Here is a 144179-nt window from a genome sequence, read left to right on the forward strand (position 1 = left end):
GATGAGGTCTGAGACCTGCACTACTCCTTGGGCATAAGGATTAATTAGTATTTAGAAAGCAGTTTGATACTCTGTCTATTTAGCAAAATAGTAGGAGTATGTTCTTACCCAAGGACTAGGAGCCCCCAGGCATAGGTTCTTGGTCAAATTTATAGTACCTACCGGGCAGGAGTGCGGACTTTTAAATCAGCTGATGGGTCACGTGGACACCCTGTAGCGCTGCACTGGATAGAAACGAAAACAGTCCTTTCCAAAACTACCTTCACCAATTTACCACAAAGTAGAGGAGAAAAAGGAAAGAAAAGAAGTGACTATAGCTTTGAAGTGGGAGGTATTGACAGGAGAAAGGATGATTGGAGCCCCTTTCCAGGACTGTTTCCAAGTCTTGGCATCCATTTCTGATCTTCTAGAGGACAGACTGGCCAAAGACCCCCTAGTCGTGACTCCCAACTCTGCCATGTGGTGCTTCCTTCCCTCTCCCATTCCTTGTGTCCTTGCTCTAGTCAGGCGCAGTTTGTCACTCAGAGGTCCATGACCTAGAAACCTGGTCTCAGGGTTGCGGCTGTGCGACACTGTGCAACCTTTGGGAAATATGGCTTCACTCTGGTGCTTAGTTACTGGAGCACTAGTTCCAGAAGGGATTAATACCTAATTCTCTCGAGAGTGGACTGTTATAAACCGGGCCATACCATGTATTCAATGCACCTTTTGCATGATGTCCGATCCCTGTGAATTTCTCTGCCATATTGTGATACACCGTCTAAGAGGCTTTGTCAAGATGTCCAAAGTTGAGATCACCCAGTCTTGAAGTTTTAGCTTCTAAACTTTGATAAAAAGCAAGCTCTCGTCTTTATAAGGTAGGAAGCCTCAGATGTTTTGACACAGCAATAGAAAGTGTGCTAATACAGCCCCCAAAGGAGAGCTCAGAATTGATAGGAACAAAGGCACTGGAGAAAAACAGTCCTCTTCTTTCTCACATTCAAGTCATCCCTGCCCCTGTCCTGACTCCAGTCTGTGAAGTGCTATTCAGATGGACAGCATGGCGGGACCAGCACCTTTGGTCCTCAGTCTAACCTCAGCCCGGTAGGATCAGGCAAGTAGAAGCGGGTTCGTTTTGTCCTGAGTTGCAGCTGACTTCGTGGCCAGAGAAGAAAGGAAATTAAGAAGAAACGGTAGCTCTGCGGCTAGGAGTAAAATGGCTGCATTATTCACCGGCACCCTCAGAGTTTCTATTCATTGCAGTGGGAAGCACAGTCATGAAAACAGCAGCCTTGGGCCAATTGTGTAACTTTGGTTGGGCTACAGCTCTCTAAGGCTTGATTTCCTAAGTGTAAGGCAAGGATGATGCATGGTCTGGAGTCTGTCATGAAGACATCAGGAAAAAAAACCCAAGTATATGACAGACACATTGAGGACTATTAGGAAATGAAATCCTTGCTCAGCAGAGGCAGAGTCTTTATGTTAAAATGAATAAATCAAACCACTAACAAAATGTGTGCACCCTGTTGATTGGAAATTCTCACTTTGAACTTTGCTTCCTACAGTTTTCTCAGATTTCTGCTTAAAACTGAGACACTTGCTGTTTGTCACTAAGCAGTATTTTTTGTCCTCAATATTGAAGAGACTCAGTCATTTCCTTAGATGACTAAACAGGGAGCATTTTTAGAGATGCAGGCATCGGTAGATGATCAACGCAAAGCCACTCCAAAGCAGTTGGTATCTCACTGCCATCCACAGCCGAAGGCATAGCCCTCCCTCTGGTTACCTGGCATTGCCTTTTCCTTAAAGTCAGGTTTCCCAAAATATGTTATCTAGTGAACTAATTCCATAGGAAATTGCCTCTGAGGATATTAAGAGCAGAGGAAGCAATCCGCAGTGAGCTAAGTTTGGAACGTGATGGGGAAGTGAAGCTAAGAAGGATTTTCTCTTTGTTTTGTTCTCTTTTCTCACATGCGATTTTTCAGAACTTTTATTATTCCGATGTGCAACGTATGTGTCCCACAAGGTAATAGAAACTCTACATTCCTGAATTTTATTTGCTCTCAGAAATAACACAAATGGGCTGTCATCTAAATCTTCTATTGGTTTTAGTGTAAATGCATTTTTTAGCAGCAGCAAAAATGGCAGGGCAGGGAGGTATGGAACTGAAGGAGCAGGGATGCAGGAACATTAGCTACCACTGCCAACAGCAGAGCATGCGGTCAAGAGCGGAACTCGGGATGCAATACAGGAGATGATGGTGGGTTGGTGACAGACGGGAGAACTCATGGTTTTCCTCCTGTGATTTGCCTTGCAAATAAAACTGCAGTAACTTTTTATAAGCCCACATGTGTCTGTGAGCCCTGGACATAACTCGTGAGCAGTAAGTCATTAGAAAAAGGACTTACCTCCATTTCTATTTCAAAAGGCATACCATCTGACAATGAGCTGCATGGTACCTTAAGACCCAAATTTTGATCAGTGAAAACAGGGCAGTTAAGGTGTAGCACAGCTAGAGCAAGAGATGGCTTTCGCCACCTCCCTGGACCAAAGCCACCAATAGGCCCAATTCAAGATTAATATATGAGTTTAGCAGCTTGGCTTTGTGTATTTTTTGTCTAAAAACACACTGACACGGGTAGTTCAGTTCTTTTGTCTGCTTACATTTTGCCAGATGCTGGGGCACACACGTTGTGTCTGGCTCCACATTTAATCCTCCTAAGAACCCTCTTTTCGCCGAGAGTTAGCTAGCAGCAGAGAAGGGACGGAATTCCTGACCCCTGACTACTGGGCAGACAGCTTAGGGACACCTTGTCCCCCATTTCAAGGGTGTATCCATTTTGAGTTCTTTGAAGACTGCAAGTGACAGAAACCCTGGCTGTTTGTGACTGGCTGAAGGGCTTTTCTCACAAGCATGAAATATGGGAGCGTGCATGTGTGCGTTAGCATCAGCACCAACTTCTTTCCTGGTGACAGAATGACTCGCTGTCTTTTAGACGTCACTTTTGAACTCAAGAAAGCAAGAAGAGGAGGTGGACCCAGCTTATTCCTTTTCTTTACGGAAGACATTAAACCCCTTTCCAAAGGTGGCATCAGATTTCTCTTGTGTTTCATGACCAGAGTGGCAGATAGCTTCCATCCACATCTGGCTGCAAAGGATCTTGGGAAATTTTTGTCAGGCCTGCGGGCCCAATGCAGGGAAGGGAAATGTGCCTGGGAACAGGTGCTGGCTTAACCAGTCAACAGTGTTGGCCACAGTGGTTTGGTATGGTTAGGAAAATACCAGTAGAACTTCATCATGCAGTGTGTCACCAATGCCACACAGACGCTAAGAAACTCAGGGAACAATTAGTTTGCTTCAAAAGAATGGAATTGTGGAAATTCTGTAAACTTTAGAAAGTATCTGCTTCCATCTTTCTAAAGATGGGAAATAATCTTCCTAATAGGCCAGTCCAGGCAGTGTGTAAGATACACAATGCTCACGGTTATTCTTTTAGTCGTGTTATTCTTAGCTCCCTTTACAAATTATTATATCCTGGTTTATGGTTAGTATGTCAAGATAATAACTTCAATTCAGTTTTTAAACTCTTGAGTAGAAAAAGTGAAAATCCAATTCTTAAAAGCATAATATATTGCTTGCATGTATAATCTACTTTTCAGTTTGTTTGTCCTGCCTTTTCTGGGTCTTTATACAACTTTAATTGTTTTTGTTGTTGTTGTTCTGTTTTTCTATTTTTATCATAGCACTCAAACTCGGAAAACCTGTTAAGGCAACTACATGTGATGTAAAAAATCCAGTTAACATATTGCTATGGAAACCAGGAAATAGAAACAGCACTCTAATCATTCATTTAGACAACTGTGGTTTTGTGTGCGTGTGTGTGTGTGCACGTGTGTGTGCACGTGTGTGTAAAAGTCATCTATGCACTTTCTTTTGTGAGATGTTATACACTTTGAAGCTAATCAGGATGCCCTTTTACAAGTCCAGTGTCAGTTTTAGAATGAGCTCCAGCCTGCTCTAAGGACACAGGATATTTGGAAGGGCCATGTTGAATCAAGCTTGCCTGACTGGAGCTGCTGTAGACCCTTGAAGGAGATTCGAGAACTGAGTTCTGTTCTAACTCGGAGTTTCTTAAGCTATGTGGCCTTGCGAGGAACTTGTATGAACTGTTTTATTCATCTGCAAAATGATTCCGTTCAGGGCTCCAAAAATGTAATAGGAACTTTCCTTTTCCATCAAACTGAAGCGCGGTGAGGTAAACAGCTCTGGGGACTGAAATAGCTCTGTCTACTGTCTGCTAACATACGGGGCTCATAGTGCAGCAATAAGAAATGTATGAGACAAGGGCGTGTTACTTTCCCAGTCTTCATTCTGTGTGTAGTAGGTGCCACCTGTCAGTGGCGTGACTCGCGGTGACTAGCGAATGCCTACCTGTTTCCATTGTCAAACCAGCTCGTAGAACAGTTGCAAAGAACTGGAGTCCTAAACGGCAATGGATTTTTTAGATCCTTTCTCCTTACTGTATTCTGGTAGGTAAGTGTGAATCCTCATAAGTTAACTATTGCCCCAAACCCTTCTCAACAATCTGAGATTTTAACATTCGAGATTTGAACTTTCCTGTTGGTTTTGTTAATTGCTGTTGGTCTATTTAATCACCCCATGTCCGGCTATGAGAAAAAGTGAAAGTTAAGCGGAAGCCTCTGCTGGGTTACACTCCTGGGGTTCTTCCTCTAGAAATCTAGAGTTATTATAGTAGGGGATAATGGTTGTAAAATGAAATCACTGGGACAATCCGCCCATGCACTCCCACCAGCGTCTGTGACAATGAGCCCCTTGTTTCAGCCCAGATTTCTGTCTCGCGGGTGAGCGCGGGGCCGCCACCGCGGGCAGGCGTGGGAGAGGCTGCATTGCCCGGGTGCGCCTGGGGGTGCGTGCGCTCAGTGCGGGTGACACTCGCTGCGGGAGCACCAGGAGGGGGAGACTCGGGGCCGCTGATCTCCCGCTGTGCTTGCTTTAGACTCCAGAGCCTGGGAAGAAGGAGAAAACAAGTAGCCAGGCAGAGGGAAACTTTGCCACCTAGAAAGTTTCACCTTGTAGAGGGCGGAGGTGGGGCGGGGCTTGAGAAGGCGCGACCCCCCACCCCCCCAGGCCAGGCGCACGGGCGGCGGGAAGGGCGGAGACGGTGTCCCCCACCCACCCCGAGGGTGGTGCCAGTTCCCACCTCGGCCCCTCGAGGGACCGGTGGGACAGACCGAGAGCGACAGGGACGAACGGACACGTGCTGGGGCGGGTGCCTGGGTCTCATCGCCTCCAGCCCGGACGCGCCGGGGCGCCGCCAATGCCCGGCTGAGTCACGGGCCGGGCAGGGCGCGTGTGGGAAGGGGCGGAGCAGTACGAGGGCGCTCGGCGGGGTTCGGCCCGGGCCGCAGGTGACCGGGACAGCCTCGCCGCCCACAGCTCCCGATCCCGGGTGACCTGGTGCCGAGCCAGCTGCGGGGCGACCGCAGACTCCACGGAGAAGGGCGGAGCGCGGGTGGTCCCGGCCGGCTGACTTCGCGCTCCCGGGCACCGCAAGGTACAAACTCCAGCCGCGTCAATCCCGCACCCACCCTCTCCCAGCACCTCCGCTTTCTTTGTTCCACTAAAGGGAACTGGTTGCCGCTCCGCAGGGCAAGACCAACGAGGTGGGTGCGAGCTCGGGGGCTTGGGAAACTGAAGGGATGGGGTCGGGGAAGGTGCAAACTAGAATTGAGCTTGTCGCCTTAGGATAGTGCTGTTGACGGCCACCTGTGTGACTCAGGGCGCTGGGAGCAGTGGGTGCTCATGGACTGCTGTGGCTCTGCAAGTTTTACCGTCGTGATCTGACTCAGCCCTTACAAAAGGGATCCGGTCACCCTGTCCAGGGTGATGTAGCCTGCAAGGTTTGAGCTCAGCTATTTCCTTGTTCCCAAGCCCTGCTTTATCTGCCTTATGTGGGGCGGGGGTGAGGGGCGTCTTTCCAAAGGGCAGGTGTTTCTGGGATGGTCTGAATTTTTTATTCCTGGCAAACACGCAGAGTGTGTGATCCATCATTTTTGATCCTACTTGATCTTTTCGCTGGGACTTTGTGGAGGTGAAATACATTATAACCAGAGGTCAGGCGGTCTGGCTAGTAGCAGTATAATTCTTAAAACATCAGTGGAAGTACAATGCAGAATTTACTCCAAGCTGTGGTTTCCCATTTCCTATCTTTTATGTTTTAGAAGAGCCATTTGCTAATTTGGCAGTTGGCAAGGGTTTCAGGGGTTCACGCATGAGTGCTTGTCCGTGGGTTTTTGCCTTATCACAGGCTGTGTTCAAAGCAGCTCTCGGGCAGAATGAAATATTGTCAACTTTCTTAGGCGAAAGAATCAGGAGTCTCTAATTGCCAAGTGAAAACGGTCCATGAATATGAGGAGATTGTAAAAGCTGTAACTGGAGAGAATATAGACGGCATTTTAAGAAGGCTGTTCGCATTTTGTAGCGTTGGGTGGAGGTTTATTCTGTCGCTTCTAGCAGCCAGCCATACACACATTGCCATGCAAATGGATTCAGAAGAACATTATTTTCCTTTACAGCTCAACTATTAGAGCTGACTAATGAATTTTTTTTCTGCATGAAGATGATCTGAAAATGATGTCCATGGTGTTTTCCTTTGCTACTGGGATATAAATTGTGCTTTTATGGGAACACTGTTAATGTTGCTCAGATTATTTACAGGTATATAGCTTTCCTCTCCATCTGGAAGCCGACTCGGCTTTGTTCTCAAGGGGAAACGTCCATTGTGGAGCAGAAATGAGGTGCTGTGGTCTCTGCCATTGCAGATTGTGACACAGCCAGTGTTTACCTCATTTGAACAGATAGATAACACGAGTGATATGTACATCTTCAATAAGAAGTTTTATAGCACCGAAAAAATGTGTTCCTACAAAGTGTAATAGGTGCTTTAAATCTTGCGGTCAGTTTCCAGACTCAGCAGGGCGCTCGTCAATAGTTATTAACTTAGGCATATTCCGCTGTAAACAAGATAAATTTAGAGCGTGTCGAGGATGATCAGGGAACTGCTGCCTTTTCCCATACTGCTTTGTTCTTGATCATGTGCAGCAGGGAGTTTACACGAGAGATGCACTACAGGTTCTGAGAACCTAGGGCAAGCTTTATCTGTAAAATAGAAAAGTAAAAGTGGCGACAGGCCATGAATATGAAAGTTTAATATTGTGTTACTTTTAAGTCTATAGTGAGAGGAAAATAATTTTCTCAACAATGTAAATACCTACAATTTGTGATTTCTAAGACCAGGTGAACAAATCCCCCATGTTTGTCCTGAACTTTTTTTTTAAAAAATGTTTTAATGAGGACTGCACTTAGAATTATACTTTAAAGGTCAATTTGTAGCACTGTTAATAGAAATAAATAGTTTACGGTAGAGTTAGTCGGTTTAAAAAAAAACACAAGTCTTTGTAATAACCGCAGGTACGGGTTTTCTCAGATGTGGTTTTCTCAGAACAAGAAGAAGAACTCAGGGGCTGGCACTGTGTGGCTGTCCACGTGTCACTCTCTGGTTCACACCCGTGGTCAGGCTTGGCTAACCACGCATCCAGACTCCCTCTCATTTCTGCCCCCTTCGCTTTTCATCTCTATCCCTTGGCTTCGCCCCCATTTCATGCAGTTTTCTGGTTTCTTCTTCACTGGCATTCGGCTTGGTGATGGTCACCGGAGCCATCTCTCTCTTCCCTACCACTGCAGGGGAAAATGTGTACAGGTGTTTTGCTTGTCTGCGTATCTCTGCACCATGTATGCGCCTGGCGCCCATGGAGGCCAGAAGTGTGCATCAGATCTCCTGGAAGTTACAGATAATTGTCAGCGTCCTCTGATGGGGCAGTCGCTGCCCTTAAAAGCGGAGCTATTCCTCTAGCGTCCCTTTGATACCCTTTGGCCTACTGTGTTTGTGCCTGGGATACCTAAAGTCCTTATCATCTCCCTTCAGGGGCAAAGTGGATGCAGACTCTCAAGTGCAGGAAGTCCTTTTCTGCCTGGTTATGTTGCAACTCTTGTCTGATACTGGGCCCTCAGGACAGAGTTTCATGGGTTTTTCTTAGTGCAAAACAACAGCCAGCTCTCAGTAATATGCAGTAGACACCGTGACCAGTGTCTGTTTGGGATCATGTTGGTTAGGAGTTCCTCACACTTACTGACTCACTACTGAACTCAGATTTTTCTCACCAAAACGAGCAAAGAAGCTTACTGTGATCAGTATCTGTGCTGGTTCTAGGAGAATATCCAAGAGTGGAGGAGGTAAATAAAAATGTATTTGCCCTCGAGAAATTTACAGTCTAATGGCGTAGCCAGATATCACACATACAAAGTGAAGCTAGAATCCTTAATTATTAAGGGAACGTTACATGACAAAGATATTCAGTCATCTCACTCGCTGAAGACTGGAACATAAAGAACTTCAGATGTCTAAGCTGCTTCTGCTTACTTCCATCTTCATATTCTCCACATTGGGCAGAGCTCATCTTAAGGCCTTCACAGTCCCACATTATTGACTAGGGCTGGCTTGAGCCAGCTGCTCAGCCCATTCCTAGCCAGCAGCAGAGGTTTAGCTCCTGCAAGACTTTCCACTGGTTAGAGACCAAGATGAGTGTAATATTTCTACGCTCTGGTAATACACCCAGTCCCCACCCCCCCTCTCCCCGCCTCCCTCTTAACCTCTCAATTTCCTTTTTTACTTTTCTCTTAACTTAAAAAAAAAAAAATAAAAAGCCTTTCTTCATATGTGTGGGGTCTTCTGCCCATTATCAGATTAAGAGCGGTGAGTGGCTTTGTAATCTGCCAGTCCATCAGAAAGCCCGTTCTCAGATATTTCTTCAGCTGTGTTAAATTGTTTAACGTTTATATTCCCCTTGGGTTTTGTTTTAATAAAAACACCCAGTAAAATCAGACTCCTTTGCTTTTCAAGGGACAAAATGAAGCAAGTTTTTATAAGCTATAAAACATAATTGAGAGAGAGGAATCACACATGTGGCGTGTGTAACAGGAGGTGTGAGCGCTGTGAAATGGGGGAAAATCAGCTTGGTCATCACAGACCCCAGCATATGTATTCGTTCTGTGCTTGTGTAGATGTGTGCAAGCACACACATACAGCTCTCCGGTTCACATCAAATTGCGGAGCCGCGGGGCCATAGAGTAACGTGTGAAAAGCTATGGTTCATATAGATGATATCATAAGTAGTGAAAACCTGACAGTTTTCACTACTTATGATATGGGGAAAGCAGTTGTGGGATGTGACCAAAGGGCCACGGGTGCTGAAGACAGCCAAGCTCCTTGTCTCTTAACAATGTGACTGGATTCAGTATACTTCATTGAGCATCTGCTAGGCATTGTTCTACTGTGTGCGCTTTCTGTAGGGGATGAAGCCCTCCAAAACTGTAACTCATGACACCCTGTTCTGTTGAGGGAGGCAAAAAAGAAATTGTCAATAAAATGCTTGTTGTATGCTATCGATGAGGAGAATGGGCACTGTTGAAGGTAAGGAGGATAGGAATGGAGACTGAAACCCAGCAACGAGATGAGGGAAGGACCTCTCATCAAGGATGACCTTAGCCAGAACCTTAAGGAGATAGCGTGAGAACGCCAAGAGTCCCCTCCACAGTATCCTTGTGTTCTTGTGTTTTTCTGAAATTTTGCACTGCACAACTGGCCACAGAGTCTCTCATTTAGAAGGTGGGGTGTTCTTTAAAAAAAATTAAAAGGCCTCTGTGGGTAGCTCCAGTCTCAAAGGCAAAAATACAGAGGTGTCCCGGACCTTTTGTTTATAACACGAAAACAGATTCATGGCAGCTCCCTATGTTCCTCAGGTTCAACAGCAGAGCTATTGGCCCGTTAGGCTTCTTACCTTCTGCCCTGAGTCTGGCTCAGCTGAATTTGTGGGCAATCAAACCCACATAGTCATCGCAGGTCCTCTCCAGGGTGTCACCTGGGTGCCAGCAAGCAAGGCAGTTGCTATAGTGTAGAGTCTGTGTGCTGGGCACTTGTGTCTCCCCCCTCCCTCCGTGCCCTTCTGCCTTCTGTGCGAAGACACCGTGCTGATCTCCCTCCTCTTCCTTTCCTGTTCGGCATGTGTCCTATAGAAATATTTGCAAACAAGTGTCTTACATGAATGAAGCTAACCATTTTTCCCAGGTGCTGACAGATGTTCCACCAAAGAGGGGACAGTCATCACTTGGCATCCAACACTGGAGCTGTCGTGTGGCCTTTCTGTGTGTCATGAACCAACGTGATAGCTATCTTGTAAATTTTCAAGAGAATCCACACAGATCCCAATTTTAAAATGTTAATTTGGCATACTTATATACTATACATCCAAGAGGGACACAAAGTCTGCAGGCTTGATTTGGTCCCATGTGGCCTTGACAGTTTCTGCACAATGGTGTGGCTCCGTAGGTTACTGTCCAGTGGAACAGCACGTACAGCCAGAGTGTCTTAGATGACTTTCCAAACAAAGCACTTAGTTTTTCTAGAATTCTCAAAAAAAAATCTACTATGAAAGTTAAGTCAAAAAAAGACAAGGCTATTTTATCATCCATCACTTATTAGAACATGCTCCTCTAAACTGGCCACTCCACATGCTTTGCATCAGGCTATGGACATTTCTAAGTAGCAGGATAATCTAGTTATTTCATTCTTACACTGAGGCACTGATTTTTCTGAAAGCTGAATCCATCATAAGTTTGTGTGGGAACTTCATTTCCAAGTTCTCCCGGTTCAGACTAGGCTCTCCTCTTGGAATATTGGCTCTTTATTTTGGATCTGATTGAGCCTTCCTCCTTTGTTTTTTCTTTCCCTACTATTGAAACGCAAAACGTGCTCTGCCCTGCTGGTTTTGCTGGCTTTGTGTGCCCTTTCAAAGCAATCAGCTCCATGTTGCAGTCTACTTTTCCAAAGGAAGAAAGGCTCACAGGTTATGTACAGACATGTTTCCTCTAATCCTAGAAACTAGCTAAAGTGCCCAAGCTAGCAGCCTTCCGGAGAGCTATTGTGTACAAAAGGAAGATTATGTTCTGTATGTTTCCCTACTATTTTAAATACAAACATAATCACGCACCATAAAGCAGTGCATACATTAAGATTGCAGACCTTTTCCTGTTTTGAAATGATGAGATGTTGCCTGCAAGTAGGAAATCTTGAGATAGCACCTAGGATCTGAGGTCTAGTTTTGAAGTTGTATATTACAACAGAATCACTTGGAGATCCAAAAATGACTCCAACTGATGACTGAGAGAGAGAGAGAGAGAGAGAGAGAGAGAGAGAGAGAGAGAGAGAGAGAGAGAGAGAGAGAGAGAGTAAGTAAATGTCTGTAGTAGAGTTGGGAATGCTCTGTCGCCTCCTCTGAGGCCTGCTTATGTGGGAAAGAAAAGCCCAGCCAAGTGTTGGGTCCATAAGACAACTCAAACTGACTTTAAAAACTAAGTCTTGGCTTAGTTTGAGGCCAGAGCATTTTCTCCCTTTGAGTTTTAAACCTAGGGGTCTTTTAAGGGAAATTTAATCCATGTGTTTTTGATTCACTAAACCTTAAACCATTACCCATAAACTGAATGTCCCTCGGAGCTCTTTGATGTCTACGAAATCTTTGAAACCATGGAAGTACCCACTGATTTTCAAGGAAAATATGACGTTGGTTTTTGCGAAGAGTGAGTAAATGGCATCTTTTAAAAATCTGGAATAGGTGTAAACTATCAACAGAGCTCAGTGAATGGGCACTAACACAATGTGAAAACTCTTGGTACTGAAGGAATGTTTTTGACACCCCTCATCTTACTAGCATCTTTTATTTATTTATTTTTTTGGTTTTTCGAGACAGGGTTTCTCTGCAGCTTTAGAGCCTGTCCTGGAACTAGCTCTTGTAGACCAGGCTGGTCTCGAACTCACAGAGATCCGCCTGCCTCTGCCTCCCGAGTGCTGGGATTAAAGGCATGCGCCACCACCGCCCGGCTACTAGCATCTTTTATATAGCAAATATTCATCTTTTTCTTTTGTCACGTAGTAGGTATCCAGCAAATACTTACTTGAGTGTTAAGTGAATGACTTTCTTCAGCCTGGAACCTTTTACCTAATGCCAATCTTTATATCCAATATCAATATTCATCTGTCATGTCTTAGAACAAGATCTATTCTGAGTGTGTTGACCTGTTTCGGCAACTTTCAAATATAAGCCATCTAACTAAATATATGACATTTATTGAAATTCATTTTGTACCGTGAAGCAACTGCCTTGCAAAGAGTTCTGAAAATAGGAAGGAATTTCTAGGCTAATTTGATTAAATATTCTGTTGTTACCATATGCTTTCTGAAAATTGATTTTCCCTCTTTTACTATTCCTGTCTTCCCTCCACCCACCTTGACACACTTGCTGATTGAAAGCTATGCCCAGAAAGGGGAAGGTATACGTATGCCTGGGAAGAATAACGAGTTCAAATAGGCTTAGGAAACATATACTATAGGTATAAACTACTATCATGTACAAGGGTATGTATGAGGAGTGCTCAGTGGTAATGGTGCCCTTGGGTTTTACTCCAAATGACATTGAACTCCATTGTGTGGAGGAAAGCACCTTGTTGCTGTCGCTGGATCTCCTGTTTGTGTGTGGTATCTGCTGACTCTACTTCCCAGCTGGACTCAACACAAGCATGCCGCTTTCCACGCAGTTGAAGTGCAAATGGATAGAATGCATGGTTGCTTTGCAGAGAGGGAAGGCACAGAACTGGAACAAGCCATGTGGTCGGTTTTGATGCCAGACTTAGATTTCTAATTGTTCATCGTATCTTATCCTCAGGAACCCTTCCTCATTCAGAGCATGCAGCATGTGAAGTGGCTATGTTTAGTTATTTCTTATATTGGGGGAGATGGAAAAGGGGGGGAATTATGTTATTACAATTATAGATTTCTTTCTGTTGACTCTGAAGGTTTACTGCCTCCAAACGTCATCAGAAGGGCTTGTTTAGACATTTCATTACAGATAACTCTGTAGAACGAGCAACTTATTTATATAGCTTAGAATACTCTGATGTTTTTGTGCTTGGTTTAATCATTAATTAAAAACGATGCGTTTTTGTTTTTGTTTTACACAACTGTGTTACAAGCGTTTTAAAATTCCAGCTAAAAGGTCTTACAGCTTGATAAATCAAGGAAGTTCCTTGGAGAGAATATGTAAAATTGTTCAGTTCAAGACATTTTTTGTGGTAACTTTTATGCCACAGACACAGAAAATCAATACTACCTGGAGGTTTTGATGGGTATTGGGTCAGTGAGAAAACAGAGGTGAATGATAGGAAAACACTTGAAGGGTCAAGGTGCATTGTAAGTCAGTGTCCAACGAGGAGCCAACTGCCTGCTCGCTTGCCTTTTCTGCAAAGGGATTTTTATTCTTGATAATTTCAATGTATTTTAATCACGTTCAGCCCCAATTCTTCCCCTTAACCCTTTACAGATCCACTTCCATCTCTTCATACCCTATTTCATGTCCTTTCTTTTAAAAAATCTAACAGCCCATTAATTCTGACATGTGGTATCAGCCTACTAGACGCCAGACCCTTAAAGAAAATGGACTCTTCCTCCCCCAGAGCCTGAGAACTGGTCGTAGCCCTTCCCGCTAGGATAGGAGCACGTACGCCCCCTCCCTCTCCATCTAGAACAACTGGCTTGGTCTTCTTCAGGTTTTGTGCAGGCAACCATAACTGTTCTGAGCAGTCCTGAGTCTAGTGTCCTCTCATGTCCAGAGAAAACTGTTTTGTTCTGGTGCTGCCCACCTCTGGCTCTTAGAATATTTCACCTGTGTCTTCCACTGTGGTTCCTGAGCCTTAGGGTAGGGGTGTGGTACCGATGTCCTATTTGTGACTGGGAACTTCCTAGGCACTTTGGATGATTGTGTTGTTTTATTAGCCACCATCCACTCAACTAATCCAGAGGTAGAGAGATGTCAATTTAGAGGGAAATTTGGTACTACAGCCATTTATTAAAAATGACAGCAGTTGGTTCAGCAGTTGAGGCTTGAAGTGGTTGAGGGGTGAAGGATCCACAGCCACGGGTTCTTGGCCAGATCTGCAGTTAGCAGGCATGTGTTTCCCCCTCTAGAGTGAGCCTTCAATGCAATCAGAAAGCAGTTGTTCACCCCCGGAACATGCATTGCGCTCATGACTCTATCTTGCTGGTCACTGTTGTTGCTCACAGGGTTCACAGATGGGGAACTCTGATGACGTTTTTCTCCCACAACCAAAAGTAACGGCAATAACCTAAATTATTTGGGGGTCTTTGGAACTTCTCTGACCAACAATACAAGGGGAGGTATCGCATACCTGACACTGAGATTTCTATTTGACAACATATGTCTTCTGGGATGAGCATGATCTGCTGTGTAGCTCCCACAACCTTGTTATATGAATACATACATGTACTATGAAGCTTATAAAGTAGATTTCTACGTGACTGTCTCAAACATCCCCAGTGTGATTCGTCCCACCCCACTGCCCTCTCCTGCTCCACCCTCCCATCCCTCTCTCCACTTAAAACTCCCTCCCCATTGTTAACCCTTTCCCTCTCCATATGGTCTCTGTTCTGTTAGCCCTCCTCTCTTGGGATCTTTCTTTGCCCTTCCCATCAACAGCCCCTTTCTTGTTTTCTTGTTAGATAGGTACTCCAAATTCAACACAGAAATCTGAAGATTTGACACTAGAGTCGGCGTATCAGTGAGAACATGCAGCATTTGTCTTTCTAGGTTACCACATTCCGTATTCTGTTTCCTAGATCCATGCGTTTACCTGCAAATTTCTTCATTTCGTTTTTCTTCCATAGCTAAAGAAAATTCCATTTTAATACAGGCATCACATTTCATCACTCCTTCTTTTGGTAGACATGCCGGCTGTTGTCATGTTCCAGACACTGTGCATAAAGCGACCGCGGACACGAATGAGCAGGTATCTCTGCAGCAGGCAGGAGGGCCCTTTTGATAGACGCCTGGAAGTGGTACAGTCGGTCGAATAGCGGAGCTGCTGCTGTACTAAGGTCCACAGCTGCTCCATCACAGCCTTTCCCTTTCCCTTTCACAGCCGCGCATGAGCGCTCCCCTTTCCCACCCGCGAATGAGCGTTCCCCTTTCCCACCCGCGCATGAGCGGTCCCCTTTCCCACCCGCGCATGAGCGGTCCCCTTTCCCACAGCCTTGCCAGCACTCATTGTCTTTAGTTTCCTTAATCTTAGCCTCTCTGACTGGAGTAAGATGAAATCTCAAAGAACGTAAATCTCTTCTGTCACACATGCTTTACCTATTACAGAAGGGAGACTATCATCTGTATTGTTCTTTGAATATGGTTGTGTCACCAAAGAAGCCCAAGAATAAGGTGTAAGCAAGTGGAGTTGGCGGAGATCTTTAAAAGGTGGCTAGCAGGAGGAAGTGTGTAGCACACTGGAGCCTTCTAGGACACCACTGGCCCTCTGATCCCTGGCTCCAGATGTGAGCACGCAGCTTAGTATACCCTAGCCATTGCCATGTGCTGCGCACCATGAATTCTTGCCCAGAAGGCTCCAAAGCTGTGAGCCGAGTAAACCTTTGCTCTGTAAAGCCGTCTGCCTCCCATATTTCACAGCAAAGCTTACTAATGTAACTATCCAGATGTAAACCGGCCTCTAAGTTTATCCTGTCTTTGTCTACTAGTGGGAACTGCAGGAATGTGAGACAGAAACACAGCTTTTATTATCAGTGGCGTGTTCTAAGCACTCTTCAGCCAACTCTCGTACACTGTGTCAAGTTCCTCTTTTCAGAGGCAGTCATGAAATTAAACCCAACAAGTTTGGAAGTTTTTTGCTCCATTTTCACAGAAAATGTTTCTATCATACATAATTATTACAATATAAGAATTATTACTGTGAACAAAAGCTATGGTCTTACGAACTGTATCAGTAATCATTTTCCACTGAAAAATCTCTGTTGTGGATGTGAATTAGCTTCCCTTGAGGATGTATCTTGAAGCCTTTCTTTGGATGTTCACTACAATGGAATCCATGCTAGAGTGAATGTGGAATTAAAAGTTCATGTTTTGAATAAACTTAGACCTAAATAAACTTAAACCTTGATCTAAAGATTTGAGGATAACATGTTACTTCCTGTCTTTTTGTCTTTGCTTCCCGTATTTTTGTTCATCTGAGACTCTAAACTAGGCAGCTATCATCTGACCTGGCTTCACGTTTGGGCATGACCCTCTCTTTCCACCTCCAAGTGGAGGCCACAAAGTCCCAAGAGAGCCTGTGGTTTACACACTATCTAGCTAACACAGGACAGCAAACAAGTGTATATCATTTAAGAGCTTGAAGAGTCTTTAGGTTTAAACATTCGTTAGCTATTGTTGGTTGACGGGGAAGAACCTCAAGCAGAAATGAATATGTATTTTGGACTTCGTAAAACTGCTTCTCTGTCATGTCAAAATTAAGAGACTTGTCGATTTTATTTCGGTCTGACTAGCACATAGATTGTCCCTTGCAATCTGTGTGTCAAGGCCCATTGACTTTTAAGCACTCTTCAGATCTTTACCGAGCTTTATAAAATGCTCTTTAAGTCACCAGAAAAGTACAGATAAAATCCCAGGCAGTTTTGCTAATGGCACTGAAAGGTGACAGCCCTTGGATCTGTGCTATAAGATGATTAATTACTTTCCAACTACTATTAAACATTCTTAGTGAATAACGAGACTGGAATTCAAGACCAAAGCTCCCTCACAGTTCCTAAAAGGGTTTTACTTTTCAGAGTTAGATGATCATTATATCTGATTCATTTCTTCAACATCTTTATGTCATTGAATTTACTGAAGAGAGAAGAGTATCTGTTTTGATGTGTTTTCTTTCCCCAGACGTTATCTCTTCCAGATTTCAATAAATCTCGTTCTGAAATAATAATAATAATAATCAGAGCCTGGCATTTCCTCTTAATAAAGACCCATAGATCTGATGAATTATGGAAGAATTTGCTGCAGAGGCCATAATCGTGTAGCCATCTACTCTTCAACTCAGCCTGCTCTCTCTGTAGGAGCTCAATGGGAACGGCACTACGTGCTTTAAGATGGGAGCTTCATGAAACATAGTTTTGTTCTTGGTCCTTCCATCTTTGACATGTCCACAGTGAGTCCATTCCCTACAGATCCCTACTCCATCTTTCCCCGGGCCCGCTGCAATGACTCACGCTCTCACCATTTTCTCAAGCTCTCCGCTGCCTTTGGCTTTCTTTATTCTCGATGTAATGTCTTTTTTCAGATGCAGAGAGGAGCAGAAGCCCATTTCACTCCGTGTCACCCATTATGACCTCCTTGGGTATGTCTCAGAGAGCGAAGTGGTCTTTCCAACCTGTGATCCTCATCCCTGTCTCCCCCACGTCTTTGATCACCTTGTTCTGCCTGCCCTGCCCTCGTTTTGGCTCCTCCCCTCCCACCTTTAAAGTCTCCTTAACCATTTTTTTTCATTCAGCCCTTAAGCAACCAGCTGCCTCTTCAAGAAAGGAAGAAAACACAGATGCAAGGTGTGCTGATAGGATCTTAAATACACAGTTGCCTAAGAACTTGCTCTGATTTGTCTTATCTTTCCAGTAAGAGTTCTTGAAAATGTATGCCTAACCTGTTTTCTCTGCTTTCTTTTTTCCTATTAATTGCCTAACTCATTTGATTCAAGCGGTCACCTCCATATGCCAAGAAAGTCTCCTTGTGGCCAAAGATAATAGACATTTGTTTTATTCCCACTGTCTCCCCCTGCGGAATACACTCTGCTCCATGATGTATGTCTAATTTCTTCCCCCCTTCTTGATACTTCTGCCTTAGCTTTCAAAACCCATCCAGACTCAGCCTCTTGTGTCTCTGTGTTTCCTTTGTTTACAACTTTTCTTTATACCTTTGCAATAAAGGCTTTGCTAGCCCCTATCTGAAATACTGGGGTCAGAAAAGTTTCAAATTTTAGAGTTTTTTTTCCCATCATTTTTTCCATCACGCAGATTCTCGAATAGAAAGCATAGGCTGTAATAAATATCCAAAATAAAAAATGCTCCAGAACTCACAACTTTTTAAGTGTGCAGGTACTCAAAAGATGACAGACATTAGAGGACTTTACGTTCTTGGTTTTTTAGACTATGGGTATTTATCCTGCATTGCTCTCCAACAATGAAGACGGCAGCTTTTGAAGTTCAGATGAACCAATGGAGCACAAATTTCTGTCTGTGACTCCATCTTTTTCTTAGACTACCATCTCAGGTTGGAAGATACTTCCACCTGAATGATCAGCAGGTGCCTTTGAGGTAGTAATTAAACTATCATGAAGTGTCAGTCTCTCTTATGATCAACAACTATGCTGAATCATTAGCACATACGTGTTCTCTCTCTTCCTAGTCCTGTCATCACTTTCGATCTAAATTTATGAACTCTTTGTTTGGGTTCATTCTTTCAGATATTAACTTAGTTGTCATTTATTTTTTTTGACATATGTGTTTACTAAGTGCCATGTAATGACAATAATTTAGTAGTTGACAGCCAAGCTCCCAGGCTAGTAGGAAACACACATTGCAATGCAGTGTGATGAGGACAAGGTGAGAGGAAGGCACCTGAGAGAGTCCCTGTTTCCCTCTGGAAGATGAGAGAGGCATCAAGATTTCCCAGATGGATCTCCTAAGGCGAGACTGAGAGTTATCCAGGTGAAGCAACTAAAGACTGCTCAAAAAAAAAAAAAAAAAAAAAAAAAAAAAAAAAAAAAAAAAAAAAAAAACCAAAAAAAAAAAAAACAACCCACATACGCCAACACCCAAAGTGAGAGAGTACATAGCTTGCTTTAAAAATTCAGAATCGAATGGTCAGTCCAGCAATTGCGGGAGTAAGTCTGGAGAGACCACGCGTGTCGTTCAAGCTTTCCTAAGGTGGTGACTCTTTGTTCAGTTCAGAAACAGCATAATCCAATTTTCTGTTCAGAAAAAAAAAAATGTCTCCTGTACTTTGGAGAACAGATCATGAAGACAAGGGTGGAGAGGGGAAACCAGGTAGAAAAACTGTAGCAATGCAGGTAAAAGGTGACACTGAGCAATGAGACAGGCATGTCTGCCATTCCTGCAAATGGGAGTCCAATACGATGACGTGGGAATGTGGGAGATGGGAGGCACAGATAAGATGCCCGTGGGAGAGCAGGTGTCCGGAGAGCGAGTACAGGTTCCACAAGGATCTCCATCTGTCCTTTTAGCTCCACTTACTCCTCCTGCTCTTCCAGCCTGTTAGCTTTGCTGGCCCCAGCCCTGGCTTCTACACTTCTTGTCGTCTCTTTTCTTATCCTTTTAGGTTGTATTAATTCTTTATTTGTTGTTGTAACAAAATGCATAACAAGAAGCAACTTAAGGGAGTGTTGGGCTCAAAGTCCGCTCAGGTCATTGTTCTATGGCTGCACTTCTGCTGAGGCCTGCCTGGTTCTCTCAGGAGAAGGGGATTATTTTGGTTGGTGGTTGGTGGTTTGCAACAAAATAGTCCATCATGGCTAAGAAAGCATGGTGGTAGAACATGAGACTGATCGATTGTCACATTGTGTCCATAATCAAGAAGCAAAAAGCTTTGAATGCCAGTGAGCAACTTGCTTGCTCCCCTTTCCCTTTCGGTTTAATTTGTAACACATTTGAGGTAGGTCTTTCTGGAAACATGCTCCCAGACATACCAGATGTGCATCTCCTAGGTGATTCCAAACCCAGTCAAAAGGACCCTGAAGATTAGCCATTGTGGTGATCTCAGCCAACTTCCTATCTTTCCACACCATCTACATGCTAATTGCTTCTTAATTTAAGTCTTTGCCCTAGACCTTTATTCTTCATTCTAAGACCCAAATATTTCACCACATGCCCAACAACTCTTGACTGTGTAAGCAGTACATCAACTGTGAACACAACCAAACTGGTTTCTTCACATCCCCTGGTCTTCAAATCTCCTGGTCGTAAACCCCACTGGTTGCGCTAACCCTTTACATCACCATATCTTCGATCAGGAAGACCAGTTTTCTTATTATAAAACCTTTAGTTGCCGGGCGGTGGTGGCGCACGCCTTTAATCCCAGCACTCGGGAGGCAGAGGCAGATGGATCTCTGAGTTTGAGACCAGCCTGGTCTACAAGATCTAGTTCCAGGACAGGCTCTAGAAACTACAGGGAAACCCTGTCTCGAAAAACAAACAACAACAACAAAAAAAAAACAAAAACAAAAACCTTTAGTTTCATTTCCCTTTTAAGCCACACACCTGACACTTTAATTCCATTCTCTCTCTTTTTTTTTTATATTTATTATGTATACAATATTCTGTCTGCGTGTATTCCTGCAGGCCAGAAGAGGGCACCAAACCTAATTACAGATGGTTGTGAGCCACCATGTGGTTGCCAGGAATTGAACTTAGGACCTTTGGAACAGCAGGCAGTGCTCTTAACCGCTGAGCCATCTCTCTAGCATTCTCTCCATCATCAAAATACAGCTACAATTCAGCCATTTCAGCCCGAAGGAAACTCCTTATTTCCTTGTAGCCCAGGCCAGTCCATCAGGTGGGACCACTTCAGCAGTCTGCCACTGGCTCCGTTGCCTCCCCCTTAGGCCACACTATCCCCTGCTGCGGGCGGTCTTCCTTCACACATTCAAAGGGATTCCATTCTTCTTACCTGTGCTCAGAAATCGCTTTCCACATGTCATTTGTCTGAGTTTTTCTTCCCTCAAGCTTCCCTCAAGCCACAGATTTCTCCCTGTACCCTCTCTTGAGACAATTCACATCTCCAGATGCCATCAACTTCTAATATACTCTACATCCTGCTTGCTTATATATTGCCACCTGAATGCCCCGCTAGTAAGTGCTTCCCACAAGAACTGGAGTGTTTGTCTGCTTACTGATGTATTTCAAGCATAGTAGGGCTGAATTCAGGCTAAGTAGTTGTTGATAGACAGAACTAATGCAGAGAGATGGATTTTTATACTCTCTGCTGATGAAAGTAAAATGATTCTGATCTAGGGAGTCCCCCACTTTTTTCTCCTTCTCATCCTCATCCTTGTGCTGAAGCAAGCTTTATCATCAGCACCACCAGCCTGCAAATAACAGCACAGAGATTTATTCATTAATAAAAGCTTGACCTTAGCTTATACTTGTTTTTAACTAACTCTTATAACTTAAATTAACCCATTTTTAATAGTCTATGTTCTGTCATGTACCTCCCACCCTGCTTCCTTCCTGTCTCCTAGTGTCTCTCTCTAGCCTAGATTTATCTTCCTCTTCCTCTTCCTCTTCCTCTTCCTCTTCTTCTTCTTCTTCTTCTTCTTCTTCTCTCTCTCTCTCTCTCTCTCCCTCCCTCCCTCCCTCCCTCCCTCCCTCCCTCCCTTCCTCCCTTCCTTCCTCCTGACTAGCTATTGGCCGTTCAATTTTTTATTACACCAATCACAGCAAATACATCTTTGCACAGTGTACAAATAGCCCACAACACTGTGCCTAGATGGTTGAATGACCCTCTGCACTGTTTTACAGCCTTCGTCTCCTTCCCACTTCTGTCTGCTCACCCCATGGTCACCAAAATGGGATGTATCTACTAACTTACATATCCATTGGCTCCCAACAACACATAGAATGCAGAGCCTTCAACAGAATGCATGAGGCTTTCTGTGAATGTGATTTGACAGTTTTAACCATGTGAGCCCCTCCCACCCAGCCTCTCTACTACTGTATTTAGAAAAGCTATGTCCCTTGTCCTCAAAGTGTCTGCATGTAGCTTAGCTGTCCTAAGACCTAGCTGAAGCCATCCCTGCTTTCTGTGATGCCTTTAGCGTCCCTTCTCTTTGTGCTCCTCCTGTGACAGCACTGCTAGGAGTGGGTGGTGAATAGGGCACCTAGTCCTCTGGGCAGTGGTTCTTTAAGTGAAAGGGGTCATTTAAAAAGACCATTCCCTCTTCTTACACTTCCTCTTCCTCATACATACATCTTACACAGAAGCAGGAGCCTGTGTGATTACACACACACACACACACACACACAAACACACACGCACGCACGCACGCACGCGCACACACACACACATACCGTCCTGAGCTGTTTTCTCTTCAATTGATCAGTTATATAAATGCAATGCTGAGCACAGTTGTTTTATGTTGTCCTAACCTTTAGGTTTATTGATTTTTTTCAAGCATCCAGGGTGTTTACTGAATGTTAGAAATGGAGTCCTATACTTACTTTTCTGCCCTGTCGTACTTTCATAGGGTTTGACTTGCTTGCCAGTCTCTGTTCATTTAAAGGCATTTGATTTTTATTTTGTAGAAAATGTGCTTAGTTCTTTCTTTTCTGATGATATATTGATCACAACATGTTTGTATGCTTTTGATTTTTCTTCCAAAATAATTGCATTATTTTCACCCATGAAAATCCTCACCCATAGAAAATAACAGCCAAGTCTGCTCATTCCATTCATTCACAGTAGTTCTGCAATTCCTACTTTGCCTACAGAAGAAACGTTTGTATAATTCAGCTTCGAAAGGGAGACATCACTCATTCAGTTTCAGAGGCGGCTTGCTAGTGTCAGCTTCCTAGAGGTTCTCGGACGTGAGCCAAACGGAGTTGAGAACCAAGTGAAAAGAGTGCTAGAAAGAAATGTCCACCCGATGTGACACCTTGTGTCCCCTTTCTTGCTAGATAGTGGTTTCTCTCCTTATGGCGCAGCCACCGTGACAAAAATGGACCTACTCACTGCCTGTTTCCCTGTGCAGATGTTTAATTTTTGCCTTGTGCCAACCCAGAGGAAATGGACCAGTCAGTAGTGTAACCTGCCTTTAACCCCAGCACTAGCAAACAGAGACCAAAAGAAGACCCTTTGAGACCAGCCTGAACAACATACAAGACCTTGTCTCATTCCAAAGATAATGAAGGGAGGAAAGGGAGAGAGGAAGGAAATGGATTAACCCAGTCTTGAGCACAGATCCACCATTTGGAACCAGAACATGCCTTATGCCCAGGACATTTTCCACCTCCACCCGCAGACAGGAGGGGATGTCTGATTCACTAGTGAGCAATGTGGCAGCTTCCTTTCCTCTGGATGTATCTCCCTCTCGGTTCACGTTCTGACTGCCCAGTCGGGTTCATGCTTTCCAAACTCTGCGGATGAATGGAGTGGGAAAGGGTTGTTAAGCTTGGTTTATTTTAACATGTAGACAGATGTAATCTATGAATTTATTTTATTCAGTGTTCCTGGCTTAATTGAACAAAATCTGGAAGAGAGTCTACACAATCTGAATCACAAACTCCCATTCATCTATTAGGCTGAATAAAAAAAAAAAAAAAAACTGCTTTTGATTTCAAGACTTTTAGTATGGTCTTAACAATGGGGAAGTTCAACCTTCCCATTTCCAAGGATAGCGAAACGTTCTCATATGAGCTACCATTTATTAATGGGGTAAATGCCTGTCTATCAATCAGGACTCTGACAGTTCAATGAATGCTCTGAATGGTATTTTATTTTTGCAACATGCACAATAATAAAACAAATGTCCATTTATTCTTTTTTCCCAGAAATTGGATGTTTTCAGCCATTCTTAAAAGAACAAAGATGTGTGCTAACTGTTTATGAATTTATGAGACAAAAATCTTGAGGCTAGAATGCGTTCTATTCTCTTAATCTTTACTCTTGCCGTATCAGACTTGAACAAAGATCTTAATCATGTATTGAAAGTGGAAAATGCACAATTCGCTTTTTGTTAGGCTAAATGTCTGTCATTTTCAACTTCTAATATGATGGTCAGGAGAAAGACTGAGATAACCACATAAAAACGAGAACAAAAGCACTATGTGTTTTTAAAGAAACGTTTGTGTGATGCCAAGCAAGTGCTTAGAGCCCCCCTAGTCCATTCATTGTAACACATGTGCATTATTGTAGTGCTAAGTTTAGCATGTTCTTCTATAGCCATCTGTATCTGAATCTTTAATAAATATGCAGATCTAGATCTTTTGTGGAGTTTCATGTAATGTGCAAGTTGCTATCTTCATTATAACTTTTTTCTAGAAAAAAAATGCTTATGTCCTTTGACAGTTATACTTTCATATGTATTTAAAGTCACTTGATGATTGCCCCGCTGATCACATTTAAAACAATGTTTTAGATATATAACAGCAACAAAATAAAAATAAAAATAAGAAATTGTGCACAGTTTGCAAATATAGATAGATAGGTGTGTGTGTGTGTGTGTGTGTGTGTGTGTGTGTGTGTGTGTGTGTTAGGGAAACAAACCCTTTAAAAAATTGAATCAAGCCTTGTGGTGCATGCCTTACGCCTCACTGCTAAGGAAGCTGGAATAGAAAGATCCTAAATTTAAGGTGTGTCTGGACTACAGAGAAAGTTCAGCAAGACTGTCTTGTTACCAAATAAAGGGCTACGGGTGTAGCTACATAGTAGAGCACTTGCCTACTAAGGCATTTGGTTCAAATCCCAGTATAAATCAATCAATCAATAAATAAGGAGGAAATAAGGAAAATAAGAAAGCAGGCAAGCACAAGACAGAAAATAGTTTGACTCCCAAGATAAATAGATTCCATCCAAGTCTATTCATTCCAAGTTCTGTTTTTTCCAGAAGGTGGTCCCTCCCTTATTTTTGTCTTTCCACTTACAACTAGGATTGCCATTTGCATGCATTCCTGGAACATACTTACACTAAAAAAAGAACCCCGTATTTGAGATTTAAAGTTATCTGGGACTCCTACACCTTCACTTCCTAAATCTCTGTGGGGATATGGGCTTACTCTTTAAACTAATGGTTCCTGTTTGGCCCTTACTGTAGCCTCTGTCTTGGAAGAACTTTAAGGGTTTCAAGAACTTGAAAGTGAGTTAGAGGAAAACCACAAGATGGCCAAGGGTGGGGAAATAACAAATAGCTCTATTTGAACTGTAGAGAGAAATAAAGGAATGAAACATTAGGCAGGTATTCGGAGTGGTCTTTCCCAGAGCACTGGCCAACTTCCTCATTTCTGTGGAGTGCAAGCTGAACTGGCTAACGCATGGTTCAGGATAATAGGCAGGGGTATTGCATTTATTAGATGTCAGCCCACAAGGTAGAAACAAGAGTCTGACCCTAGGACCAGTCTCTATGAAGGGGTAAAGCACATCCATATCCACCTTTGGCCTAAGCCTCCTCCCACTCCTTCCACCAAATCTCACCTCTTTTCCAGAAAGTTCTATGTGGTATTGGAGTGTCAGAAAGGTACTCTGAGACCAGGTAATCTATTAAAAATAAGACTGTCTTGTGGGAACTCTAGATTATTTAAATATGGTTATACAAAAGAGCAGCTGGGTGGGCTGAAGAGTCTAGATACTTCCTTCTGTGCCTTTAACCCACCATTGGAAATCACTGTTGTGAGAGCTGTGAGAGGCTCTTAGACTTGGGATGTAGCTCTCTGGTAGATCAGTTGCCTAGCATGGTAAAGGCCTTGGGTTTGACCTCTTGTGTGGAGAAGATGGAAACGTAAAAGGGGGAGGAAAAGGGAGGAAAGAAAAGAGTAGGTGGGGTGGGGGAGGAAACATCTAACTGCATTGAAAAGGACTTTGATGTGGTGTTTTGTCTTTATTATTATGTAGACCGTGGTTAATATGGAGGCATAGGAAAAAATCCAGAAGAAAATTTGTAAACTTTGCTTTCTTTTCTTTTTTCTTGTGTGTGTGTGTGTGTGTGTGTGTGTGTGTGTGTGTGTGTGTGTGTGTGTTTTGAGATAGGGTTTCTCTGAAGTTTTGAAGCATGTCCTGGAACTAGTTATTGTAGATCAAGTAGACCTTGAACTCACAGGTAAATTTTGTTTTCTTAACAGTCCTGTGGTTTTAATTTATGTTTTAATTTAAGCTACAGGCTTAAGGTATAGAGTTTATCCTGCTGTCTTCAAGTCAACAGAAGTTCTCAGTATCTAGACTTCTGCTCGTCATGTAATGGATGCTCTCAAATATCTTTTCAATATTGTGTAACACCATGTATTGTGGCTGTTTACAAATTTAGCACTAGAGATGTCGTCAGAAACTTCTTATTGGAATCTTGTTGCTGGGACTTGATTATTATGATCCTACCTTTTCTTATCTGGTGAAGCAGGCTCATGCATGATGATCACGCAGAGGTTGGCAGCCAACCCTGGAACTGATCCTAATCTTCGCCCTTCTTTGAAGAGGGTCTCTGTTGTTCATTGCTGTGTATCTCAGGCTAGCTTGTCACCCACTTGGGAATAGCCTCCAGGTTCCACCTCCTGTCTTGCAGCAGAGGCTCTGGTAATTACAGACATGTAATGCACGTTACCTCACCACTTCATGTGAGTTCCATGGACTCCCCTAGGGTCCTCATATGCCTGCATGCCAAGTCCTTTACCTGCGGGACCATCTTAAAGATATAGTCCTACCTTTCCTACTTTTAAAGTTACTGGAAAGGGTGTAAATTTAGAGAGATCTAAGACTTTTCCTTAGACTATCGTTCTTGCAAGCCCCCTTATATGTGGCAGTGACTGGTTTTTTGGTTTAGCTTCCTCAATATGGCATCCCAGCCATTTTCCAGAATTATAAATTCCCATTTACACTCAAATGTATTGTTGAAATCTTTTATAGTTTTTATTTTAACTAACTCACCACTTAGGTACATTATTTTCATCTTGAGTCCATGTTAAATGTTGTAATTGAGTTCAGAAATATACAATAAGACAAAGAAATAAAGCAGTAAACCATGCCAAGAATCTCAGTTAATGAATATATTCCTGGTGTCAAGTGAAATATTTACAAGTAATTGTTGAAAAACACAAAGAAACTATTTTGTCCCACTTTATTTGAATATTTTATGTACCATACTGAGCATGTCAGATCTTTTCCATTTCATGTAAAGTTGGGGTTTTTTGTGTGTTTGACCTTGTGTATAAACTCACAAGTTCATATTTTTTTTCCTGGATATTATTTGCTTGTGGTTTGCAAGGAGTAAAGGAATCATTATGAAATGGCTGACAAAAAGGAAGAAGGAAGGAAACAATTTCGTTGGCTCCTATAAGCTTAAACTATGGTGGGATTCAGATTGCCAAATGACAGTGAGAACCTCCCTCTCTCCAAGTCTGAGCTCTTCTGCCTAGAGCATCAGCTTCAACTCTGGCTGGCTCGGCCCACATGGTAGCAAAGATGGCCCTCAGAAAGCCCCAGGTGGTATCATCTGTATGTCTGGAATCTCTGAACATGACGGGTTCTCTTCCAGAATCCATACGGTTGTCCTTGCTTTGGTCATGTGTGCACCCTGACTGAGCACTGGCTCAGAGGAGTAGAGTTCCTCGAAAAGCCAGTCTGGTGCGCATACACTCCCTGCAGTGAGACTTGGGCAATATGATTGATAGGCAGTCTCAGTAGACGGGGCAGAGAGAGTTCTCAAAAGAGCTTCCTGGGAAGAAATAATGGGTGCTAAGCAGTTGTAAACAAGTGTTCCTGCATCTTCTGAATGAAGTCTTCACCCTAGAAATGCAACTAAAGAGAAACATTTCAAATAAGCATCATATATTTTAAAAATTAGAAATACCAAGGAGACCTTGGGGTTTTTTTTTTTTGTTTGCATTTAGCTAACATTTTATTCTCTTTAAACACATATGTCATCTGAAACAAAATGAGAATAATGTTTACCTTATGATTACAATTAGAAAAGATGGTATAACTGAGTATATCTCACAAACTGGAAAGTGTTTTCAACATAGCTGTACATCACTGCGACTTTTGAGAAGAATCAGTTCCTAAAGCAAAGTTAATTGTGCCAAAGTTTACAAAGTCTTCCTCTTTAAGAAGTGTCTCATTGTGCCTGCTGTGATTGTCCCCGAGGACAACACTATGCTTTTCTTGCTGGTAGAGTTGCTGAGCGGTACAGATACTACTCAGCAAAAGCCTGAGAACCCACCCCGTTGATAGGTTTGGGAGGGATGATATGACCAAAGCAAGGTACTTTCATGAGAAAACTCGAAGCCAAGAAGTGGCAGAGAAGGGTTGAATGGCAACTTGTAGGGTTGGGCAGGGCCTGAACTCATAGTTAACAGGCTGTCTCTAATGAAGGGACTCATAAATGCCCCAGGTTTATGACCAAGATGGCACCGAGGTGCTCATTTACAGGAAATGCTTGTTTAGTGAGAGTATCCTTGCTACCAATGGCAAAGATCTAAAGAAATGCTTTGTAGGTGATTCAGTGCCATCTGCCATGTGCAGACTTCAGGAGAATGAATTAGTCAGTCTGTTTGAATCATCTTTATATGTTCCATTTAATAAAAAAAAGTAGTGAAATGACTAGCACTATTTCAAAAGAAAAAAAATGGGGCAGAAGTGGTGAAAAGACATTCTGTGTTGAAAGTCTCATTCAGACACATCACGGGAATAAATGTATCAAGACAAAAATAGATGGGAAGTGAGTATGTCTGAAGTCACTACCATTATAAACATTACAATTTCTGGCATAGCCAGATATGGCATAGAGCTGGGAAGCAAGAGTAATACGGGCAAGTTGGTGGCACCGCCATGACAGGTAGTTGTAGAAAAAAAAATGTCTCTGAGATGAGAATTGTTACACTCAGAACATACTTTGGAGTTCAGTAGTTGAGTTCAGGAATGCCAGTAAATGTTTAATAACCACCCCATGTGGGAGGACAGAGCTCTAGTTTGGGGTATTTGCCAATTCCTATGATGCAGCAGTCCCATCATGCTGATTTTGGTTATTAAGATAAGGTCACTGAAATATAAACTAAGAAGAGACAAACAAAATAGGTGTCCTAAGCCAGTACCAGGGGACCCTAGCATGTTACTGCTCAAGACTCATTTGACAAATTAGAAAGCTGCTGAAGTGGAAGAAACCGAATGACTTGTTCTGGGTCATATGGCTTAGCTTTATTGCCACAACTGTTGCTGGGTTCTGATTCTCAAAATTATGAATTCCTAAGAAGGAAAAGATAATAATTGATTGCCACGCCTATTTAACTCCATAGCCAGGCTACGTTTCTCTTCTTTGAACTTCTTGCCTTGAGTTTAAACTATTGTGTGATTGCCTGCCTCCCCTACTAGTTTCTGTTCCCACTGACAACTGGAAAGTAATTTAATCAACTTTGAATCCTCAGCCCTCTTCTTGGTATCTTGCACATCATAGATGGCGATCTATGTTTTCTGGGACTATGAGCAAACAATGATAATATAGAACATTCGTTGACCTTCCATGGGCTAGGCACTGCGCTAACCTACATCTATCATCAAATTCACAGAGCCATCCTCACAAATGGGCCGAGTCCCACAATGCACCTGGCTAGAGTATGTGGTTGTACTTTTGGCACCAGAGTCTGCGCTTGGCACTCTGGTCTCATCAATGCACAGCTTTGCAAACAGAGACTAGTCTTAATTAACTGGATGGTTAAGAAAATGGAATGTATTAAATGATTAATTACATCCTTCTCTTCTGGCTATCTTTTGCTTTGCTGTTCCATCCAGTGAGATAACAAAAAGCTCCCTTGTACATTTGCCAAGTTCTAGCTAGTTCAGCAGTAGCACAGTGCGTGACACATGTATCAACCTGAGAACACGATTCTTATTACTAAAACATTACATAATCCCTCAGATTGTATAAAATAAAATAAAGATTATTTTGAAGTTTCTTTCACAAAACTAGAAGCCAGGCACACTCGGTGCTGCTTTAATGGGCATCAACTTGGATGCAAATGAATTATAATGTTGTTTGGACTTCCTTTTGGAAAAACGCATTCATTTGTTTCCCTCACATCATACTTTTTGGGGAAAATACAGAAACAGTGTTCCCATTCTTGGAAGACGTACTGATATATGTCATGTTGAGAAAACATTTAAAGTTTCATATAATATACTCTGGACTGGTGAGACAATCCATCCCTAATCCTTTCTATACATTCATTCTTTGGCCTTTCATTGGCCCCCAAAATGTTCTAGTATATTTCAAAACAACTGAGGAGTATATGTTAAAAGAGTAAGTTCAATTCCCAGTCTTTCTACATATACTTTAAAATGGTCATATGTCTTCCAAATATCCCCGCTTGTTGATACTTAAGAACAATCACATGAGGGTATTGGACAGTGGCCACAAAGGTAGATGGATGGCTTTAAGTCACATGGCTAGACAGGGAAGGGCCGGGGTCAGAAACGTGATGCTGAAACTTGTCCTCTGCTCTGACCCCTCTGGTCTGGACGCTGCTTCAGTGTTGAGGAAGCATCCTAGGGTGGCTGCTCTCTGCTAGGCGTGGAATTGGGTGTGACACTGGGTGACTCCTGACAGACATGCTCATCCAGAGGAGGAGGCTAACCATACTTCCTTCTTCACAGGATGTTTCTGAAGAGAATTGAGACGGTTTAACAGAATGCCCAGCACGTGGTAAGCACACAATGCATGTTATTGTTGCTTTTATGATTCTATGGCTTATACCTCTCTCAGTAATTTATCTTATTGAAGCTTTGCTTTGCTCTCTGGTACATCAGTGACACTCTGGCTTTGCTGCACATCACCTCAAAGCCTGTATCCTCAACCAGATCTCTTCATGTGGACCCTGAAGACAACTGTGTTTTCAACTGTCTGCACCAGGTTTCTTCTCTTTCCTGAATGTAAAGAGGTTGTCAGAGAATGTTGATTGTATCTTACCTTAAAGGAGCGCTGGGGCTCAAAGGAACCCTTAGAGCTGTTCTTGTGTTAATTCCTTACTGATCTCAGTTTGCAGGCTCTCCATCCAGCTGAAGTCCCTCGTCCCTCCTCTACATCCATTCTTGAACCACATGTCTGTGTGCCGATTTACTCTTAGAACACAGAGGTATCATGTTCTGAACCTCTCGCTGTTCCTGTACTGTCATGTGACTTCTCCTCTCTGGTTGTATCAGAGAACATGACCTCTTTTATGTTCCGGGAATCTTAGAAATACCTGTTTGGAATATTGCATCATCAGCTTTGTCTCTCACTTGTGCCTGTCACCCCCCTTCTCAGAGTCTAGTACTTGCCACTGTCCTGCCCACGCCATGTTCTCTCCACTGGGTCTCTACTTTGCACAAAACTGGTTGTCTGTGAGGAATCTTCATTCACTCTCCCCTTGAAGACTGATTATAGCCTCATTTGCTGTCTGGTTTCCTTTCTACTCACACTCGTTGCCTCTACCAAGGAACCATGAGCTTTCCAGAGAAAGGCACTGTGTCTTCGTAGGTACCAAATCAGTGTTAGTAGAGGTGGAAGTCTTGCAAATAAGCATACATCTTTCTAACTTAACAATGAACAACTGCTATTGCCTTCTGCTAGTTCTTGCTTAAATGAACAATCTACTTCCTCAAAACACATATTCCCTTATACCTTAACAGTATTGAAAACTACTGTTAAATCTATTGAAACCACTCTTGAAGGTCAACAGCTACACACCTATACAGACTATGGTCTTCTTGAGACCCTTGCCTGGCCTTTGTAACACTGAAGCAATGCTGGCTCTTGATACCTCAATGTCTTCTTGACTCTGCTCAGTTCTTTTAATGCAGGCCTTTGCCCTGATATAATTCACTGGCCACCTCTTTCCCTTCTAGTCCTACCACAAGCACACCAACTTAGGTCTTAACTCTCACTTCTATGCATATACCTGAAGTTTATTTCTCTTGTGCTAAATGAAGTACCAAGTACCCCGAGGTTGGGATTTGCATTTCTTCCTCATTCCACCGCCGGCTACTACTGTGTCACCGGAAGCAGATGCATCTCCCCTGAGCCAGTCATGCTGTCATCTATAAGGGCAGCTTTCCTCCGAAGCTTTCATTATTCACCTCTGTTCCTTGGCATAGATGTTCCGTCTGCTCAGAAATTCCATTCGTCACGTATTCCAAGCATCTGCTTCCTGATAAATGATGTGAGCCCTCCCAGCCATTCCCACAGTAGAACCTTTACTTGGTTCCCATCACTTAATTATACTTAGCAGGCTTAAAAACCATATCTCTCAGCCAGCTTCCTATTGCTGCCTGCTGTGTAGCTCATTCTACCTCGGCCCAGATGACTCCCGATCATCTCCACCTCCTTTTTCTTCTGTCCAGCCAGGTGGCAAATCTTACTAACTAAATTGTGCCTCTCACTGCCTCCTTCTGTTCCTGGGGCCACCATCTTGTTGATTACCCTCCTTTGTTTCATTCTAGGCCACCATAGTTACTGGCCAACCATCTCTTTAAAGCTCCCAATTTTTAGAAACTTACTAGAACCAAAGTCAAAACGTTAGGACCCAGGGTTCTTGTTTTTGAACCTGCTGCTTATCTTTTATTTACACACAGGTTCAGTATATATTTGTGTAATGCCAGCTGTGTTCCAGGCTCCCCAGCATCCATTTCTTGGAATACAGTAATGAATTTGTCAGACAAATGCTGTTCTCCTAATGGACCTCCTAACATAAGGAGTGTGTGCTATGTCTCATATCATGATCCCATACAGAAGCCATCTTTCTTTTTCTTGATGCTTGTAGCTTGGGGGTTGTGCTATATGGGGGGTGCTGTAATGACGGGTAGTTTAGTCATCGGTCTCTGTGTGTTAATTATTAGCCAGTTTTTTAGGCTCACTGAAAGGCAGGAACATGTCCCATTTTCCATTTTCCTTAGTGTAAACACAGAGCCAATCACATATTAGTTGCTTGGTGATATTGGATGTAGTTTCATAGATCCAAGCTTAGTCTTTGCCATAACTGTAATGCCAAATGTGGTTTTAAACACCCTTCAGTCCTGTCAGAAAACACAAGTGTTAGATAATTAGTTGCTCTTATCCTAAGTACTCTCTTTGCAAAACAATAGCCTACCACTGCCCTTAGCTATTATTAGCAGAGTTTGCACATCTTTAGCCTGAATACCAAGCCAGTCATGCTTCCTGGGAGAAACACTGATCCATGTGGATACCACGGAATGCTGAAATAATGTTCTTGGGACTAAAGAGCTTTTTTGACTTGATAATGAACAATATGTTGTTTTTTTTTTCCCTGGGAAATAGTTCTAAAACTTTAGTTCTGAAGATTAAATTTGACTTCACACATTTCAGTCGGCTGTTTTCTGAAGTCCTAGTGATCTTGCCTCAAACATTTGTCTGTCTGAAACAATAGGTTAGCCATAGCCAATTATAACCATACCTTTTCCGCACACACAAAATCCTATAAACAGCATGTGACCACTCGCTTCTAGGATTTATGATTGGTTTCTTCCACAAGGAAGCTAAATTTAGCCTAGTAATTCTACATGCTCCCGAGGAAACAACGCCCGCTGTGCTTTCTAGAATAAATGAATCTGAACCACAGTTCCTTTCCTTGACTAACCAAGAAAGTTTAAGAGTCAACCTAGTCATTAGCCACAGATATGAAACCACATTAAGCAACCAGCAAGGGGTTAAGAAAGAATGTGCTGCGTATCTTATTTAGCTGCTGAATGGCTTTCGGTTGCCCCATGGGCCTCAACACAGAACATTGTTCGCATCCCATAATGGCCCTTGAAAACTACTCGCTCGTGGCGTGACTTCTAAAATTAAACTATGTGGAGTCATGTCCAGTCCTACAATGCATCCTTATGAGAAGCTAGCTAGCTTTTTTTGTTTTCATTCTATGTAAAAATTCCAATGAGGAAATGTTATTTCTGCCAGCAAAGCTGGAGCAGGGCTTCCATTTTTCTTCTTTGTTTCTAATGACCACTAAGCAGCTCTTGCTTGAATGTGTCTTGGCAGATCAGCTTCTCACAATGAAGGCCCCCACTGTGCTATCACCTGGCATTCTGGTGCTGCTGTTGACGTTGGTGCAGAGGAGCCATGGGGAATGCAAGGAGGCCCTCGTGAAGTCCGGGATGAATGTGAACATGAAGTATCAGCTTCCCAACTTCACCTCAGAAACCCCCATCCAGAATGTTGTTCTGCACGGGCATCATATTTACCTTGGAGCCACAAACTATATTTATGTTCTAAATGACAAAGACCTTCAGAAGGTATCACAGTACCAGACTGGGCCTGTGTTGGAACACCCAGATTGTTTTCCGTGTCAGGACTGCAGCAGCAAAGCCAATTCCTCAGGAGGCGTCTGGAAAGACAACGTCAACATGGCTCTGCTCGTTGACACGTACTATGATGATCAGCTCATTAGCTGTGGCAGTGTCAGCAGAGGTACCTGCCAGCGGCATGTCCTTCCTCCTGACAACCCGGCTGACATACAGTCCGAGGTTCACTGCATGTTCTCTCCAGATGTGGATGAAGAGTCAGGTCAGTGTCCTGACTGCGTAGTGAGTGCCCTGGGAGCCAAAGTCCTCCTGTCTGAAAAGGACAGGTTCATCAATTTCTTTGTGGGGAATACGATCAATTCTACCTACCTTCCTGATCATTCATTGCATTCGATATCAGTGAGACGGCTGAAGGAAACCCAGGATGGTTTTAAGTTTTTGACAGACCAGTCCTATATTGATGTCTTACCTGAATTCCGGGAGTCCTACCCCATAAAGTACATACATGCCTTCGAAAGCAAACATTTTATTTACTTTCTGACTGTCCAAAAGGAAACCCTGGATGCTCAGACTTTTCACACGAGGATAATCAGGTTCTGCTCTGTAGACTCGGGGTTGCATTCCTACATGGAAATGCCTCTGGAGTGTATTCTCACGGAGAAAAGAAGAAAGAGATCCACAAGGGAGGAGGTGTTCAACATCCTCCAAGCTGCATATGTTGGGAAGCCAGGGGCCAATCTTGCAAAGCAGATAGGTGCCAGTCCGAATGATGACATTCTCTATGGCGTGTTCGCACAAAGCAAGCCAGATTCTGCTGAACCCATGAATCGATCGGCAGTTTGCGCGTTCCCCATCAAGTATGTCAATGAGTTCTTCAACAAGATTGTCAACAAAAACAATGTGAGATGTCTCCAGCATTTTTACGGACCCAACCATGAGCACTGTTTCAATAGGGTAAGTCTTAAAATTAGGTATAAAGCAGAATAAACACCAATCTAAAAGCGGTGGGGAGGGGGAGATACCAAGGCATTTCTGAGGTTAGCAAATGATTTATATTCAAAATATTCACAAATTTTTTGTTAGGAAATTAGGAAATTGATCTTCATTATTGATTAAAATAGTATCTTATGAAATTTATGTGGAGCTGGGGAGGTAGCTTGGTCAGTGAAATTATTTGTTGTGTAAGCATGGGGTGTGGAGTTCCATTCCAAGAACCCACGTGAAGAAAATAGGTGTGGTGGTCCATGCTTGTAGTCCCAGCACTAATAATAGAAATGCCTTGGGCTCACTTGTCAGTCAGTTTAACCTAATTGGCACACTCTTGATCAATGATAAAAACTTTGTCTCAAGTAAATTAAAAACAAACAGGTACTGAGGAGTGCCACCCAAGGTTCCCTTCTGGTCTCCGTGTACCCACACAAGAAATGCATCCAAGAATGCATGCATGCAAGCCAGCTCATGCACATGTGCATGAGCACACACCCGCATGCCTGCACACACACACACACACACACACACGCACACATGGGGGAGGGCGGGGGGCGATACTATAACTAAAAGAAAAAATAGTTTTTTTTCTTTTCCTGCATATCACTTTTGTTTTGGATTGATGATCACTAAAAATGGTGCTTTCACAGGAAAGCATAAGAAAATCATTGGTGTTTTAATTAAATAAAGTAGATTTTTTTTCTGCTAGCCATTTGATCCCTTAGTAACAGAGAGCGAGCGCCGACCTAGGGAGTCCATTGCCTCTTTGGAAGTTGTGTTCAGCCTAGATTTGCACATATAACGTGTTTGTGCCTCCTAACCCAGTGACCCCCAGTGACCATAACTGAACAGATAGTGTCCTATTGAATCCTGTCTAAAGACATTTGGGTTTTGGAAACGTGTATCTTGTCTGGACAGTTTTCACTCTAAGAATGAAGGTTCTAACTGCAGCTAGGAGAAACATCAATGTACTGGATAAGAGAAAGCATATAATTCTACCACAGCACAACCGGGACATATGCATTCAAGACATCTGGTTGGCTCTTGATGGGACACCTGGGCTGTTCCCCTATGTGCACAATTACTTACCTGTTTTATGGAACACAGAAAATACATTCTTTGCTGAAACAAAGACAAAACATCCCTCCTTTCCCCTCCAAAGTCTGATAATACATATAACATGCCCATGCCAGTCCCATCTAAGACATATTGCCCCCTCGTGTGTTTAATAAACATTGCCAACTCTGTAAGACACAACGGGGTTCTTCATCAAACTGCCTTTTCTTCAATGGAAAATACTGCAAAAGAAGAGAAGAAAACTGGAGGGCTTTCAGAAACCTGGGATTCCAAAGTGCAAGTGTGATTGTTATTCAGGGCATCTTAGAGAGCACACTTTCCCTGCCTCCAGCAAGCTAGCTGAGCATGGTGACTTTAAAGAGCCTGTCGGGAGTTCCTCCAGGGCTTCCAGGGCTGCTGGTCTTGATGCTTGGATTTTGTTCTGGAAAAGTTAAAAAAGACAGTCGACTTTGCAGGGGCATACTGGAATCTTATCTCGTTGTTTTATTTTGTGCATTTCAGCCTCCCAGTTGTAAATGTTCTTACTCATTTTTTTAAAAAATTCTCAAAACCTCCTGAACTTTATCTTACCTGCTTTGACATTTTTCAGTTTTCCAGAGGGAACAAAAAGGCAAGATTATCCAATAAAATGCAGGCTAGTTTTATCACGCAGGAAAAAAATGCCCCAAAAGCCACACCTGAAACCATTATCACCCCCATCTCAAAAATTCTTGTGGGAAACGAGATGTAACTTGCCAACAGTCTCCTTGTAAGGGAAGCCAAGTTTTGCACTGGCCAAATTCCATAAAGACAAATACCGGCGAAGCTCCATTCTTTATTGGCCTGTTCATCTTCTCCGCTTACTAGCAGCTTAAATTCTTCTGAAACCGAGACCACTCATTGTTCTCACATGACTGGTCCACAGAAAGTGTTCCAGTGACCAGCATGCAGTCATATCCCAGCTTTGTCCTCAAATGAGGGCAACAAGAAGAAAATTATTTACAGGATCTGAGCAGTTAGGGAGTCTTTAAGAAATAAGACGAGTCTGCTTTGTCTGGACTGGATTAACTTGGTCAGATATCAGTTGACCCTTCTCGTGAGGTCTTGGAATTGAGTCTTTATTTTAGCATGACGAGTCATGACTAGACACACATTGAGGAGTTTTGATAGTAATATCTCTAATATTGCATGGACAGACTTAAGTGTTCTTTGGACAAGCTGAAGTATGCTGTGGTGGTACCTTTCTACTTAGGTTCCTGCCCAGTCCTCAGTTTGTGTGATAAGATCCATCAGAGGGGCTTTTACCCTCCTATCTCCCCACCATATATAAAACATATCTCTACTGCAGCATAAGCACTATGTACCCAGAAAGACTGTTGTCTGTTTGGGGAATACAGCAGGTGTTTCAGGGTTAACTTGCTTATTGATGATGTTATGCGGCTCTCTCTCCCCTTACATGTCATGAATGTATTTAGTCACGGTCTTAACAGGCATCCTCTCACATCTGCACCAGGAAAGCACCTTTGAGTCATTGACAATTCTGAAAGCACATCATTTTCACCCATGCCTTATTTGTACTTCTGAGCTAGTCTCTACATATAATTCAGTTCCTGGGAGCTTATCTCAAGCCACAGGTGCCCATCCATGGAATAATAGTGCTGCTGGTTATAATAAACCTTCTATAAGAATATAATCTTAGGCCAGACGGTAGTGGTGCACACCTATAATCCCAGTGCTCCGGAGGTGGATTTCTGAGTTCAAGGCCAGCCTGGCCTACAGTCTGAGTTCCAAGACAGTCAGGGTTAAGAATATAGTCTTGATTTGTGCTTTTTCATTTAGTTTGAATGTGGATTTTAAAGGCCTTATTTTTTATCAGTGTGTATTTCACGTCATTTTTATGTCTAAATTTCTTTGCCTTAAAAATTTAGAGACATCCTATGAAAAGTTTAGAAACATTTAAAATACTAAATATTAAGTTTTCTTATTAAATATATCAGTAAATTCAACAGCAGACAATAAAGGGCTTATTTATAATAACATCTAACTGTGAATTCTACTAGTTTGCCCATCTACAATAAGTTCAAATTCATTTGAAATACCTTTCTTGCCCTTTTTTACCCATTCATTGGGTAAAAATGAATTCAATTCAATCTTTATAAACATCTCAATTTAGTATGAATTTGTGTTGTCTTAGGCTAATGCATATTCTCTTAGCTTTTATTGAGCAAAATATAATCACTGAGAAAATGCCCCTATATTATGGAAACTTTATAATAACCCAACTTTAGGAGGAAAAAAAACTCTCTTCCTTCTATTTGGAGATAAATAGCATTATAAATCCCTTAATCCACTTCAAATTACTAGAATCTCCACCAATCATACATAAGGAATTCATTAACTGGCAAGTCCAGGAAAAAATGGTTTAGTGAGCTTACTGAGACAGTTGCTGCAAATGCAAGTCAGTGGTGAGCAGGAGAACCTTTTAAAAATCCCACAATCAGCAGCCATCTCATTCTGTGAGGACGCTATGGATTTTACTTGCAGACCTGTAATACTAAATTTTAGAAAAGATTTTTAATGCATGTTGCGATAGGAAAGTTTCTTTATATAAAATTTTGTTAATACCTTGTACTCTTTAGAGTCCATTACCAAAGTTTCCCTATATTGTGTAAACATCTGAAAAAGTTAACTTGTAGTAAATATTTCCCCAACATCTTGGTCATCTTTTTTTTAGTTCTTTAATTAAAATTGTTTTCGTACAATGTATTTGATCATATTATTTCCCCTTTCCCAAATCATTCCAGATCCTCCCCAATTTTCTACCCACCCAAACTCATGTTCTCTGCTCCAGCTCTTTCTTCCTCAAGGGGAAAAAAACAAGGAAAAACAAGATGTAAAAGTAAAAAACAGTAAGATAAAATATACCAGAGCAAAACAAAATCACACATAAAAACAAACAAACAAACAAATATAACCTAGAGTCTGGTTTGTACTCGCCAACTGCTGCTGGGCATGAGGATCTGTCCTGGATGTGGGTGGTGCTCAGTGGCATCTTGGTCATCTTAATAATGAATAGTGGGTCCACTGTAGGGGTAGCAAGTGACGTTTGGTACCAGGCAATCCTGGGTGAAAAGACTGGTGTACAGAACACATGTGTGGCTTCAGCTCTGCTGCTTAACTTCTTACAATCTGGATTCCATCCGCAACGTGTAAGTAGCACAACCTTTTTCGTAGGTGTTCACAAAGCGTGCAGTGATTCCGTCATCGACCTGGCACAATAAGATGACTAGAAAATTAGTTCCTTGGGAATCAGTATAACCTAATGTAAGGAGCCTTAGGTCCAGGTTCGGGCCTGCAACCCACGGTTTCTTACCTGGTGTCCTTGAGAGCTTTCTTTACATTCTCTCGACGGTCTGGCCTTATGTGGAACCTATCATATGGGCAAGCGCAACAATACCCAACAGTCCTGGCTTGGTTCTGTGCTCATATTAAATGACAGCTTTACTATAAAATGCTTATATAAAGAGAGATGAATTCAAATGATCAGTTTCTTTTTAAATAGGGCATATCGTGATTATGTGTCTCATGAGAGGCTTCACTTGTCTCTATGTGTTATGAGTGACCAAACTCCACACAACTTAATTACTGTCTAGTGGCCTGACGCTGATGGGAACAACAACGGAATCGAATTGCATGACACTTAGGAAAATCTGCTTCGTCCTCTGACTTAAATTTTAAACTGGCCTTGGTACAGTAAGAAATCCTGCTTATGTACTTAAAGTCAAATTCTGCGTTAAGAACTTGTCTGTTTGTGGGACCCCTGGCAGTGGAACCAGGATACTACCCCTGGTGCCTGAGCCATCTTTTTGAAGCCTACACCATGTGGTGGGATGCCTTGCCCGGCCTTGATGCAGAGGGGAGGGCCTTGGTCCTGCCTCAACTGAATGTGCCAGACCTTGTTGACTTCCCATGGAGGGGGGGGGGGGGCTTATCCTTTCTGAGGAGTGATGGGCTAAGTTGGGGGGAAGTGGGGCCCAGCAGGAGGAGGGGATTAAGGGAGAACTGTGGTTGCTATGTAAAATGAATCTTAAAAAGTAAACATATATAAAAAAGTATTAAGCAATTAAGGCTCCAGAAAAAGTCGGCCACGTAGGTTGTTTTTATTGCGCTTCCTTGTTTCTCAAATATCACTTGTACTCCAATTCAAAGAGTAGCCAACTGCTTCCCAAAATAAAGGAAGCTAAAGGTAGTAATTTTCCATCTCCGTTCTTGAGTGCCAGAGTGACAGGGTCACCACTCCAAGCAGTCAGAGGTAGAAAGGAAAGGAATCGCAACAGTTTTCAATGAGAGCGACGAGCAAAACAAGACGCAAATGAGGAATTAGGCATGAGCAGAAAAGCAAGCATTCAGGGATGTTTCTTATCACTATCGTAAAGATGATAGATGGGTAAAATTGAGTTACATTTAAGTTGTAATGGAAGAAAATAATTACAGCATTCCATCAGGAAACCGCAAGGTCCATTATTGATCTGTCCTCCTCAGGGCATGTCTTGTAATATTTAATAAAATAAACAGAGATTTATAACTCTCTATGGGCCATGTATCTGTAATCTCCCACACTATTCAAATTGTAGCTGTGGAGTCAGCATCAGAACTAACCTCCGAGTCATCCGATCGGTTTGCCATGGCTCACTTAGACAGTGTAGTGCTCTCAAGAGAATGCATTTCATATTAGGAGTAAAGTCACATTCCAGAGTTGCTTTCTTACTTCCTGTATCCAGGAATGAGGGAATGTTGCCCTCTGTGTACTGTTACTGAAGAGTCTTCATTCTGGATACTAAACATTGCCCCAAAGCAAATCTTTTAAGAAAGAAAACCCTTAAGATACAAGAATTCGATGTATTTTACTTTAAAAAAAAATTAACTAAAACTGTACTAATTTTCACTTGCTTCTTTTCCATAACAGTCTCTTCCAGACTGGGCAAGTTGCTGCTTCCTGGATTGTTGCTGTCCATTGCATACAAAATGGCACAGTGTGCATTTTTTTTAATCTAAGAGAAGCTTAAAATGAATTTCTTTCCAAAATTTCATAATATTCTCTGAGTTCATTGGGCACACCCCAGGGGTGTTTTTAAAAAGTAGCAAATGAGCCATTAGTGCCTCCTGCCTTTTCCTCATCCCTGTTAACCCCCTTAAACCATCACATGCCTGTCTGCCAACCCATCCCAAAAAAGACTCTAAAATGTCACCATATAACGCTTTCACAAACCAAAAGCAAAAGGTCACAGTTCAAGTTGGAACTCTGGCGAGCAAGGCAGGTAGCCTTTACCTGGGGAGGGTACTTCCTCAGGATGTGAGTAATAGCATCTCCCATGTGTCAGGTAGCTGAGGTTAACCACGTCCCTGCATTTTAAGGGTTCTTCCTGTTCATACTCTCGTTTAAAGCAGGGCATGACTATGTTAAGTTGCTGATCCCTATGTGGTGATTCATTTGAGGAAATTGCTGTATTACTTATTGGATAATAAGTCCAACAAAAGAAATGGATTTTAAAGGTGACTTTTGAAAAAGGTAAATTCTGAAGCCAAGGCACCAGTATGTGATGATTCCAGTCCCACATTCCTTAGTAAGAGATTACTGGAAGCATGAGGAACCCCATATGTTGATAAGGATAATAACCTATTGAGTAATTAAATTTTTTAACTTCTGTAGTATTTCAAATTTTGGGTGTTGCACCCTTTCTCCAGACTTTGGTCTTATCAGTGGCCATCCCTTTCTGTTTTCTTATCTCCTTTTTCAAACAAGAAAAACAAGGATCTGCCAGAATTTAGAGAGGACTTACCAGGAATTTCTGCTGGTACTTATCTGTGCACTGGCACAGATACCGATAAAGTGGACACAGAATGACCAAGTGCCAATGTTTGTGCTGTAAGTCACATTCCCAATGCCCATGGGGGACTCAAAATTGTCAGATAAAAGAAACCAAAGGCTTGACTACTTTTGGAGTCGATAAAACTCCCTTCCCTTGACTTTTTTTTTTTTTTTGTATACATGTGGTAATTGATTCTAGGATCCTGGATACATTCCAGTCTGCTAATTATATATTTTTCTTCAGGCTAAAATGTTCCAGGAGGGCTCATTCGCATATGACTCACTGGCTGAGCAGTATTGACTTCCAATTCTATAAGCCAGGCTCTACCTTGGGGAAGCAATTTCAGCACTTACCTGGGACCTAGGCTAATGTGATAGCAGATGACGTGTGTGTACACAGCACTTCAGGAAGATTGGCCCATCTTCCAGAAAGAAAAGGAAAGGGGAATATAAAACTAGTGCATGCTAATATAGAATAAAAGTTCATTTTAACCGCTCTCCATGCTCACACATGGGGAAAGATGGTTTACAAATCATATAAGTATAAAATAAAAAGATGCACTGTTGCACTTCGCTTATCCTATTCGGACACATTGTCGAAACGTTCATCAGTCAGAGACCGTTAAATGGCAGGTGACACTTCAGACTGTACTCTAGGTAAAAGGGGTGAATTAAGGTCATTTGGGTCTTGGAAAGCATTCTGTTGTAGAGCCGACTTTATGGAAATTCAGTTTGTCATGTTGTCAGGACAGAACACAGAGATGATTCATGGTGGCCTAGAATGTAGGTCTGCATACCAGAAACGTATACATCTGAAGGCTAAATCTCCTGATGATAGTTTATATTTGAAATATCTGGTTAGCGCTTAGCATCTCACGGGCAGCCTGCTCGCACCGAAGGTGAAGAGGCACTCAGGGTTTGGGAACAAAGCGGGACTGTACTGACCCACCAGCTCTGAGTGAATCAATAGTGTTCAGCGCTAATGCACTAAACAGGTTACAAGCACTAATGCAGCGGGAGTCAAGAGCAAAAAAAATGAATGTCTCTAAAAATGATCTTGACAACAAAATGTGCAGTATTTTCCATTTATTTTCAGCTAATTACATTGGAAGCTTGTTCTTTCGTCTTATTAGTTTAAGCTAAGTGCCAGAGTCTAACTGTTTTATTTAGGGCATTAGATGGGCAGATACTTGTGAACACTATTTTCAGCAAGAGTCAGAGGCAAAGGATTTTTATGCGACCAGGATTCAGTAGGAAGCCCAATAGTTACTTGCTGAGTACTCACTCTTGATAGGAGGGCAACAGGAAGCTAACTGTACCTGACCCTTTTCCTCATGCAGCAATGGATTAGTGGAGATGACAGCAAATATCCGAGTCACTCTGTAGACAAGGTGTCCTGTAATTCATGAAATGACATAATTTGTGGATATAAATGAAAGGCAACATTTTTTTTACGGTTTAATCTTAAAAGGCTGCTCTAGAGTGATAAAAGTTAACTTTTACATGACGCTTAAGACTATAGAGAAAGCGTTATATCTTTAGCATGTTTACTTTTGGGCAAACATATGCCAAGTGTCTAATACGCTAATAATCCTGACCCATTTCATAGCCTTGTGCCTGAACCATAAACTGCCACATTTAATTTTAACTTTTTAAAGTGGGTTTGGGATATGAAAGCACATTATTTTGTACTCAACAAAAATAGTAGAAGGTGCAGTTTCCTGTTGAGAGTTTAACTTTTTTTAAAATACATTCTGTTCTACAAAATTGTCAATGCATTTTAATAAGGCTTACCATGAGGCAGGTAATGTGTACATGGCTAGGAGCTACAGCTATGGTGTTGGCTGTGCTCGCCCAATAGAGAGCTATGCCTCTTCTAGCCTAGCTCCCCATCAGCTTCTTTGGCAATAGTTTGGTATCCTGTTGGGCTGGATTACTTCTTCCTTGGTCCCCTGCCTGCCTTTGGTGTCAATACTCTGTATTTCTGGAGATTTCTTCTGCCCATGAAAAGGGCTCTCCCGTTACTCACGAGTCCTGTGATGAAGAATCATGCAACTCAGAGAACACGAAAATAAGTCCCTTTGAAACCCTCAGCATTATGCACATTAATGGAATCTGAGGCAATGTGGTGCTGAGGTGGCCCGAGTCACATTGTCCTTCTGAGTCGGCATAGTGTACCCTTCATAATTGTATCCCTTTTTTTTAGTGCTTCCTGCTCATGAGGATCATGTGGCCGAGAGGCCAAGTGAGAGCCAAGTTCTCCCAGGACTCATGATCATCTCATGAGCAGCTTCTGGATGTCCTCCCAGGACCCATGCCCGACTCATGAGCACCTCCCGAATGTCCCAGTGTGTGCTTTCAGACCAGGACCATCGTTGTGTTGTCCTTCATCTTTGCACATTAAACCTTTCTGTTCCACGTTAATCATCTTCATCTGCTAGTGTGTATTTAATCGTGCAGGTATCTAAATGAGGTAAGGTCTCAGAAGGGAGGCTTTTGCCATGCGTTACTCCCGAGCATATGCATCGTAGAGCATAGACTACAAATGGTGTTGATTTGACCTTAGAAGTCTCCCGAAATGAATCTGTATATTTAAACAGTAAAGGAAAAACATAGGAATCTTAGGCGTATGCGATCTTGGGCAAATTTGCCCACGTCTTTTTATGAATAAATCGCAAACAATGTTGTTTTCATCGTCTGCACAAGCCGCGGAGGTCTGAAGCGCAGATGTCAAAATATGTCTGAGGGATCCAAGGAAACACTCACCTTTATTCTGTGCTTGTTTGGTCTCTTTTGTTCGGCCAACAAAGAACTGGTGTTTACCAAGGGAATAGGAGGCACTTAATCTCCGGAGCTTGGTCCTGTGCCTACAAGTCAGGGAGGTCACTGGCTTGTCCCTTCCTGCAGCTGGTAATTACAGGCAGAGGACTTGTGTTTTCCAGTAAAGCGACCAGCATCTTGAGTGTAACAGACTGTTTATAAGAGCAAGTGGATGTAAGAAGTACACACACTTTGGAAAACGATAATAGGAAAGTGAAACTGTTTTCTTCATGTTGTCAACAGTATGAGACAGTCTAAGTGTCTAGAAATGTCCTAAAGTACAATGAGAGAGGTGAACCTCGGGTCGCGTTAGGTAATCCCGGTACTTAGCAACTTGAATTACTATGGGGAGTTTGCAATGGGATGGAATACAACTGATAATTTATTAAAAAAGAAACCAATTTCTGGCTCCACCATCATGGCAAACAAGAAGCAGTAGCTATATTAGTAAGAGTGATTGAGAAATAATTTTACTTTGACAAAAAGCAATTACATGGGATTTATCTGGAGACACTGTGGGGGGAAAATTAGCTCTGTTTCCTACTCTCGACTAAGCTCGGACGTTTTTAAAGTATAATTGCTGTGAACGTGGTTACTCCAGGTAGAGTCAGGCATATAACATACAATTTCAACTCTATTATTGTCCCGACGGTAGGGATATCCATTGGGATTTGAAAACATGATGTCTAAGTGGTGCTTTAAAAGAAGTAGGTGAAGTTTGTAATTGATGTTAAAGGTCGAAAGTTTAAGTTTTCAGTTGGCGACAGATACACAAAGAACTTAAACATATTCCAGCCTTACAGGTGTTGTCGCATGAGACAATTTTCCCACCTACTGAAAAGAAAGTTCCTTGTTGAAAAAGGAAAAACTAACCTTCTAGTTTTCATAGGCTCTAGGGTAGCAATGGTGAAGGCCGTTGCTGTCAGGCGGCAGGAGTACTCAGTCAGGGAAAAGAAAACAATCGGACTGAGAGCTCATCAGTCCATGAGAGAAGCATTGTTGACTACTGGGAAAGTGAACGCCTACAGTTCCATAAACAAGTGTTGCTTTTAATTAAAGCTTTCCCTGGATTTTTTGGTCCCAAGAAGCCTCTGTTATAACCCCCAGAACATGATTTAATGCTCTATATATTAGAGGTTCAAGAACTAGTTAAGAAACAGTCACATTTTCTGTTTTGTCAGGGAATATAAACTAAGATCTCCTTTCCAGTTATTGGGTGGATAATTACTTTACTCATGATGGTAGGATGGCTGCTTTTACCTGCCTTGCTTTAGGGAGGCTTTGTCTTATACTCTGAGCTGCAGGCAAATCACACAAGAAATCGAACTATTGTTTGCTTAATGTTGTTTCCTCCTAACCTTGGTTCTTGTCTGTCCACCTCAGCCCAGCTCCCCAGTGGCTCAGGAAACCCTCCCCTGGGATTAAGTAAGCGTTTACACAACCTCTCTCATTCATTAATCCATGTTGACATTCTCCCGCCATCCAGCCTTGCTTAAGGATTCCTTAAGCACCTTATCCAGCTGCTAGTTTATGTGCAAACAATACCTATTTAATGAAGAAATTTAATGTGTCCAAGGAATCATTTGGCCTGCCTCAGCCTTCTTCATGAACAGTCTCTCTTTCTATGCATTCATAAATCAGAAATAGAAAATGTTATTGCTTCTATCAGATTTGTTGTCGCTGTTGTGTGTTAAAAAATGATGCCAATAAGATAAAATTAGATCACACTGGATCTGTCCTCATCTCTACTGAATCTGTCTTCAGAGTGATGTGGTAATCGTTCTAAAAATTGGCCTGTTTTTATAGCTGCAACCCTAGCAACAATCCGGGGAGTCCTCAGTGTCACAGGGTAAAGTCCACACTCATTAGGATGATGTTCAAGGAATCCCTTGCTTGGGTCCTGGCTTCCCTCACATGTAGTAATATGCCAAGAACGAACTCTTGGTAGGAGATAGTAGACACCCCCAACTTTCACTGCTGGCCGGTTTCTGGCATTTCAGAATCCCATCCCACCCGTGCCAAGTTATCACGGAAACAGATTTGGCCATTGAGTACAACTAGGAGGAAAATTGCGTAAATGGCTCCGTGAGCTGGTACAAACTGGCTCAAGAACATGGCTGAACCCTGTCCTACACCTATCAAAGCCGTAGCCTGTAGGCTCTGTCAGTCCTGTCCCTCCCCCCAACCTGGCCTTCTACTGCCAGTTCCGGTCTCCGGTTTCCTTCAGCACTCGCTTGTCAGTTCACACCGCTTCTCCATTTCTTTTTAACTCTCCTATTCGCCAGAGTCCCTCCTGTTCCATCTCCCCACTGTAGTCTGAAATTTTCTGAGTGTCATGGCGGTATCCATTCCCCATTTCAAGCTCATCTCTTTTCTTTTTTTTTTTTTTTTTTTTTTTGGTTTTTCGAGACAGGGTTTCTCTGTAGCTTTGGAGCCTGTCCTGGAACTAGCTCTTGTAGACCAGGCTGGCCTCGAACTCACAAAGATCCGCCTGCCTCTGCCTCCCGAGTGCTGGGATTAAAGGCGTGCGCCACCACCGCCCAGCTCAAGCTCATCTCTTACTACTTGTGGAGAGATATGTTTTCCACTCATATTGTTTTTTTTTTTTTTTTTTTTTTTTTTTTTTGGTTTTTCGAGACAGGGTTTCTCTGTAGCTTTGGAGCCTGTCCTGGAACTAGCTCTTGTAGACCAGGCTGGCCTCGAACTCACAGAGATCCGCCTGCCTCTGCCTCCCGAGTGCTGGGATTAAAGGCGTGCGCCACCGCTGCCCGGCTTGTTATTTCTTGATATGGAATGGATTATAGCTCCACATATCTGGCACTTAATAAAATCACTTGAACAAAATACATACTTATCAAACAAATGACTATAACTCAGATCTGTGTTTCAAATTGACTATTAAAATGTTTATTAGTAAAAGCACCATTTCCCGCAAACTACCTTTCCTTCTTCCCTTCCAATCTCAAAAACTTAATTTATAGAGTACTGGTTTTTGCAGAGTTAATAGGGAGAAGAAACGAAAAAGTTCTGGTTCTTCTATCCTATGTTCCCTTCTTACATTAATAAACACATGTGCACTGTGATCTCGATTCACTTTGGGAAAATGAAGAATCAAAGGCAGGAAAAATGAAGGGAGATGAAGAGAAAGATGAGGAAGGTGGCCAGACAGAAGTTACTGAACTTGGTAGTTAACTGAAACCAGAAACAGAGTTAAAAGTAGTAGGAGGCTTCGGAGGGAGGACATGTCTTCCTTCGGACCTTCTGGAACATTCCCGAACTGAGTGATACAGCTGGGGAGAGGAACGTTGGACACCTAGTGGCTGTTGCTTGAGCAGTGAGAGTCATAGTGGTACCCGCCTTTGACATTTGCCTTTGGACCCCACAGGTTTTCACTCCTAGATCCCAGTCACGGCTTCACATTTAAAATGATGCATGGATAAATAAAAAGAATAAATGTCTTCACCAGTACCATCTTTTATGGCCACAGGATTCCCCTCACTTGGCACCACTTGGCATGAAGTACACACTAGAAAGAGAAGCACTCTCCTGAATGGGATAGGCCCAACTGAAATGAGAGATTTGGGTTTGGGCTCGGGACTTTGAATACTTTGCCCACTCGCGAAGTCTCTGATAAGTATTTCACATCTGAAATCAGATGAGAAAACATGAAATGTGTCTCACTCCTTAGTGCTAAGATGGCAAAGATGGATAAGAGCTATTGACAGGCAGATTAATGGTAGTCCAGAGTGTAGTCATGGGCTTCAGCAGTACACCAGGGCATGGCTGAGCCCTTCCATTTCACCTGTCTTTCTGCTCCTCTGGTCTTCTGCTAAGACAGTCATTAGTACTCCTTGCTGAAAGGGAGCCTCCCCTTTGATTGGTTAATAATGTAGTATAGCGATTGGCTTTGTGGCTTCTGGTCTTCTAATTTTTCTGTGAATTGAATGCATTACAGTTTGGTTTCTCTTAGCTAAATAGAGAAGGACAGAAAAACCTCCTCACAGCATCAAAATCTGCCATCCTTGGAACGGGTTTATGAATCACTGCCACTCCTTGCTGAGATTGAAGTTCACCATGAAGACTGCTAACCAAAACCACATGGGCCCAGCCTGTTTTATATCTGGTTCACCTTAGGCAATGATAAAGAAGCAAGAGTTTTAACCTGTCCAATTCCAAAGACCATGTCATTGGAGAAATTTGAGTGTTCTAATCCCAAGAGTAGATTTATATTTATGTATGAATGCAAGCAGTTGTACACATACAAATGGAAAAATCATACACACATTGCACATAAAACATAATCTGTTCCAAGAATTTTCTCCTCCTGTAGTCCAACTTCTGTCCAGACCTCCTCGCCATCCACCTCTGCTACGGGTTGCACAGCTGTGGAAGCCCACGCGATCTCACTTGCACTCCTCCCTACTCATACAGCCCTCGGGCCAGGGCAGTGTTCATCTGCATGTCTGCTGAGTTCTTCGCTGTGCATGACGAGTTACCTGTTTTCATGTGTCAGTCTCTTGTCTCCCTGTGAGCATGGTGCCTTCAGAAGAGGGGTTGGGAAGACATTTTGGCTCATGCGTCAAGTTAAGAATGGATTTTTTTCCATTTTGAAAGAGTTACGTATGTACGCGAAAAGTAAAATATGCCACAAGGATTCTAGGGCCTTCAAAGCCTAACATATTTAGGATGTTTCTTACAAATTCTTTGAAAACTTCATAAATACACGCAGTGCATCCTATCAAAGCCAGCCCCTGCTCCTATCTCCCTTTCAGCTTCATGCCCTTTTACTTTTCTATCTAACCCATTGAGCCTATTTAGTGTGGCTTTATATGGAATGGGTGTGGGTCATCCATGAAGGCGTGAACACAGTCTCCTTCTAGTCTCCTTCAAAATAAAAGGACTCAGCTAAGAGCGGGCTTTATGAGCCCCTCCCCTCTCCGTGCTGGAATCCTGACGGGCTTCGTCTTGAGCAGGTAACCATAGTAAAAACGCAATACTTTCTTGATAAAACTATGGCTGGGGCGTGGCTTGGCAGGAGAATATGGGCTTGGCTTTTGTAGACCTTTGGGTTCAATATTCAGCAGCAGAGATGGCAGGGGCTAGGGAAACTGATTTATGGAATCTCAACAGTCAAGTGGAGAAAAGTTGCCCTCCCAAATGGGAAAGAAAAAAAAATGATGGGTTTCAGTCAGGCCTCTCCACATATAGCCTGCAGGCAGATGTGGAGCCGTGCTGGCCCTGAGGGGTACAAATCCAGTACGTGTGTTGAATTAGGTCATCACGGCTCGGCAACGCTCGGCAAGTGAGACTCTGGCTGCGGCATTGTCACCTGGTGACTCACCAGTGCTGAGCCAGCAGCAGGCCAACCAGAGGCCTGTTTGTGCTGTGTTGGTGGCTGGCCATGTTGGTGACCCGCCAGACTGAAAGGGTGTCCTTTGGCCAGCTTGCCTTCGACTCTGCAGGCAGCTTTGCTCTTATGCAACACCCGCAGCTAGACTAGGCTTCAGGTGGACATGATCCCGGTGAAGCCTCGTTTCGGGATGTCTTCATCTAGGGAAGTCAGTGGAAGGAAGCAGAACTGGTGGGAAAACGTCTTCCTTTCATGCTGTGCCCTGAGAACAGCAGGTCTGAGTTCTCTTCTTAGCACAGGACAGGGTTCAGACAACACCAACTTCTGGCATTAGAGACTAGCCTGCTCTGCCTGGGAGCCATTCTTCTGGACTGTTCGGGAAGCTCTGGCTTTATTGTTGATCACTGAGAAGTTCAAGTGACCGGGGAGTTAAACTTCATCTGCAAGAAGCATAGCCAGACACTGAAGTCCAGAGCCCTGTGCATCTGCCGGCAACAGCCCCACTGCGTCCCCACAGGAATGGCATTCAGGGAAGAAAGCTGAGCAGAGCTCCTGACGCCAGCACAGTCGAGTGTTTAGCCAACTGGTGGAAAAGTCTAAGAAAGGACACTTTGCATTTTGAAAGTTGAGTCTCCCACAAAGCCATTACTAGAACTTATGCAAAATATGGCTATGCATAACCATATTTATATTAAAGTCTTCTGTTAACTAACTTGCCATGGTCAAGGATGTAAGCACTGGTATGAGTAAGCTGAAATGATTTTACAAGGCTACATTTAAAAATAAATATCTAAATGACTGATTTAAATTATCTATAGAGGAGCTAAATCTGCCCTATCGATCAATTAAAAGAATCACTAGTTTAAATATATCACATCCTTAATTACACTGAATTAAAGATAATTGCATACTCGCTGCATATATCACAGTGTTAATTGGGGGAAACATTTTGAATCAAACCTATTGAGGTTTCTAGAACTTCAATTTTCTTTTTATAAAAAAGAAAAAAAGCATATGTCTGAGTCAGGTAAAAAAAAAAAAACCTAGCAAGTACTCATGATAATAAACACAAACACACACACACACACACACACAAAAAACTAAACACTGAATTAATTAAGGTATAGTTCAGAGTTATTGCTGTAATCTCTAGGATGAGATGTAAGACGGGCTAGGTAAGGGAGTTTACAGCAAGTCTTGTGTGTGTGTGCATGTGTGCACATGCATGTGTATATGTGTGTGTGTGTGTGTGTGTGTGGTGCACATACCTATGAGTGTATATGCGGAGGTCAGACTGAGAGTTATCTCTCTTTGCATGTTGTTTTGCAATATGCAGATCTTAAACCAAGGCTCATTATTAAACTTCCATTGCTAAGGCTTAGACAGCACCCACTTCTGCAGGCCTGCCCCAATCTCTGGGTTGCCCAAGGCTCTCAGCAGGAAGAGAGATAAGAAGAGACCTCTCTCCTGCAGAGAATGTTGGCACATCACTTCTTTCTGGAAACCAGTGTTCTTATTACCTTTAGCTTTCTGCAATGGGAAAAGATGAAAAGGAAGTAGACATGGATCCATGCATTCTAAAACTAGAATGTTCTTACCCCTGTTTGTTTCTTAGCCCCAAATTGCACAATCTTTCGAGATCAAGGCGTCCTGCAGATCCTCTCCTAACATTGTGCAATGTCTCCACAGAGCAATTTTACTGGGGAGAGATAGAGACATAACTCCATGTTACTAATCCTTAAAGGCATGAGGTTCAGAGACTGGTTTCCCGAAGGAAGGGCCTTGAAGTTCACAGCATCAATACTATTGCAATGTTGATGAAGATTTACATTTAAACTTTACATCTGTGGAAACAGGTATATAGGGGCTGAAGTCCAGGTTGCAGCACCCTCGTTCCACTGAAGAAAAAGTCAGCAGGCCCTTGTAAGCCTGCAAACGTTCCAGGGAACTCCCAGAGATCACCTGTCCCAGTGCCCTGTTTGCCCCACCCAGCAAGGTGTACCTTAAAGCCAGCTGCTTCAGAGAAGGGCCTTATCTCTGGTGGTTTTGCAGATACAGATACCGAGGCTTATCACACCTAGGCAGGATGGAGGGCACTGGGGACAGCAGATAACGAGAGTTCCTGGGTCTTGATGACAGAAAGCTGACAGTAGTTTATTATCCACGATGACTCCACACACAACATTGTGTTTATATCCCAGAAAACGCATTAAGTAACTCTGTGCCCTATGTCAAGTTTGAGATTTTCAAGTTCCCAGATGTAGAGGAGGGAGTACAGCCTAAGAGAAAGAATAAGGCAGCCCCAGAAACCTGGCCCTGCAACAAACAGTCCCTTTTCTAATAGAGTCCTTCAGAGGGCCTAAGAGTTTAAACCGTTCACTGCCGCTTTAAGCAGCCTCCCTCGGCTATGCTGTCTCTACAAAAATGTGATCATCGGTAGAAACTCAATTACCAATTAATCGATCTCTATTGAGTGGCTGGTACATCCCAGTTACCTGCTACGCCTCAGAATAATCTATAGTACTCTAGCAAAGAAGAGCTTCTAATTAAATAGTGAGCAACTGCTCATTAATACATCAAAATAAGTGTCCAGATCGGAAACATTTGCTTAATTATAAGATACAATAGATTTAGTATCTCTAAGACTCTCTCAGTTTTGCTAAGTGATTGCCATTTAAAGCGAAGAAATTGTCGGCGCACAAAATAGAATGTTAGGTGACTTTTAACCACAGATGCCAAAAAAATATAAGAACTTTACAGTCCCATGTGATTTAACAGTGGTGATTTAACATTAAAGAATGGAGTCATTATACAGAAATAAAACTGAAATTTTTGTTGTTCTTAAACAGTGAGTTGGAGGGCAGGGGATGAGACTGGGCAATAGCTGCTTTCCTAGTGTGTGCAAAGCCCTGCGTCAGTCACAAGCACCACAAAAAATGGAAAGCTTATGATTATTATAATAAATTGTAATAAAAATGATTGTAATAAATTATAATAATAGAGGATTTATGGCTTTCTTAGACCTGTAGTTTTGTATAAAGATGTCTAAGAATGAACTTCCGTGTCTTTTCATCTAAGGTAGACTTCATTTTTCTTAGTAGATCCTCACAGCCCCTTCATCTTGCCCGGATTTATCACTTCCCAGTTGTCATCAGGACAATGAGGACCCAAGTATTCCTTGCTCCTCATGAAATCCTCACTGCCCTATTTCTGCAAAAGATAGCTTTAAAAAGAAAACACTAGCTCTCTGCTCCATACTCACGCCCCTCCCCCTTGTTTCTTCAGTCATTCAATTATTATTTATTAGCTCTCTGCTTTCCATGATTCGGTCTACCACTCACAATATAGTATTGAAGGAACAGAGAACCAGCGTCCTGGAAAAGGAAACCGTATAAGTCAGAGTCATTAATGGGACAGTGTCGGGAACGCACGGACAGTTGAAAGCAGATCTGCACACTGAGACACAGAGAACACAGACTGCAGAAGCTGGGTAGAAACCACATGTTATGAAATCTAGCAGCCCACATTAAAAAATGACTTTCCTACGAGCAAGGATATGCATTAAGCGTTCCAAATAGAAAGGAAAAGGGAAGAGGTATTGAATCATTAAAAGACAAGACAAGAAATAAGGTCTACTGCAATATTACCAGCTAACGTGACAGTGTCTAGGACAAAGAGCATGGTGTTGGAGGCAGAAAGACCAGGGCTAGGTCTCGGTATAGTCTGTTGACAAAAACTAGCACCAACTAGTGTCACTCGGGATCAGGGAAACCTGAAGTGAGGAAATGCCCCCATCATTTGCCTGTAGGCAGTTCTGTATGGCATTTTCTTGATTGTTGATTGATGTGAGAAGGCCCAGTCCACAATGGTAGAGTCATCTGTACAGTTAGTCCTGGGAGGAATAAGCAAGCTAGTCGAATGTGACCCTGGAAGCAGCCAGTAAGCAGCTTCTCTCTGTGGTTCCTGCCTCTGCTTGAGTTCCTGCCCTCAACGATGGACAGTGGTTTGGACACGTAAACCAAACAACCCGTTCCACCTGGAGTCACCTCTGGTCAGTGTCTTATCACAGCGACAGAAAGCAGCTGGGACAGGTAGAAAATGAAACCACTGGAAACGGAAGGTAGATTACCTGGGTAGGGCAGCTGGAAAATAACACTGGGGGGGGGGGGCGGAGAGGACTGAAGGTGGTTTACGTGGGCGGGATGAAAGAAAAGGAGGAATCTCGAAGACATTTAGATATCTGAATTGAACATCTGAAGGGACGGAAGAGTCATTCTGGGAGGTGTGTAATAGCATAAGGTCAGGAAGCGGGAAGTATCTCTCAGACATGTGGGTGGAGATACAAATGTTGAAATCAATGAAACAGATCTCACAGGAGATGCACACTTTCATTATGATAAGTATGCGGTCCAGGCATGAGCCTAGAATACAGCCTTGGGTAGTGTGCCGTGGATGTCCCAGCGTGAATGGTCCTGCACAGCAAACTCAAATGCTTAAATTTGATAGGCAAAAGGAAAACCAGGGGTCTGAATGCATATGTGGTGCCAGGGATCATGGCATTGCTTGTCATTGCCCTGCATCAATGAACGGAATCTTTTGAACCCTTCCAGTTGAATTGGAGCATCACCAGGTTGGTACTTGTCTCTCAGGAAACTGCTCACTGAGATACTTGACGTCCGCTCTTTTTCAGCCTTTCTCCCAGGGGTGGCAGGAGTTCCACAGACTGGTTCTCTTCTCTGAGACTTAGTGAGCTAGTTAATTTTAGCGACAATTCTATGTGGCAGGGACATTTCTCTGTAGCAATCCCTATTTTGCAGATAGAGAGAGTAAAACAGATTACCTCATTCTGAACACAGGAAGATTGTAGGAATTGTATGAAATGCTTGCATTCAGGACCTTGATGGCTGTGGTTGTCTTAGGTACAGTTGCCTCACCATGAACTCTATCACCACTACTTCCCTTCTCTGGCCCCAAAACAGAACATATACATGAGTTTTAAGATGTGTCATAGTGTGACCATTAACAATTAATATATTATTATTAGTAATAATATTAGTATTCCTGAAATTCATTTCGCCAGACTTGCTGCTAGGAAGTCCAGAAATGAAATATTTAAAGTTACGTTTTTCTTTCAACAGCATCTAGGTTCTGCCTTCATGAGTGCCCATTTGAACCACATTATAAAACTACGATAGCACTCTTTGCCTCCCATTTTTTAGAGTCTGTACGCACAACAGTACCTAGTAAAACTGAGGCTGTTTCAGTCACTACAGCATTCGTGCATGGTTAGGGCTGTTTGTCTGTACGCCCAGCTATCCTTGATATTCTGAGCAAGCTCTTTATTGAGGTTTCTCGCCAGTTTGTTTGCCCTAGATTCACCTTAACCTTATGGCCGTATTTTCTTCCAGACCCTGCTGAGGAATTCGTCAGGCTGTGAGGTGCGCAGTGACGAGTATCGGACGGAGTTCACCACAGCTTTGCAGCGCGTCGATTTATTCATGGGCCAGTTCAAGCAGGTGCTCTTGACGTCTATATCCACCTTCATCAAAGGCGACCTCACCATTGCCAATCTGGGGACGTCAGAAGGCCGCTTCATGCAGGTAGGTCCTTCCTTGTAGTAGCTGGTGTCGTGTAATTCGTTTGTTTCTGTTTTCACTGTCAGATACTTACAAACAGGCTAGACAGTGAAAACCACCGTCGCAGCTAGAGACGAACCTAAAAGGCCAACGGTGAAGCATTGCCTACTTTGTATGAAGCAGATAGATTGTTTTGGTCAAGTTTTTGAACCTTTCAACTCGAATGTGGCTGCTTTAGTTTGCTTGTCTGGAACGGCCTTTTTTTTTTTCCATTCATAACTTCTGTCACATGACTGGAAAGTAAAAAATGAAACAATGAAGCCCTTCCAGGCAGTGTTTTCCTCTCTCAGGGGAAACTGTGGATCAAAGGAACGCTATTGTGTGAGCCCTGTGTGTCCCGGAGGAGAGACATTCACACCCGAGAGACACTGGCAGGACTCAGGAAGGGGTGTTATCATCAAAATCTCTCCTCGTTCTGCAAAATGGTGGAGCCCCACACAGAGAAGATCAGATACTTAATTTGTTTAAGCGCAGTCTTTATTAAGAAACGCCTCTAATGGCCAGCAGCGCTATTTCCATACGATAAAGGTTCACATTTTAGACTTGATGGAATTAGTGTTTCCTAGCTACAAGAATCACGGCACTTTGCAGAAATTAACAACCCCTCTTGCTAGGCGTATTTTATTGCTTTAATAGTTATTGGTGCTTTCACCATGAGTTCGTGAGCAGATTCTCAATTAATGCGGAAGGACAATGACATCTGTGGAATTTCTGTGACTATTAAGAGTGTCTTATAAGGCAAGATGCTTATTTTTTTAGTTGCCTGATGTAGTTAATATCCGCATCACAGGATGGTTTCCTCGGAGGCATCCATCATGGCACCGTGGATCCATATTATTTTACAAAGCGAAAGTTCTGAAAGTTCTCAGTGTCTTTAGAGTAATCTGGATGTTGGTCACGGCTGCAACTCAAGAGGTGCAAATCATTTCTCTGATGCTCTAAAGCACAGCGGGACTTTTCAAAGTTGCAGTGTCACCGTGCTGACAAAGATCCTGTGATGTGAGTGCTTGTACATTGTGTCCCCTGCTGCTGGCCGGGCCTCTCCTCTCCCTCCCCCTATCTCGTGTGCAATCTACCTGATCCCCAGTCCTGGTCACTTCATTCTGTTCTCCGCTGTGAAGGTGGGACACATATTCTTTCCACGGACTTACGCACTGTAACGTTCCTATATGGCAGTCACCTGTTACGTTTGAAATGGGATCACATTGCTTGTGTTCGAATGCATGCTTCATTCATACTGATAAGTGCTATGATATTCCGAAGGATCTGGAGGGGAATTGGAAACTGAGGGGATTCCGGATGTGCTCGTGGCGATGGCTTGCTTCCCCCTCATCTTCGTTTCTGCTTTTCTTTTTTTCTAAGTTGACCATTGTCTCAGCAGACCAGGTCTTCACTAATTCACTTTTTACCGTCACTTTAGATTTGAGATATTTTTTATTTTTGTAATTACAACATTTCTTCCTTCCTTCCTTCCAAACCCTCCCATACACCCTCTGCTCTACTTCAAATTCATGGACCCTAATTCGTCACTGTTATTTCATGCATTTACATTGTGTATACATACGTGTTTACATAGATACACACACACGTCTATTCTCACATGTTAAAACTACAATGAAATCCCACTTTTCAGTAAGTTTACTTTAATAAAGGAATTCATACCATCCAAGGAATATATCATGTATATATAAAATCATATACTCATTATAACTAAAATTTTGTAGGGGATGCTTTATTCTTGTCCCTTACTATGTATAGGAGTAAAAAGCTATCTTTTTTGTAATTAATGGCACAAAGATTAAAAGGTAAAGTCACAAACATTTATTAAGAACCTACTCATTCTTCTCTACTGGACAAATGCATGAAGCAAGGGAAAGCTGGAACCTGCTTTTGAGGAAAGACAATTTTAATTGAGGAGATTAAATGCTTGCCTGCCAGCAATAGTGCACACAGATAAGGGGCCTCTGGAACCACGGGGGATGTATTTCAGTGATACTTATGTTCCATCGACTTTTATATAAATAAACCTAAAACATTTGACAGTTAACTGAATCAGGCAGCCAAACACACTGAGGCCCAGTTTGTTTACATCAGATACAGTGGAGGGAAGAAGGAAAGGGGGGGGGGGAGGCAGGGAAGATAGGAGATCTTCAGCTGGCTTTGCCAGAGTGACTCCCTACCAGGTTCTCTGAGTGTTTTGACTGGACTAAAACTCTAAATCCATTGCCAGGCTAAGTTTCTGCATCTCACCGTTTTAATAAATACTATAGCGTTTCTGTTACAAAACAGAATCAACATATTTTTTTCCCACCCAAGGCAGCTGCCACACATGAAAAACACAGAGAAATGATTTTACTTCCTTCCTACCCTCAAGCCTAATGGCAGAGCCGCTGAGCAAATTTTTTATCCCAAGGGTTTGCAGCTGTTTCTGCCCTTCCTATTGTGTTGGTGTTAGGCTCGGGCTGGGAACCCACACCACGGCCCCAGCTGTTGGGTGCAAAGTGAATCAGGTATTTCACAGTGGCTACTTGATTAGGAAGAATTATATTGTTTAGCTAACAATAGTCTGTGCATGGCAGAGAGGACATTTTGACGTGTCGCTAACTTTTAAGCGAGTGTAACTTATCTCATGCCGGTGCGACTAAACCTAAATCTGCTGTCGTGTACATGGATCTGGGTCGAGATCAGGGGAAGTATGGTAATAAGAGAATTCAAAAACGGTTCTGATTTGTGTGATCACTCTCTTGGGATGCTTTGAAGTAAAACACCAAGTAGCATTTGAGACAGCAGAAGTAAACAGTAAGGATGTGCACCCTTGCAGGGAAACCTAGCCCAGTGTGCAGGGCCATGCGGGAGAAGGATGGATTCTCATGAAGATCACAGGACTAATCACAGGGATTGCCCGCGTCTCCCCTTCTGAGCTCCTCATCTAATCTACATCTAAACAATGCCTGCTTGATTTTTTTTAACAGCACTTGTATAAGGCCTTTAATCTCTAAATGCAAAGCATTGCTATTAAAATATTTGTGCGTGACTGTCAGGCTGGGGAGAGTGAGTGAATCAGAGATGGGGGAGGGGCTGTAGGCCTTCCCAAGACTTGTTTCAAACTCAGCTCCACTAGCATTTCCTGGGCAAAGGCACTGTGTCTGCTAACAGTGCCCACTGCCTGGGCACAATCACAGCTACCTTTAAGTCCTTTTGGTACCCTCCCCGGTCTTTCTTCAGCACCCTCCCCTTTCCTGTTCTGTTACCTTCAGTGTTAGTAACACCCACCACTTTCTTTCTCTACTGGTCGTATCTGGACTAGTTGGGTCTAGCAAGAAACTTAAAGAGGAAAGATGTCTTTTGGTCATGATCATTCTTTATGACCATTACTTAAAGGATTATGTCAGTAATCAGTGAACTTGAGAATAATTACTCCCTTGCCATAAGATCAGTTCATCTACTGACCTTTGTCGTCAGATTGCTTGTGGATTCTACGCCGCCATTCTGATGTGGCACATCAGTGCTTCCTATTGGAAGGCGATGGCATGCGTTGTGTTTAGAATTACTAGTATTTTCTAATATACAGACACATACAGGTTCAGCAATGTGAGCATTAGATGGAGATGCTTCTGAATGAAGATTAAACTCACACATCATTTCTCTGTAGGGATTGTTAGTTTACTCATCTCTTACAACATTTCAGACAGAGGCATCACTAAAAACATCATTTAAAATGAAACGCACAGCCTTCACCTAGATATAGCCCTAAAGAATATTATTAGCGGTAGTCAGTTGCTTTTGAAGAAATTATGTATAGTGAGTTCAGAAGTCTCTTTGTGCTAAGCAGGAACTTATGGTAAATAAGAATTTCAAGGTCATGACCATAGCTAAAAAATAAGCTGGGTTCATGTGCAGTCTCTTAAAATCAATGCATACATGCGGTAGAAGGCATATATTTGGTTCAGTATCACATGTATGGAAATTTAAAGCATCATAAACGTTTGAAACCCTGGGAAAATAGGAAACTTTTGTTTGTTTGGGTTGTAGATGAAAAAGAGAAACTAAAATGTATTTCATGGATGAAATTCTCTCGGGGGGTAAAAAAAAAGAGAGACGCGTAAAATATGAAGCATGTGTAGCATTAGTTTATGAACCGTTACTGCTTTTAACTAGCATAACAGATAAACTCTGTGCACTGACAGGTTGTCCTGTAGTCCATGTGTTTGCAATACTAATCCAGAAGTTGCTTTAGTGACTTGTCTCGTCACTGTAACAAAATGCTGACAGAAGCAATGTGAAGGGGAAGGGTTTATTTGCTCCTGAGGACGCAGTCCGCCACAGCAAGGCAGGCATGACAGCGGCAGTGGCTCACTGTTCTTCATGGAACCCACCCTCACCCATGCTGATCTAACCCCACTGCCCCTCCACCTCTACTGCCCCACACACTTCCCCAGGTGTCTGGGGAGTGTGCTGCCTCTGCCACTCTGCTTCTCCAGGGAGCATCTACCCTGCCGCTTACCAGTCTCTCTAGGACCCTGCACCATAGAGGCTCACTCTGACTGTGAAGAAACCTTCTTCACAGCCATGACTTCGGGTGCTGAGCAGGGACGGCAAAAACTTTCCTCTAAGGAAAAAAAGCACTTGGTAATAAACATAGAAACATAAAACCAAACTACAATAAAGTACCACTACACACCCACTAAAATGGCCATAATTAAGAAAACGGAAAATAGGGCCAGATATGGTGGCACACATCTTTAAGCCCAGAACACCAGCATTTGGGAGGCAGAGGCCGGTAGTTCTCTGTGAATTCAAAACTAGCCTGATCTACGTAGTGAGGTCCAGGACAGCCATGGCTATGTAGAGAGACCCTGCCTCAAAAAAGTGTAGAAGAAAAGAGAAAAGGAAATGCACGTGGAAACCCTAACTTGTGGGAATGTGGAGTAGTATAGACACTACGGGAAGAAGCTTAGCAGTTCTGAGAAGTTAAAAATGGGGCTGCCAGAAGGTTTTAAAAATCCTTATCCTAGATGCAGCACACAGGAGAAATGAAAGTATATGTTCACATAGGAAGTTCACATCTATCCCTAGTAGCATTATTCAGAGGCAAAGTGTAGGAGCCACCCCAATGCCCGTGGAGTGATACATACGTGCAGAGAATGTGGTCTAAATAAAGAGCAGAATACTGTTTGACAACAGGAGCACTGATGAACCTTAAAAACATATACTAAGTGGAAAATGCCAACACAAAGGCCAGATAATGTCAGATTCCATTTGTATGTAATGTCTAGAATAGGAAAAATTAGAGAGAAAGAGTAGAATAGTAGTTATCAGAGGCTGGGGAGGTTGGACAGTAATTGTTAAGGGATAGTAGTGCTGTTTGAGCTACTGAAAGTATTTCAAAGTTGACTGCGGTAATGATTGCAAATATTTGCATAGACTCTAAAAGCCACGCCTTTCTAAGGCAGGCTGGAAGCTTCAGGGATGGAAGAAAGAGGGATGAATTCTCACTGGAGAAACGGCTACACTGGGATGCAGCGCGCTCCCCAGACATCTGTGGTGGATCACATGAGGAAAAGTGTCATACAGAGGAGGTGGAGTGGTTAGATCAGAACAGCCCGGGGTTCCTTGAAGGACCTGGAAGGCCCCTGTGTGTCTTCAGAGGACAGCCAAAGAAGGCATTTAATCAGGGTTGCTGGGCATTGAGGGCATATCCTACTCTTTCATATTCTTGGAGAGACTTGAGTGACCACTGAAATTCCTACTGAGCCTACAACCACCACACTCCCTCTTCTTCCTCCTCTTTCTCCTCCTCCTCCTCCTCCTCCTCCTCTTCCCCTTCTCACATGAAACTTTTGAATTGTCTGCTTTGAAAAAAAGCAGTAGAAACATTTGAGGAAGTAAATAGCCACATAGATGGATTTTATGTCAAATTGTATTCATCTGTTTTTGAACAAAATTAAATTGTAAAGTTCTCTAATTGAAAATAAATCTATGTGTATGTTAGGGAAATTCGGTTTTTATGAATTATAGTATCTCACATAAAATTATTTTGTTCACATTTACAAATTTTCCGGGTGAAACCACACTGTTTTATTTTATTTATTTGCTCATGTAGTATTTTCTCACATCCTCTCTCAGATATTTTATTGATCAAGTTTATGTGATCTAAAAACAGCAAGGAGCAAGTAAATTCGAATTCTTCCCTTGCCCCCCTCCAAACAATGCATTAGGGCTATATTTTCAGGATCATTAAAGAAAAAGGTTTTGTGGTCTAAATGCTAAGCATTAGTCATGGACACAGTAGAAATTCAAAAGATAATTGCCAGTCTTCTATTTCATATTAATTGTTCTCAGATTGCCAAGTGATTTATCATAAGAATTAAACTTACATGCCAAATTCTGATCTGTCCTTAGAAATATCTCCATGACAACAAAAAGCAACTCCTAATTCTTGCAAGCATTGCTTCAGGGGTGTTTTGAGGATTTTAGTGGTTACTCAATTATTTAGGATTCTGGCAATGAGAGAGAGAGAGGGATTAATGATAGAAAAAGCATTCTTGGCATTTCCATACAGTGGGTGTTCCTGCAGAGAAAAGGCTAATGATGAACTGAAAAGGTACTTGCATGCGTGATAAGGTCTCTGCTCATCATTGCAAAGGCAAAGACTCACCCCTTCTTCTCGTGGCCTTCCCGCCTTCTCCTGCTGCCCTATGTAGCAGACAGCACCCATTCTAGTCCATGAATTTTGCTGGCTAGGCTAGTTCAGTGTCATGTGAGCTATCAGTGCTACTCAAAGCAGAGAGACTTTCTTAGGCAATTTTGACTCTGCAGCCAAGGTTCCTGAAACAAGGAACAACAGGCAAGCACGAACTGTGAAGACTGTTCTAGCTTCAACTCCCCAGTGCTCTTTGGGAGTTCTGACTTCAAGCTTCAGATTGGTACTTACTCCTGGGCTCCTAGAACCAAACTGTTGGGTTTTTAAGGAGGGGTCAAGCACATGGATTCTGGCATTAGGTAAAGCTTCTGGGAAACCTGACTCTTGCACGTTCTAGCTAAATTCTCCCTTGGATTTCATTGAAAGCATGAAAACAGTATCTTATCATCCAGAATAATTGTGAAAGGCCACTCTGATCTCCTTAGAAGCACTTAGCATCGTGTCTGACATGGTTACCTACCATGATAGTGCCATCTTAGTGTGTATGGTGTCTCCAGCTGAAAAATCAGAGAAGGCAACAACAAATCCATCGACCCAAGCCCAGGGATGCAAAGAGCAGAGCTTCTCTATGAAAAGAAAGGGAAGTTGCATATAATCAGATATGTGATAAAGTCGAGATAACCATCTAGGAATTAAGAAGGGATTGCTTATTATAGACACAAGAAATTCTAAACCTTGCAAGGTTATATATAGAATTACCATACGGCTCTGCAACTTCAGTCCTGACATACCACGTGACAGCAGTAAGAAAATGCAAGACATCCTTTAGAAAATGTTCCGGGAGATGATCCTTGTGGTTGTGTAGTAGGGTCTGAGGAACACAGAGGAAACCGGGAAGGGGGGGTGAAAAATGCAAATAGCCAAGAGTTGATCCATAGTCATCAAGGAAGTGAAAATCACAGAAGAATGAGTGTTAACAAGCTGATGTTTGTGTTGGTTTTGAACTTGTGCATGATAAAAGCAGATTTAAAAAAAAAAAACCTTTGTATTCAAAGAGGAAATAATGGTCTGAAGAACTATAGAGCATGGGAGGAGCTAAGTACCCAAGGGGTTTAAGATTGCAAAATTGAAGAGCTGAAATTCAGGTGGCGTGGTCTAGAGGGTTGAGATCCAGCATCTGATAGGTGAGCAGCCCAGGAGTGCGGGTAAGGGACTGGAAGTTAAACTCCTCTTTGCTCTGCCCACTGAGGTCACAAATGTCTATTGAGTCCTAAATGTAGGAAATAACAGTAATTTCCATCCTGACCTCATGACCTTTGAGGTCATGACCACATGACCTTTGAATCATCATTAAATTTCTGTGCAAATATAACTGCCCAGTTTAATGGAGGTGTTTTCAATGTGTTGAGTGTTTGGAGTAGAACAGAAATGTCACGATGTTAAATTTTTATGGCTCAATGTGCATTTAGTTAGTTTTGCTATTAACAGTTCATCCCATGAGAACAAATTAAACACTTGGAAATCATCCCACATTGTTTCAGGCTACTTGGCCTTTTCATTGTGTTAAAGAAGAAAAAAATGGCTATTTTTCTTCAAAATAAGTGTATTTTGTATGTTTTTGAGTACCAAGCCCTTTATCACTACTCTAATCTGCACTTCTGTTTTGTGAATGAAAAATTGTGGTTAAGTGTATTTTTGTTGTTTGGTTGGTTGGTTGGCTTTTCATTGTAACTTCAGGGTGCCCATAGCTGTCCTAGGATTTCATATGACAAACCAGTAAACTTTGAAAACGCAGCTTGTAAAAGTTTCTTGGAAATGTAGGGCAATGTTATAGTAGAGATAGAGCCCAGTTCGCATCAGCCTCCCGTCCCACACCCCCTGCGCGCGCCCTGAGGACAAATCTCTCTGAGCATGCGCAAGCCATGCTAGGCGCTGAGCTCAGCGAAGAGCCATCCTGATATTGTATCCCCTGCCTATCTGTCTCTGAACTTCCATTATCACTGGGGTCTGGAAACAGGAAGGAGGGAAATCGTATCGCTGAGGAATATCCCTAACGACAAATACCTGAAAGCGAGACTAACACCGTTTCTCTGTGCACATCATTCAGACATTATTAAAGCCACCAGGCCTTATTTTTACAGACAGGACAAAATGTAGAACTTTATTTGTAACAGAAGTAATATCATATCACGAGACCGTGTTATTTAAAAGAATTCAGTTCCAACAGCCAGGGTCTATTCTGACCTAATATGATCGATAAATACAACTTAAGAGCAGCAAAACTGGAATCAGCCTCGGGTTTCCAGACCCCCTGTCTTCTGTTCTTAGCATGATGTCAAGGGAAACTGCCCCATGGGGAAGGCTGAAAGGACAGATTACAGAATAATCCAGGGACGATGTAGCTTATGTGGTGGCTTCCTTCTGGGAAGAGTTTTGGCTCTTCCAGCTGCCCACACACTTGTAAGGATTGATTTAAATGTGCCGGCTGATTGTTCGCAAGATCTTTTTCTAGAAACTGCTGAGACCATGGGCAAAACATGAGGGTTCAGAAGAACTGGCTTCAGGGCAGGTGATGAAAAGACGTGGTATTGATTTCTAACGGGGACCCACCGGTCTTTAGTTGGAACACTAATGCACTTAGCTGTTCTATGTTTAAAGCTAGTCTTTTGGAATGAGTGTGCTTTCTTTTCTTTCTCAGGTTGTGCTTTCTCGGACCGTACCTTCCACCCCTCACGTGAACTTCCTCCTGGATTCCCAGCCTGTGTCTCCAGAAGTTATTGTTGAACAGCCATCAGACCAAAATGGCTACACACTGGTTGTCACAGGGAAGAAGGTAAGGCCTGTTTCCATTGGAATTTCCATGGGTTTGGTTCTTTTTAAATAGATACTGTGTGCTGTTGTTTTAATAACCCCTCTCCCAGTCTTAGATTCTTATCTCCTCCGTCTAGTTCTTTCTTGAGTCTTCCAGAGACTGCCTGAAGTCGAGTTATCTCTCATCCAAGGGAGGTGAGGCCTGAGGGCATCTTCTTTAGTTGCTATTCTTCAGTCCTGTTTATCAGTGAAAAAAACAACCTCGCAGAATGCAAATTACAGTCCTTAGACAGAACCCCAGAGCAGTCAGATAAATTCTGGTGACATACACAGGAATTTAACTCCAGCCAGAAATCCCTGGTCCTTTAAGAGAGAGATGTGTACCTTGATACCAGAATGGTATGTGACCATACGTAGAACTTTCCAGAGTTTCAAATGCTTCCCCTGAAGCTTCAATTGGTCTCTCTTGTTATTTTAAAATCATCTCAAACAGAGACACTTCTCTAAACGTTGTAGAATGTTTAGCGTTATAGGAAAGTGCTCATGGACTAGACAGTAATGATGTTTCTTTAAGTTGTGGTTGGGGTGTTAGTGAGTTAGTTCAGGCTATGCTGTCAAGATCCTGGAACTCACAGCCCTGTCTCGGCCTTCCAAGCAGCAAATATCTCAGGTGCACAGCATATCCAGCAAACAGCGTTAACCTTTTATCATGAATGCCCCAGTAGTAAAAAAAAGAGTTTGACTTTTTTAAATCACTTAAAATCATAATTGTGGGCTTTTCATATAGATGCTCTCCTAATTAGATGCTATCAAGTGATTTTTTGCCTTTCTCCTTTTTTGTGTGTTTTTTGTTTTTTGTTTGTTTGTTTTTGTTTTTCGAGATGGGGTTTCTTTGTCACTTTGGAGCCTCTCTTGTAACTTGCTCTGTAGACCAGGCTGGCCTCGAACTCACAGAGATCTGCCTACCTCTGCCTCCTGAGTACTGCGATTAAAGGTGTGCGCCACCACCACCTGGCTTTTTTTTTTCTTTTCTGCGTGAGGGTGTCCTCCCCTGGAACTGGAGTTAAACAGCTGTGAGCTGCCATGTGGGTGCTGGGAATTGAACCAGGGTCCTCTGGAAGAGCAACCAGAGCTCTTAACCACTGAACCATCTCCCCGGCCCTCGGGTGATATTTATATGAAACTTTTACACACGCAGCTCTCACTTGAGCAAACCGAAACCCTTCTAGAAACTCCTTCTGTCCCTTTTCTTTGCAGATCTCCAAGATCCCACTGAATGGCCTGGGTTGTGGACATTTCCAGTCTTGCAGTCAGTGTCTCTCCGCCCCTTCCTTTGTGCAGTGTGGCTGGTGCCAGGATCAGTGTGTGCGTTCTGATGAATGCCCCAGCGGCACATGGACTCAAGAGGTCTGTCTGCCTGCAATTTATAAGGTAGGAACATCTGTCAGCTCTCAGGAAGATTTTTTTTATTTAAACGCAAGTTCCAAAAACGAAAAAAGAACGCAAAAATCAATTTATTCATTAAAGTGGGGGGGATCACCAGCCCTCTCTATCTTAGCTTTGTCCCTAAGGTGGGGTTGGGACACCCCCTCACTCTGCATCTGAAATGCTCCCGAGGTCCTCTCTAGAGTGGCTGCTCTCCCTTAGGCCCATGTGTGATGCACAGCGGGGTGAGAGTGAGCAGCGCTGCTCCGCAGTTCAGATCTGTCCCCTCCTGAATCACCTACACTCACTCCTCATTGCCTGCTGTAGGCCAGGTGCCCAAGCAGAAGCCTCCAACTCCACAGAGAGAGGTCTTAGGTCCGTGGCATACATGGGGGCCCCTGAGTTGAGCCACGCAGACTGACGATCCTTACACACAGAGGTCAGTTCCCTTTCCACCTGTGGGTGGCTTAAATCTTGTCTCAACGTACTTGAACGAGAAATGATGTCTCTGAGAGCGGCTGTACTGACACCCGCACTTCTATAAGCCATCTCATTCTTTTCATTCGCTTTGAAAATACTTCCTGATCGTATGCTGGGACATATAGTTCAAAAAGAGACAAGTGCTCCCTGCTCTTGAAGATCCTAGTTCCTGGCAAGGATGGCAGCCTTGGTGCTGAAGCCTTGCAGCATTGGCATTGCATAGCTAAGTGTTGTTTTATTTTCATAAGGATTGGTTTGAAAATCAGGGGTAGTTTTTTTTTTTTTTTAAACCTCTTGGCCCGTTTATATTTTGCTTGAAAATATTTCCTGAGCAAGGACCCAGTATTGGCTTTTTCTGTCTGCATGTAGACCAGTTGGACTTTAGTAAATGTCTCTTGTGAAAGATTCAAGTTAAAGGCCTGGGTCACCTGGTTTGCTCCAAGTAAACAAAGTAGCGGAATGGAAACCCGGCTGGAGTGCATGGCTGTTTCCATTTAGCTACGGTTTGGAGCCAGATTTGCAGTGGTTAGCTGGCTTTTCAATAAAACTATTTTCTGCTAGGTGCGATACAATTATCAATTTTTTGGCCTGACCAGCCAGAGAATGCACTGAAAGCAGGGAATAGCAACTCTGAATCCTTGCTGTGTCCTTCAGTCTTCTTTAAACACTCACATGCAACTGTATACTTTTCCAAACAGCCTTGGGGGTTTCAGGAGCCAGAAATTTGAAGTCTTCACAGTCTATGACAACTGTACTGAGTGTGTGTGTGTGTGTGCGCGTGTGTGTGTGTATGTGTGTGTCATATGTGTGTATATGTGTGATATGTCTGTGGTAGGTGTGTGGTATGTGTGATGTGTATGCGATGTGTGTGTATATGTGTGATATATCTGTGGTGTGTGTGTGTGGTATGTGTGATGTCTGTATGTGTGTGCACCTGTGTGTATGTGATATGTGTGTGTGTGTGTGTGTGTGTAAGTCAAGTCTCAACAGCTTTTCAAAGCTATCTGCATTAGTATTTAAGAAGGAAGACTGATAACCTGACCAGGAGAAACATTTCTTCTTGACCATTGTGCTTCTCGTTACTAATCATGAAAGCCTTGTTTTTTAAAAAGCTGAAAACAGAGTAAATAGCTTAGAGCTTTCTAGAACCATGCAGTCTCTCATACAAGCCTTCCTCCTCCCTCCTCTTTCGGAAGTCCAGCACTCTACAGTTGATTTTTTTGAAACTTTTTATTGATTCTTTGTGGATTTCACATTATTCACCCTGATCCCAGCCCTCTCCCGGTTCCCTTGTTTCTGCCCTCTGCCCTTGCAACCCAACCCCCAAAACAAAACTTAAAAGTAAAAGCAAGGTAAACGTAGAAGCTTGCAGAGTATCATGCACACGCTGATGAGGCCTGGGCCGTACAGTAAGAGGAAAGCAGCACAGCTGAGTCTATAAATCCCCCCAGCCCAGCCCACCCCGCCCCCACCCATCGCTGTTAGAAAGATTTCATGCTGTACTAGACCGTGACATTTGGTGTTCTTGCTGCAAAAAACAAGACGGATTGTCCCTTTGCTTTGCTGGCCTCAACTCTTTATGCGCAAATCCAGCTGAGGTATAGAGTTTCACATTCTGATACATACACTTCAACCTGCTTCTCAAGGTACACGGTGTTCAATGGCTGAGAGTCTTTGCACTTTTAGATATGAGTGATCTCAGGATTATAACCCCAATCCATTGTTTGAAATGTGCCATCTGATATTTGATAGCAAGGAGGAATGTTCAGAAAATGAGGGGCATTATCCCAATATATCCTGAAGGTATTGGGCAGGGAAGCGGGGGCACCAGGCCTTATAGGACTTAAGATGATCTCACAGACACAACAGAACTACATCATCGATCTGAGGCACAGATACGAAACAACAGCAGACCAGGCAGCAGTGTGTTGCCACCGGCATGTCTGTGGCTTTGTTTTTCCTGCTAAACCAGAAAGTGGCTTTAGTAGTAAAACGTAATCTCCATTTTTTGAATGCTTTCTCATATTTTATCTTAGTGGCGTGCACTAACAATCCGAAAGTCTTGTTGGAATGCCCTCAGCAGTGTTGGGATCTTTCACCTGTGAAAGCCAGACAGGTGGGAGTTCTGGCTTCTGGGGCTCTTTGCAGGACACTCCTTTCCTGCCCAGAGAGTTTCTCTGCACTTCAGGATAACTCAGAGTTTGCCAGCCCATTGTTGGGGCTATGCAAGGGTGTGTGGTCTACGACAACTTCCTTCCTTTTCCCCTGGAAGAGCGGCAGTTCCTCCATAAGCCTCTGGGACCGTATTCGGCTCAGCAAATGCTAACACAGAGCCGTCCGAGAGGACGGGACTTCTTGTCACTGTTGTCTCTGGACAGTGCAGCTGCTGAACAACTCTGTGCCTTTTCTCAATGATGGCCAAGTCTATGCCTCTTTGTAGGGAGCGATGGTGTGTGCTGAGTGACAGGCTTCAGTTTGGACCTGGAGCAGGGCAAGGGCTGGAGGCAGAAGGAGCAGGCCACCAGCAGCTTGAGCTACTGTTTTGGATAGAGAAAACCTTCTCGTTAGAAGGAGCAGCGGCCGTGTGGCAGTCTTGGCCTAAAGAGGGTCCTGGGTGCCAGTGCTTCTCGTCTGCTGGATTTCTAATATGATAATAAACAGATTTTCCCCTTAGCAGTTCTCATTTGGTTAGACAGAGATGAGGTGAATTTTCATGAAAGACACAGCTATGTAATGGATTTTTATGGCTAAAATAGTGGTCATAAAAGCACTAAGCTAAGACTTTAGGAGGCTTTTGTAACAAGGGTGAGTTAAGACATTGGTTTGTAATTATTTACTGAGGGACGATGCAAATGTTTGCAAATTTGAGTTCTTCTGTATGTTCGTCGTAACTGTAAGCCTGCTGCCGGACAGGCTGTGGTGCAGGCCTAGGCGGGGTCGGAGTCTCTTCATCTTCACACTTCATTTTCCCACCATTGTACTTTACAGCACAATTTACAATGTGTCCCCCCAAAAGAGCATTTCCTTTCTCAGTTGTCGCACGGCTCCCCACGAGAAGCTTATTTTTAACTTGGAAGGGTGTTTTGCCTAAATAGTTTTAGTCTAGGAACTGTTGTATTCCAGACGGCATAGAAGCCTCATGTTATGGTTTATCATGGCTGCCACCGTCTTTTCAGTGCCTCCAGAATTCACTTTTAACACACCAAAGATGAGCCTTTTGTTCACTGAACATCGCATATGAGGAAAAGTATCTTTAAAATGAGGTAAAACAATGCCAAAGAGAATTAGAAAAATTACTACAATGCTGATTTGTGGATCTCTTAGTTTTGATTTTTTTCCCCAATAGAAATGTGTTGTTTGTGTTAAATATTACATAATTTTGTGTATGTTATGTATCAAATAGTTACCATATTTAAAAGTACTGAAAATCTTGTGTAAAAAATACAAATGGGTACGTATAAAGCAGATCCAGGGAGCTGGAGAGATGCCTACCAGAGGACCCGCACCTACCTACACAAAACCAGCACCCATATTTGGTGACTCCAGCTGTAATTCCTCGACTAGGGGATCAAATGTCCTCTCTGACCTTCATAGTCAATGTGCTCACAGGCACAAACCCACACACAAAAACATATACACATAAATTTCTCAAAATAAAAATAAATATTAAAATATAATACGTAGTTTGTTTGGTTTCCACAGTATGAAAAAAAATCACATCACGCTGTATTTTCCTTTTAAGTTCTGTTTTATCCTTGTAGGTTTTCCCCACTAGCGCGCCCCTTGAAGGAGGAACGATGCTGACCATATGTGGCTGGGACTTTGGATTCAAGAAGAATAATAAATTTGATTTAAAGAAAACCAAAGTTCTGCTTGGCAATGAGAGCTGTACCTTGGCCCTAAGTGAGAGCACAACAAATACGTAAGGAACGCAGGGGCTTTGCTGGGCTGGGCTTGGAAGACAGGCGTGGGCTTTTAATTACAGTTTCTAAAAAAGAAAAAATGCTCAACATGTTGTTCATGAATTAAGAAGGGTCTTGACCGGTCTCTGCATTGGAGAGACTCGGAGAAAGAAAAGGGTGACGTGGCCTCGGTAAAGAAAAGATGCATTCAGTAGCCACTGGTTGTCTTTTGGCTTGTTTGCTTGATTTAATTTTTATGCGCAGCTGGAGTTTAATACTTGTATTTCCACTGGTTTTGTGTGGTGATGAAAACCTATGCCTACTGTCGCACACGGAGCATCGCGTGTGGAAGTCGCGAGACGGCTCCAGGAATTTGGTGGCCTCCTTCCATAGTAGTTCCCAGGGCTAGGATTGTATAAGGTCAGGTCTCGAGGCCTGTGACCTTACCTACCGAAACGTCCTACTAGCCAGGCTTCCAGGAGCTTTGAAACTCTACTAAAATGAAAGCTCTGCAGAAACTGTCTCTGTCACTCGAAATCGTGGCCCTTCCTCTCCAACATTGTTCCCAAAGCCTCCTGTGGACATCAGTAAACAGTGGGGTCCGTCCTCTTATCACGACCCACCTGCTGGTCCTCTCAACAGGGGTGACGCCATCCACCACACTTCTGAGACACTTTTTCTTGGTGAACTTAAATTTATATTCAGGTAATAGACGCTCTGTCATCCTGGCATCTCCCCAAACACTGAGAGGTGTCAGTTCCATTCTTACCTAAAGTTCAGAAAGCTGCGGTGCAGCCTAGCCAAACTAAGGGATCAGAGCCGACAGACTGTCAAGTTCCCTCCTCCAGTCTCTAAACTCTACAGCGAGTGGGTCATGCAGGAATTACTTGTTACATTGTAGTAGCAAACAAATGCAGTTTGAACAGTTGAATCTTTCTGGTTGAACCTGTTCGAGAGAGTGAATGTATCTAATAGATTTCATTCCAGTGTCATAAAAGACCTTAACATATACATTTTAGTGAAACTAAAACCAATTAATGTCGAGCTTGCTAGCCCAAAGACAAAAGCAAATTCACCCTAGAAACATCCCTTGTTCTCAAAAACTCATTATTGCAAGATGAATTAAGATGTATAAAGAAGAAACACAATGCATTCTTTTTTAGGAGTTACTTAGTGAAACAAATTATATTCAGCTTTATATTATATGTATTACATATTAAACTATATAAGATTACTGATGAAGAATTGGCTCTGTTGGCTTCTAAGGAGATGTTGCAGTTGCCAGAGTGCTTGCCAGGCAAGTAAAAGGACCCAAATTCAGTACCCAGTGCCCAATAAAAGACTGGGCATGATGGTGCACACTGGTAATCCAGCACTGGGGCAGACACAGGAAGATCTCTGGGGCTTGCTGGCCAGCCAGTCTAGCCTAATCGGGGATGTCCCAGTCCCTGTGTGAGAGCCCATCTCAAAACCAGGTAGGTGGCCTCTGAGAAATAAAACCCAAGGTTGACCTCTGGCTTCCACACGAATACTGATGCCCCCTACATGGCACAGTAATATTAATTATTCTATGGAAAAATTGCCATAGTTTTGTTCCTCTCAGTGATTTAAATAGACTTGTCACAACTACAGTCCCAGAAATATAGCTGCTGGCATAAGTTGATGAAGAGAGTTGGCTTGTTCGTCGATGGCACATTGCTTCATATGCTGTTGAGATAGCAATCATTATCTTACATGTGCCAACCATGTAATTTTACAATCTTAGATTATCGTGCACTTCTTAGCTGGTGAAGTCTGCCATAGTGAGGTCTGAAGTTTCCTATTACGGTTTATACAAAGTTTGGCGTAATCACTCAAAAGATAGAATTCTGTGATTTTTTGACCTAATGCTTCCATGAAACCGAGCTTGCCGTTTGCGGTCATGAGCTCACAATTCCAACTAGCAGCCAAACCAGAAAGCCAGAAAATGCATGTGCATTTGAAACATATTAAGTCTTGCTTTCTTTTTTCTTTTTTTTTTTTTTTTAGGTTGAAGTGCACAGTTGGTCCTGCGATGAGTGAGCACTTCAATGTGTCTGTAATCATCTCCAACAGTCGAGGGGCAACACAATACAGCACATTTTCCTATGTAGTAAGTCCAAGCATTACTGTGTTCATTACCTAGGACGTTTGATCTTTACTTCATCTACTTAAATGATGGAATTTACCAGTTACATTTTTGTTTTGCTCCCTACTCAGGATCCTGTAATAACAAGCATCTCTCCAACTTTTGGTCCTAAGGCTGGAGGGACTTTGCTCACATTAACTGGAAAATATCTAAACAGCGGGAATTCTAGACACATTTCGATTGGTGGGAAAACATGTACTTTGAAAAGGTATTGGAACTTTTTGTCGTATTAATGTATGTACCTGACGCATCACGCCAAGCTCTCTTGCGTTTGTGCAAACAAAGCATAGTAAAGATGTTTATTTATGACTTCCTCTCCTGCTGAGGGTTCCCTGCTTCCCAGAGCCATTCGCCCCCTTTGCTGGTTTTTCTACCCTTCCTTTTTATTGCTTTATCCCCCTTCTGAGTTTTGTCTTGCTCTCCACTCTTTCGCTGCACTGAGTCTTATCCCTGCTACAGCATGAGCTTGAGGCTCTGGTTATTGGCATTACATCAAAATAAGCATTTCTGTCAAGATTCAAGGCTAAAGAAGACATATGATGTTACATTTGGAAGGTAGTTAGGTTTCTCCTTCTTGGAGTTGAAGCAGCTAAGTTTGCTCCAGTACCAAATGTACTTTGAAGGTTGCCCGAACCGCCAACTGTTTTGAAGTCACGGATGGCCTTTCAACAAGGCTAAGTGTGGGATCCAGTTGAATGTAAACAACCTATACTAGGAAAAGCATGTCTCCTAGACCACCTCAGGAAACTCCACAGGGTTATGGTTTTTGACTTACAGATATAATTTTAGATTATGTATATCACTAATAACTAACATCTGCTTTTCTTCCTCCCCTCCTCTCTGTTCTTTTGTTTGTTTGATTCTGTTCAGTGTATCAGATAGTATTCTTGAATGCTACACCCCGGCCCAAACCATCTCCGCCGAGTTTCCCGTGAAATTGAAAATTGATTTAGCTAACCGAGAGACGAGCAGCTTCAGTTACCGGGAGGACCCCATGGTCTCTGAAATCTACCCGACCAAATCTTTCATTAGGTAAGTGAAAGCTGCCGACGGGGGAGAAGAGCGAGAACAGACGGACGATTTGGCTGCAGAAACAACCAAGCAGCCTCGCGTTTTCATCCCTCGCTTAAATGCAGTGGTGTTTCTTTTGAAGGCACCTTTGCGATTCAGTGGGAAATTACATTTGGGATTCAGGGACAGCTTGACTTTATCGATGGCACCTCATGCCAAGAAACATTCTTCCTTTTATGCTTTTATTCATCCAGTTATGCTTTAGACAACTTAGAGAAGAATGGTTCAACCCAGTGCCGTAGTGTATATATACCTATGTCATATAGAGCGTGTGCCTCTGTGTCTGCTCTCGGCTGAGCGCAGTTCTTGACAGCAGAGCCACCTTTCCCTTGCCTCTCCTCCTTGGGATTCCGGGATTCCTTTACACACACTTTCCCCCTCTGTGTATCTTGTTGGACTGAGTTCAGCCACTCTTGTTTCTGCTCATTCTACCGTCTCACAACAATGATCGCGGACATTTTCCTTTGTATTTTTCAGAGTGTAAAACCCATTTCTTTTCCACATTTAGTCAGTAAAAATGCAGACATTTCTAGAGCTTACAAAATTTTCTTTGAAATGCTCTCACATTTCCAGAGAAGTGTTACCCCAAGCTCCCATTCAACTCTGGCTAGCCCTCTAAGATTATCATTGAGCATAAAACATTATTACTCATTATCATTGAGTAATATCTAAAGACTTGGTGGAAAACCGCTGATTATTCCTGATCTCTCTTTTATTTTGCCAGTGGTGGAAGCACAATAACAGGGATTGGAAAAAACCTGAACTCAGTCAGCATCCCCAAGCTGGTCATAAATGTGCATGAAGTGGGGTTGAACTACACCGTGGTAAGTCCTTGGAGTGGCTGCTCGGAGTCGTGCCGCCACCACCAGGCTGCCTTTAATATTCACGAGGAATCTTTGCGGCAGAGGTCAAATGGCACTATTTATTCAACAATAGAATCTTGTGCTGATACTGCAATCACATTCATACATACACATTTACACATGAACACACACACACGTGAGCGCACACGCGCATGCACACACCCATTTATATATCAATGAAGACCTTCAGTTTGACTCAGTAGCTTTCAAAATTGTTGGTACAAACACAAGCTTGTCACAAGCCAGGTTCATCTGCGAAGCGGGAACCACAGTTGAGAAACCTCCTCCATCAGATTGGCCTGCAGGCAAGTCTGAGGGGGGTCATTGTCTTGATTACTCATTGATGCTGGAGGGGCCAGCCCAGTATGAGTGGTTCCCGCCCTCTATAGATGGTCCTGGGAAAGATAGGACCACCTACAGAGGGAGAACAAGTCCGCGTGCAGAATTCTTCTGCGGTCTTCAGTTCCTGCTTCCATACTCCTTCCTTGAGTTCCTGTCCTGACGACCCTCTGACGGAGTGTGATCCCAGGGTTGTAAGATGAAAAAGCCTCTCCTCAAGTTTGTTTTGGTTCATGGAGCTTTCTCCCAGCAATGGAAACCTAACACAGCTTTTAATATGTTTTTTTAAGTAAAAGATGTGAGATAGACATTTTTAAGAGTGAGAAGAGGAAATATTATGTTTTAGTCATGCTTATACGTTTTGATTTTCTTTAAATACATACTACATGATGCCAATAAGCAAAACGATAAGTTTATATCATACATAGAATTATACATAGAAAAGCATTACAGGTACACATACATTACAGATAGATGTATTTCTTGTAACATATATAAAATCAAAGACATGATTTAGACTACTGAAGTTAGGAAATTTTAAATTATTATAAAAAATAGATAAATAAAATCACAACATCTGCCCCACCACGCTGCGTTTCAGGCTATGAATCTAAAACCTATTTCCTTGCATCTCCGTCCCACTGCCTTTGTCTCTATTGGCACCCACGGCGTGCTAATCAAGTACTTTTATCAAGAAACAAGAAAGCATTAGAATATATTAATCCTAGGTGTTGGTGGTATTTTTCACTTCTCTACATCTCCTTTTTTATTTGCACACTCAACCATAACTTATCCTTAAAGGCGATGGATCCATTTGCTGCTCTGACAATTCCAGTAGGTCACATAAGGCCTGCCATGGTGGTATGTGTCTATAATCACAGCATCCTGAAGATGGATGCAGGAGGACCAGAAGCCTAAGGCTGGCCTCGGCCATAGAGCAAGATGCAGTTTTTCTGCGATGAAATGCCACACTCTCGCTGGACATATGCGCTCTACCTGGAGTAAAGGCTCCAAGTGCCCTCTCCCGCATACCCTCTCAATTAGGCAAGTGATAGATTGAATTATAGCACTTTCATTGAAATTCCCCATCCAATATTTCTTAAAGACTAAAGCTACTCCGTTCCTTAATTACGAAAAGCAATTTGGGACTAAAAATGTCAAGCTAAATCGCCAAACAAAAAGGTCATCCCAAATGAGATTTCCCTTGACCCTCTCAAGCACCCACATTGCATCACCTCTAACGCGTGTTATTAGATTCTTATCATATTTCCGAGAGATGGTACTCCAGGGAGTCACGGCATGAAGTTAAGGACCTGGAAGCCGATCCCCATACGTGGCCACAAACAAAGTTAGAATACCACTGATATTAATTTAGGAGACGTCCGTTCTCCACAACCAAGATACAATTTTGCTTTAACCAAATAAAAATAACAGTTACCCCCCCTTTGGTGTTGGCATGTGACTTTTTAAAGTTGGCTCTGATAAATGATTCATTTGCTAAAGAACAAGCCTCCATTATTAAAATAATGGGGGAGATTGCTTTCATCTCTTTACCCAAACATTATCTACAGAACAATTCTCAGCTTCGGCCATTTATTTATAATCAGATGTTTACTTGAAACCCTTCAGGTGTCTGATATGAGAGGCATACCACCAAGGAAGACTCATACATACAAATCTTATCTGTCTTATATATAGAAATATACAAATTTCTGTTGTTTGAGTCAGAAACACAGCGTACAATAGCTCTGCATGTTAGTACTGGATAGTCGTGAACTATTTAAGGGATGTTTTACTGTTTGCTCTTTCATTATCCCTTCCTTTACTGTCATTTCTAAACACTGCCTATGGAGCGGTGTATGCTCCTTCTCAGTTCCCTGTGGCATATAGAGTATAAGGTTGGCTATGATGAATTGAACTTATTTATTATTTAGCAAATAAAAACTTAATGGTGATGTCTGATGTAGATCTATATCTAGCTAGAATAATTTTTTAACTCCAGAAAACTCACAGCATTAAAATATAGAAATAATTAATGTAACAAAAACGTAGATTAATTTGTTAATGCATGCTGTGTACCAGAATCCTGCAAATTAATCTGTGTTTTTTTTAGGTTCTTGTTATTATACAGAGAATTAATATGGTAGCAGTGAAATATTTCATTTCCATTTTACAAGATGATAGGAATAAATAGCTCTTAGAACTATGGCATTTTATTTTATATAAAATTAGATAGTGCAATCTATTTTATTCATTTTTATCTCTCCGTCTTATCTGATTCCAACATAGATTTTTAAATACTGAGTTAGTTTTTAAATTATTAAGGAGAAAACATCACACAGCAAATTCTGTGCTTTTTATGTATATCCTGAGGTCTTTTGCTATTGTGGGCATAAGCAATTGTTTTATCTCCAACTCTACTTGTCAAAGAAAAGGAAATCTAAGGGATGTTGTTGCCTGTTTGTCTTTTCCTTGGGGGAGTAACGCAACCCTTTGACTTTAAATACAGCACTTTGTGTGACTGGCTTTCGTCTAAGTACAATCAGGAGGAAACTGCATTTTCCAAAATTCCATAAATCAGAATTTCAAAGAGGAAGATTGGAAATGAGAGCTGAAAGGATATAAAATAATAGCAACAAAGCCATTGTAATGTGGACAGAATTTTTTAGAGAGGCTACGGAGTGAGAAAGACGCAAGGCTCGGCGGTGATGATAGTGGTCGCTGATGCCAATGGCCTTGGTTGCGGGCGCGCCACCCCTCAGATGTGTAACCAGACTGAATGAAGTATGTTTTTCTGAGCTCAGTGTCTTTACCTAAAAATGGCATAGCATGCCACCTCCCTGTAGGAATAGCAGGAACATCGCAGGAGACTAACTTTGTAGAGTGTTTTATCCGTTAACACACTGAGGTTCCATGAACATGGTCAGCTGTGATGTTAACCACATGGAACCAGGGTATGAAGCCTTCTACCGTGAAGCTTCCCACACTGAAGAAAACCTCAGTCGTAGTTCTTAAGTGGGGAAACAGTTTCTGAGTGATGCCATCACCCTGCTTCTCATAACCTAAAAGTGAGATCGGAACCAAGGACTTCTAAGTTCTCAAAGTCCAGCCCTTGTTTGCCCATAGCTGCTTTACAAAACGCGGAGGCGGTTCCCCCAGCAGTCCACCTTGTCCTAAGCAGTTACGTGATGGAGGGAAGGCCAGCTGCAGCTACATCACCATAGCTTCTGCCTGTCACACTCTGGGTTCCAAAAAAAACAGTTGTTTGGAACATTTTACACCTATCATGTTTCCTGACGTGTTCTTCAACGTTAGGAAGTTAAATGGGGAACGTTTTTGACAATCAATGTGGTTTGGGTGGATTCTGAAGTTACGCGATAGCCGAATCGTTTTGATGCTGCCTGTGTCCTCTGACGGTGGGAAACTGTCTTCCTGTAGGCATGCCAGCATCGCTCTAACTCGGAGATCATCTGCTGCACCACTCCTTCCCTGCAACAGCTGGACCTGCAACTCCCCCTGAAGACCAAAGCCTTTTTCCTGTTGGACGGGGTCCTTTCCAAGCACTTTGATCTCGCTTATGTGCATAATCCTGTGTTTAAGCCTTTTGAAAGGCCAGTGGTGATCTCAATGGGCAATGAAAATGTACTAGAAATTAAGGTAAGAATCGCTTAAAATACTTCCTTATTAAATGAACTTGAATCGCGTTGTGGACTTCATAGCCATATCAATAGAGTCATTGTGTTTGGGCATTATATCTTATTCTATACCAACAAATATCAAAGCACTGAAAACAAATCTTTTTGGCATAAGACGAAAAGATAAGTGTAATTATGCATTGCTTTTTAATGAAGCATTTAAGACCCCTTCCTTGTGTATATATTGAAAAGTAACAAATGCTGAGCATAAATCTGTCAAAGAGGCTCCCCGTGATGCTATCCTGATGATGTTTTACATACTCTTGTGTGGTTCACCTAAATGTGCTTACTGGAAGATAAACAGTGAGAGCCTTGATGGAAATGCATTGGTTGCAGCTTTGTATTTCCTTATATTATGTAGTTTGTGAAATTCTCTTTCTCTCTCTCTCTCTCTCTCTCTCTCTCTCTCTCTGTGTGTGTGTGTGTGTGTGTGTGTGTGTGTGTAGGCATACATGCCGTAGCAAATATTTGAAGATCAGAGGTCAACTTTTCAGTTTTTCCCCTTTTCTCCTCGTACCTTGTTTCTATGGCATTCTCTCTCTCTCTCCTTATAACTCTTCCTTTTAACTCGCCCCAGATACCTGCCCTTCCCCTCTTAACTTCATGTCCTCTTTTTTTAAGAGCCTAGCAAATCCAGTCTCATATATTCACAGATGTGGGGCCATCGCTGAAATGTACTTGTGGTGGACCTACCAGGACCACAGTCTGAAAAGAATGGATCATCTATCTCCAAAATGCCAGCAACTGTCAATGGCTCCTAGTTAGGGGTGCAGGCTCATGTACAGGCTTTGTTCGAGCAACTACAAGTCCATGAATGAAGAGTCCCACCATGTCAGAAGTCACTCCTCCCCAACTCTGTCTCTGGTGATCTTTCTACCCCTTCTTCCGAGATGTAGTCATTGAAGCTTAGAGAGGAGAGGGTGATATAAATGTTCCATTTGTGACCAGTTCTAAGTTTCTCTATGATCCATTATCCAATGTACAAAGACAGTCCCCTTAATGAAGTCTGAGGGTTACAGCCTGTTTAGCAAAATAATGAGTTCTCCCCCATATGGGTTTTGGCCCCCCCTTTTTTTAGGTGTTTTTTGTTGTTGTTGTCGTTTTGTTTTGTTTTTGTTTTTAGTTTTTTTAAGTTTTTTTGTTTTGTTTTGTTTTTTGTTTTCGAGACAGGGTTTCTCTGTGAAACAGTCCTGGCTGTCCTGGAACTCACTCTGTAGACCAGTCTGGCCTTGTACTCATGGAGATCCACCTGCTTCTGCCTCCCAAGTGCGGGAACAAAGGTGTGTGCCACCACTGCCCGGCAACCTGTACTTTCTGAGCGATTCTCTTGTCTCTACCTCCCAGCTCATAGGAGAAGTGTGATCATAGATGCATGGCACAGCCTCCAGCTTTCTACCTTGACTTCGGAGAGTTAACTTCCCTTTACACACGGGGCCATTTCCTAGGTGTAGTCAAACATAAGCTGTTTTATAAATGGATCTGGATTCCTACCACCTTGGGAATACATTAGCCCCTAAAAACATAGCAACAGAGCACCTTGTCCAGACAGCCTGCTGCAGACAAAAATCACTAAAGGCAGGCTAGGGTCTGAGAAGGAATGGAATAAATAAGAATACAAAAGGAGGATTTAAATCAGCTCTCTGGCATCATTTCAGATATTTTTACTTCAGATAATAAGAAAACTAGCAAAACTACCAAGATTTGAATTTTCCATTGTCTATCTAATTAGCAAAATATTCATCCTTCACGGCCTGTTGTCTGAGACACTGGAAATGTTTGTCTTCAGAGAGCATTTGAGTGTGGATATGAGCAGCGCAACCGGCAGAGTCGCCCTCCCTCAGGTGTGATGTGGGCAGCAAGGGTCATCTCCAACCGAGTGACATTTCCGCTAAAATAGTTCTGCTCTCTCTCAGGGAGATTTTTATCTCTGAACTAACTCACACACAAATGCACACTCACACAATCGCTAACCTCTCTGTTGCATTTTGTACAATAATTAAGTAAACCCAGCATGAAATTAAATGGAAAAACCTGCTTCACTGAACAGTGTGTTTGCCACACCAAAGTTCTTTCATCTGCTGCTTTAATTAGTTTTAGAAAAAGAGAAAGAGCTTTTTATCACTTCCTCTTTTTTTCCCTCAATAAAACTAATCTAGTGTGACCTTCCGCTTTCAACAATTACTGTGTTTGCTGTTTGAAAGATTCCATTTGGCTTTTCTTGATGAAAACAAAGGTTTGTGTGTAAATAGTCTTAAGCCCCCCCCCCACAAAAGCTATATTCCTGTTCCAGCGTCTATGATGGACAGATTAGATACAAGGGATTCTTTATCTACCCTTTCAAATCCAGTGTTTGATGGAAGAGAAAACTTCTTTTCTATAAATTAAACAGCAGTTATTCAATGCCCCGTGAAGCTGTTAGACCAAGAAAAGCATGGCTTAACGTCATCCTAAGTCTGTCAATGGTGTTTCCAACCTGGCCCAATATCCCCGGAGACCGGCACAAAGCAGTCCCTTTTCTTGACTATGTAAAGTTCACTCATTTTCTCAACAAGTCTATAGCACTTGCCACATCCCAACGCTGTATTCCCGTGGTGACAGCGCAGCGTGGGGCTATTGTTTTAGTGACACGATTTGCTCTTTTCCCATACTCCATTTTCTATGCGTACAGGAGGAAATCTAAGGTGTGTGATCCTATTTGCTGTGGCAGCAGTTTAATCCTTTATCGATTTCTAAAATAGATCACTTTGAAGCCTCTGCCTCTCTTGGACACCCAGTGGGGTGTCTTTGTTAAAACGCTTTCTCGAACTTGTTTTACTGCCATTGAAAACAGGAGTGCAAAGTGCATTTGTCTCCCGTTAATGAAAGTGATGTAGTACTAAAATGTGGTTGGGCTGTAGGGTGCTTAGCTAGCTGGCTCAATTGTCAGCACTAGTAAAAGAAAAAAGAACAAAAAAGGGAAAGAAAAAAGTGGAAGCTGGAAAGGTGTTTCAGTGGTTAGGACTATCTATTGCTCTTGCAGAAGACCTGAGTTCAGGATTGGTTCCCAGCTCCCACGCCAGAGGCCTCACAATTACCTGCAATTCTAGTTCCAGAGGATTCTGTTCACTCTCTGGACAATGCCAGTACCTGCACTCAAAATACCTACGCTAAAAAAACACGCACATGCACAAAGCCAGGAAGAAAAAGGAAGAAGAGGAGGAGAGGGGAAGCAGAGAGGGGTGGGAGAAGGAGGATGAAGAAAGAAGAGGAGAAAGAGGAAGAGAAAGAGAAGGAGAGGGGCAGGAGGAGGAGGAGGAAGAAAGGAGGAGGAGGAGGAGGAGGAGGAGGAGGAGGAGGAGGAGGAGGAGGAGGAGGAGGAGGAGGAGGAGGAGGAGGAGAGTGACTGATAGTTAGGGGCAGTGGCGCCTGACTGTATGACTGTAACCCCATGTGGGTAACTGAGATAGGAAGATAGGGGTTCTAAGCCAGGGGGACAAAAAGGAAAGCAAAATCTATGGAGAAATCATACAATAAAATTTATTGTTTACTGCCAAGAGGAGCTCACATTCCTCAGTCAGATATACCGATAAGAATCCTTGGTTTTGAAAGAGTCCTGATAGTTTTCAGTCCCAGAGGTGAGATCTGCCTCAGTGACTTATTTGGCCTGGTAACTATACAAAGGGGACAACCACATTCAGTGCAAAAGAACTCAATCATATGAATTATTGGTCTCTCCTGGTAATAGATTAGGAACCCATAGATGTTTGAGGTAGTTCAAGTCCACGAGGATGCCTGTGAACAGTGTCATAGAGAAAACAGTCTCTTTGCTAGTGCACATTGGGGTGCTGTCAAAAATAGTGCTCGTGTTTAGGAAGGATTTAGCAATCAACACAAGGATTTTTGTGTATGTTATTTCATTTAAATCTTATGTGTTCCTTGGAGGTTAGGAGGTGAGTGAGTATTGTCCCCATTAATAAATAAATCAGCAGGTTTAGGAAGATTGAATTAATTGACTTGGTATCCCTCAGAGAGCTAACAGCAAAACTCAAACTCAACTCTCACAAGTCCAAATTCAATGCAATTCACTGAGTTAGTGTTTCTCATTATGCACTTTCATTTAATGAATATAAAAGTACTTTTCATAATAGAGAAATTTTCTATCATGTGACATATAGATTCCACACCCTTATTTGAGTGAAATAGCTCTAAACTTTTTTATTTTTTAAAAAATGAAAACAAACTACCTTTTTTATTTTACATACCAATCCCAGTTCCCCCTCCCTCCCCTCCATCCACTGCCTCCCACCCCTCCATCCACTCCTCAGAGAGGGTAAGGCACATTGCTTTAAAGAAGGTCCAAGGCCCTCCCTACTATATCTAGGCTGAGCAAGGTATTCCTCCAAAGAGAATAGGTTCCCAAAAGCCAGTACAAGCAGTAGGGATAAATCCTGATGCTATTACCAGTGGCCCCGCAGTCTGCCCCAGCCATACAACTGTCACCTACATTCAGAGGGTCTACTTTGGTCCTATGCTGGTTCCTTCCCTATCCAGCTGGAGTTGATGAGCTCCCATTAACTCAGGTACACTATTTCAGTGGGTGAACCCATCATGGTCTTGATCTCTTTGCTCATATTCTCACTCCTCCCACTCTTCAATTGGACTTTGGGAGCTCACACAAAGCTCCGATGTGTGTCTCTGCCTCTGTTTCCATCAGTTGCTGGGTGATGGTTCTATGGTGGCATTTAAGATATTAATCAGTCTGACTGCATTCAGTCACCCTCTCCTCTACTGCTTAGGATCTTAGTTGGGGTCATCCTTATGGATTCCTGGGAATTTCTCTAGTGCCAGGTTTCTTGATAGGCCCATAATGGCTCCCTCAATCAAGATATCTCTTTCCTTGCTGTCATATCTGTCCTTCCTCCATCTCAATTATCCCATTCCCTCAAGTTCTTCTCACACCTCCCCTTCTCCCCTCCTCTTCTTCTTCTGCCCTCCCTTCCTCCCCCACCCCCATAATCACAATTTTATCAGGTGATCGTATCTATTTCACTCTAAACATTTTTAAGTTTTATTTTAACTGTGTGTGGGGTGTGTGTGATATGCTTTCCCCTGGTCATTTTATATGAGTTTTTTGCACATGCATAGATTCTATAGAAAGAAGTGCCATATCCAATGCTGGAACAGGACTACCTCTGGCTGCCCAGTCCGGGGGAGGGGGCTATCTTATCCTAGAGCTGTGCTTAGGCATGCTTCAAAAGTCATTTCTGAAAACTCAAGAGAGAGGAAGACAGGAACCCCATAGAAGTAGTTCAAGATGGGCCACAGTGAGATTTAGAGACTTGAACTGATACTGTGAACATGAGAACAAGTATGGGGGTCACAGGTAAGGAACGAGACATCAGTGTCTGGGCACTAAGGACATATAGAAAGGAGTACCACTCTGGGACAATCCAATCAGCCTGGTGCCCCAGCCAGCTAAAGGTTGGCCTGTTCCCTTCTCTCAGTAGCTTACTGCAGGCATGAGGTCAGATCTCCCTCCAGGCGGGATGGGAGGGTTCCTTTTTTCTCGTCATTTGGCCCAGCATCCAGACATACTCATGTTGATGGTGTTCATACTTTATTCTCAAGTAGTATTTCCCTGAGATGCACACACTGATAGGCATTCTATGGGAAAGGTACCCCAGGGCACATAGGAGGTGCTTGTGTTAACACGCTGTCTCAGGAAGGGTCTCTAAATAAAAACTCCCACGTGGCTAGTGATGAAATTAGTTGACTTTTGGTCCATCCAGCTTTTCTCGCGTTTCCTAGAAGCTGTTCCCCCAGTTCTCTGCGGATATCCTGTGGGGTTGGCTTGCCGCTTTCTGAGACAGAATTTTGGCCTGAATTCTATAGAGAAGGGCTCAGATTCTCTGAGTGAAATGTAATGCCACCACCGCAGTCACCAGGTCTCTGGTTGTCTGTTGCTAACGCCCTCACTGCATGGCTTCTCTCTAGCTAGCAACCTGTACCTCACGCTGTCACTGCTGAACTCTCCTGTGGCTGCCTGGCTACAAACACTTGCTGGATCTTTTCAACTAGAGTGCTGCTTTAATAAATACTACCTACCTTGACTTCTTTCTATTCTGTTCTGTCACAGTCGTGAATGAGTGGCATCCCAAAACCTGAGTGGGGGTAAGGGGATTGTAGCGTGCTTTCTAGCTGGTCTTTGGAGAAGCAGAGCCGTCAGTCACTAGTTCTTACCTCTGTGAAAAGCTCAGACCGAATGGGGTATCATATCCTGTCTCTTTAAGTCCTCTGAATGCCCTGATCTCCGGTCTCCTCCTGCCTTATATTCCTCTCTCCACTCAGCCATATTCCTTCCTGTCTCTACCTCCTTAGTGCTGGGATTAAAGGTGTGTGACTCCCAAATACTGGGATTTAAGGTGTGTGTGCCACGACCACCTGGCCTCTATGGCTAACTAGTGGCTCCCTTCACACTCTGATCCACAGACAAGCTTTATTATAGCACAAACAAAATGTCACCACTGGAGACAAATGGGTAGTCCCTGGCTTTTGTTTTAGCATCTCAGTGGCAGCCAGAAGCTCCTATCCATCTTCATATCTGCAGTAACTAGACCTGGCGCTAACACTCATTGGGTGGTAAGTAGATTTTTATGTCAGATAGAATTTGCTTTGCTTTGTGGCTTAGGCCCTTCTTGAGGCTTAGCTCCCCTCGTGTAAATCAGCAATGACAAAATACCCGGAGTCTTTACAGGCTAGAATGAGATCGTTGGCATTCTGAGCTGCCCTTTGTGTCTAAGGAATTTAAGCTCTCACTCGTGCCGTTTTATTTAGAAAACATTTTTTGTCACTTGAATGCCTGCCGACCTGAGCTGATTTTTCACATGTATTCTTCTACTTAATAACCAGTTGATATCAATAATGAAAGTTTTAAACCTCTCTTCCCTGGCTTAATAAAGCCACACTTGCTTTAAATACAAAAACTAAGCTGCATCTATTTTTAGCCTTCCTGCTTTGATATCAGTTCCTCTTTTATTGTCACAGCTGCTGGGATTTCTCTTACTGTATCTATGTTTTCAACTTTAAAAGCAGTTTTCATATACAATGCTGGCGGTAACATGTTCTCTAAGTCAGTACTCATCGCAAGCTCCTTGGTGGTTATGAATTAAGCAGGATTCGGTCTTTCGGCTGTTTATTCTTCAGTTTTAAGATCCTAGGAGATCCTAAGCCTGAGAGAATGAGTTCTGAAGGGGACATGCATTGCAGGCCTCCCTTCCCCCACCCTTAGCTATTACCTAAGCCCACAAGGCACATGCGAGTGCTTCTCCCATAAATCAAGCCCTCCAGCTCTTTAATCTCTTTTCTCTGTCATTCCCTGAATCCCCTCCAATCTGTGAGTAAGGCCTGCGCCCTTCCTAGACCTAACCAACAAGTTGTCATTTTCAAGCCCCAAAGTGACCCGTGAGATTTATGTGCTTCTCTGTTGAATTATCCTGTGTGGCTGAAGTAGATCAATAGATTGCTCCTACCGCCTCTGGAAATATGATAAGGATAAGGTTTGTCTGCATTCATTTCTTCCACAGGTTCTCAGAATATAAAGAAGCACCTTCTTTCAGGTATTCCTCTTTCTGAAAGATATCTGATCTTCCCACAGTATCCATGAGATACTGTAAGGGAAGCAGTTGGTGGACACACTCAGTATGTAAAACGAAGTTGCGGGGCTGAGCTGTCTCTGTTAGGAGCTGTTCTTTGTCCATAAGAAAAATAGTAATGGGTTTTGATAGCACTCTCCTCCAAGTAACAACCTGTTTAATAAATAACTACTCATTAAGTATGGTATGAAAAATTGTATTTATGTTTGCACTTCTTTCCTGAGGCTAATGATTGGTCTCTTGAACAAAATGTTGATGTTTTAAACATTCCTGATGCTAACTCAAGTTAACTATGACAAGTTGGGTAATGTTTAAAAGTCCTCAAGTAACTATGTAATTGTCCAAAATAATGTAATTGTGCTCTCAAGTCCTAATGATTGCATCTTCAGGGAATTTCTTTGAAATAAATTTACTTATGTACAGGGTTCAACCAGGCAAGAAGAATGAAGAGGAATTTCCCAGCCAAACAGCTAAAGGAATGTATCGATGGGGCAGTTATATTGGCTCTCTGGAGACGAGACCTTGGCATTGGTATTTTTCAAAGCATTCCGAGTGATTCTAAAAGTGAATCATTACAAAAGGCAGTGTTAAGCAATTCAGCAGGCTTAGCCACTAAACTCAAAACTGGCTTTCTTTTCATCCAACACCCATACTCAGCCTGAAAACAGTAATAAGACGATCATGCATGACAGTTTTCAAAATAAGGACATAAGCAAGATCCCCTTTCCTTTTCTCTAAAATTCAATCTGTGGGGATAGCGCATCTTCTCATTCCTGCCTCATTTGTGTCCTGAAATGCTCACACTCCCTTTCAACTGGCTCAACCCCCTCTGAAAATGGGTACCGTCAAAATCAGACGTCTTGGAAAACATCATCTACGCTCGCTGTGTTCTTGTGTGCCTGCTAAACTTGCCAGCATTCCTACTGACCTGTGAAGTGTTAATGACCTTTTCGTTTTGTTTTCTCTTTCCCTTTCAGGGAAATGATATTGACCCTGAAGCAGTCAAAGGTGAAGTGCTAAGAGTTGGAAATCGGAGCTGTGAGAGCATACACTGGCACTCCGAAGCTGTTTTATGTACAGTCCCCAATGACCTGCTGAAACTGAACAGCGAGCTAAATATAGAGGTGGGGTTCCTGCATGCCTTTCATGATGTAAATAAGGATGCCAGTGTAATTATGTCACCAGGAGGCTTAAAATAAATCATTAAGGCTCATTTGTGTGTTGACTTTGGCTCATCAGCTCAGCCTCAGTTCCTAGCTGTGATTTGAGAAATGTTGAGGGTTTTTTTTTAATCACACTGTCTCTTTCCCCTGGGTTAGAAGTGTAAGTCTCAGAAGTCATCTTACCAACACTACTTCTCCACTATCCCATACTCTTGCCAACATGTGCTGTCATTCTCAAAAGGCACAAGTACAAACGCAAGAGAGCTCCTTCTCCTGCTCTTCACCCAGCCAAGAGACTTCCCACTTCAGTGGTCCCAGCATGTAGAACTCTATAAATAAAAGGAGATATGTCTGCTTGGCAGACGAAGGTGGAAACTCAATTGTTGAATACTATCTTCTTCCACATACACAGAGCAAGAACATGCCTTCTTCATTTTTAATACTCTATTGTGATATAGCTTACATACCAAACAGCTTGCCACTTGAAGTATACAATTCAATAGATTAGCTATGGCGTGATTGTTAATTTTTTTAAATAGCGGTAACACGCGTATATCATAAAATTTGCCATTTTAATAATTTTAAATGTATAGTTCAGAGACATGAATTGTATTTGTCATATGAGTAACGATTAGTGTTGTATAACTCAAAAACTTCCCAAGCAGATGCCAGGTATCCAGTGAACAAGAATGCCGTACCCTAATCTCCAACAGCCCATGTAACCTCTAATCTTTCGTTCTCTAAGAATTTGCTGATCTAGGTATTTCATGCAAGTCAAATCATACCATATTCGTATTTTGGCATCTGGCTTATTTTACTTGGCAATTGTTTTGTAGTTCATTCCATTTTATGCCTGATTGATGTCTTACTTTATGTATACCAGATATTGCATGCCCAAGAAAAAGTAGTTTTAAGGGACTCCTGAAGTCTTCTAAAAATGTGAGGAAATGGAAATATACAAAACGAATTACAAAATCTGAGACTGAATGTGGACACTAGAGGAGAAATTTCAAAATGACCTTTAACCTTAAAAATCACAAAGCCCTGGGGCTGGAAGAAATGATGACGAGATTATTATCAAAGTGAAATAAAGATAATACGAGGTTTTATTATCCTATTATAGTATGATTTTTCTTCCTATGAGAAATCTTTTCTGCTATGCACTCCACCCTCCACAAATGGGACATAATCAATTTTTATTGGCTCATACTTCTATGGTATCATTAGAATAATTGATCTACCCATTTCCCTTCATATATACTTTAGTTCCTCAAGATCAAAGACTATTATTGTTTATCTAAGTATCATAGCTGCGTATCAATCAAAGTAGTTAATCAATATTTCCTACTTACCTGAACACTGGGACAAAATTGAGGAATTTCTTGTTCTGAATGTCATAATGCAGCTTCGAGCATGATGACCACCAGGTGCTAATGGGAACACAGAGGAACTTTGGTTCCACATAGAGTGTATATTTTGTATCAGCCTTGGCCAAATTCTTACTCTCCCTTCTTATTTTTTTCTAGTGGAAGCAAGCAATCTCTTCAACTGTCCTTGGAAAAGTGATCGTTCAACCAGATCAGAATTTCACAGGATTGATTGTCGGTGTAGTCTCAATATCACTAATACTTTTATTATTACTCGGGCTCTTCCTTTGGCTGAGAAAGAGAAAGCATATTAAAGGTGAATATTTTAGTATTGTCAAAGAAACTGCTGTAGAAGTACAGTGATTATATTCAATATTGCCATGAGGACATATGGGTTGTATAATAAACATTCATATAGCCTGTGACTTCTGGGCGCAGAGACCTGTGATAACCAAGTCTTAACAAGTTTTCTCTTTCTCTCTGTTTTAAGATCTGGGCAGTGAGTTAGTTCGCTATGATGCAAGAGTACACACTCCTCATTTGGATAGGCTTGTAAGTGCCCGAAGTGTAAGTCCAACTACAGAGATGGTTTCAAATGAGTCTGTGGACTACAGAGCTACTTTTCCAGAAGGTATAATTCAGTTTATTGTCTTTAGAAATATCTGTACATAGACCTCTTTGAAGTATGGCATTGTTCTTGCTTTTAGCTTTTTCCTCATATTTTTATACAAGTAGGAAAAAATGGTTGACCTTTGCCAAAAGAATACTTAACTTGTACAGAATTGCATGGCCTTCACTTTAAAATCAAACTCATGCAGGTAACATATTGGAATTTTAGCATCTGCAAGCTTTCTGGTCACACACAGCCAGATTCACATTAGAATCATTTGAGCAAAGTCACTTATCTCAGGGAAATGCTTAAAAAAATCTAGACGCTCTCTTTAAGCATTCAGGAAGAGTATATTATAAAATACTTCTATCTAAATAAATTTAAAATGCTATATTTGGGGGGGAAATCTTCTGAATTATACCATTAGTAGCCTTTTGAAGCTTTTTCAATAAGCATGGCTTTTACCCACAACCATCTATGACCAGAATATATTTTGAGTCTTATCCAAGAAAAACCTCCAGTGGTGCTATTCATCAGCATCATCTGCTTTGCAAAACAGCAGTCTAAAGAATGGGCAGGTTGGCCAGGGCATTTCACATTGTTTTATTTAAACTTGTCTTGCACAAAGCAAAATGTCCATATTGTATCAGGGCCATTATCTTTAGAAGTTCCAGGACATGAGTCAAGTGCAAGCATTTCCCTGTTGAATATTTACCACTGGGTAAATAAAGTGAGTCAGAGACAGTTGTGGATACCTAGGAGTCAGAGGCTGCTCATCAAGCCAATACACCAGCAGTGAGACAGGCAGCATTCGAAGTTTCTCACCGCTTGTTGCCCTTCCTGAGACTTAGCAACCTAAGTTGCTCTCTGGAGATTTTTGAATGCCCCAAGTGACTCTAGTCACTGTTGGAAAGAAATCCAATCCTTTAAGAATGTGAACAAATCAAGCTTAGTGCATGCTTTTAAAATTTAGATATAATTAGTCTTTCATATCCATGTTTAATAGCTCTAACCTGGGATTACTGAGGTTTACAACTAATTGCTTCTTAAAAAGCTATCCTCAGTGGGGGAGATGACTGCCTATGGAAAGTTTACAGCCCCAGAAAGAGGACCTGAGCTCCCGAGTTTGTATCTACAGAGCTCACGTAAAAGTCACATGGCCTGGACCTGTCGGGCACCAATCCTAAGAGTCCATTGGCTGAGCAGCTGCAAATTCTTAGGGAAATAAGGTGGAAGTGATTGAGGAAGACACCAACACTGACCTCTGACCTCCACACATATGCGCAGTGTATACACACACACACACATAAAGATGGTGTTCTTCATCTTTAAATTGTGTGGGGTGTGTGTGTGTGTTTATGCACACATCTGTATGTGTATGGCCAGAGGAAAGTTCTGTGACGATGGTTCTCTCCCTCCATTTTTACGTGGGTTCCAGGTATCAAATTTAGCTCACTAGGCTTGTAAGCAATTACATTTACCTCCTGAACCAGCTTGCTTTCTCACTTTTAAAATTATTATTGTTATTATTATTACTGTGTGCATGTGTGTGCATGCATGTGTTCATGCCTGCGTGTTTAATATATGTAAGATTTCTTAATCTTCTACATTCCTCACTTGCCAAACATTTGTCACCGTGGCTAAGAAAACAAACTCCCCCCTCCTGCTTGCTTTGAATCTGCTTCTTGGAGACAGGAATAGTTAAATGGGCAAAAGAGGGATACCCAGCCGGGCGGTGGTGGCGCACGCCTTTAATCCCAGCACTCGGGAGGCAGAGGCAGGCGGATCTCTGTGAGTTCGAGGCCAGCCTGGTCTACAAGAGCTAGTTCCAGGACAGGCTCTAAAAAAAAGCTGCAGAGAAACCCTGTCTCGAAAAACCAAAAAAAAAAAAAAAGAGGGATACCCAAACGGAAGATCAGGAGGGCCTGGGGATCCAAACCTGTCCCACAGCAAGTGCAGACCTTTCTTTCTGTAGCTGGTGAGAACAGTTTTTGCCATGGAAACCCAGAAGTCTGGGTCTACATGGATGCTCTATATTGGTGTCTCTATGTACTTGAATTTAATAAAGGTTCCGCTCCGTCTGTAGAACTTCCCTTCAGGAGGACCTTTGTTCCCTAGGCCCTTGGGAACTTACAGCTCTGCTCTCTGGGTGCAAAGGTCTGGAAAGTGAGAAGGAAGGAGCTGGGTTAAAGAAGCCCAATTTGCATGTGTGATCGCTGGGGAAGGTTGGAGAACCTGATTCCTTGCCATTGAAGGAGCAGCCAGGAAATGGAGTCTTCCTTTTTTTATTTACCCAACCAGCTATGGAGGAGCCTCTTAAATGGTCTAGAGCCTTCCACTGAGGTTGCATTTTTTTTTATTTGTGCTACTGATTATTATGACTCTAAAGGCCCCTCTGAAATGTTTCTGGAGGCAGTTTTGAGACTTACTGCCTGGCTAAGTATTATTAACCGAAAGATGTACTAAGGAAAACACTAAACATGCATAAGTGGGGTTAGACATGACATCATCAGCTTTCCCGTGTTCTGATTCTCTTGTTTGTTTGCAAGCAAACAATATTGTGTGATGGAGAACTGCTCACCTAACCTTCCCTTCATCTCACACACGCAAACACACATGCATACATGCATGCACGCACGAGCCCAAGCACACCCACCCTGCCGGCCAGTTGCTGTGTTCCTGGTGTCCCACCGTTGATGTGGGTGATGGTTGCCATTGGGAAGGGCAAAGCAGCGAAGGGCAAAGACAAAGGCTTCTGTCTCATTTGGGATTAAGAGCACTCAGTGCCAGAGCCCCTTAACTTTGGGATGAAAGTGTCGTTCCTTTGCAAAAGAAACCTTAAGTTCTCACATGCTTTGGTTGTAAAGATGGGCTAATGGGAAACAGCCATGCTCAAATCTCCTCAAATGAACAGTGATATAGCACACTAACACAGTCCGAACTGTCTGCTCTTAGTAGCCATAACACTCTGTGACCACTACCACAAGCTGAGAACTTACCTCTACTGTGCAAGGCTCTCAGTTCTGAGAATGTAGCTTTCTGTATTTCCAGCAATATACAATTATAGATACATGTTGAAACGGCATAACCCAAAATTTTTAAATCAAAAATCATTTTAAAACTCTATGAGAGCTGTGTGTGTGTGAGTGTGTGTGTGTGTGTGTGTGTTGCTGACACATGTGTGTGTGTGGATGCATGTCCATGTATCTACATGTGGAGGCCAGAGTAAGATGTCACGTGCCTTCTCTATCACTCTTGGCCTTATTCCCTTAGGACAAGGTCTGTCACTGTTGCTGGAGTTCTCCTTATTTGCCAGACTGACTGGAAGCTCTTAGGATCCATCTGCCTTCGCTTCCTAATGCTATTTTGCTTATATGGGAACTTGGGATATTTGAACTCACATCCTCCTGCATGTAAAGCAAGTGTTCCTACCTACTGAACCATCTCCCCAGCCCTTAAGACTTGGGATACTTTGAAGAAGTTTAAAAGTTTTATATTTTCCATTTCAAATTTCAGATTGATCAGGGATGACCAACCAATAAAGTCCATGCTAGTATTTCAAAATCTAAGAAAATTCAAATTCTGAACATTTTCTGATTCCAAGTATTTTCGAAATGGGTATTCAGCTTGTACTGATTGTATCTATTTTGCTACACATATTTCCTTGTCTAGGAATTCATATAGGTCTCCATAATATTAATAATTTCCATATAACTGGTCATCTCAGAGAGCATTTTTTTCATTTTCTTTATCACTGGGCAATTGCTTAACCACTTTTACTACTTCTGGTTCTTTTTCTTTTTAATATATTTTTATTAATTCTTTAAGAATTTTATATATGTTTTGATTATTTTTACCCTCACTCCTCCCCCTGATTTCCTACCCCCCAAAACACATATTTTATTTCCTTTTCTTCTTTTTAATAACTAATATAGTCCAATATATGCTGCCAATATACTCCTGGGGGTGCCATATAGTCAAGCATGGTCTTCACTGGGGCCTTCACCCTTAAGGAAATTTACTCTTTTACCTAGAAGCCATCACTTCTCCACACTGCTTCTAATTTTTAAAGGTGGAATACATTTAAAAATGAACTTCAAGCATGACTTTTTGTTACTAATCAAACAAGAAATACCCAAGGAAACCAATAGGACCAACAAGCTTTCCTAGTTAACACTGCCTACTTTAAAGAGCATTTCTAAGCACTTTATAAACTGTGTTTCTATATAAATATCTATGCATATGTACCCTTTTTCTAATTCATTACCATTTTTTCTCAAGACATTCTTTTGTAAAGGGTATTCCCGGCCTCACTGAGCTCAGTGATTTTTTTTTTAAGGTTAAAATCCACATTTCCCTACTTTAGTGATTCCCTTTGCCACCCCAGATGCCTGCTGCAGGGGGTGAGGTTTCACAGCTGTGCCTATGTGCTTTCTCTTGCAGACCAGCTTCCCAGCTCCTCTCAGAATGGAGCATGCAGACAAGTACAGTATCCTCTGGCAGATCTGTCCCCCATCCTCACGAGCGGAGATTCTGATATATCCAGCCCATTACTACAAAACACTGTCCACATTGACCTCAGTGCTTTAAATCCAGAGCTGGTCCAAGCAGTTCAGCATGTAGTGATTGGGCCCAGTAGCCTGATTGTGCATTTCAATGAAGTCATAGGAAGAGGTAAGTGTTTCCACTCAGCTCTCTGTTAAATACAATTTTCCAGTAAGTCTTTTATCTCCTGGTTTGCAGATTAGGAACTTAGGCCATGCCAAGGGCCCCTGACAGAGCACTGATAATGAGGTGTTCGAGTTTTGTCCTGCAGAAATGCAGACTTAAAAAGCACATCCTTGGAGACTTTCCTATGCACGGAAACTCCTGGGTAACATCCCCAACATGGGAGTAAATAACCCCATTTCTCCCTCATAGTGCTCACACTGACTACAGTTGCTTGGAAAGTGCCACTCACCTACTCATAAAAATCAGGCCAATTTCTTCAGTCCTTTACCCCCCTTCACCCCCATCTTTTCTGAGAGCAGTAGCAAAGTCTATGAAGTCCCAGTGTAGAGTAGCCTGGGCACTGCTGGACAGCATCGGACGGCAGGGAATTTACAGCCCTGCCCTGATCCGAGGCAACATATATTATCTCCACAGTGCCCTCCAATTTTCTTCACACACAGAATGACTGCTTGCAATAAGCTAGCAGAGCATCAATAACTGCAAGCATAAACGCTATTGGAGGAAATATTTGTCAAGAAATAGAAACCAACCAGAAGCGATGACGTAAAGTCTCCCCTAAAATCCCTTTACACTTCGTACTGAATGACTCCTGGTCCCTTTTCTTCTAAATGCTCTACAAGAAGCTATACAGGCGTCTGTCAGCATGCTGCCGGAGAAACTGACAGGGCTACTGGCCATGTGTGAACGCTGGCCCTCCGCGGCGTCCTCTCACACTCCGGAGCTGAGCTGTGAGCGAGTCGCTTCTCGCTGAAAAGTGGCCTTTGTGCACAAGCGTGCATCTGCGTTTTATTACTGGCCTGTAAATCCAGTCAGTGCGCCTGTGCTGGAGTCTACAGCTTCAGTAATTGTCTTCTCGCTCCATGCATTGTAAAATCGGAACATTCTTTATCATGGAAGGTGTTAACATGGCCATTATTTCTCCGAAGTCGTCGTCATTAAGAAGCTATCAATATTAACTACTGCTTATTTATTATATGTTTTTCGAGGGAAACTGTGATCACTCGTGAGCACGGGCTTACCGTATTCATCTTCGTGTCATGAGAGGGTAGCCCCATGCCTGATCCTCATATACTGAGCACTCAGGACAGCTTGCATGACTCCATGAATTAATTGAATGACTTACACAGCTATCAGGCATTTGACACCTCTGGGAAAAATTACTGCCGCTGTTGAAAGGCTACTATCGGGGAAGTGAGTGGGTCAAGTCGGAGGGAAGGGCATGCGGTGACTCAGAGGGGATCTACTTCATTTAGGCAACTGCCTCTTGATTCCTGCCAGCCCGACTTACATATTAACCAGTGACTAACAGGGGAAATCCTTGCTCTATAACACCTAATTTATAATCATTTGCTAGAATGTAAAGGCCTTATTTTATGTTTATTCAAGTGGATAAAATTATTTATATGTTTTCTTAAATAGTATTTGGTCCTTAAAAATAATAAACCTCTTTCGTGCAGAAGCTATTGTTGTGTTTGGTGATACCACAATGATTCAATGTTTTACCTTTAAATGATTACCCTTTAAAAAAACATATTGCCATATATTAAATCATCATATTGCTTATATCATGGAAATAAATGTATTGCCTCTATATTTATATCCAAACACATGTACTGCACAGAGTGATATTATTAATAAAAGTGTCATCAGAAATGTTACTCTTTTTGTCTTACAGAGGAAGGAGATTAAGGTCCTAATAAATAATTATTATATAAGCCAGTATCATATAACTCTAACCAAGTTCTCTCTTTTAATAGGGCATTTCGGCTGTGTGTATCATGGGACGCTGTTGGACAATGATGGCAAGAAAATTCACTGTGCTGTGAAGTCCTTGAATCGTAAGTAGCAGTTAGTAGTGACGGGCACATTTGTGGTTTGCAAATTGACAGCGTATAATCAAGTGTTGATTTACACTTTCCCCTGTGGAAAAAGAAAACATCTAGTGCTGAAATTGTGGAATTAATCCTGGAAATTTGTTTAGTCTAAACACTTGCTGAGATAGTCCCTCTGAAAATACCCCACGGACAACTATAAGTAAGAGAGGAGGAGCAGGGGGTCTCTCGGATGAACCAAGTATCACTTAGCCATGTTAGACTTATAGTATTTGTTTTGCCAATGACATTTGTGGAAACTATTGGAAGCACGTTGGCACATACCAAAGTAATGACTCATTTTGCCCAAAGACACTACCATAATTACTTTTTAGCCACAACTTCCATTAAAAAAAAAAAAGATGAAAAGCTGAAGTAATACAAACTGGAGAGCAATACACTGGCAGGAAACTGAAAAATCGTAAATATGGTAATTCCTCATTTATCCACTTGTTTAGGGAATGGGGTGTTCCACAGAAATAAATTTCCTAAGGAAATGCAACCTGCCCTCTGTTCATGATGCACTATTTCTTAAACATTTTGCCTGTTACTGAGAAAACTCTTAAGGTGAAGTGCACGCTTTCTTAAAAAACCAAGGCATGCTTTTAAACATCAGCTTAGTCTTTACTGATGCAGAGACGTAATTGCAGCCCAAACTTGCCAGGTTGTACACACTATGAGGGGACTCCAGGCTCCACCCTTGTCGACAGACCTCACATACTTGCCTTTCTCCTCTGTCATTTTCTGCTTTAGAATTGTAAGCAACCTGAAAACTGTTAGCCAACTGTATTAAATGTTTGTGTTAGAACCAATCATCTTGAAATGTATAAATGATAGGTTTCCCTGTGAGGTACGCTAATACCAGAATCACTTCTGCCCTTTTCAATATGAACCTAATCTCCAGGGTGAGCATCATTCTGTACGGTTCATTTTGTTGGCTATCTGATCCCAAGATAACTAAAGGGACAGTCCGCGTGGAATCTAGTACCAGACTGTGGTAGATGACATATACTGACCAATAAACTGACCTCAGAGGAAAGAAGTGCTGCCATTTTCACTGAGAGGAGTGCTAACCCCAGGAAATCTTTCTGTCATCGCCATGTGATGGCTGTTGTCAGTCCACATAGACCTCCATCATCTTCTCCGGGTCTCAAAATGCATTATGTTTCTAAAAGGCTGCCAGCGTTGTCATGAACACCGAAGAGATACTATTGAGATTTATGTTAATGCTGTTAACTCTTCATTTGTGAGCTCTCATTTCCTCAGTAGGTCTTTCTAGAACTGATTAGAAAGTACTGTGCTAAAAGCTGACTATTTAGAGGCTGGGGAGAGAACTCAGTGAGTAACAGCAACTGGGGAGAGAGCACAGTGAGTAACAGCCACTGCTTCTTAAGCTTAAGGGCCGCTGTTCAGATCACATAAGAAGTCGAGATTGGCCGTATATGCTTGTAACCCCAGTATGGCGGGGAGCAGAGACAGGAATGAATCACTGGGGCTTAATGGCCATCCAGATTCAGTGAGGGACCCTGAGAGACCCTGCAGTGCAGCAGGACAAAGGATGTCATTCTTGGGTCTAAACACACACACACACACACACACACACACACGAGAATACCCTGTATGCACACAAACACACACAGTTAGAAAATATATAGCTCAGTGGTGGGGTACCTACATATTCAGGGCTCAGTTCAATCCTCAGTACATAAAGGGGGGCAGCTATTTATATATGCCGTGTGGTGATTGATCCTCAGTAGATCAGTAATCATTGAACTATGGCCACGAAGCTGCTTTCATGGGTAAAGTTTACTGAGACCCAGGCGTTTGTTGTCTATAACTAGTTTCATGGTTCAACAGTAGAGTTAAGTGTTTGAAGCAGACACCACGTGGCCCATGAAGCCAAAGACTATGGAACCAGTGACAAAGCACTCGACAGGCTATGCCCCAGATGCTATCCAGATGGAGGCGTGGCATCTTTGTTTTGTGTCTGTATAAGACATTCTACGCTCCTACATGGGACCAGTTGTTTCCTGGACTCTGTTTTACAAAAGAGGCTGCCAGCGGTGCCTTGATGGCACTGTGCAGTGTGATGCTGTGGAGGCTCAGGAAACAATATCCTACGATATGGGGCTTTGGTTCGCTGAGTTCTTGAACTAAGGAGCATTTGACAGGCCTCTCCCTGACCGTCTCTGGCCTCTTGACCACAGGTCTCTTTTTTTTCTCAAAGCAGGCCTTAAAAATTAGAACTTCTCTCCACTAAGACAGCATAGAAACTAAAATCCCTCTTCTCAAAACCCAGGCATAATACCTTGAAATAGTATTTGGAGCCTCCCCTTCCTTCCTGTTTTTGAGCTGAGTGGTCGCAAATTTTTTCCTGACCTATACTACCTGATCACCACTCATAAGTCCTCATTCTAGCAGGGGTCCTTCTTACACCCAGAAAGAAGGGGCAAGTAACAAAGAGGGGATAGCGTTGCAGACAAGCTTGTCTGGTTTCCCTTATCATCCATTAGCTCATGGGCTTTTGGTTCAACCTTGTTTTTCACAACTCTCAATTTTTCATCAAATCCAAGAATAAAAGAAATAATTCCCATTGACACTCCGATCTCCATTTCTGAAGGCTCCGATGCCTATAAAGCTCATTTTAAAAGTGTTGTGAAGGGCTAGAGAAATGGCTTGGCAGTTAAGAGAACTTCCTGTTCTTCTAGATGACTCGGGCTTTGTTCCTTGCATTCACCAATTCACCATGGGTGACTCACAGTCCTCTTTAACTCTAACTCCCAGCGGATCCAATACCCGCTTCTGGCCTCTGAGGGTACTATTCTCTCTCTCTCTCTCTCTCTCTCTCTCTCTCTCTCTCTCTCTCTCTCTCTCTCTCTCACACACACACACACACACACACACATCATCATCATCATCATCATCATCATCATCACCATCACAATAATAATAATAAAATAAAATGTTTCAAAGTAGACATTATGTTGCTCTGTTGTTAATCAGTTCTTAGTTGTAAGATTCTCAGATGCAACCCTCATGATGGGTAAGGAAAGTAGAAAAGAAAAAGAAAAAAGCTTTCTGCCCAGGACCCCGTTCACTCAAACATGTTGTAGAAAGAGCACCCTAAGGTTGAAGCATCCGGACAAGGTGTCACCAACTTGTTCTCACATTTCCTTGTGCTTGCTATCTAAAGTTGAAAAGGGGTTTGTTGTCCTGTAGTGGAGCTAATGTCTCAACACTGCATTCTACAGGAATCACAGACATAGGCGAAGTCTCCCAGTTTCTGACTGAGGGAATCATCATGAAAGACTTCAGTCACCCCAATGTTCTCTCGCTCTTGGGGATCTGCCTCCGGAGTGAAGGGTCCCCACTGGTGGTTCTACCATATATGAAACACGGAGATCTTCGAAATTTCATTCGGAACGAGACTCACGTAAGTACTCTGCTGAGCTTATGAATTCACAAATCAGCTGTCAGCCAGCCACTCCTTAAACATGTTGTTTCAATTTTGGGAGGTGAGATAGGATTTGCTATACTTCAGGCTAACCTGGTACTTACTCTGTAGCCCAGGCTAGTCTCAAATTCTCTATAGTCCACCTCCCTCAGCCTCTTGAGTACCAACATCGCAGGTCACATGACACCACACTTGGCTTGCCTTCCTTTTTTAAGATTTTATTTTTATTTTATGAGTGTGTTTACCTATATTTATGTGCACAATATGTATCCCTGATACCTAGTGCCCTAAGAGGACATCATATCTCCTGGAACTATCATTACAGACAGTTATGAGCCACCATGTGCATGCTGAGAAACAAAGCCAGGTCCCCTGCAAGAGCAACAAATGCACTGAGCCCTCTTTCCAGCCCGTTTGTTTGTCTGCTTGTTTCTTTGTTTATTTGGTGTGTTTGGGTGTGTGTACATGCAGCTATGGAGACACATAAACAGGCCAAAGACTGGCATTGCGTGTCTCCCTCAATTCTTTCTCTACCTTAGGTTTTGAGTCAAGGGTCTCTCACCGAACCTAGAGTTCGCCATTTTATCTAAGTTAGCATGCCAGTGAGCCCCTAGGATCTGCCTGTCTCTGCTCCCTGCTCTGGATTACAGGTCCACCATGATACCTGGCTTTTGTATACCTGGGTTTCACATAGGTGCTGGGATCTGAACTCAGGTTCTCCTGCTTGTGAAGCAAGCACTTCACCCACTGAACCCCCATCTCAGCCCCAACACAAGCATTTGAGTCCCAGAAAAAGTTGCTTGCCAATCCGGCCTAGGCTACGTAGCTACATGCTGTCTTAGAAGGAGGAATAACTCATTAATAATCCTTATATGGATCCCATATTGAAATAATATTTTAGAAAATTTGGGTTAAAATATATTGTGGTTTGTTTCATCTATTTCTAAAGTATAGGTGTATCATACTTTATATTATACTGAATAGTGTTGTACTAGACAATAAACAAATAATCAGTGTAAACATGTTTGTTTACATATACCCTAGCTCACGGGGTAGGAGTTTTGTGTATTTTGCTCACTCCTGTGGCTCCAGGGCTCAGCACATAGGCTCTTAATAAATGTTAGTTGGATAAATGAGCTCAAAGTTGCAAAAGAGGACTGTGGCTGTGAATTTTCTTTATGACCCTTTAACTGGGCTGTAACGTTGAGCAAGCTTTGGGGTTCAGGGTGAGGAGCATGGACTGAGGAGCTCCTAGAACTGGGCTGACGTCATAGCCTCAGGCTTGGCCTTGCTGCCCAGGTCCCTGTGGGAGTCAACCAAGTGGCTTTGCTCTTCATCAAAAATAACTTTATAAACACTAAGCTAAATAAGCCCTGGGACTATAAAGAAATACTTTCTGTTCAGCCAAAAGAATAGAGCACCCCCGACTGCCAATTCTTTGCAGGCGGTGAAACTAACATTGCAGAGGTCTCACTCTAACTCTTGTCTCTCTGATGCGGCTGTCAGTTTAGATGAGCTACCATCAGCGCTGTTCTCCCAGGATTCAAATGTGGGATGCCCTACTGTCCGTTACAGAATAGGAGCTGGCCTCTTAAGACCCAGAGAGTGGTTACTGGCACCTCACACAGATGTCTTCAGGAGATGTCTAAGCCACAAGATGTGGCCCGCCCTCGGGCTGTGTGTATGACAGGGAGTGCAGCCTTCAGTCTGGGTTCTTGTTGGAATCTTATGCTCACATCGCCACGGTGGCTGCTGAAGCAGAGATAGCCTTTTGGAAACTGAGAAGCAAACTATCATTTCAACAGGAGCTGCCTCCTGATCAATTTGTCTCATCACACACGCTGAATAATAAAACCTACATTTTAATACATCTGCATTGTCCCACCCGGAAAGCAGAACCTGTAACACCTCCCAAACAGAAGTGTGTACGACATAACAAACTATCTTTATTTTAAAAAAAATCTAGCCTCACGCTTTGTATACAGTACTAGTTAACAAATAGTTATGGCTCTCCGTGGAGCATGAATTATTATTTGAGACAAGATAAGTCATATAAACATTACAGTATTCTAAGAACACTGTTAGGACATCGAGTGCTTAGTTTATGCTTTCCCAACTCTCTTTGATTGCAGAACCCAACTGTCAAAGATCTTATAGGATTTGGTCTCCAAGTAGCCAAAGGCATGAAATATCTTGCCAGCAAAAAGTTTGTCCACAGAGACTTAGCTGCGAGAAACTGCATGTAAGTATGAAAATATCACCATGCACAAAAGTACAAATGAAGTGCTTGCTTCTCACTACTCAATGCTAGTAAGGATGTTCCTTTTCTCTCTGAAGCAAAGTCTGAATATCCTTGACGATTTTGAGTAGACGTGGAAGCCCCTGCTGGGGATGTGGGAGGGGTTTTTAGTTTTATCAGACAAAGCATTTAAAAGGTTACTCCACGGGGGCTCTCCAACAGCTGCTCCTTACTTCAGCCTTCCTGGGCCCTTCCCACCAGCAGTCTCCAGTGTGTGGTTTCACACTGTATTAGCGATGGGGAGAGGGAATTTGATCTTCAGCCTTAGACAACGAAAAAGAAAAACTGGTAACAGGAATACCAAGGCAGGGCAGCTCCCAGCAGCAGACTTGCAGCCAGCCTGCAGACGCCTTACCAAAGATGGTATTTGGGAACGAATATACAAAGAACTTTTATTTGTGTCTGGCTGCCTGGCTGTGTAACAACAACAGTCAACAGTTTATAATTGGATCTCTGCTTTGCCTTGCAGAGCGCTGATTCATGTTTCTTGGTATGTGTGAATGAGAAAGCTATGCTATTAATTTTCTACCTAGCTTTTGGTCAGGGTAACGTCATAAAACTGCATTAAACAAGGGCTGCACAGCCTTAGATAGCAGAAGATGGTTTTTGTTTTTTTTTAACATGACAGCTTCCTTAGGCGCTTAGCCTTCTGTCTCATTGCTTCGCTGATGGCACACAGGAGTTTTATGTGCTCGCTAGCATGTTTGAGAACAGAAGAGGGCAAAGTCGCAGTACCATGGCCTGTTCATTCCAAGGAACGTATCGTCGGTAAGATGGCCAGGGAAGACTAATGATGCGAAGGACTGCATTGGGTAGCCTGATGCCCTAGTTATTTTGCAACCGTGGAAAGCTAGGGGGAAGGCAGCTTTCCCTTTTCTCCAGACCTGCATTAGGACAAAACGCCATGTCATCCATGATGTCGCTTTCTGGCCGGTGGAATTTGTAAGGTCAATGTCAATCAAGCATTTTTACCGAGGAGCTCCACCGTAATTTAGTGTTAGTCAGTAGGCCAGAGGAAATTGTGGATCTCTAATACCGAAGCCACCTTTCTTAAATCTAATGACATTCAGCACTGTTGTAAATTATCCTACTTCAGTCAGTGATTGATTTTCCTCCTGTAGGTTGGATGAAAAATTCACCGTCAAGGTTGCCGACTTCGGTCTTGCCAGAGACGTGTACGACAAAGAGTACTATAGTGTCCACAACAAGACGGGTGCCAAGCTACCAGTGAAGTGGATGGCCTTAGAGAGCCTGCAAACGCAGAAATTTACCACCAAATCAGATGTGGTAATGTATTCGCCATCCCTAAATTTCCCTTCCTTGACTTTCATTCCCATTGTTGTATGGTAACATGATTTTTTAAAAAAATTCTCCAGGCAGTGGTGGTACACACCTTTAATCCCACCACTCAGGAAGCAGAGGCAGGAAAATGTCTATGAATTCAAGGTCAGCCTGGTCTATAAAGTGAGTTCCAGGATAGCCAGAACTGTTACACAGAGAAACCCTGTCTCAGAAAATAAACAACAACAAAACAACAACAAAAAAATTCAACACCACTAATTGCAGGGTATCTTCATTTGTAAAACTGGAGTTGATTGTCCAGTAGCTACCAAACTGTATTCATAAATTATCTTGTTTATTCGAAAATATTTGTAGAGTGTAGCACCACACTGAGCTATGTGCATAGACCTAATAACCTCTCAGAGGTCCCATCTCCAAACATCATCACACACAGAGATCTAGGCTAGTAATATTTTCATGAGAGTCCAAAAGAAATTATTTGAAAGAATCTACACACGCAAGTGAGGAGGGAGGCAGAGAAGCTGAAGACCCCAAAGGAGAGACTAACACGGAAGCCAGGGGAAGAGAAAACATCAAAAGAGATGTGGGGTTGGGAAGCAAGTCCACTGCTTCTCTCTGGAGCAAAAGAGCCTTGGCTTTGGCCTCTTTGGACCTGGGTAGTTTGAAAGTCTAGGGCACGCACAGAGCATGAGTGCTGCCTGAAACCCAGAGTGTGCTTGCTGTTCTTCTCACATGCAGCAAGTCAGGACGAGTGTGATGTTTAGGTAGAAAAATATTTGATGTTTCACCCTTAAGGATACAACGATAAATCTCTGCTGCCAATACACAAGACATCCGGGAAATGTTCCCGCAGGATGTGACCTTCAAAAGAGAATGTTGGTAGCTGCTGACAGATGACAGGAGACAGGGACTGAGGGTACTCGTGAGAAATAGCTCACTGCATTGTCAGCTAGAGGAGGGGGTGAAAAGTAGTGGTCATCTAGTTTCTGATCTTATAAGGTAGAGGAAGCATTGACAGTAACGTGAGGTGACTAGCAGTTCATTATGGATAAGTATGTCCCAAGTCATGGCAGAGTAAAGAGAATTCTGGCAACACAAGATCTATAAAGGAGGAAAATGTAGTGGCACATGGTAGAGGTTAACGCCTGAGATTTTGACACTGAAAGTCTGTAAAGAAATGAATGCTAGAGAGGCTGAAACAAAGATGGATGCCTGAAGAGAGAGCTTACCCATCCTTAGAGAACATGTCCTTCATTCGGACTTGACTGCCAGTAAGCCTACACAAGAGAGAGCCAGTGTTAGCAAGTCAATAGCAAGGAGACAAGATGAAAGAACACAGTTTTAAAAATAGACACAATATCTGAATGGGCATTACACCAAACACATGTGTGACTAACTAGCTAATAAGCACGTGAAGAAAAAACATGCCCACACAGAGATTTATGTATGAATGGTTACAGTAGTATTATTCATAATAGCTCCAAATTAGAAACATCCCTAATATTTACCACCTGAAGGATGGGTAAGTGAAGTGTAATGGATTTTGTGCTGGGGAGATGCCCCAGACAGTAAAGCCCTTGCTGTGAGGGCTTGAGAACCTGCGTAGTTCCTAACACCCACATAAAAGCTGGGCAAGGCAGAACACACCTGCAGTTCCAGCCAGAGATGTGGAAGATCCCTGGGACTTGCCGTCAGTCTAGTCTACTCAGGTTAGTGTGTTCCAGGTTCAGTGAAAATCCCTGCCTCAAAAATCTGAAGGTGATGGGGCTTAGAGAGATGGCTTAGCCAGTTATCAGTACCCATGTAACAGCTAACAACCTTCTGTTGATCTAGTTTCAGGGGTCCACCACCCTCTTCTGGCCTCTGTGGGCACCAGGATTGCAGACATGATATGTATACATGCAGGCAAAATACCCATACATGTAAAATATAAATAAGATGTAGAACAGTGAAGGAAAATACCCAACATAGACCTTGGCCTCTGTGCTCCACACATATGCACATGGACTCACATATGTACACACATACCCGCATATGAACCCCCCATCACAAACACAGAGTGATACGCCTATATAATGCAACATCATTTGGCAGTATACAGGAATGACTGACAGGTTGCAGTGCGGATCAAACTCCCAAAATTATGTCAAGTGAAAGAACACAGTCGGGCGGTGGTGGCGCACGCCTTTAATCCCAGCACTCGGGAGGCAGAGGCAGGCAGATCTCTGAGTTCGAGGCCAGCCTGGTCTACAAGAGCTAGTTCCAGGACAGGCTCTAGAAACTACAGGGAAAACCCTGTCTAGAAAAAAAAAAACAAAAAAAAGAACACAGCCTTGAAAGACAAAATGGTCAATGATTTTATTTGTGGGACATTTCTAGAAAGCAGTAGCAATATAAATAGAGGAGATCATTGGTTGCCTGTGGCTGAAAATGGAGGTGGAGGCTGATTACAAATGAGCATGAGGGAACTTTCTGGGGTTCCAACTGAGCTAAAACTGAATGGCAATGGTATCGATAATCTAGCTGAATTTTCCCAGTATCATTGACTAAATCCTGATAATCAGGGAATTCTAAAATCTATAAAGTAGACGTCATCAAGAGAAGGCCTCTCCCAAAGGCCACAAAAAACTAAAACTTTTAAAAGATACTGCGGAGTATCAAGACAGTTTCTCCCCCTCTCCATAAAAGACACCATGATACTGTGACATGTAGGCCACAGTATTAACACGGTTTCTCCCCCATTACTGGAAGACACCACGATACTGTGACATGTAGGCCACATGCAATGCGGCTTTGACAAACAAATGCTGATTGCATAGAATAATTTGAGTAGGGTTTCACCTCAAAGGCAACATATACTTTTGAATGTTGACGTGGACATTTCCAAAAGCATGAAGTAAGTTAAACATATGTGGAGTCCGACAAGCAAAAGCTTGCCTGTGAATCGATAGGCTCTGTTTTTAGCCAATGCCCAGGTAGAATTTGGTCTCGTTGAATACTCTAATGTGCATTTGAGTGAGCTCAAAGTCAGTTCCCATGAGATTACTCAAGCCCAGCCTGCACCATCCAATGGCTCTCATTTTACACATCACTAAAGTCTGCCTTCTCACTTGATCAGGCCGCAGGCTTTTCTTGGCCCTCATTCTGATGGTCTCTCAGAAGATATTACCCAGGGTCACCCAGCCCTTTCTTGGAATACCCACTTCCTTTGGTTTCTAGACACTGCACCTCCTGGTTTTCTTCCTGCTTCTTGGTTGTAGCATCTTTATTTCTTACTGTCTTTATTCTTCATTGCCTGTCTTCCTTCACGCTTTTCCTGTATGTAGCTTTCCCTCAGGATAGTCTCAGGGATCAAATGCCCTCAGACTTGAGATTATTCTGTCAGCAGTCACCTTCGACCCTGCCTGGAGGTCATCAGCAGCATCAGGACTTTCTTATACTCTAAATTAAATTCTTTCCTCATCTAACAAATCCTCAACTCAGTTTCTATCAATGATACTACCATTTTGCAAGTACCTACCACACATTCTTTTCTGTGGCCCTTCTTAGGTCTTCAAGTTTTGACAAATGGAGACAACTGTGTCACCACTGCCACCACAATCTGGGTAGAGAACAGTCGGTCACCTACAAATGTTCTTGTGCCTTTTTATAGTCGGCCTCTCCCAGGACCTGGGAATCACTGACTTGTCTCTACAATATTTTTCCTGGAGTGGTATGTAAACAGTCATAAGCAGTAGCCTTCGGAGAATGCCAGCATCACTCAGAACAAGGCATTGAGAACATACATATTGCTCTATTGGTAGTTTTGATGGGTCAGATCAACATTCCGGTTTATTTTTTTCCCTGGGTTGAAAACACATGATATTTACCATTTTATCCACATTTAAGCATCTACTGCAGTAGTGTTAACTGTGACACCTTTGATATGACAGATCTTAAGGACTTTTTTCTCCCATCAAAACTGAAATGATGTCAATTGAACAAAAATGTTCCTTTTCATTTTCTTCCAGCTCCTGGTTACCCTTCTACTTTTGTCTTTAAAACAAAATACCTCATAGAATCAAAGTTATAAAACATTTGTCCTTGTGTTGACTGGCTCGTTTCACTTAATGTGATGTTCTCAAGGTTTAGCCATTCTGTAGCGTATGACAAAGACTTCCTTCTTTTCTCAAACTGAGTGAAATTCTATTGTGCATATAATAGAACCAGCTATTAGTAGACATTTGGGTTTCTTACCCCTCTTTACTGTTGTGAGTCACACTGCAATGCACTGCAATAAACCAATTGTTTTATCTTTTTAGTTGTGCTAGAAATATACCCAGAAGTGGGGATTTATGGACCATCTAGTAATTCTATTTTCTTTCTCTTTTTTCAGTACTTTCAGTACTATATTCTATAGAAAGTAGCTTGTCCTTCTGAGTAATGGATTATTGTATAGATATACCAAGTTTAATCTGTTCACTCACCATCTGAAGCATTATATGTTTAGGCAGTTACCGACACATAATTGTCAATGCGTTTTCTTAAAAGTTTTGTGTGAGTATATTTGTTTGTTTTAGATATTTAGGAGTAGTATACTCCTACATATTCAAATTTGTAAGAAAGTGTCAAATGTTTTAGAAAGCAGCTGCTTGATTTTATTTTCCCACTGGTGATCCCATTGGGTTCCAGCATTCAGCATCTTCACCTGCACTTGACATTGTCACATTTGGGGAGGTCTAGTAAAGTTGTGTTTCCTTTTTTTATCTGAATTTCTCTGATGAATACCAGCATGGAGCATATTTGTGTGCTTGGCATCATCCTTGTATCTCTTTGTGGTATGTCTAATCAAGCCTTACCCCCTTTTATTTTGAGTTGTTTGAGTCGTGTGTGTCTTCCGGGTACAGGTGTGTCATCAAAGAAGTGTTTTTATTGCAGTCTAGTACAGTGCTTTTATGTAAGCTCTGACCCTCTAACTCCTGTCCCTTGAATTCTCCAACTCCTTTCTGATGCTTAAGGTCTATTTTGCTCAAGAGTCTCTCTTCTCCATTCTACTCCCTCTCCATTTTGGATCCTGGGTCTGATGGAGTCTTACAACTCTGACTTCCTTGTCCTTACAGCAACGATAATGGCTATTGCCATTGTTGACCCATTCCAAGAATTAAATAAAGTAATAATTTGGAGAGGAGGTGATGCTAACACGTGCTATACAATATGACAGACACTCTTCCGCCATCGACTTGGAGTCAAGCTCCACAGGCTTCCACGACTCTTATTCTGAAGTATCCTCCCGCGTTCTTATTCAGAATCCTCCATTTGAGGATTTGTGAGCCAGCTTCCCAGCCCCACCCCACCCTTGGACAGGATCTCATTCATGTATTCCAGGCTTGTCTCAAACTCGCAATAGAGCCGAAGATGACCTTGAGCTTCTGATTCTCTTGCTTCCACCTCCTGAGTGCTAGAATTACAGGCCTACTCCACCATGCCTGGTTTCATAATTGCTGGGAGTGGAAGCTGGGGCTTCATGCATGCTAGGAAAGGACTCTGCCAATTGAGCTACAGCACCAACGCCTAGATTCTCCGTTAGCCTTAAGCATTTTTGTGCTCACAGTCTCCAGGCACACAGATCAGTCTTGTCACCTCAGGTTCAGCTTAGCCCATTTTCATCATTGAAAACCTTCCTGTCCTGTTTTAACCTTCAGTCACATCCCCTACTCCACAGGACAAGAAATTTCCAGTATAGAAATTTAATAAAACCAATATCTGGAGCTTTTTTGTGGAGGGAGATAGGGGCTTGAAACAGGGTCTCTAGCACTTCAGATTGGCCTTGAACCCATGATTCTTCTGGCCCAGTTTCCCACATCCAGGATTGTAGGTGTCTGCCCCCACCCCCAGCTTCATGCGTATACTCCTGCTGCTGCACCACCCCATCCAGAAGTCTGATGTCATGAACCCCTCAGACGAATTTTTGCCAGTTCCATGGGACCCGTTTTCTTTCTCTCTTCCCATATCTATGTGGGTGCCCTTTGACTTTTCACCACAGTGGTCCCTCTTTTCTGTCATCAGTCTCTAGTACAGTCATGCTCTGATTGCGCAATACCGTGAGCACTGTTTGTCAGTCCGGGACCTATCGAGTAGCTTGGACAGTAACCTGCTTGTACAAGATCAAAGGTCAATAGATTCCTGTTCTGTGGACTTAAATTTTAACTCAAAGTCTAGAGCTTAAGCATTGACACCGTAACGTGCAAGAATAAGATTCGCATGAAAACTTTGATCTTGAGAGATTGAGTTGACAGTGACCTAGCTCCCTCCTGGGGGTGGGTTGTGTTCTCTACTTTGATCAAAGCATCCAATGATCTTAATGACTCTTGAATCACACAGGATGGCTCATATTTATAACCCAACTATCAGGAAGCAGAGGTGGGAAGACTACTGCCAATCAAAACTAGAATAGACTACAATGTGAGACAGTATCCCCATTTCTGCAAAAGAGGGACGGGGAGCTCTTAAGGACTGGCAAGGTGGTTTGGTAGATAGAGGTGCTTGCACACAGGCCTGATGACCTCAGTCTGCTCCCATCCTCATCTCACAAGGTGGTAGTTGAGGCCTGATTCCTGAGAGTTATTCTCTGAATGCCACACACTTGCTATGGCATGTGTGCACGTGCGCGCACACACACACACACACACACACACACACATACACACACACACACACACACACACACACACACTTTTAGTTTAAGAAAAAAGGAGTAACGACTAGAGAGATGGCTCAGTTATAAAGAACACCTACCACTCTTCCACAGGACCCAAGTTCAATTCCCAATATCCACACTGGGCAGCTCACAACTGCCTGAAATCCAGCTCCAGAGAATCCAACTCTGTCTTCTAACCTTCAAAGGAGCGTAAACATGCAAAGCATATACAAGAGTCATCAACACACACAAATAAAAATAAATATACCACTTGAAAACAAGATGGGTGGCTCTTGTACTTGGGGAAAAGTAAAGAGCCATTAATGTGACTGCATCAGCAACTCCAGCAACTGGAGAGCTGCCCTTGGAGGTGGACACTTTCCTTCTGTCTCTGAATTCAAAGCCATGCATTATTCTCTTTGCTAAGTATTCGGAGCTATATTCAGTTCTAAACTCCTTTTTTCTGGTATGATTCTCTTTCTCTTAACACACACACACACACACACACACACACACACACACACACACACCAGGCTCATGCCCTGCCCATTGACTCTTTCGTATGGGAGTGGCCTGAAAGCATTGCCTAGCAAGCACTGGTATTCCGAGTCCCCTTCACAGGGTGACTTGCACACACTGACTTTTCTCTTTGTCACATTCAGTACATGTCTAGGGGAGGGGGGTGATATGCATGACCTGTGCTGTTAGAAAATGCATGCTTGTGAAGTTCAATAGACACAGCAAGACCTGAGAGTTGACAACTCTTTAAATGTTTATGCTGGTGTGAATTCAGATATATTGGGGAAATTTCAGAATTCCCTTAACCCCACCTTGTATCTCTGGTCTCCCCATAAAACACTGATATAACTGCTTCACATTAGGCACTTTAGCATTTTCAGGTTTATTGAAATTAGTTTTCAGTAGAGAACTTTGTTGCCTAGCAATTTGATTAGTTATGCTTCTAATACAGATTTTTGCTTACACTAATTTAGACCTTTTCTTTTAACATTAACATTTAGATATGGTTACATTTTCCCTTTGGTGTGTGTGTGTGTGTGTGTGTGTGTTTGATGTGTGTGCCTATTTGAACATGCATTCTCACGTGTGTGTGTGTTTGTGTGTGTGTCTATGTAAGTGCATGTGCACAAGAGAGCTGCTTATGGAGGCCTGAGGTTGACCCTTGATGTTTTCTTCAGTCTTTCTCCCTTGGATTTACTGAAGCTGAGCCTCTTGCAGAGCCTGGAGCACTCTGTTTAGCTAGTCTAACTAGCTAGTTTGTCCCAGGGATCCCCTGTCTCCACCTCCCAGGCTCTGGGATTGCAGAAAGACTTCCATGCCTGCCCATCCTTTTGTGGTACTAAAGATAAGAACCCTGTCCTTAGATTCAGTTACATTTCCTGTCTCTTTAATTGTCTTTGAGTTTGATGTTTTGCCTGCGTGTGTTCCTGTATACCATATGCATGCCTGGTGTCCACAGAGGCCAGAAGAGGCTTGGATCACTAAAACTGAGGATGGCTCAGCAGCAGTTAGGAGCACTGACTCCTCTTGCAGAGGACTTAGGCTCTGTTCCAAACACCCACATCAGGCAGCTCACAACCACCTATAATAGTTCCAGGGGATCTGATACCCTCCGGTCTCTATGGGCATCTGCACCCATGTGGTACACATTAGCTCACACAGGCATGCAATCATACATAAACGAAATATTTATCCATTACTTTTAATTTCTGGGAGGTCACCTTTATTTATAAAAATCCAAAGTTCTGGGCTGGAGAGATGGCTCAGAGGTTAAGAGCATTGCCTGCTCTTCCAAAGGTCCTGAGTTCGATTCCCAGCAACCACATGGTGGCTCACAACCATCTCTAATGGGGTCTGGTGCCCTCTTCTGGCGTGCAGGCATACACACAGACAGAATATTGTATACATAATAAATAAATAAATAAATAAATAAATAAATAAATATTTTAAAAAAATCCAAAGTTCTGAGTAAACTATTGGAGGAGGAGGTAGGGAACATGTTGATACTTTAACCGTACAAGAAAGAACTCAAAAATATACTCCAGTACCCAAAGATTAAATCTTAATCATCGTGTAGACTTCACATATTTTTTTCTGGAGACTCTTCATTACTGTAATGTTTATCTCATCTCGTTATGGTTTAAACAGGCCATGAAATGTACTTACTAGTTGTCTTTAGGGAAGTTTTTGCCGTATATAGCAATGGTGTTAAATATGTCAAGCCAGGATTACTTACGGAGCCCTACTGATTTTCCCTCCATAGCTGTGTGGTTACACTCCTCTCACCTAGCTTCTTTCTGTCTTTTTTTTTTTTTTCTTTTTTTTCTTTTTTTTTTAGTGGTCCTTTGGTGTGCTTCTCTGGGAGCTCATGACGCGAGGAGCTCCTCCCTATCCGGATGTGAACACATTTGATATCACCATCTACTTGTTACAAGGCAGAAGACTCTTGCAACCGGAATACTGCCCAGATGCCTTGTAAGTAAGACTCTCGGTGGGGTCCTCCATTGTGTCTGAAATTCGTGACTTTTACGGATGCACTTGAAATTGTGTCTCTCACGGCCTGTCTTTCTGAAACAGGTATGAAGTGATGCTAAAATGCTGGCACCCCAAAGCCGAAATGCGCCCGTCTTTTTCTGAACTGGTCTCCAGGATATCCTCAATCTTCTCCACGTTCATCGGGGAGCACTACGTCCATGTGAACACTACCTATGTGAATGTAAAATGTGTTGCTCCATATCCATCTCTGTTGTCGTCCCAAGACAACGTTGATGGTGAGGTGGACACATGATGGACAGGAGGCCACCAACCCCCTTCCCACAAACAGTGCTCAAGACCTTCCCCACCAGTTCTCACTGCCTGGCCTTTGAAAGGCCACCCAATGGTTTTGTTGTTACTGTTTTGTTTCTGTTTTGCTTTTGCCAAAACTGCACCACTATGAGATACAGATTTACTATTGAAGTTCCTGGATTCTGAAAAAAAAATCTCATCTGACAATGCATCAGAAAAGGAAGCATGGTCCCCACAGGCTGAGGACCAAAGGCTACTAAGGCTACGACAACACTCCTATCTCTTTGGAGTTCAAAACCTCAGTTCTGGGTTGAAGTTTTTTAAAGTCTTATTTTTGGTAAGGAAGTGATACAGTGGACTTTGAAGACTTCTCATAGAAACCTCAGAAGAGGGAGCCTCGTGCATGACAGATGTGGTGGCCCCAGCAGGCTGCTTGTTGGGACCTCAGTGTTTTTAAACGTATTTTGTTGTGTTGTGGTCGTGGAGATTTTCCATTTTCGATGTTGTCCACCCATCAAATGAACATTCCCTTTTAAACTTTCATATGCACATTCCTTTGGTTGCAGGAACATCCACAAACGATGTACTTATTGTCAAGATAGCATGACATGAGGTGTGTTCATAAAGTATCAGGGATTTTGTGTATTGTACATAGATGGCTATAGGAAGATTTTTTCACAAACAAAACTTTGTTACAGTAAAATATTGTCATTTAAATCTCATATGCTTAGCCAGGAGCAGTGGCTCACACCTGTAATCCCAGCATTGGGGAAACTGAGGCAGACAGCGTACCACAAGTTCGAAACCAGCCTTGGCCACATAAGGATTGACAGGCCAGTGTGAGTGAGAGTTGTAAGACCCTGTCTCAGCAAACAAAAATTCAACTGTTTGAGAGAGATTTTGTTGTGATCTAATGAGTGTGGACACATAGTTGTTTTTTTTTTTAATTTGTTTTTTAAATGACAACTCTGAAAATGAATAACTTGTGGTGATAAACCTGTGGAAAGGCCACTCAGTGTGTTTTTAAAGGACAAGAAAACTGAAAGTTTCACTATTTCCTGTCATGGCTTGTGTGGAGAGCAAAGAAAGGATCTATGGGCTGGAAATATTTACTCTTTCTCAGGTGGAGACTTCTCATCTAAACCAATTGGCGGCAACACTCTTGGGGAGTCTCATTTTTGCATTAGGACACATTGTAGGTTAAGCAAAAGCATATTTTCAAAACAGACAAAAAGCCACTTGAAAACCTTGAATGACTAGCTCCTCTGGACAAGACTTTTGACACGTTTTGCTCTGTGGAATTTTGTGCTTTACTACTGTATAGTGCATGTGGCTTAGGTTACTCTAGCTGGTTTTGTCCGTGTAAACATTGAAAGTATTATATTTTTATAGAAATGTTTATTTTTAATGATGTAAGAAAATTGTCATTAGGCCACAAAAATACTGCACTGTGAACGTTTAGGAAGAGGTATGTGAGAGTTGGATTGCCAGCGGCATGATTTTTTCCTACAGGGCTGTAAATTGTGATAAGGAAGTGCTCTGATTGCCAGCACACCCCGCCCTCATTACATCATCAGGACTTGAAGCCAAGGGTTAATAGAGCAAACTGTGACATGGGTGTGCTCTGCTGAAACCCAATAGTTGGACTTGGCTGTTGTTGCAGGAAAAATGATGGCCATCAAAAGGTCTTTGATGGTGGTGGAACATACCAGAATACATAAGGAGCTGTAGCGCATATTTATTTCAATGCCGATATTACTGCTTTGTGAGTATGAAGAGTAGTACTAATTTACAGAGCGTTGTCAGGTGGATGGCAGAAAACGACCATCTGCTCTGTAAAAAGAAGGAACTATCTCTATGAGGGCAGGAAAAGAACAGAAAGAGCTGCGGAAGCCACCCATATCTGTACATACCTGCGCAAGAAGCGGCAACGTGAAAGTCACCTTTTCTATTTATGAACTTCTCTAGGGTAATGTGTCTGGACCGACTGCGCGAGTCAATCATTCTTCTAAGAATTAGATACTTGTCACTGCCTATACCTGCAGTTGAGCTGAATGGTACTTTGTATGTGAATAATTGTTCTGAGAAATCATACAGTTAAAATAAAGTGACGTAACATCTTGTCTACTGTGAGTCGGCTATAGCTAGTCATGCTTGATTACCTATCTCATTTACATAATGACAGAGGAAGCCTGAGATTGATTTCACCTGGCTCCATGGCACGCCTCCATAGACCAGATGCCGATTCTTTAATGCATGGGCAATAGCTACATAGATTTGCATGCTTGACTCTCTAGAGACCTCTCTTGCTAGGGGTGGTTTGTCCTCAGTTTTTAATTCCCTGCATTGTTCTGGCAACCTTTCCCCTGCTAGAGTACTTGGCTGTTTTAACTTGGGGCTCTTCTCCAGCAAGATGAGTATCCATGGGCCAGAAGCTATGACAAAGGAGCTGCAATGTACAGTTGATAGAAAGATGGACACCCAAGTGGCAGCTGGGAAGAGATGCCTTTTGCCCCCTCAAAACCCCCCTTTTGATAGACACATGTGTCCACCCTTTGGGAAATTTACTTACCAGAGAAACTGCATTCAGGTTATCACTATATTCTTGTAATGATATTTACAAAGATGAGATTTAAGCCATCTATAAATTTTGTAACCCTTCAGGGATATTTGATTCTTAAAAAAATAAGTCCGTACAGATGTTGACAAAATAAGATTGGAGCGCATTTTTTCTTGCCTGTTCACAGGCAACCTTCCAGCCAAGAGATGCAATCTCACACAAAGCTCTTTTATTCCGTCTTTTGAAGACATAATCCTGTCATCTTTATACCCTTAGTATTTGGCACTTACAATTACTGAACTGACACACTAACTCCATTTCCTGTCACCCACTCTAAACCACCCAGAAACAGTTCTTACCTATGTATCTCCTATGAGATTTGGTGTACGCTGACACAGACAGGTGGTAGGGACCTTGTGAGTGGCGATCACCTTAGTTAGGGTTTTCTATTCCTGTGATAAAACACCGTGACCAAAACCAACTTGAGGAGGAAAGGGTTTGTTTTAGTTTATGGTTACACATTGCAATCCATCATTAAAGGGAAGTCAGGGCAGGAACTCAACCAGTTCAGGGACCTGGAGGCAGGATCTGAAACAGAAGCCAGGGGGAGTCCTGCCGACTGGATCTCTCTTCATGGTTTTCTCTGCTTGCTTTCAGATAGCTTCCAGAGCACCAGCCCAGGGTGGTACTGCCCACAGTGAGCTGGGCCCTCCTAAAGCAACCATCATCAAGAAATGCACCGCCACTTCAGTCTTGCCCACAGAAAGTCTGGAGGGGACATTTTCCCACTAGAGGCCCCTCCTTCTAAACTGGCACTAGCTTGTGCCAGGCTGACATAGAATGCACCAGCATAGAAAATAATATGGACTGGGGGTTGGCTTAGTGATCGAAGTGCTTGTCACACAAGCATGAAGACTAGAGTTCAGATCCCTAGAACCCAGAGGAATGTCAGGTAAATATGGCAGCCAGTCTCTAATTCCGGCTTCTGAAGGCAGAGATGGGGATCCCCAGCACAAGTGTTTTTAGTAAGAGCTGGGTAGTCCCAAACTACTGGGGATAATGCCATCCCTGGGCCCACGTACTCAATGGCATAAGAAAACAAGCCATAAGTCAAGCCAAGCAACAGTACTCACTCTTCCATGGCTTCTGCTTCAGTTCTGCCTCCAGGTTCCAATCCTGCTTGAGATCCTGTCCTGACTTCCTCTGATGGTGGACTGTAATGTGGAACTGTGTACTTTTGGCACTTTTGGGCATGATGTTTTATCACAGCAATAGAAAGCCCAAGAGAGTAATGAAGGGTGATTCTCAACAACAACCACAGTACTCCACATGCAGACACGCACATACCAAAGTAGACACACAGACATGCACACCACACACACACATGCATGCACACACACACACACACACACACACACGAAGATAGAAAAATAAAAATAATATTGATTTTGCATTGCTTCTGCATGTTCTGAATATTTAATTGTGGAAATTTATCTTTATCTTATGAGCAAACATCAATTATATTTTTACTCTTTGACCAACTGGGCAGATTTCATCCTTGGAAGAAAAGGAAGTGATACATATCCTGTAAAAAATATATCAAATGTTCAGGTGGTGATACCTTCCCAGTTTATTTTTAAAAATAAGAATACTATGATAACAAAGAAAGTATCATTGTTTTCAACAAATACTTACCAAGCAACTTGTATGTCAGATATTGTTAGGTGATGGGGTTGTAAAATTGTCCTTCTTGTTCCAACGAACTCAATGGATAAGACAGGCAAAAGTACACAGTTGGTGAATATTACACCTTGGCTTTTTATAGATCTGCAAAATGTCTTCAAGAAACATCACAATTAAACACATAAAAATGGTAGGCTCTTGTGCAGAGGGACAAACCTCTCACTCAACCTACAGCCATGTATTTAACCTCCCTACACCTGACTTTTCAATAGACAGGTCTTGCTTAACTCACAACTTTGTTTCAGGACACAAAATGAGTGTGCAAAGCATGTGATGTCACTGCCACTGAGTAATTGCAATATTATTATGAGCTTTAGTGCGGGACAATAAAAGCCCGCGTAAGGGCAGCCTGTGGTTGGTATGAAGGGACCTTAGAGGTCTTTAAAGGCAAACCTTCACTCACACTGTGCTTCTACCCATCCTTGAGCATAAATAGATGGGAAAGTGAGGGTGCAAATGGGAAACATGACCAGACAGTGACCGTGTGGTGGCACTGTCCTTCCAGTGCTGGACCCCTGAAGGACATCAACACCCCCTAACACTCCGACAGTGGCTGATCCCCCTTTTTCTTGGTTAGACCTACAATCAACAAGAAATATGGAAAATAACAATCCATGTAAAATTCTAGGAACGTCGCACGAGGTGCAGTGATGGAGTCCCAGCGTTGGTACCTAGAGATCATTCATGCTTTCATTTTGCTCAAGTGGGTTGTTGCTGACCGCTCCAGTTCCATTCAGGCAAAGTAGCTTGTATCCTGGGTTGTTTAAGGGGGTGGTATGTGTTGGGAAGCTAAAGAATACTTCATGTACATTCTTCTCCATGCAGATGACTGGACACAGGGCTACTCAGACACGACTCAGTCTGGCACCTCAGATAATGTCATAACACAGAAAGGAGTGCAGACATTGTACCTCAAAGGGAACAACACCTACCACTGCCTTCCCTCTTCGGATCTGACCTTTTTCTTCGAGACTATCTTAATTTGCTATCTATCACAGAAATGGAAGAAAACTTCCGTCATAAGCCAGTGAAATATTTCAGTTGGTGAATTGAAGGTAATAAAACAGCGGCTGCCCAAACTGTCCTTTGTAGTAAATCAGAGCAAAGGTCTAGATTACATCAGTCCGAGGGTATTGATCACCATGCTGAAAGGTTTATAACTACTATTGACTTACCATGTGACCCTGGAGTGGGAATCTAGGCAAATTGAAAAAGCATACCTATGGTAATGAAAAGTCCATCATTAACAGGGTTTGCCGTCCTGTCATCCGGCTATGACAGTGTTGGCATCAAGGCAAATACTGAACAAATACTCGAGACGGAAGGAATGTCTGTCCTCTCCTGTTCCTTCACTGATGCTTCTGAGTTATTCTGATGCATGTGTCCTTATTATTAGAAAATATGGATTAAAAAGGCTCATATAGATTACTTTTTTCATTTTTACTTATTTATAATAACGTGTTTATTTTATCTTTTGATTGCCATACTAGGTAACAGGTTTTCTGATAACATTTTTCTACATGCCTGGGTTGGGTTCTCCCCTACACTCACTCCTTGCCCGCTCCTTGTCCCACTCCTCACGTACACCCTTCCTCCACAGTATTGCCCCTTCCTCATATGAATTACTTATTCAATCATATAATTAATATCTAAATAACTCTAAACCCTTTATTATTGCTATGGTTTAAAAAAAGATTGGGGGTTCTGGAGACATATCAGGAATTAAGCGCTTGCTGCATATCAAGAGGACCTGAGTTCAAAACCCCAGCACCCATGTTACCAAACTTAAAAGAAAAAAAGCTTTGGACTCCCTGATAGTTTACCTAATCCCAAATGATCAGCCCTAAACACTTGTACATACATGCAACAGAAAGTGAACTCAGTAGTTTTGGGGTTTTTTTTTTTTGTGTGTGTGTATGGTGTGTATAAAACAATGATTGTAGAAGAGGTCAAGAATTTAAAAGGAGTGGTCGATGGAGTGGCATAATTATATACAATATAATTCTGGGACTCTCTGGTCAACCCGTCCAGTGGACAGGTGAGCTATCTGGGCTCAGCAGTTGACTGTCTCAAAGAGACACAGCAGAGAGGGGTAAAGAGAAGTACCCAATGCCAACCTCTAGTCTCCACAGCAGCACATGTGGGTGCACATGCAATCACATGCACACATCTGTGTGTGTGCAAGAGAGAGAGAGAGAGAGAGAGAGAGAGAGAGAGAGAGAATATCACTGAAATGACCAACTTAGAATAAGTTTCAAATAAATTTCATGTAGCATTGAAGAAGAAATTCTTAGATGAAAATGGTCATGTTTCTTATGAATAAACAGAATTTTCAATCTTAAATAAATAACAACCCCACGTTATTTTGGAGCACTGGCCTGAGCCTGCAATGACAATTCCCATCTCTTTTGTGGGGAGAAGTCCTTTGTCTTTACGCATTTACTTTTTTGCTGCCACACAAGTACATTCTTCTCACTACACAGAGTTCCAGACTGGCAGAAACATCCAGTAATCCTTAGACCACTTGGCTGGAACTACAAAAATGCATAAAATCTTACCAGGCCAAAAGAGATCAACTCTAAAAATCTTTGGCATCCAAATATGTCAGAACTGTTTTTATCCCATAAACCATTTGTGTTCCTCACTTATGGTTTATGGAACCATAATATCCTATTTTTAAATTCCATATTTCATCTGCCTTTGTGGTTCCTCTTAATTTTCTCAGTGGTTTTATGCCTTTCGGCTGTCCGTCTCTTGTTTTATTTTTTGTTTTGCATATTCTATTCTATTTTATTATTTTTTCAGTGTTCAGAATCAAATCCAGGGCTTGGCACTTGGTAGGTAAGAGTCCCAATACTGTGTCCCACCCCTGGCTCTGGCCCTGATGCTGAGTGCTGGGAACTGGTCATGTGCTCTCTGCCAGACTGAGCCCTTACTCTGACATCTGCTCCTTCCATTAGAGACAAGCCAGCAGGGCCTTTCCTTCTTCACAGCCGTGACTAAAAAATCGCCATGTTCCTCAGTGGTAAAAGAAGAAATACCCAGTGCAGGGTCTTTGTAAAACCCGCCCCAAGAAACCCAACTTCAGTCACATGATCCTTAGAGATAATTTCAGAAGCCCCAATAAAGAAATACTACCCAAATATCCCAGTGCCAGCCTTCTGCAGAGCTGTTTCTAATTTGTTATGCTGCAAGTATTAGAACATTTGCCTTAGCGTCTGGGGTAGCCACGGGGGCTCTGGGAGCACCTGGTGACGAAGCATCAAATGACTGCCCCCAAACAATTCAGAAAGAAAACATCCCCTGTTAAAACTAACTACACAGATAGTTTTTCATAAAATGAACTTAGTATAGAAATCAAATAAAAAAACAAAATAAATAGTAATAACAATAATGATGTCATCCCGGGACGTGTCACGGGGATTAATGGCTGTCTGGAAGCTAATGGGCTAAGGTAATACTCTCAGGGATTAGACTCACTTAATGAAATGCTGTTGGCTTAGTAAATGAATTTTTAAAAATGACGGAAGTGAAAAATCAGGGCTGACTGACTCACAGGAGGAATAAGTGAAAGCAGGACATGTCACATACTGTGTTTACTGGGTTATTATATTTATTATTTATTATTAATTGTTATAATTATTATTATTAATCTGTGATTCAGAAAATAGATGTGCTTTACAGTTGTTGCCTTTCACACATCTGTCCCATAATTTTACTCTGGGGATATGTATATTTATAAAATATGTAATTGACAGATAATGAAACTGTTAATAAGCATATCGAATTTCTACAATTGAATGATTTTGTCCTAAATGCTCTGACCTGAAGATGATGTGGATACTCTATATGAGTTTTACAACATTGTCTCCTAGTTATACCAGGTTTAGAAGGCTGGGGTTATTACAACCGTTGACCTCTCCAATCTGCCCACTCTATATTGCTTTCTCCTTTTAACTTAAAAGACAGCTGCCAAAATCAAATATCTGACTATATCACCTACATGATTCAAAACCTATTTTTAAATTTTCCTGCATCATTCCTTTATACTGTTTGGGTTTGTTTATTTTATTATAAATTAGATCCTCATGGAAAAACATTTAACTGGACCAAATGCTGTAAAGCAGACAGAAATGTCCTTCTGACCACTGTCTCTACCCATCCAGCCTGGCTCTCCGGAATGACTCCTGCTGAAAGTCTTCGTATGTTAGCCCAGGAACGCTCCACCTTGGGAAGGGGTCCAGACTAAGCCAGATGTGTCAGTCAGTTTTTCAAGAGCTTCCATCGTTTTTATTAAACTGTTTGTGACTCGGCTGGAGATCCGCAGGACAGAGGTTGTCTCTAAACCTCAGTGACTATGAACTCTGACCAAAAGTACCCACTCAGGATCAGAACTGCATCCACAGAGCTAGGATAAGAAACTAACTGTCCTTTCTATCTACAGCAGTGGTTTCCCAGTCGTCCTGGTACTGCAACCCTTTAATACAGCTCCTCATGTTGTGGTGATTTCCAGCCATAAAATGATTTTGTTGCTACTCCATAACTGCAATTTTGCTACTGTTATGAATCACGATGTAAATATTTAACATGCAAAACTTCTGTTATGCCACCCTGATGGTAGCTGGGACCCTCTGGTTGAGAACCGCAGCTCTAGTGGCTTACAGTTCAGGGCTCCTTCAGACCAGGGCTCTATAGAGGAGAGACTGAAATTATTTCCTCCTCCAAAGCAGATTTGCTTATTTCTATTTTCAAAAACAGTACAAGGTCATTTCTGAAAGTTAACAATCTGCTACCCTTTCTTAAACTCTTGCTCCCTTTTGAGACAGAAGTTTCAAACTGCCCAGAAGTTTCAAAAAATTTTAAACTGAGATCGTAAGTATAATTCTCTTCCTCCTTACAAAACGCATTCTGTGAGGCATTGTTGAGGGCACGCAGCTCAAGGGTAACTTTTTACTGACTGGACTAAGCGTGTGCAAGCAGACACGGCAGGGGATGGGCTGTTGACTCCAACTGCCCCTGTGGCACAAGCATACATAACCTAATTTTATCTGTTACATAAGGCGACACATGTAGAAACTTGAAACCCCTGCCATCATGTTACTGGTTTAATCCTGTCATAGGTCAGAGCCAGCAACCTAAGAGGGCCACCACTCACTCTCTTTCTGGTTAGAATGACTGGGGCACACGTTTGATTGTGCATATTTTGGAATCCCATGTGCTAGGTTTGAACCAATTCACCCGCTAAGGAGTGGAGTGATTTTTCAGACGAATGACTGAATCTGCCTCAATCTTAGTTTCCATTCTAAAGACCTTGATTTTCAATTTTTTCTTTTTATTATCTGTAATCTTTTCTCTACTTCAAGAAGATTCAGTGGAGAAGGCCCTACCATAATTACCTCCAAATAAACAGAACAAGAGAGAGAAACACAGGGTGAATGCAATCAAGATACATTATGTGCATGCCAGGTAATCGCTTTAGGTTGTATTTTCCTTGTCTATAATTATATGCAATAGATTTGATTGCAAATATTAAATATTCAGTGGGCTATTCTTATTGCTCATTGGTTGATTGATTGATTGATGACTTGGTCTTTCTCTGATATCCAGGCCAGCTTCAGCATCTCAGGCTCCAGGATCATGATGCCTCAGGTAATCCTTCTGATTGTCTGGGGCTATCAGTGGGCTTCACCCTGCCCAGGTATCATGATTATGCCCTTCTCAATAAAATCTTTCCTTCAGAAGTCTCCATACAACACACTGATTCCCAAAACTCCCTCAATGAGCCCCATGGTCTCACTCAATTCCGTGTGATCGCTGGGCTCATTCGCAAGATGCGGTACTCAAAAGAGCTAAGAACTAGAGGTGGCATGCAAATGGCAACAGCTCTCATCGGGAGGGTCTGGTCCTTTGTGGCTAGCTAACCCTTAAATTGCTCCATGACTTTTCTGAGTCCAAAGTTTGGAGTCAAATAACAGCTCTTTCTCAAAGCCAAACACAAATGCTGATAGGGATTGGTGTCATGGGCTCACGAGAGGCGTGATCGACTTCTTCTCACTGGGGCAATGTTCTTCCAGCACAATACATCATTCTTTGTTTAAATCAAAACTCCAATTCATTTCATTTTCCAAAAGCAGCTCTGCCAGGTTTCCTTGATTTAATTGCATCTTTTTTTTCTGATGACAATGGAAAGCAGAAGAAAATATTCTTGCTAAGGAAATGAAATATTACCAAGAACAACAAGCCTTCTCACACTATAGGAGGTGATTTTATAAGTTACCAAAAGAAAATAAAAAGTCTTTATCCTTTCAATGAGCGGTGTTATTAGGGCACATCTGCATGGCCCAAAGTAAATGTTGGAAAGAAAGTTAACTAATTCATAAGGGTGCAGATAACATTATTTTTAAAAGGAAATGGTTCTTCACACATAGAAACAATACAAAAGGATAGCCAAACAAAGTGAGAATTTGGACAATTATTAAAACAATTTTAGAAAAAACGTGAGGCTCGGGTAAATATTGTTTACAGGGAATACAAATGAAATCGTTTCTGATTTTTTTTTAATTTTGTCTAGCTGAAATTGCTCTCGCGTTTACAGCAGAAAACTGGTTGGTCAGTAAGGACTAAGAGTGAAATTTTGCAGAAGGGGTTGAAGCTAGATAGGCCCTGATTCCTGGCCCAGCTGTGCCGCCCTCTCCCAATTAGCCTCTGGATAAATTTGGTTTTTAGTTTTCAATTTATTTTTTATAATAATTTTATTATTCAATTTAAAAATATTGTTGAGGGTGTGCCGCGTAATGAGCCCTGTTCTGAGGAAGGGAAGTTCAACAGTTGACACTAGCTAACTCTGCTGAACCCAGGAGGCATGTGTCCCATAGCGCTTAGAGCCATCTGCCCATAGAGAGGTATCTGCTTTGGGTGATAGGGAGCTTCAGGCCAGGATGAGAGCAGCTAGAGAGGGAAACTGGGAGCCAAGGACACAGCCTCGGGGCACCATTCAGAGGTTCCAGGACTGAGACTGAGAAAGAGTTACTTATTTCGGCCTAAAAATGCAGGGTTGTTATCTGAAAAAGATTAAATAAAACCATGCGTGCTTAAACCTAGTTTGTCCCTATTTTAAACCTCTTAACCCACTCTCCCTGTGTTAGTAGAGTAAATTGCTGGTTCTAAAAGCAGAATGTAGTCACTACTGACTCTAAGGAATTGGAAAGGAAAAGCACACCTCTTCCAGATCAATTTATCTACTGAATGCAATGGGCAAACAAACAGTGCCCACTATCGAGTCACCCCGCATCACAACAGTAGATGACAGGGTCCCTCTGATGTACTTCATTTCATTCTAATTACTCTGCAGTTTGCACCACTACTGGTGCAAACTATGTCTGAGATGGTCTCTGATTTCAAAGTAGAAAAGTATCCCTTCTGCGTTTGCCTCTTCCCACGAGGCATCCTCACTCCGGCCAATGCTCAGATGATAAGCTTATGTAACCTCCCTCCAAGTTGAGAAGGTTTCTCAAAGACAATCAAAAGGGACTGTTCCAAACGTACACTCAGAAAACCCAAACCAGCATGTTTACCCATGATGAGAGTCTTCCGAATAAAGCAGGTGGCGATGCGCAGCTAGGGTCCGGAGGGTGTAAGATGTCATCAGTTTTGCAGACACCAGCTCTCTGCCCTGCCACCCCTGTGTGTGGTGTCACCATCCACTTTGTGCTGCTAGAACAGAATGGTAAAGACTGGGTGATTTATAACAAACAAAAATTTATTAGTTAATGGTCCTGGAGAAGTGTGAGATAAGAGGACCAGAATCTGCCAAGGTCCTTCATGATGCAGCATCCCACGGTGGAGGGGCTAAGAAAGGGCAAGACGAAGAAAAGGGGGCCAAGCACGTTCGTCTATAATGAACTCACTCCCTCTGCAGTGCATGACAATCCATCTGTGAGGGCACAGCCCTCCTTTCGAACCATCTTTCATTATGCTCCACCTGCCAACCCTGCTGCATTGGGGGTTTTCTTTCCAACACAGGCAAACCCCTACATGTGTTTTCTGTCCTCAAGGTCATCTCACGGTCCAGATGGCTTCCTGAGCTGCTGGAAGGAGGAGGAAGGTCTGGATCAGCATGTTTTGAGAATCTTCCTAAAGAGCCTCAAAACCCTCCCCCTAACGTGCCTGGCCAGAATACAGTCTTGGATCTACCCCTCCTGCTAGGAAGAAGTCAGAAAAGCAGTCCTTCCTTCTTTCCAAATCTACTGTATTAGGGAAGGAGCGAATGTGGAAAGGCAAGTGATGTCTTTCACAGTGTGGAAACCAGACTAGTACCAACAGTGGCTTTGGTGGAATAGAAGATAGAAGAATCTTCCCCCTTTAATGATTGTTCCAAAAGGAAAACATCCCTGATCCTTGATACAATTGTCCATACTGGTCCCTTCATATAGATCTGTACTATACATGGTTGGTAAATTGAGCATTTGCAGAACCATTTGTGTTGTACCAGGCTTTTGGTTATGCAATGCAGAGACTCCAAAGATCGACAGATCCTTATATCACTTATACATTAATAAAAAACAAAAAGCTAAGGCTAGATACGTAGCTGTGGACTGATTGCCCAAAATACACTGAACCCCAAGTTTTGCTCTTCTACATAAAGCTGAATGCAAAGGTACACGTACCTGTATCCCTAATACTTAGCCAGTGGAAGCAGAGGTGACCAGAGTTCAAAGTCATCCTTGGCGACTTAGCCAGGTAAAGGACCTCCTGGGCTACATCAGACTTTCCCCAGAGAGAGAGAGAGGAGTGGGGAGGAGGAAGAGAGACAAGGAAGGAGGAGACAGAAGGAGGGAGAGACAAATAAGGACAGAAATCTTGACTGCAGTAAATTATTACAATAGGAATGTAAGTTTTTTGGTTTGTTTAAGTTTGGTTGGTTTGTTCGGTTGGCTGGTTTGATTTTTTCATGACAGGGTTTCTTTGTGAACAGCCCTGCCCTAGCTGTCATGGAACTAGCTCTTGTAGACCAGGCTGGCCTCGAACTCACAGAGATCCGCCTGCCTCTACCTCCCGAGCGCTGGGATTAAAGGCGTGCGCCACCACCACCCAGCCCATAAATTGAAAATTTTAAGAGTGCCATATGCAAGAGTCTTCATTATAATAAGAAGCAGTTTAAGGAAGACCTTACAAAAGAAAATGCCGCTGGATTAAGCCCAGTTGAAAAGTCAGGAAAAACACATTTCTCAAGAAGGGGATCTTGCCAGTAAAGAAGTAAAAAAAAGCATGAGAATGAGTGATGCAAACAAGATTAATTTGAATATGATAACGCTGTGGCAATAAATAAGAGTTTGAATTGATAATATATCTCAGTATGTAATCCGATGTAAGCCTCCTCTGCCTACAGCATAATCACGTTCCTCCTTTTCTCATGATGTGGGGAAGTGGGTTTGTGAAGTCAAGGACATAGCACTGTTGTAGGGGACAGACTCAGAACGGAAGAGTTGACTCCTGTGCTCCTGTGGCTTTCAACCTCCCAACTCGGGCAAGGTCAGTCCATCCTTGCCATGGAAGTGAGTCATCCAGAGTCGTTTGCTTTGAGTTATCAAGTCTCTTGAAGGAACAGGACACAAAGCCTGCCAACAGGAGCGCCCATAAAACGTTGTATGTGAAGAATCGCAGGGCACCCCCAAATAAGGGCACAAGGGTTGTGCAGTGCTCCAGGGATGTAGAGAAGACCCAGATCTTACAGGACTTGGATAGCGGCCCGCGGTGTTAGGAAATGGACAGCAACCAAAGGCTTTCACACAGAAGGCAATGAAAGCAGAAATACTCAGAATTACGTGAAATAATAACTCCATGAGTGGAAAAGGAGCATCCTTAAAGGTCGGTTAGGAGGTTGCTTCAGAAGGTCGGGTTGACTTAAGCAGAAACCACAGCTGCACCAAAGGAGACCAACGGTCAGCGGCCCGGCTCGCGTTGCAGTGTTGCTTTATGATCGCGTTTGATGGCACAGTTGTTTACAACCCTTGACTTTCTCCCCTACCTTATCATTAGTGTTACTTTAGAGTAATGAAGCCTGCTCCGTCCATTAACTCCACTAACATTTGCTCTCCCTGTGGATGGAGGTTAAAAATTAATTACTCTTCCAACATATTGATTACACGACTATAAATATAAAAACAGCAACTACAGGGACCCTTTGTTTAAACAGTTTGTTTGCTCTTTTAAAGGAGAGAATTACCATAGACGGAACGTGAACGCCGGGGAGAGGCTGAAAAAGCAGCCCTAGAGTGCCACCTAGTGTTCACACCCTACCGACACATGGAATCTTACTCTGCTTTCGTGGCTTGCCATCCCGCTATAAATGAACTTTACCCAAACAAAATATTTATTTTGAAACTGTAGCAAAAATGACAACTCCCATTCAAGTTCTAGGTGGTGGTAAATGAACGGAATGGGAAGATGCTATTTACAGTTTGGCCTCATCCCCTCTTCAGCATTTTTTTCATCATGCCAGCAAAAAGTTGGACCTAAGGTAGAACTAGCTGTCTTGTTACTCTTTCTTTTCATCTCTTTAACGCGGTAGTTTCTGATTAATTAACATGGTAAAATGAATTTCTATTTTTTCTAAGTAAAGGACGGTTAGCATGGACTCAGCTGGGCTCCGGCGTTGAACTCCGCTGCCATGGAAATGTATCATTCCTGGGGCAGCTCGTTTATCACAGCTCTGCCTTCCACAGACATTAAAATTCACTTTGTTTCACGTGGCTAATACAGCCCAGCCCTTAGGAAGCACGATCCCAACATTACATTAGGAGGTTCACACTGACCTTGTTAACTACCAGCCCTCATCACTGGTCACTTAAAGAGTCTGCACTCCGGGAGAAACGGAACCTAAGGTCACGGTTGTAAATCTTACACAGGAAGGCCGAAGATTATCATCTTGATACCAAGTGCTGTGGACGCCTTTCTGCTGAGGCGTGTCCTATTTCAGAGAGCATGCGTAGGTGGTACTGACTGTAGCAGGTCTGACTCAAATGGCTCCACAAACGTCCTAATGAAGACTGGATAATTGGCAGGGAAAGGCCAATTGCATATATTAGAGCTAAAGTTCATCCATAATTTTCATTCCGCCTCCTAATGAAGCCCAAGTACGGTAGATAATTTTTATAAAGTCAAAGGCTAACCCGAAATAGTATGTGAGCCTGTGCATTTTTAAATCCTTTGCAGGTATTTAAAATACCTGAGCTCTCTGTAAACAGTGACTGCTTGTGGCCGCAGAGGGTGCTATGCTGGGATCAAGGACAAATGTTTGACTCATAACTGGGACAAAAAGTGACCCTGTTGGGTGGCTCAAAAGTATCTGTGCAGTGTGTTTTCTAGAGGTCAAGGAGCTTTCTGAGAGGAAACATGGAAGCTAACAACTGCAGAAGGAAAATGTTTCTACCAGGCTCCATCTGTGACTACAACATAGGGTTTTATGTAAGAAAAAAGTGAAGTAAAGAGACAGAGGGGAGAGAGAGAGAGAGAGAGGGGGGGGGAGGGGGGGAGGGGGAGGGAGGAAGGGAGAGAGCGGAAAAATCTTTCAAAATTATTTTCTTATTTGACTTTTTCTTATAGAACTAATGCATAGATTACATGTAATATGATTTTAGAATGTCCTTTGTTTGAAAGCAAGCATTCTGGCAGATTCCAACTCACCCACCCAACCCTCTGCTGTAATATAGTCTCTCACTTCCATGCTTGCATGCCTCTCATAGGAAAACATACAGATATGTGGAGAGTTTAAAGTGGTGTGACTCTACAATCTCCAGTCATTTATTTTCCCAAGCAACCTTCCAAGAGAAAACCAATCTTGTTCACTGTATCGATCACCTTTTTAAAAGGATGTTTTGAAATTATTTTAATCAAGGCTGGAGAGTTAGTTGGCTCAGCGGTGAAGAGCACTTGTTTCTCCTGCGGAGGACACCCCTATAAGTAAACCTGTTTAACGAATTTAATCGTTCTCTCTTTAGAAGCGTTCTTTTGTTTCATTTGCTCTGCTGTGTTTACCACTACAAGCAATGCTGAAAAGAGGTACCTTTTACGGATTATCCTGCCTGCTTATTCTTCTACAATACAGCTCCAAGGTAGTATTGACAGCTAAAACACACAGTTATTTACTAGATACAGGACACTGTTTCTCTCACGCACACCTTTTTACTGTCCCGGCAATATCATGCATACCTATAATGTTATTGCTCTTTTTAATTATTGCCAATTTTGTGGGTCAAAATATTGATTTCTCACTTTTTATAATAATTCCATAATTAACAGAGAAATTAACTTTGTGGATTTATTAAGATTTCTTCATTAAAAATCACTGTTTTATTTGGTCCCTATCACCTCAAAAATTATAATAATACCCTTGCCTAAGCCTTGCAATTCAGTGAAGTAACCATCAATAAAGATAAACAACACAGAATTGTGTTGTTTGTGTATGCCTATAACCAAAGCCATAACAACTTAGAAGTTCCCAGCATTGAGGTAATGGCTTCTGGTCTTGATATTCCACTTGTTTTATTTTTAATATATATCAATTAAATTGGTCTAGGTCTTGGAATAATACATTCTATTCAGAAGTCAAAAGAGATTTTTTTAAGAGTAATAAATAATTAAGACTCTGAGGGCAGAGAAATTTTACTAGTTAGAAGACAAACTCCTCCTTTGACAAACAGCAAGTCTGAGCAAAGGTCACACCAAAAAGGCTGCACATGTTTAAGGTCTGAAACCCTAGAGAGAAAATTGCAGTCTGAGAAACCTAACTCTCTGTGCTGATACCACGGTCTCACTGCCTAACTCTCTGTGCTGATACCACGGTCTCACTGCCTAACTCTCTGAGCTGATACCACGGTCTCACTGCCTAACTCTCTGTGCTGATACCACGGTCTCACTGCTTAACTCTCTGTGCTGATACCACGGTCTCACTGCCTAACTCTCTGTGCTGATACCACGGTCTCACTGCTTAACTCTCTGTGCTGATACCACGGTCTCACTGCCTAACTCTCTGTGCTGATACCACGGTCTCACTGCCTAACTCTGTGCTGATACCACGGTCTCACTTGCAGTCTCCCAAAATGACCTTGGGTTTCAGATGTGGCAACATCAAATCCTTATCTTCACTCTGGAATTCAGTTAGGAGTTACATAAATGCATGACATCCTTAGCCTCAGGAGCCCCTGAGAAGAGCATCTTACATGAAAGTCATTCCAACTCTTTCCTAAGTATAAATCAAAGACTTAAATGCTAGAAAGGCCTTTGTAGTTAGGCCAACAAGCTGGTCCAAGGCCTGGCTCAACCACTTTTCAGCAGCTGGTCTTGAGCTCTTACTATGTGTCCAACATTACACAAGATGCGTTGTAGGGATCAACGGAAAGAAACCCCACAATGATCTGAATTATGTACTACTGATACTACCACCAATTTGCAGATGAGGAAACTGAGAACGAGAGAGTTAGGGAGTTCACCCAAGTCTGTGTTATCCGGTACACAGATGGATACACAGAAGAACTTCTCCAAGCACCCAGGCTTTCAATCACTGTACTGTACTGTGGGAAACCCTGAACCCTTTCCTTCCTTAATCAGATAACTTATCTCAAACATAAAACATATGCCACCCATTTCCCTATTTTGAGTGAGGAGTGCAATGTTAGATGTTACAACATAGCAATGATGTACCATGCTCTGATAGAAAATGTAAGTGCAGAGGAAAGGCAGCTCAAGGAACAGGGATACGTATCCAGCACAGGATTCAGCCACTCATTCTTTGAGCTCACCATCAGCAACACTCAGACCTCATTCTCTCAGGTAATCGAAATAATATAGCAGTGTATATTATATAAACTACCCAAAGTTGGCATTTGTATTACTGTGCATGGCACAGAAAACTAATGTGCAACCTAAGTGGCAAGGAAGAGGGAAGATGTCCCTGGCAGGGAGTCAAGGCCAGAATGCAGGCCTCAAGGACTTTGGAAGGCTGACCGTGTTGATCATGGGTTTATTGCTTTGGGTGTGGCATCTGGTCTTTTGGTGGGTATTTTTCCCACAGTTGACTACCACTACTTGTTTCACTTCTATCCTTATTCCTCTTGATGAGTTATTCATCAATCTTTTACTCGGTTATTAAAATGTTTGCGGAGCACTTACTATGTGCTTGATCCTATGTCAGTCATGCTAAACACTGGAGATATGGTGGTAATTAAAGCGGAACCCTTCCCTTATAGGACTTGCATTTGGAAGGGGGAAGCATATAACAAAGAAGGGATGGAGACTTGAGCTGAGTGCTGGAAGGAGCTTACCTGTGATAGGTGGACAGGAGCAGGAGAGGCCCATTTGGATGGGGTAGTCCTAAGAGTGGGGTGCTGATGACAGAGAAAGACAGGCAGAGTTAGGCTCTTTCTTAAAGGACGAGTTTGAATGACTTCTTTTAGGGGGTGGGGATCTGAGACAGGATTTCTCTGTGTAATAGCCCTGGCTGTCCTAGAACTCACTCTGTAAACCAGGCTGGCCTCAAACTCACTGAGATCCGCCTGCTTCTGGTATTAAAGGTGTGCACCACCACCGCCCAGCTGGAATGGCTTCTTGATGAATCCAATTGACCAATTAGGAAAGAGGATTCAAAGATGACACTAGCCTTCTACAGTAAGCAACAAAAATGACTATGCTCCTCATTTACTCAAATATGGAAAATTGAAAGAGATGGCTGGTTAGGTTAGGAGGCCAAGAGACCATTTGGGATATGTTAAATTTAGAATGCCTGTAAGAAATTCAAAGGTCAAATTGAGGGTACAAACCCAGAATCCAAAGGAAAGTTTGATACTGGAGAGAACATCAAGGGGCGTCATGAGCTTACAGACAGTACTTAAAACCATTTGTTGTTTTTTTTTTCCCTTTGGTTGCTGACATTTCAATTAATAATCAAAATCTGAAAACTTACATAAACTTTTTAAAGCTAATTAAAGAAATCTTCAGAACATTACACAATTCAGAAAAAAATATTTCTGTCTAGAACCAAAGAAAAAATTTTCAAGTTTCTGCAAGTCATACCGACAGTGTAATTCTCCCTTCCTCCTGAGAGTCTGGAATGAGAGGAGACAGGGTATAGAACAAGACAAAGCTAAGCCTGAATTCCAGCTTTGCCTTTGGCTAGCTGTGTGAACTTTGATTTTTTTTAATATCTTTAATCCTATGTTAAATGACTTTTATAATGGGAATACATTGTCTTGAGATTGTAGGGGAGAATTGTAAATATCTGGAAATATTTCTAGCATAAAACACGGTTCAATAAGGAGTAGTAACATTTAAATTCCCTTCTTCCATACATATTAAACATCTTGAAAGTTAAAACTTTTCTCTACTTTGTTTTCCCAATCCCTTCAGTGGCATTTCCTGTCCCTCCATTCAACTGAGCCTGCTCTTGTCAAGGTCAGCCCCACAGTGGCTGGAGAGATGGTTTAGTTGATAAAATGCTTACCTTGCAAGCCAGAGCGGGCCCGAGTTTTATCTTCAGAGCCCATGGTAAAACGTTGGGTATAATGGAGCATGTCACCCTGGTGCTGAGAGGCAGAGATGAGAAGATCCAGGGGCTGGCTTGCTAGACAGTCAAGCCTAATAGGTGAATTTCAGGCCAATGAGAGATCCTGTCTAAAAGGAGATAAACATTATTCCTGAGGATGGCATACGAGGTTGTCTTCTGTCCTACACACAGACACACAGACACACACACACACACACACACACACACACAAGCACGCACGCACGCATGCACGCATTCATGCACCCATAAACATGCTTGTATGCACACATAGATCAGTCACTAAGATGCTGACTCTGTCAACTTCACACGACTGTTCACCAGCATCCCATCCGGCTGCTCACTCTCCCCTCCTTGATCGGTTTTGTTTCAGTACCACCAGGCCATCTTCAATTTCGACACTTGTCCCGGAACATCTTTTTCAGAATCCTATGCTGAATCCTTTCCTCCAGCTCAAACTTTAAGCACTGGAGTAACTGAGGTTCTGTCTTGAGGCACTCCACCAACCCACCATCTGGTTGTTTCTTCCCTCCTTCCTTTTTCTCTCCTATCTTAGTCAATGTCCTATGGCTATGAAGAGACGCCAAGACCATGACAACTCTTATTAAGGAAAACGTTTAACTGGGGGCTGGTTTACAGTTTCAGAAGCTTAGTCCAGTATCGTCGTGGAAGGGAGCGTGATGGCAGGCATGGTACTGGAGAGGTAGTTCAGGACTACATCCCGATCCACAGACCAAGACATTCTTTTGAAACCTCAAAGTCCACTCCCAGTGACACGCTTTCTCCAACAAGCCACACCTACTTCAACAATGTCACAGCTTCTAATCCTTCTAATCCGTCTCAAACAGTGCCTCTGCCTAATGACTAAAGCATTTGAATATATCTTCCTTTGAACTCCAAATTTGTAAATTCAACTCCTTATTTGATATCTTCTTAAGTATCTCAAGTTCAACAAAGAGAAAGAAATTCTTCATAGTACCTTCCCCATAAGTCTATTATCTTTTTTGGTTGTTTATTTTTTTTTTTTATTTTGCAGAGACAGAGGCTTCTCTGTATGTGTGACCCTGGCTGTCCTGGAACTCACTCTGTAGACTAGGTTGACCTTAAACTTACAGATCCACCTGCTTTTGCCTCCCTGCCTCGGGAGTGCTGGGATTAAAGATTTGCACCACCACCACAAGACAAGTCTTCTATTTCAGAATTGTTATCTGTCCAACCATGGCACACTACCAATGTCCTACATGATGTGGGATGCCCTTCCGTAGACTGTGAATATGTATTTCTTTTATTGGTTAATAAAAATCCTGTTCTGGCTATGGCAGGACAGAATAGAGTCAGGTGGCAAAGCCAAACTGAATGCAAGGGAGAAAAATGGCAGCATCCAGAGCAATGCCAGTGAGTCGCCCATAGAAAAGGATGTCAGAACATCTAAGGTAACAGGGTGATATATGGACTATTGAAAATGGGTAAATTTAGGAGAGAGAGCTAGCCAGTAATAGCCTGAGCCATAGCCCAAGCAATTATATTTAATAATTGTCTATGGATGATTATTTCATAAGTGACTGTGGGGACCAAGGGGCAGGAAAGAAACTGGTCCAGGGGGAGCAAACAAGACAGAGAAAAAGCTTCCAACTACACTACCCATCAGCACACACGACTAACTCAATTTCTAAAACACATGCGTGATCGGCTTCACCACTGTTGCAAATTCCAAGTCCTAGGTACCATCATTTCTCTTCTGGATAATGCAGAAACATTTTCAAACTTCCAGCATAGCCCAGTTTGCTCACAGCCACTCTAGTGAGCCTGTGGAAACATAAGCTGTGTTTTGTCACTGTCGTGCTGCATTCGCTACTTTTCTGTAGATGTGATGAAACATCATGACCTAAGAAATTATGGAAAGCTTGTTTGGGGCTCGCAGTTCCAGAGGGTTAGGACCCAAAACGGCAGGGACGACAGGTAGCAGATGTGGTTGTGAAGCTGGAAGCTGAACTCTGAGAACTCATATCTTGAACCACGAACAGGAAGCAGAGTGAGCCGACTAGAAATTGGGAGAATCTTTCCGCTCTCAAAGGCCCCTCCCAGTGATGTGCTTCCTACAGAAAGACCACACCTCTTCAGTCTTTCAAACAGTGCCACTAACCAGGAACCAACTATTCAAATGTCAGAGCCTAAGGCGAACATTCCCATTCAAACCATCACACATAGCAAAAATCTTTGGATGGCTTCCTATTGCACTTAGAATGTCCACTAGTCCATTAAAGCTTATGAATGTCCTCACCTTCCTTCCCACCATCTCCCTCTGCTCACTCCCTCCAGCACACTGCCCTTCCCATCTCATCATTCTGCTTCCTAGGATCACTTCCCTAATTGTGGTGCTGGGTTTTTTGTTGTTGTTGTTGTTGTTGTTGTTGTTTGGTTTTTGTTTTGTTTTGTTTGTTTGTTTGTTTGGGGTTTTTTTTGCTTTATCTTGTTTTGTTTTCAATAAAGAAAACTCTCTGCCCTAAGCATTTTGTTCCCTTCTCATTATTCTTGGAGAGGCTTTCCTAACAACTAGCTTATGGTAGCCTGCTCAGACGTGTTCTGTCACGTGATCTTGCTCACTACTTGCAGTGATTTGGAATGATCTTCTCTGCATGTTTATTTTTGTGGACATTTTCCCTCTACTAGAAGATGCACTGCAGGAGAGCAGGAACGTATTCTCCTGGTTCATCTCTCTATCCTCAGCTACTACACAGCGGCTGACACCCAGCAGATACCCCCCCAGTGTTTACCAAGGAGAGAGTCATAGTTGCTGCCCCTCTGCCTAAGGCTGAAAGAAATGTGCTATGGAACATTTCCTTCCGTTTGGTTCGATTTTGCTATCTGCCCAGCTCCTTCTGCTCTATCTAATTGTCTTTTTTTGTCTTGAGCCACTTCCACCCACACTTTAAATCTTAGTGTTTCATGAGATTCAATTAGTTATGAAAACTATGTTTTTCTTTTTTTTTCTTTTTTTTTTTTTTGGTTTTTCGAGACAGGGTTTCTCTGCAGCTTTAGAGCCTGTCCTGGAGATAGCTCTTGTAGACCAGGCTGGTCTCGAACTCACAGAGATCCGCCTGCTTCTGCCTCCCGAGTGCTGGGATTAAAGGCGTGCACCACCACCGCCTGGCGAAAACTATGTTTTTCTAAGCATCTCTTGTTTCTCTCTCATCCTTTCCTCTCCATGTATACTGTTTCATCTCAAGTCTTCGTTGTCTTTTATCTAAGAATATCTCTGCTTGGGCTCCTCTTCCCAGCTCAGTATTGCTCAATACAATAGCCAATCTTTCTAATATACACATTTCCAATAAACAGCTTCCAGAGTTTCTGCCTTTTATATATAGTCCTAAGCCAAATGGGAGAGGTTAGTCTGTGAGCAGACCCTTCCTCCCTCAGTGACAGTCACAGCTCACAGCTCCCCTTCCTTCCTACGCTCTGGCCATTCCAGAGTCACTTTCCAATGGCCTCCTGTGCTGCCCTCTTTGCTGTGGTACAAAATGTTTCTTTGGCTGAAAAGCCCTTCTATGAGTCCCCAGCCCTTCCAACTGTATGTTAAAAATCATGCTCCTGCTTTAACCAATTCAAGGTTCTCTCCCGATGAAAATCCACCCCGTCTGTGTTCAGCAGGCCTTCTCATCTGTGATATTAGGATTGCCTACATTTGTTATTCACTTTTCACACTCTATGATTATCTCTCACGATAGGAAATATATCTTATTCTCACAGTCTCAGCACTCTGCCTCAATACTGCATTACTAATATTTGTTGATAGAAAAAAATAAAGACCACAATGACAGATATATTTAACCCCTCAACAAAAATGTACTATTTAATATAGGAGTTGAGTGGGCAGAGTGGTTCCTGTCTATACTTTCAGCACTATGGAAGCTGATGCAAGATTGCCACAAATTTGATGACATCCTGGACCACATAGTGAGTTCGTTATCGGTCTTAACTGTAATGTGAAACCTTGCCTCAAAAACCACACATGCACATGCTTGAGCGAGTGTGTGTGCATACACACACAGACAGAGAGAGAGACAGAGACAGAGACAGAGACAGAGACAGAGAGACAGAGAGGGAATGCATGCCAGGAGAGGGTATGGGATAGTAGCCTGGAGCTGTGGAGCCATCTGACATAGACTCTGGAAATCCAAACCCAATCGTGTCCTCTGGAAGAGCAACAAAGGCTTTAACACAGACTCATCTCTCCTGCCCCAGAATTGCTTTGTTTTTATTTTAAGTCAACAATCTATTAATGATGAGAGCCCCAGGTTAATTTGGAATTTCTGATCCAATTGCAAAAATCAGCTTTTTAAATAGCCTTTGAAAATACACAAAAACTGAGCAAATATTAACGGAAGGCAAATACCAACAGATCTTCAGCGAGGTCTGGCAATGCCACAACCTCTAAACAAAGCAATGTTCACTGTAAATATAAGCCTCTCTGTCTGCCTCTGTCTCTTTGTCTCTGTGTGATTTTGTCTCTTTGTCTCTATCTCTCTGTGTCTGTCTTTCTGTCTCTCTCTTTGTCTCTCTGCCTCTCTATATCTTTGTCTCTTTGTCTCTCTGTGTGTCTTGTCTCACCCAAACTGTCTGGAAGACTAAAGGAGACCTGTATCTCAATACACCACAGGCCTACTTCTGTTTAAAACAAACAGAAGGATCTTCATTTTATTCTAAGACCTGATCGTTCTACCATTAATATCATACTCTTTACAAAGTTCCTGTTAGTGCCAGAGATGCTGCCTGGAAGAAGCAGGAAACAGCCAGGCTGATTGGAAGATATTTAGACCAACTGAGGCACCTGGAAAGGGCACTCTGCAATCTGTAGAGCTACCTGGAGGCTGTTCGGTGTGCTCCAGTTTCCTTGTTTTGTGGGCTTAGGTGATGCATCTGTCTTTGAGTTAATTTTGCTCCTGTAAGTGACCCCTCTCCCATATTCCTGTAAGTAACCTCAATACAATTCATGGTTCAGGAAAATAAAAAAGGATGTGCATAGAATTTGGTGTATAATATTGCTTATTATTGATAACCATCCAGCAGACTTGTTCATCCATACTTGAAGGGAGGAGTGAGGATCAAGGAAGGAAATAGATGAGAAACAGAAGACAGAGTAGGGAGGGCATCACTAATCCTGTGATCAGCCCCATGCTTATTACTCAAAGTTCTTATATACCCCAATCAAAAGGGGGAAGGAAAAGATTTCCTTACCAAGATACAAGGAATAAACAAACCAAATTACCTCCTTATTACCAAAAACATCAAGCCACCACACCCTAAACTGAGTATCTATTGATTGACTTTTGTAGAGTAAAACATTCAACAGTCACACCATAGGTCAAAACATTCTGTTGTGTAACCTTAAAGGAGCAGGCATAGATCTGGACTCTCTGCCCTTTAGTCAAGATGGAACAGACCCACTTCTGTGGGCCTCCACAGTTATAATATACTGCAAGTTATATATCATGTTAAAATTTGTCCTTGAAATTCTATAATAAAAACAAGGTTTAAGAAAGGAAAAAAGTAAGTTCTTGTTAAACAGTTAAAGAGAACTGGGGAAGAGTTCCCCAAAGAAAACATAGTTCTCATTATTCTGCTGCCTGCACCGGCTCATCAGATTTTCAGAGCAAGACCATCCTGAGAAGGTATAGAATGAGAAATGGAAAGTTGGAGCTACAAAAGGAAGCCTGGAAAGGGAAACACAACACGGGAAGAAATTTTTAGTTCACTTTTGACTGAGAAGAATTTTACATAAATATTTGGCGACGAAAATTCTATATGGAGAAGCTGGAGCCATCACAGCCTAGATTAGAGCCAGGGTTCAAAATCAAGAGACTCTCAAGACAAGCCCCGCCCCATGAAAACGCAATGCGCTGTCCTCCATTTCCAGTAACAAAATGATGAGCCGCGAGCCGCTGAAGAGGGGTTGCAATGGATAGAGGTCTTATCTTGGGGTGAGCTTCGTGTCGTGAAGGAGACTGTGACCAGGCTACATCTGCATTTTAAACGCAAGAGTGGAAAAAAGCAAGAACTCGTTTTGAGACAGCGGAGCCAAAGGGGACTTCCGTGACAGCCTCAGTGCAAGGCAAGTTTCAGGAAATGACTGCACTTGATAGCAGCTTTGGAACCCAGCGCACATTTGGCAACGGATCTTTACGTAAATATAGAAATGTTTGCTAGTCAGCTTTTTTTGTATTTTTTCCATTCACTCTCTCATTTATTCAGGACTATTTCCTTTTGTTTTTCATACAGTATATTTTGATCATGTGTTTCCCTTCGTTTAAATCCTCCCATCCGTCCAACCGCACCTACTCACCCAAGTTCAGGTGTGTTCATCCTCTCCTCCCCCCCCGCTCCTCTCACAACACACACAGCACCACCACCACCACCCACCACCACCACACACACCAAAAATAAACAAAACAAAAAGACAAAAACAACAAATCAACAACAACAACAAAAACTAACAAAAACACGGAGCATACTGTGTGTACATAGGACCTGTTTGGAGTGTGGTTGATATATCCATCCTGAGGGGAAGGGATTGAAAAAGACATCCCATTTAGAACGGAGTGCTGGGGGTGGAGAGATGGCTCAGAGGTTAAGAGCATTGCCTGCTCTTCTAAAGGTCCTGAGTTCAATTCCAGCAACCACAGTGGTGGGCTCACAACCATCTGTAATGAGGTCTGGTGCCCTCTTCTGGCCTGCAGTCATACACACAGACAGGATATTGTATACATAATAAATAAATATTTAAAAAAAAATAACGGAGTGCTGTAAAGTCTCTTAACACATACTTTCCATTGTGAGTCTCTGTGTTAATTCCCATCTACTGCAAGAAGCTTTTCTGATAAAGGTTGAGCAATACACTGATCTATGGATATAGCAATATGTCATTAGGAGTTTTTTTATTGCTATGCTTCTTTAGCAGACTAAAAGACCCATGACCTATCTAATCTCACATTCATGGCTACTGTAGCAGTTACTGTCTCCGTCTTCTATTTCCTACCTTGCCTCCATTAAGACCTTAGGGCCACTAGGCACTGTGATGACACATGCCTTTGATCCGAGTAATGGGAAGGCAAAGGGAGCCAGTTCTCTCTGTTCTATGCAGCAAGTGCCTGGCCAGCCAGAGTACACAGTGAGATCCTGTCTCAACAAAAGGAAAGACCTAAGCGATGATTGTTCCTCAGGAGGCAGCTCCAACATACTCACCATTTTATGTCTGTGCCATCCCCACTGAGGTCAGTCTGGGATTTCAGGATTTGTTGATGGGGGTGGGGGTGGAGGGGTCTGTTCAACTCTGATGTAGTAAGTGCAGGTTCTATTGAGCTCATTGGCTTTTAATTTTACAAGAAATACTCCATACTTGTTGATACTTCATTGCTGTTGGTAGGTCTTTAATTTATGCGTTTAGAACTGAGGCAAGAAATAAATGATAGTCCTTGGAAACACAGATTGGCTGAACAGATGACATAAGGAAGTACAATGCTTGGTGTTCTTTTGGTGAATATTGGAGCTTCTTATAGTGCCAAAAAGTAAAAAAAATACTGAAATATGCACACATACACACATGATGATATAGGACATGAAACCCAAATGAGAATTCCTCGTGTAAGTGAGAACAAGTTCAGCAAAGCGGAGGCTCCTTTGTGAAAAGGCCGTTGGAAAATAGACGTAAGCCCATGAAAAGTATAATGGATCACAGTTTCACTCTACAATTTTTAACTTCCATATGGTTTTCATTGTAGAGCTCTCAGACGGTCCTTGACGATATTAAGGGCTCCCCAAGTGTATATCTGTTTATATATTTATGCCCTTTAGGGTACACCACCACGTGACAATTTCCTGCCTGGCTGATAACAGTGGGGTGGCAGGATGGTTGATTATAAGGCTAAAACTATATCAAGAGGATTAATTTTAAAATCATACAACTTCAGGCTCCTCTTTGCGCCCCTTTTTCATTCAAGGTACTTCAGTACAAATGTTTGGGAAGTGCTACCCAAGTAGTGTATACAGACTGAATACAGAATGCATGATGCAAACACGCACATACATGCATACAACTGCTTTTCTTTTTTTAATTAATTTATTTATTTATTTATTTATTATGTATACAATGTTCTGTCTGTGTATATGCCTGAAGGCCAGAAGAGGGCACCAGGCCTCATTACAGATGGTTGTGAGCCACCATGTGGTTGCTGGGAATTGAACTCAGAACCTTTGGAAGAGCAGGTAATGCTCTTAACCTCTGAGCCATCTCTCCAGCCCCCATACAACTGCTTTTCAATGATATGTAGGTGCTACTGTGATTCATAAAAAGCACATGGATCGGAAGAAGATTGTCTAGTGAAGACATCCAAACTGCTGCCTTTGTTCAAGTCTTGCTCTGTACCCTTGTCCTGAATCTTCTCTACTTTACCTAGGTCTTGTGGATCTGACATATAGTTCCTTTCCCATCTGAATTAAGTACAAATTTACCCTGTTCAATCATCAGCTTGTGCTGCCCAGAATCTGCCAATGACTAAGCGTCCAGATCCTCCTTTCATGAAACCAATTACATCAGTGGCACCTGGTACATTCATAATATAGCCCAGCCCAGTTCTGCAGTTTAACCTCCACAGCCCCAGATGAGAGACAACCCTGAGAAATAGTTGTGGGGAGTAGAAGGGCTGGGCAAAGATAAGCCAGAGGCAGGAAACTGACCCAGGAAGTGAAGTACACAGGGCAAGTATCCCCCAACCTCAGTATTATAGAGAATGAGAGCTCACCAACTGGGAATAATTTCTGGAGTCTGGTTAATGGTTGACTCAGTTACCATGTGAGAGGAAAGAATAAATTTTATACGAGGAATAAGTCAGCAAAGGAGAGCTGAGATGAATCCATCATGTTCAACACAATAAACCAACAAACTCCTAATACTGATAGGGGAGGAAGAAAAGAACTAGTGACTAGTGACAATCCTGACAACCAGGGGAAGAAGCAATGAAACTATGAGAATTAATAAATACTTGTCAACAATAATTTTAACCAGAAATGGGCTCAACTCACCAACTGACTGGGTGAAAAGGTAAACCTAAAAATGTATTGTTGCTGCTAAGAAATACACTTCTCTGGTAAAGACACACATAGACTGAGAGTCAATGGATAGAAGTCAATCTATTAAACAAATGGAGTCAGAAAACAAGCCAACATAGTTATTCTCATATCTGAAAAAATTAGTCAGAAAATATGAATAATGCTATTGCATATTAGTAAAGAGAGCAACCCACAAAGAAGATATACAATTATAAAGATACATGGACCAAATATTAGGGTTCTTGATTTCATAAACCAAGTTCTAATGGGCATGAAAGAGTAGATAGATCCTGACGCAATAATACTGCATAATTTCAATATTGCATAATTTCAATGGTTCTCTCCTCCCCCCCCCCCTCTGATTTTTTTGAGACAGGGTATCTCTGTCCTGGAACTCAAACTGTACACCAGGCTAGCCTGGATTTTAGAGATTCACCTGCTTCTGTCTCCCATGTGCTGGAATTAAAGGCATACATCACCACTGTCCACTTCCTCCTTCCTCATCTTTCGATAGGTCATCCAAACTTTTAAAAAAGCAACTAAGAAACCTTGAGTTAAACGACACCATGAACTTAAAATTAATATTTATTATCATATTAATATTTTATCCAGTAGATTACAACATATACCCTCTATTCCAAGCCAAAATCAAGCTATAACAAAAAGAATATGTATGCAAAAAGAATATATACAAAAGAATTAAAATAATTTGTTGTATCTTAGATCATAGTAGGATGAAACGAGAAATCAACAGGCAAAAAAAAAAATTTACAGGAACTCCACAAATACTTGGAGGCTGAACAACAAATTTTGAAGGACCCATGGGTCAGTAAGACTATATATAGTGGGGAGGGCCTTGCTGACTCAAAGCAATGTGCTAGAATTTTTTTGACATCCCGTGGGAAACTTTACCCTCTCTGAGGAGTAGATGGGGTGGGGAGCTGAAGAGAGTGGAAGGAGGGGAGAGAATAGGAACTGGGATTGGTATGTAAAATGAGAAAGGTAGTTTTTAATTAATTAATTAAAGAAGGGCTGGAGAGCCAGCTCAGTGAGTGAAGTGACTGCCGTGAAAGCCCAGGGACTGGAGTTTGGATCTCCAGAATTTACATAAATCCGGAATGGGCATCATGGTCTGTCTGAAATGCCATCGATCAAGAGGCAGAGACAGGGAATGCATGGAATAAGCTTATAACCTAGACTAGTTCATTAAAGGAAATTTCTAGGTTCAATTGAGCCTACTCCTCAATGAATAAGGTGAACAGTGATTGAAAAAGGCTCCTGATGTCAATCTTAGGTGTGAGCACACTACATGTGCACCCTCACACACATGTGTGAACACATGCACCACATGAAAAAGAAAATAATAAATTAAAGGGAGAAAAATTTAAATTTCTAGAATAAAATGAAAATGAGGACAAAACTTACCAGAAGCTTTGAGATCTGTGTAAGGCAGCTATAAAAAGAAAGTTTATAACTATGAAATCTTATAATAAAAAAATTTCTAAAATCAGAGTTATATCAAGTGTATAACCTAATGATGCTCCTTGAGGTCTTAGAAAAGCAAGGACAACCCAAATGCAAAAGTAGTAGGCAGGAAGGGCTAATAAAGATCAGGACAGAAACTCCAGTGTTGGATACTGAAAAGTTAACACACAAAATCAGTCAAGGACTTGATTCTTTGAAAACGTCAAAAAAAAAAATCAATGAAACCATACTCAAGCTAACAAAAGAATGAGAAGGCACAAATTAATAAAATTAGAGATTCAAAAAGGTATTATAACAAACTCTAGGAGAATCTAGAAGCTCAATGTTGAATTTGAAAACTTGCATTTCCCAAAAAGCTGAAAAATCTAGAAGAAATGAATAAATACCTAGACAATTATGACCTACCATAATTAACCAAAAGGTCAACTTCAACAAATCCATAACACTCAAGGATTGAATCCTTAATTTAAAATAAAATCTTCAACAATACCTCCTTATTAGTTGTTGGTCAAGAAACCTCAAGAACAACACCGCCCTCCCCAAAATACAGGTTCATGGCATTCCTTTTAGATACCTACCAGAACTAGGTTATAAGGTCCTGTTGTTGAAGACACTGCACACCTTTGTGCAAGATATAGAGAAATCAAGCTGGAACTGAGCTAGAAGCTTCATCTGTGCTGGTCGGCTTTTTCAGACCTA

The 144179-nt window shown here is 42.4% G+C and overlaps 1 protein-coding gene across 4 annotated transcripts; it reads left to right on the plus strand.

The window, feature by feature from the left end:
- Window positions 1–5232: 5232 nt before the first annotated feature.
- Met (MET proto-oncogene, receptor tyrosine kinase) lies at window positions 5233–115167 on the plus strand. 4 transcript variants are annotated; one of them, XM_038318315.1, is made up of 22 exons: window positions 5233–5664; window positions 30370–30418; window positions 33749–34965; window positions 55502–55693; window positions 65071–65205; window positions 66441–66614; window positions 70850–71010; window positions 73019–73121; window positions 73229–73365; window positions 74028–74189; window positions 74953–75052; window positions 78869–79087; window positions 87734–87880; window positions 89446–89602; window positions 89777–89917; window positions 94340–94570; window positions 96385–96465; window positions 99750–99931; window positions 102085–102194; window positions 103373–103538; window positions 112586–112722; window positions 112825–115167. In XM_038318315.1, the coding sequence occupies exons 3-22, from the start codon at window positions 33763–33765 to the stop codon at window positions 113033–113035; spliced, it is 4149 nt and encodes a 1382-aa protein (XP_038174243.1). In that variant the 5' UTR covers window positions 5233–5664; window positions 30370–30418; window positions 33749–33762; the 3' UTR covers window positions 113036–115167. The 4 variants fall into 4 exon arrangements, with proteins under 4 accessions (XP_038174243.1, XP_038174244.1, XP_038174245.1 ...); XM_038318316.1 differs by having other exon boundaries at window positions 5233–5555; XM_038318317.1 differs by lacking the exon at window positions 30370–30418.
- Window positions 115168–144179: the final 29012 nt, after the last annotated feature.

Source organism: Arvicola amphibius, chromosome 2 (genome assembly GCF_903992535.2).
Source record: "Arvicola amphibius chromosome 2, mArvAmp1.2, whole genome shotgun sequence".
NCBI lineage: Eukaryota > Metazoa > Chordata > Mammalia > Rodentia > Cricetidae > Arvicola > Arvicola amphibius.

Coding starts and splice junctions, on each gene's coding strand:
- Met (XM_038318315.1), top strand. CDS start 33,763: ATGAAGGCCCCCACTGTGCTATCACCTGGCATTCTGGTGCTGCTGTTG. Junction 55,694..65,070: donor CAGAAGGCCGCTTCATGCAG/GTAGGTCCTTCC, acceptor TTTCTTTCTCAG/GTTGTGCTTTCTCGGACCGT. Junction 99,932..102,084: donor TCATTCGGAACGAGACTCAC/GTAAGTACTCTG, acceptor CTTTGATTGCAG/AACCCAACTGTCAAAGATCT.